Source organism: Phyllobates terribilis, unplaced genomic scaffold, assembly GCF_046119375.1.
Source record: "Phyllobates terribilis strain yellow unplaced genomic scaffold, ASM4611937v1 Scaffold_191__1_contigs__length_3620865, whole genome shotgun sequence".
NCBI lineage: Eukaryota > Metazoa > Chordata > Amphibia > Anura > Dendrobatidae > Phyllobates > Phyllobates terribilis.
The window spans coordinates 231509-375687 of NW_027362951.1; the positions used below are offsets into that span (position 1 = coordinate 231509).

General features: G+C 51.0%; 1 pseudogene; it reads right to left on the minus strand.

The window, feature by feature from the left end:
* Nucleotides 1–2692: 2692 nt before the first annotated feature.
* On the minus strand, nucleotides 2693–105461 carry LOC141213277 (UDP-glucuronic acid decarboxylase 1-like; annotated as a pseudogene).
* Between the last annotated feature and the right edge of the window lie 38718 nt (nucleotides 105462–144179).

Genomic DNA, 144179 nt, shown 5'->3' on the forward strand with positions numbered 1-144179 from the left:
ACTCGTAAAGAGATGGCAGAAGAATAGATTTATTTGCAACACTACGAGAAAGCACACAGTGGTCCTGAAAAATTATTTCTATGGCCTATAAATGGCAACGAGCTGGCTAATGCCAATTATGTATTTCCCAGACAACTAGAAAACACACACACACAGACTTCAAAAAATTATTTATTTGGCCTTTGAATGATGAGATGGCTGATGCCAATTATTTATTTCCAAGACTACTAGAAAACACACAGCGGTCCTGAGAAATTATTTCTTGGGCCTAGAAATGGCAACAAGACAGCTGATGCCAAATGTTTATTTCCAAGACTGCTAGAAAACACAGTGACTTAAAAAGGCACAGTACTCTCACAGACGGGGGTGTGGGGGAGGGGAGAGTATACATGGCGGCTTAAAGGCACAGTACACACAGTGGCTAGTTTGCAGAGTGCACAGTCAGAATCTGTCCATCACTCCAGCATCATCCTATCCCTACACTAATGAGGGCATAATTGCGACACTCGTGATGAGGCCATTATACAGGCCGGGTCACGTGCTGCGCTGGCCAATCACAGCCATGCCAATACTTTCAACAAGCTTTATTAGACTGGCGAACCCGAACAGGAAACTGGACGTATAGTAAAATGTCAGTGTTTGGGGCTCGGTACGGACCCCGAACTTTACCTTTCGGGTTCACTCATTCCAAATTGCCAGGTCACTTTTACTGTAAAATTAATATGGTAATAAACTCCAAAACAATTGTGGAATTGCACTTTTTTTGCAATTTCAATGCACTTGGAATTTTTTTCCCACTGCAATACCTCATAACGTGACACTGATCACATTTAAAAAATGAGGCCAGGTCATTAACCTACAAAGTGGCTCGGTCCTTAAGGGGTTAATCTAGTGGACTCAATAGTTTTTCCCCTTTATTTATCCGGCACCGTTATAAACCTTCATCACAAACTTACTGTTTTAGAAAACTACATAACATTTTCGCCACTTTAACCATTTCAAATCTGTTGTCCCATCAGCCAAAATTGCACAAAAAATATGGCATCTTGTAGAGTATTAGTTACAGAAGAAATAAGTCTACATACCCCTGTTAAAATGCCAGGACTTTGTCATGAAAAAAAAAATTATACCAAGAAGAAATAATTAATTTCAGAACTTTTTCCAACTTTAATGATGCCCATAATCTGCACAAATTCATTCAGAAACAAACTGAAATAATATTGAGGGCGAAATAAAACTAAATTAATGTGGTTGTATAAGTGTGAACACCCTCTTACAACTGGGGATGTGATTGTGTTAAAAATTAGCAAATCACATTTAAACTCATGTTAAATAGTAGTCCGTACACGGCTGACTATGTTTAGTCATTCTGATTAACCGCATATAATCTAGTAGGATTTTCCTGACATTTTCTTACTTGCATTTAACAGAAAAGGCCATGGTCTGTAAACCGCTTGCAAGACAGCAAAGGGATCTCATTGTTGAAAGTTACCAGTCAGAAGGTGGGTATAAAAATAAATAAATTCCAAGATATTAGAACCTTGATGAAGACAGTAATCAAGATGTGGCTTAAATTTGGCACAACAGTTACATTACCTAGAACTGAACGTGCCTCAAATATTAATAAAAATACTAGAAGGAAATTGGTCTGGAACGCTGTCAAGAGGAGAACTGCAACATTAAAGGAGCTGCAAGAAATTTTGGAAAATACTGGTTGTCTACTGAATTATGACAACAATCTCCAGTATTCTTCATATGTCTGGCCTGTGTGAAAGGGTGGCAAGATGGAATCCTTTTCTTAGAAAGAAAAAACATTAAAGCCCCAACTTGTTTTTCCAAAACCGATGCGCGCTTATGCTGTGATCAGTCAGTCAGATTGACTGACCGATCACAGCACCCTGAGTCCGGGGGCTGATGGCATAGGTCCCCGCACCTCTTCCCGTGCCACCCAGCCATCAGTGACAGCTGTCGGCACTGAACTGTCACTGCGTTTTTACATGCAGTGACTGTTTAAAGTCATGATGGACAAAGCATGTCATGGTGCCAGAAGTGACACCCGCTCATGACGTGCTATGTCCATCATTAGTTGTAAAGGTCTTAAAGGGGTTGTCCAGTACTTTATTATTGGTGATCTATCCTTAGGATAGGTCATCAATATCAGATTGACCTGACACCTATCGATCAGTTTTGTGTGTCGGTGGCTGGAAGGGAATAGTTGCGAAGCAGAACAGAAGAGCTCCGCCAACCAAATAGTGATTGACTGCGACCGGATACTTCACATCCGCTGCTATTCAAATAAATAGAAGTAGGTTGGCAGCATCCCACTGTGTATGAAATGCAATGTTTCACTCCACACAATTATCACCCGTGGGGACAAGATGTAAACAGTTAATTGGTGGGGTGTCAAGCCCCTACATATTTTATATTGATGACTTACCTATTGGATATTGGAGCTATTGGATATGTCATCAATATAAAGTTACCAGACAGTTCCTTTAAGAAAATAGTTTTCAGTTATTCAAAGAGCAATGTCAATTTATATAGACAAGAAAAGCACCAGTTGACTATAGTTCTTATTTTATTAAAATAGCATATTCAACCACCATAAACTGATAATACTTTATTTTCTTTATCCAAGAATACACTTAACAACACAATAGTGACTCAAAATATTCTTATTTATCAGAGCTGCTTTCAAATTGAAATGTACAGCTTTGTGAACATTGAGGAGAACAAAGATAAGGTTTAAGTAACAAAAAAAGACAAAGCTTTCCCACATGTTTTCCCACTCTTCAGGAGTATATCTAAATTGGCAGTATGAAAGAGTGGACCCTTACAAGACTGCCCCAATGTAATGCATAGAGTACATACCATATTAATGGACCTACCATATTCTTTAAACATATATAAATAAATTGGCATTTTTATTTCCATGTCTGCTTCAGCTTCAAAAAGAAACTAGTAATTTAAACCCGTTGTATTCGGCAGAGTCTGAAAGGACTAAATGGTGATTCTTAGCTGGCCCCACCACCAGCAATAGGGCTGACCTGTCCTCAGACAGTTGTCAAAAACAGTCACGGCAAGATATATAAAATGTGGAGATTTCCATGTATTTCCTACTCTACTGTACATAGAAAGACATCTTTAAAAAGTGCAAGGCAATGTTTGCAGTTCTCAAATGTTATTAGGCACATCCATTCCTTTAAAGCAAGCTTCATAGGGAAATTCCAGTTTTATTCTTCATGATAGCCCCTCAGAAGTCTCTATTTTCTTGTAAAAGAAACAAGGGGAAAGGGAGAACAAAAATTACATCCTGTAAACCATCAAGATAGCCCCTCTTCTTCACGGAGTGTTCAGTTATGTCGCATTCTACCTTTTTTTATTCTCTCCGGTTTTGGCTTGGGTATATATTGGTTATTTGCTTGGTATTCAAGTTCTTTACTAAAGTAGTGAATTGTTTTATTCAAGCCTTCCTCTAGTGGAACCTGAGAAGAGAGAATAGCAAGAAAAACCATGTTACCGTAGCTTTCTGAACTTACACCAAAGTCAACAAGAACAATCTAAAAAAAAAATAGATTAATAGTATATATATATGAAATGATATAATATATAACTAGTGTTGAGCATTCCGATACTGAAATATCGGGTATCGGCTGATATTCGCGGTATCGGAATTCCGATACTTAATTCCGATACTTTTACAATATCGAATACCGGAATCGGAAGTTCCCATAATGCCTGCGCTCTGCAGTGTCTCTGAAGTATGACAAGCTGGATGGCAGCGCTCAGCTGAGATCCAGCCTGTCATCAGAATGCCATCCCAGCGTGGGAGAATTCTCCTGATCGTTTAAAAGCCGGCGGGCGGTAAAAAGCCGCTGGCTTTTAAACAATCACACAGCCCCATACTGCTTCCCCGCAGCCTCCCACCCCGATCCTCCGCTCCCCTCGCCACCTCCCATCCCGATCGTAAGTTAGGACCGGGCGGGGAGCGCAGCACCAAGGAGCGGGGAGCGAAGGACCCGGGCGGGGAAGCCGGCAGTGAAAAGACTTCACCGCCGGCTTTCCCGTTCTGTGCTGCGCTTTCCCGCCGGTTATTTCAAATGAACAGCTGAGGTATCAGGTGATGCTGATCAGCTGTTCATTTGAAGTAGCCGCGGTGCCCTCAGAGGGTTCACGTGAGTTCATGCTTGACTGCATTGCATGAACTCACATGAACTTTCCCACGGCCGCACAGGTCAGCCTCACCTCCCAGACGATCAGCCCGTCATGATTGGTCTGTGCGATGTCTGCGGGTGTGTGCGATGTCTGTGAGATGTCTGCGAGTGTGTGTGGTGTCTGTGCGATGTCTGCGAGTGTGTGCGATGTCTGCGAGTGTGTGCGGTGTCTGTGCGATGTCTGCGAGTGTGTGCGGTGTCTGCGAGTGTGTGCGGTGTCTGCGAGTGTGTGTGGTGTCTGCGAGTGTGTGCGGTGTCTGCGAGTGTGTGCGGTGTCTGTGCGATGTCTGCGGGTGTGCGCGGTGTCTGTGCGATGTCTGCGGGTGTGTGCATGCAGGCAGACATAGGCCAATGTGACACTACTACTCCCATCGGCCTATGTCTGTCCCCTGTCCACTCGTGCCAGCAGGATCAGCTCGATGGCAGCAGTAGTTCCCATCAGCCTGATCCTGCTATATAAAATTTCCCTACTGTGTCCCCAATAAATTTTAAATACATGTCATTGGTGGCCAGTAGTTACCTACAATAAATTAGTTCATACATTACCTGTCCCCGCCGATCGCCACCTAAAATAAAGTAAAAAATAAAAAACTACACCTATACTCACCTAGACACCTAATTCCCCGAAGCCATCGATCTCCTGTAATAAAATAATAAACCACAACCTTATCCTTACCCCTCTGTAGTAGTCCACGAGTGTCCCACGAAGATCTCCAGTTTAGAGCAGCCACATAGAATGTGACCGCTCTGAACCGCCGCCCCCGCTAGAATGATGGGGCCGTAAAGCAGCCCCGTCATTGCATAAGCGGGTTCGCCGGAGTTCAGGCAGCGCTGCTCCGGTTAGCTCCTTTACGGCCCTGCTGTATCGTGAGAAATTCCCACGGTACAGCAGTGCCATAAAGGAGGTCTCCGGAGCTGCGCTGACTGAATGCACTCCGGTGACCTCAGTCAGTGGCTCCCGCTGCCGGGAGCGGACGTGTTCCCGGCAGTGTGAGCTTACAGCAGCCATGCACAGCTGTCACCATCTCCAGATGTGACAGCTGTGCATGGGAGATCAGCGCAGGAACGTGGACAGGTAACTATTTTTTTTTTAGTAAACTAAGAATTAAATAAAATTGTGTGTTTTATTTCAAATAAATTATTTTTTTCTGGGTGTAGTGTGTTTTTTCTTTTTAACACTTTGTAGGTTAGTAATGGGGGTGTCTTATAGACGCCCATCATTACTAACCTGGGCTTCATGGCAGCTGGCGCTGACATGAACCCCAACCCTATTACCCCACTGCCACCGCACCAGGGCAGCGTGGAAGAGCGAGGCTAAGTGCCAGAGTTGGCGCATCCTATGGATGCGCTATTTCTGGGGCGGCTGACGGCTGGTGTTTCTAGCCTGGGAGGGGGCCAATATTCATGGCACCCTTCCTGGGCTATTAATATCAGCCCCCAGCTGTCTGCCTAGCCTTTGCTAGCTATTAAATAGGGGGTACCCCACGTCATTTTTTTTGGGGGGGGGTCCCCCATTTTAATAGCTAGTAAAGGCTAGGTATTCAGCTGGGGGCTGATATTAGTAGTCTGGGAAGCTCCGTGGGTATTACCCCCTTCCCAGGCTTCAAACATCTGCCCCAGCCGTCTGCTTAACCTCCGCTAGAGCCTAAAATTATGGGGAGCCCCACGCCAATTTTTTTTAAATAAATCCTTTATTTTAAAACTAAATGACATTTGAGGAGTTAATAAAGATGCAGTCCCTAAATTATTATTTATTTTTTAATTGATTTTTCCCAAAAATTTTGACGTGGGCTTTGCCATATTTTTGTATGCCAGCCAGGTACAGCATCCAGCTTCTATGAACGCGCCATTTTCCGAGGTGGCTGCGGACTGCAATTTGCACCGGGGGGGGGGGGGGGGGGGGGCAGAAAGCTTGGGCCTCCCTGCGCTGCAGATTCCAGCCCCCAGCTGCCTAGTTGTACCTGGCTGGACACAAAAATAGGGAGTAGCCCCACGTATTTTTTTTTTTTAATTATTTCATGAAATTCATGAAATAATAAAGAAAGAAAGGGCTTCCCTATATTGTTGTGTCCGGCCGGGTACAAATAGGCAGCTGGTGGTTGGGCGCAGCCCGTTCCTGCCTGCTGTACCTGGCTGGACACAAATATAGTGCGAAGCCCCACGTCAATTTTTTTTTAATTATTTCAAGCTTTCTGGGCCCCACCTGCTGCAAATTGCAGTCCGCAGCCACCCCGGAAAATGGCGCGTTCATAGAAGCGCCATCTTCTGGCGTGTACCCAACTCATCCAGGGCCCTGGTGCGGTGGCTCACTGGGTAATAAAGGGGTTAAGGCCAGCTTGGCATTATCAGCTGGCCCTAAGCCCGAAATTCATGGGGTCATGCCAATATTATACATGACTGCCATGAATTTCTAGTAAAGTATTTAAAAAAAACACAAACACCCAGAAAAAAGTCCTTTAATTGAAATAAACACACAATTCTTTATTGTTCTAAATTAAACCATACTTACCATCACGCCCATTCCAGCTGAAGCCAACGATCTCCTGCAATAAAAGAAAAATAATAAACCAACCTCATCCTTACCTTTCCATGGTTCCCACGACAGCTTCAGCTCTGCTACATCGAGATGACAGTTTGGACCGCAGCAGAACGCTGCCATCCAGCCTGTCATCCCGCAGACACTGAGAAGTGCAGGCATGCTTGCGCTCCTCAGTGTCTCTCTGTGACGGCATAAAGATGAGCCGAGGTCATGTCCAATGAACTCGGCTCACCTCATGCACGTCACTGACAGCGTGGGAGAATTCTCCTGCACTCAGCGCTTCAGCCGGCAAAGAGACGGTGCATGAAAACACTATTATATTTTTAAATAAATCCTTTACACTAAATGACAAGTACAGTAAGCAACACTGTCACTGTACTTCATATATATGTGACTGACATGTTTCTATCTATCTAATCTATGTGTGAAGCTCTATTCTTTCTGTTGTAAATTGTCGGGTACCGGTGTATGCCGCTGATGAATTGCCGGCTTTTCGCGTAATACATTCTACATTATTCTTAGTTGTTTTACTTCATGTAGAATTAACCTACAAGGAAAGAAAGGGTTTATTTTCATTCCGATATTAGTGTCCCATTGACTTGCATTGGTTTCCGGTATCGGAATCGGCGATATCCGATATTTTTTGGGTATCGGTCCGATCCAATCCGATACGATATTTCCTGATATCGGAAGGTATCGCTCAACACTATATATAACACACTTACAGATATATATTTTTTTACCTCTACTGAGGCAATGATGCTATGATTAAACTCCAGTATACATACCACAGGTTCCCATCCAAGTAGAAGCTTGGCTTTCCTGATACCTGGTTTTCGTCTTTGTGGATCATCTTGAGCTTCTGAAAGAAACTGTATTTCTCCACCACTATAATGGAAGAACATATACTTAATAGTGGTTTGTGTTTTTTTTCCTTCTTTGAACCATTAAAAAAAAAAAAAAAGCAAAAAAGATTGACTTTGGCGCTCCATGGCATCTTAACCAGCGCAGCACGATCTTCCTCGGTTGACACTCGAATGCTGGCATCTTGCGATTAGTGGACCCCAGCGATGTCATGAAGAGCATTTTACCATTATATGGCAGGGTCTATGTAATCGCAAGAAGTGCCCATTATGTTGGCATTCAAGTGATGGCCCAGGAAGTTTCCTCTTCCTTGGGATGGCAGCCGCAAAGTACAAAAAGTACCTTGGAACAAGGTAGTGAAAATCTTTTTGCTCATCTTTATAAGTCATACAATGTTAAGTGCAGTATCGTAGTGTCCAATGTTTGCCATGGGTAAAAAATAAAAATATGCCTGGCCTATGATGTTCTCCTACCAAAGCCTCATTAAGACGCCAATTTAAACACGAAAAACACTGATAGAACTTGTACATATTTTATAGTCTACGGCGCAGTTCACATGTTTGTATTTTGGGGCAGACCACTGCAAAATTACCCAAAGTCTTGTCCGATTTTGATCAAGTTCACAGGTCAAACTCGCCAAGTCTATGGGTCCATTAAAGAAAAAAGAAAACATATCACATGTGCTGTCCGTTTGCTTATAGAAGCCCGAAACACCAAGTTTTTATTTTGTTTTGCATATAAGAAAACAAAAAACTGATGAAGCTGATGGTAAAACGGACACGGACCAGAACACAGATGGAAAATTGTTCAGTTTTTTTGGGTATGAGAAAAATCATCGTCTGAATGAGCAATAACACATGTAAGTATAATGCATGAGAAGGACAAGTCACAAATGAGGTCCAGCAGCAGCGTGGTCACAGTGAGGGCACCTGCTCTATTTTCCAGACGCCAAATGGATATGGAAGAGCAGTTTCCATTTAAACATCAAGAATGGAGACTACTTTTTTTTACTTATTTATTTTTTACTGGAGAGACTATTTTTGCTGTAAAAGTTCGGAGTTGCAGCATAATCACAATATTTTTGTAAAAAAAAATACTCTGTTCATTATCAAAATTGTGTGATAAAAAGAGAAAAGAAAATACAGTGGTCCAGTGGGTGGAGTAACTCATTCATTGCCAGTATGTCTTATATAATTTGACCATGAAGGCCGTCAATCACGGATCAGACCAGCCCCCGTCCCTCTAATCCAAGAACAAGCAAGAATTTAAAGGGGTTTTCTCAAGAGCAAGTGTTCATTTTAATCATCTTGGAATAATAACAATTCAATGTATTAAAATAAAATGTTCCTGCGCGGAGATAATCTTATAAATTGTCCCTTGCTGTGTCTGACCTTGCAGGAGCATGGTCTGATCATACCGCAGCACCTGGCTGGGGAAAAAAAAAGTATGTGGACATTACAACACGAGATTGCAAATGATTCTCTGAAGTAAAACATTGTTTAAAAACAGGCAGTGAAATGTTTTACCTCAGAGAAAGAATCATCTGTGATCCTGTGCTGTAATGTCTGTATAATCTTGTGCTTCCTCCCCTGCCCAGGAGCCATTACACAGTACACAGCAGGGGCACATTTATAAGATCATCTCCACACAGGAACATTTTATTTAAATACATCCAATTGTGGAAATTATTATTATTCCAAAAACTCTTGATTAAAATGAACTTTTGTTCGAGGGAAAACCCCAATGGATTTACTTTATACTGTATCAAATGTCCAGTATACAGCAATCTGCTCAGATGTTCCTTGACCATAACACAATGCCAATAGATTTCAGAGCATTTTCATGGGGACAGGTTCCCTTTCAATAGGAAGATACGAGCTGCAAGGACAAATAGTGACAATTGGAAGAATACATTTTCATTTAGACAGTGATGTAGCAGAACATGCCTAAAAAAATACCATTTACATGTTATGTCAGTAGACATTTATAGACTGGGATAAGGCAATTTTACAAGCCAACAAGAGTGCATTGCCATTGGGTGAAGATATAAAATCAATAAAACACTTGTAAGAAAAAAAATTTGGTATCAATACTAATCACAGACCTTTATCAGCAATTCACGCACAGTACACAATTATCCACCTTGTGATTACACATCTAATAAACTATTGGCAGGATTTCTCAGGGGGGCGAGAACTCACCAACAAGTTGCTTAATTAATCTGGCAAATTCCAGGATGGTGTGCTCTTCTGGGTTTCCCTGTGGAGAAGACAACAGCAGATTACAGCTTTAATTGCAAATTGTAATTAATAACCTCAATGCGGAGATGAATTTAGGATTGGCTTACGGTTCTTTAAACTCCAATTACTTTTCCAGGTGAAATGGACAATCATGTACAAAATAATGATATTGTAGAATAGTTTTACCCTTCAGCAAGTCACGTGCCATTCAATTCAATGTGTTGCCTCCCTATCATACTAATGTGGTTCCATGCTGCCCTGGCTTTAGGCTATGTTCACACTGTGCGTTTTTGCAGTGTTTTTCCCACACAGAAATGGGCCAAAACACTAGTGAATTCTTCTGCCGCTAATGCAATGACAATCCTGAAGTGCTGTGCACATGATCAGGAATTTTCCTGTCAGGATTTGCATTGCACTTAAATCTGCAGCATGTCAATTCTTTGTGGGTTTTTGTCGCTTTTTTCACCCATTGAGTTGAATTGAGTCAGTCAAATCTGCAGCAAAAACGCAGGTATAAAAATATTTGCGGATTTGCTGTGTATTTGATTGACTCCATTTAAGTCAATGGGTCAAAAAGACGGCTAAAGCACACAAAGAATTGACCGCGAGTCACATGCGTCAGCTGATGAGAGACTACTCCTCCCATCAGCCTACAAGAGAGCAGGCGCCGCTGATGGGAGAAGTGGTCTCATCAGCAGACGCCTGTGCTCAAAGTAAAAAAAAGTTAAAATAAAATTGATATTAAAATAACATTATACTCACCTATTCGCCGTAATCTCGAGTGTCCCACGGCGATCGGATCACCCGGCAGCACTCTATACACTGACAGGAGCGTAATCGCTCCCGGCAGTGTTTAGCGCTGATCTGCCAGGACAGAGGTCACATGAGTTCATCAGCTGATGAGCTCCAGTGACCTTACTTACGACACAGAATTTTCTCACACAGCAGTGGTGCAGTAAGTAAGATCACCGGAGCTCATCAGCTGATGAACTCGTGACCTCTGTCCCGGCAGCTCAGCGCTACACACGAACACAGGAGTGATTCCACTCCTGTATCAGTGTATAGCCTGCTATCCTTTAGAACATGTGCATCAGTGATTGCTGATGTGACTGCTCTAGAACTGACCCAGATCTTCATGGGACACTCTGGATTATGTCATCACATCGGACAGGTGAGAGATATGATTGTAAAAAAAAAAAAAAAAAAAAACAGATGACAATGGCTTCAGCAGATTAGGCGTTAGGCGAGTATACTGTGTTTTTTATTCTTAAATAAATGATTAAAACAGTGTGGACTTTTATTTCAAATAAAGGATTTTTTTCAGGCCGTGTGTTTATTTAAAAATCTTTACTATGGGGTTAGTAATGGGGGTGTCTTTTAGACACCTCTCCATTACTAACCTTGGCTTCATGTCAGGTGCCGATACAAAGCGGACATGAACCCCAACTCTATTACCCCACTTGCCACCGCACCAGGGCAAGTGGGAAGAGCGAGGCTAAGAGACAGATTTGGTGCATCTTATGGATGCACAATTTCTGGGACAGCTAAGGGCCAATATTATTAGCTTTGGAGGGGCCAGTATCCATGGCCCCTTCCCTGGCTATTAATATCATCTCAAAGCTGTCTGTTTAGCCTTTGCTGGTTAGATTTTATAGTGGGACCATATGTGTCAATTCTTTTCAGGGGGACTCCTGTAATCTAGCCAGTAAATGCTAATCAAACAGCTGTGGGCTGTTGTTAATACCCAGGGAATATTTTCAGCTAATGGATCCTTCCCTGGCTAGTAATATCAGCCCTCAGTAGTTGGCTTTCCCTCTGCTGGTTACAAAAAGGACGCGGGAGCTCACAGCATTTTTTTAATTTAATTCATTTTATTTCATAAACTCACCCGCAGCATGTCAATTTCTGTAGCTGTAGATTTTGACCGATTGAAATGTCATTACATGTGGTGGATCCGCATGTACTGACAAAACTGTGGCATTAGGGGTAATGGGATTAAGGGGTAATAGGATTAGGTGTTGCTGACACCAAGCCCTCGCTTTAGTAAGGAAGAGGTGTCAGCCAGACACCCTCATTACTAAACCTGTATGTAAAGACTTAAAGTGTTTTATTCTCAGTGTGTGTTTATTTGAAATAAAACAGACACATTCTTTAATCATTTAAATTAACCCAATATACTCACCCCACGGTAATCCAAGGGTTAAAGCCATGTCCCACGTTTCTTTTTTCAAATATCTCCATTTAGCTCCAAAAAGCATTCATTGCTGTACAAAAACTCTTAAAAAAACAACAAACACAAAAAAGCAATGTTTTTGCTGCCACGAGATGCAGAAACCTTGCAGAAATTTCTGCAATCAAATACTCAATGTGCGCACATGACCTTAGAGTCATTCAGGGCATGTCAATCTACATCAGTCACAGCATAAATTGACAAGCTGCATATTGCAAGTCCAATTTATACTACAGATATTCTTAATAGATCAAATGTGGCTGTGATGCATTGGAAAGGGGTGAAGTTTAGACACAACCCTAAACCACTTGCAATGCACTGTGTAAGGAAAGAATGCTGCAAAACAAGAATGCTTTAACGAAAAAAAAACAGAAGTGTGAATAGTTTATTTTTATCAATTAATACAATTAAAAGTGAATGAACAAATGAGCAGTATAAATCAAATCAATATATTTGATCAAATTAAAGTGGGGAGAGAAAGATAGGTGTCAGCAGCAGTTACAGACTGCATGCTTGCTAGGCAGAAGCAACTAAGTTATTGCATTTCTTGTGCAATCATTTATGTAAAGGAGGGGGGGGATTTTAACTGTGACTGTATCTCACAAAGTGCACATGTCACATTTTAAATTAATGGGGGGCAGTTTTGAAATATATGGCGCATGACTCGGCACAATCCAGACAGAATGCTGTTGCTTCTAACAGCGACACTGTCAGTTTAAGGCCACGGCTCCACTATCAGTATTCGGTCAGTATTTTTTCTCAGGAGTGGCAGCCAAAACCAGGAGTGGGTGATAAATGCAGAGTCGGTGACTTGTTTCTATTATACCTTTTCTCTGATTGTTCCTCTCCTGGTTTTGGCTCCCACTCCGGATAAAAAATACTGACAGAATACTGACCAAATACTGATGGGGCTGTGGCCTAAGTCAGTGATCTGCAAAGAAATATGTCTGATCACAAATAACCAAGAGGGATGAGTTTTGGACCTTTAATTTAAATAAAAAACATGAAGTCTGTCAGTGCAACAGCCCAATAACAGCCTATTTAATAAGTTACCATCAGTTTATATGTTGAGGTCATGGACATTACTAAGGCTGAGACTGTGAAATAGTTAAAAAGATTGCATACAGTCCTATGAGACTTCAGATTACTACACACGTCTTTTCAGCGCAATACTGCAAACGAATGTATTTTGTACTTTGTTGGTAGCTGGCTATTTATGTTTTTTTTTCCTGGAGATAGCATTTTTCAAAAAATATTTCTCAGAATTACATTTAATAAGAGAGTAGATATGTTCCAGTCACATCCTGCCCTTTTATACTTTTAAGGTTGGAATTACAAATGCAATTTTTTTTAAAGCAACATCCAGGAGTAAAAGGAAGGAAAGACTGACGTGAACCTGGGATTAAAATCAGAATGATTTTGCCAGAAACCTGTCATAAAAACAAAACAAGCAGCCACAAAAATAGTATTTTATAGTGTTCAGAAAATGTGGTCACTGTTATTTTGTGTGACTTCCGCATATATACTTTAAGTGATGAAGTATTACAGCAGAATGTAAATATAAACCCAGAAAAGGAAACTTACCAGATTCACCGGACTGCTGACATTGCTGTTCATTAAACCCACAAGCCCATTAACCAGGTCACTAGTAGAGAGAAGAACCAGTACATTGTTAAGGTTTCTTAAAATCTGCCATTAGCTACTACGCTTTGGAACTAAGGTCTGTTGGTTTTGTCTTTCGTTAAGTGGTTGTCCGGTCTTCTCATGAAAGTCGGCAGTCCTCTATGTGACCTCAGACCAGACCTCTGAATCTTATCGGTGAGTGTACCACACGCTGTCAAGATTCTACTGGTGTGGTCAGTGACAGCAGGCAGTAATGTGACCGTAAGTAAGCGATTTGCATACTTCCGGCCACATTCTGACAAGACGTGCTCGGCCTCGCTCAATTAACATGTATTGGGGCCGAGCAGCTTTTACTAGCATATGACTGCATGTATGCAAAACTTATACTTTTAGTTATGTGACTGCCCGCTCTCGCCAGCGACACCAGAGAATCGAGATTGCAGACTTCTGAAATCTTACAGCGTGCGCTATCACATAGAATGACTGCAGCCTTTCATCAGAGGAGCAGACAAGTCCTATAACTAATACAAGTATATTGTATTGTCATAATGTGGCCTAGGCTGGTTATATTCAGCACTGCAGGCTGTGCACAAGGCATGACGGAGTCCACCTCTGTCATCAATTTTATTACAAGTCTGCAGTAAGGGTGAGATCAGACAAAAGTGTGGACAAAACTCTTCCCAACAGCAGTGACCAATGGCTACAGGATTTGTTAAACTAAATTTTGTGGCCTTTGGCCACTGAAGGTTGGAAGTGTTTGGGTCGCACCGTATGCCAATTAATCGGTCCAAGAGTGAGATCAGAGATAAGCTGCCTAACTAACCCTTAGAAGGCAGTGAGACGACCGTATAAATCAGACTGCAATGCATGGAGTGGCCAGCTGGTCTCCCATATATTTCTATGAAGCGGTCACGCCTGGGTCAGGAGATCCTCCGGCCAGTCCATGCATTTCTGTCTGATCTTGGTCTGATTTATACAGTAGTCTGAATGCAGCCTTCAGGAAAGAAAGACCAAACACAGCAAGGTCTCACAAGTAAAGCAGACGGCAGGAAAGAAGAGTTTTGGTCATTCATTATTTAGGCTACATTCAGACAAAAAAAGATCAATAAATGGGTCCAACAGGTGTCACCTCAAAAAACATGAACGGGACCCTCTACATATCCCACAAAAGGAGAGCAGAAGGAACCAAGTGACAACTGAATGAATCATACAAGAAATAAACGTGACATTCAGACAAAGTGGATTTGTTACAGATTCAGTGGGTACAATAACTCACATGTAACAAACTAAAATTTAGCAGCATAAAATTACCTGGAGATTTCTGGCAAGATTGGTTTTAACTAATCCCTGGGGCGTGTTTATATAATCTTCCTGGCGATTTTGGATCAGAAAACGTCGGAAAAATAGTTTCTCAAAAATAGGAAAAGAAAAAAAAAAACACAAAACTATGTCACTCACCCCGTGACTAAAAAGTTATTACTTTATTACATCCGGGCGGAGGAGACAGAAAATAGAGCGACGTCCGTATCACAATGCCAAGCACTTCATGCAGGCTGAATTTAGCGCATGGAGCGTGAAACAGCCGCCGCTCTTTCCTGTCTCCTCCGCCCGGATGGAATCTAGGAATCATTTTGAAGCCATGGGGTGAGGGCCACAGTTCTTCTCTCTTCCTATTTTTGATGTTGCCGGTCTCCTGTTCAGCACCACATGTGGCTATGTTATGACTGACTCAGGAATTAAAAAACGGTTACACTTTATACCAAGAATCAATAGTACACGTAAGAATAAGCATCTTTGTAATATTTCTTATCAGAGAGATTTGCTTCTTGCTCCGCCAAAATTGTTAAGTCTACCAAAATTCTGAATGTAGAAAGGAGGAGCTAGAGATAGAAGGAGAGGAGGAAGGAGGAGCTGTATTTCCATAGAAGCTTAGCAGCAGCACCTGCCATCTTCTCTCAGGAATGGAACACTCGCCCTCACTCAAGACACATTTTACCTCAGAATTGAGAATTTTGATAAGGACTGATCAATTTTGGCAGAGAAAGAAGCAGATTTCTCTGATAATACTTATTACAAAGTTGTTTATTTTCATGTGCACTATTGATTTATGAAACAAAATTAAAATGTCAGTTACGCTTTAACCCCTTCATGGCACTGGCTGTACATATACGGCGCTGCAGGAGGTGCGTTCCGACAAAGCGCGGTGTACGGCAGGACGATTGCATGGGCTCATACCGATGGCCGGCGCGGTCAAACGCGGGCGTCAGCTCTGTATGAGAGCCTACACCCTGCGGCAATGCCCACGATTGGTGCTAGCACCGATCAAGGGCGTTTAACCCTTCTAATGCTGCTTTCAATAGTGACAGCGACATCGATCGGCAAAGCAGAGAGCTCCCTCTGCTCAGATCTGCACAATGCCGCTGAACAAAACGCAATCAAAAAGTCGAAGGTAAATAAAAATTCATCTTGTCCCGCAAAACACAAGCCGCCATACAGCTCCAGCAACGGCAAAATAAAAAAGCTATAGCTTTCAGAATACAGAGATGCAAAAAACAATTCTTTCTATAAAATAGTTTGTGTAAACACTGGAAAAAAAAAAAAAAAAAGAAAATGTTGTATCGCTGTAATCGTACGGACCCGAAGAATAAAGTTATCTGATCACTCACCACACCGTGAATGGCAAAAAAAAAATCCCCAGAAACAAATTTCTGTATCACTGGTTTTTGTTTATTCTGCCTCCCAAAAATTGGAATAGAAAAACGATCAAAAAATGTTGCACCAAAAATGGTTTTAATGAAAACGTCAACTCGTCCCGCAAAAAACAAGCCCTCACATGCTGTCGGCCGAAATATGGAAAAATTATAGCTTTCAAAATATGGTGATGCAAAAACTTTTTTTTTTGCTAAAACTAAAGTCTTTTAGAGTGAGACGGCACCCAAACAAAACAAAAATATATAAATCTGGTATCGCAGTAATTGCACCGACCAGAAGAATAAAGTCGTCTAATCAATTATATCACACGAGGAATGGCATAAAAAATAGATACAACCAATTCTTCACCTGCTGTTGATTTGTTCATTTTGCCTCCCAAAGATCGCAGTAAGGCTCAGCTCACATTTATCCTTCACACTGCACTGAGCACTTACACCGGGATTTCTGTGTGAATATCTGAAATATGTGATTTAGGTGAAAACCCCCACGGAAGATTCCCTATAGTGAGGCAGATGGAGGCACTCTGGCCTATGATCCAGCAGTGCCAGTCTTTTTAAGCGCATACACATAAGCGTGGCCAACCACACAGTTTTGTGCACTTCTGAAAAGGACACCGCTGAACAGAGGCCAGACGGAGTACAGAGTAACTCTGCTGCCTCTTTATAGTGAACGGATCAGTCGGGGATTTCATCAGAATCACGTCATTCGGAGATTTAAATGGAGACCCCGATGCAAGTGCACAGAATAAATGTGATCCCAAATATTGTGTAAAATGTTCCCAACAAAAGCTTCAACTCAATCCACAAAAAAGCAAGTCTCCACTCAGGTAGTCATCTGTTAATGGAAACATAGGGAGCTTTCACGTTACTAGTAGCACAAACGCTCTGGAAAAGTGTTATGGCTCTCTCCACCCTACAAAAGAAATCCAGCAAAATCTGTACTCCCAAATCCACATGCTGCCCCCTCCTTTCTCAGCCCCATAGTGTGCCTAAACTGTAGTTAGCATTCACATTTGGCATTTCTGTAGCGATGGGAGCCCGCCTAATTTACAGGGTACATGTCTCCAGAAGCCTGAGCTGGGCACAATGTGTGGGTACTGCAACGTACTGGGCACTACAACGGCAAATTTCACTCAGCAACATACACTGCTGCTCGTTTCTGGCAAACATTCATGGAGTCAAATTCGTGACTTCACCTGTAGATAAATTCCCAGAGGGGTGTAATTTCCACAATGGGGTCATTTGAGGGGGATTCTGCTCTTCTGGCACATAGGGACTTCTGTATATGGAGTCTGCAAACTATTATACAATATTTTGTTCTCCAAGAGTCAAATAGCGCTCCTTCCCTCCTGCGTCTCGTCATATGGCTAAGCCACATATGGGGCATTGCCCAAATTCAGCAGAAATTGTGTGACAAATTTTGGTGCCATTTTTACCAATTTCCCCATGTGAAAATGTAAAATCTGGAGCTAAAACAAAATTTTTGTGGTAAAAAAGTAATTATATTTTCTTTACTGCCCAATGGTATAAGGTTCTGTGACACACCTGTGGTGTCAATATGATTGATGCATGCCTAGATGAATTAATTGAGAGGTATAGCTTGTAAAATGAGGTCTATTATGGGGGGAGGGGGGTTTGTGGTTCTGGCACCTTGGGGGCTCTGCCAATGTGACATGGCACCCTCAAACCATTCCAGCTAAATGTTCACTACAATATGGTGCTCCTTCCCTTCTGAGCCTTGCACTGTGCCTCAAAAGTAGTTTTCGACCACATATGAGGTATTACCATACTCAGGAGAAATTACGCAACATTTAGTCGACCATTTTCTCCTATTATCCCTTTTGAAAATTGACTCATGCGATTCACAGAATCGTATAACATTGAACTGAGGGTTAGAAATGCTTACTACACCACTAGATGAATTCCTCAAGAGGGGTAGTTTCCAAAATGGAGTCACTTGTGGGGGGTTTCTGCTGTTTTGGCATGTCAAGGGGTCGTCAAATGTGACATGGCATTTGCAATCTGTTCCAGCCAAAAAAACAGAATTCAATTAGGGCTCCTTCCCTTCCCAAACAGTAGTTTTCCACTACATTTGGGGTTTTGGTGTACTCAGGACAAGATTTCACAACAGACTGAACTGTCCATTTTCTCCTGTTACCCTTGTGAAAATTAAAAAATTGGGGCTGAAGGAACATTTTTGTGGGAAAAATGTATATTTTCATTTTCATGGCTCAACGTTATAAAATTTGGTGAAGTACCAACGGGATTAAGGTTCTCACTACACATCTAGATAAAATCCTTGAGGGGTGTAGTTACCAACTTGGGGTCACTTATGGGGGGTTTCCACTGTTTAGACACATCAGCAGCTATGCAAATGCGACATGGCGTCCGCCATCTATTCCAGCCAATTTTGCGTTCCAAAAGTCAAATTGGCGCTCCTTCCTAACCAAGCCCTGCTCCCAAAACAGTTTTCACCACAAAATTTGGGGCTAAATTAACATTTTTGTGGGAAAATGTAAATTTTTTTCCTTCCACATTTCTTTAATTCTTGTGAAGCACCTAAAGGTTAATAAACTTCTTGAATGAGGCATTGAACACCTTGAGGGGTGCAGTTTTTAAAATGGAGTCACTTGTGTATTTTCTATCATATATGCCTCCCAAAGTCACTTCAAATATGATGTGGTCCCTGAAAAAACAAAACAACCCCCCCCCCCCAAATGTTTCAATAATCATGCTGATTTAAAGTAAAGTAGACATGTGAAAAATGTTCCATATTAACAATTGTGTGTTTAAGGGCATAAAAATTAAAAGTTTGGAAATTGGGCAAAAAATGTGAAAATTTTGCAATTTCCGATATTTTCACAAATAGCGAACAAATTTTACCACCATCATGAAATACAAGGTCACGAAAAAGCAAAACAAAAAACAATCTCACAATAACTGAGACCCGTTGAAGCGTTTTAGAGTTATTACCACATAAAGTGCCACTGGTCAGAATTGTAAAAACTGGCCTGGTCATGAAGGTGAAAACAGGCTGGGGAGGGGAGGGGTGTGAAGGGGTTAAAGGCTTAGTGCCCACGATGCAGAAATGAAGCAGAAATTTTCCTGACTATTTCTGCATCTCCTTGGCAGAAAAACGCATGCATTTTTTACATGCATTTTTGACGCGCATTTGATGCGTATTTGACATGCGTTTTTCCAATGCATTGTATAGGCAAATCTGCATGCAGAAACGCACAAGAATTGGTCATGTCCGTATTTTTTCTGCGAGTAAAATCTGCGCAGAAAAAATACGGACCATGTGCACAGAACTTGCAGAATGTCATAGGAAGTCATGGGATAAGGTATGCAATGCATTTCTGGAGCGTTTACGCGCTGCAAATACGCACCAAAATACGCACCAAAAACGCATCGTGGGCACACAGCCAAACAATTATATTTATCTCCATGTGTTACTCCATTAATTTGATTACAATTACTAGAAAAGAGGATAGTTTGGCATTACATTAGTTTCTCAAAAATGCTCAAAAGAATAGAATTTTTATTTCATTTCTATATGTTAACCACTTCGCACCAGAGCCTGTTTTTGCCTTCGTGACCGGGCCAATTTTTTCAATTCTGACCACTGTCACTTTATGAGGTAATTACTCTGAAACGTTTCAACGGATCCCCCTGATTGTGAGATTGTTTTTTCGTGACATATTGTACTTCATGATAGTGGTAAAATTTCTTCGATATCACTTGCGTTTATTTGTGAAAAAATCGGAAATTTGGCGATAATTTTGAAAATTTTGCAATTTTCAAACTTTGAATTTTCATGTCCATAAATCAGAGAGCTATATCACACAAAATAGTTAATAAATAACATTTCCCACATGTCTACTTTACATCAGCACAATTTTGGAACCAACATTTTTTTTTGTTAGGGAGCTATAAGGGTTAAAAGTTGACCAGCGATTTCTCATTTTTCCAGCAAAATTTACAAAAACATTTTTTTAGGGACCACATCATATTTGAAGTCACTTTGAGGGGTCTTTATGACAGAAAATACCAAAAAGTGACACCATTCTAAAAACTGCACCCCTCAAGGTGCTCAAAACCACATTCAAGAACTTTATTAACCCTTCAGGTGCTTCACAAGAATTTTTGGAATGTGGAAGAAAAAAATTAACATTTAACTTTTTTCACAAAAATGTTATTTTAGACCCATTTTTTTTTATTTTCACAGGGGTAACAGGAAAAAATGGACCCCAATTTTTTTGTGCAATTTCTCTTGAGCGCGCTGATACCCCATATGTGAGGGAAAACCACTGTTTGGGCGCACTGCAGGGATCGGAAGGGAAGGAGCGCCATTTAGACTTTTTGAATGTAAAATTTGTCTGAATAATTAGCGGACGCCATGTTGCGTTTGGAGAGCCCCTGATGTTCCTAAACAGTGGAAACCCCGCACAAGTGACACCATTTTGGAAACTAGACCCCTTAGGGAACTTATCTAGATGTGTGGTGAGCACTTTGCACCCCCAGGTGCTTCACAGAAGTTTATAATAATGAGCTGAAAAAATAAAATTTTCACATTTTTCCCACAAAAACGTTTTTCATCCCTTAATTTTGCATTATCATAAGGGTAATAGGATAAATTGCACCATGAAATTTGTTGTGCAGTTTCTCCTGAACACGCCGATACCCCATATGTGGAGGCAAACCACTGTTTGGGCGCACGGCAGGGTTTGAAAGGGAAGGAGCGCCATTTGACTTTTTGAATGTAAAATTTGTTTGAATAATTAGCGGACGCCATGTCGCATTTGGGGAGCCCCTGATGTGCCTAAACAGTGGAAACCCCCCACAAGTGACACCATTTTGGAAACTAGACCCCTTAGGGAACTTATCTAGATGTGTGGTGAGCACCTCGAACCCCAAGATGCTTCACAGAAGTTTATAATAATGAGCTGTAAAAATAAAATTTTCACATTTTTCCCACAAAAAATGTTTTTCATTCCCTAATTTTGCATTATCATAAGGGTAACAGGATAAATTGCACCATGAAATTTGTTGTGCAATTTCTCCTGAGTACGCCGATACCCCATATGTGGGGGGAAACCACTGCTTTGGTGTACGGCAGGGTTCGGAAGAGAAAGGAGCGCTATGTTGGCTGGGATAGGTTGCAGACACCATGTCACATTTGAAGAGTCGCTGACATGCCGAAACAGCAGAAACCCCCACAAGTGACCCCATTTTGTAAACTACACCTCTCAAGGAATTCATCTAGGGAAGTAGTGAGTATTTTTTAATTTTTTAATTTATACCATTGGGCAGTGAAAAAAGCATAATTATATTTTTACCACAAAAAAATGTTTTACCCTCAGATTTTACATTTTCACACAGCGCAATGGGTAAAAATGGTACCGAAATGTGTCACACAATTTCTTCTAAAAGTGGCAATACCCCATATGTGGCTGTATCGTACCGCTCAGCCATACGGCGAAATCTGGGGGGGATGGAGCGCTATTTGACAATTGGAGAACAAATTATTGTAGAATAGGCATTTGGATTTGGGAGCACAAAATTTTCTGAATTTCTTTTGGGGGGCAAGGGCCATTTCGCTTTTCCAGAGCCTTTCTGCTACCAGTAACTTGGAAGTCCCTTATATTTTTAACAGATGACGGACCTGAGTGGGGACTAGCTTTTTTTGAGGACTGAGTTGAAGCTTTTATTGGGAACATTTTATGTAACATTTATCCGGCGCTCTAGGCTGAGCACTTACATCGGGGTTTCCATCTAAATTTCCAAGTGATGTAATTCAGATGAAACCCCTGCGGGATCCATTCACTGTAATGAGGCAGCAGAGTTACTCTGGACTCCGTCTGGCCTCTGTTTAGCGGTGTCCTTTTTTTCAGAAGTGCACAAAACTGTGGCCAACCGCACTTTTATGCACGCCTAAAACAAATGACACCGTGGGATCACAGGCCAGACGGCATCCACAGTGGCCTATATCTGCCTCACTACAGGGAATCTTACGTCATGGGTTCCGGCTGAATCACATATTTCAGAGATTTACACGGAAACTCTGGTGTAAGCGCTCAGCGCAGAGCGCAGGATAAATGTGAGCAGAGCCTTACTGCGATCTTTGGGAGACATAATAAACAAATCAGTAGCAGGTGAAGAATTATTTTTTACGCCGTTCCTCATGTGATATAACTGATTAGATTACTTTATTCTTCGGGTCGGTGCGATTACAGAGATACCAGATTTATATTGGGTTTTTATGACTGACAGCTGTCACACACTAAGAGACGCTTTTTTTTGCAAAATCTAGTTTTGCATCGCCATATTTTCAGAGCTATAATTTTTCCATATTTTGGCCGACAGAGTCATGTGACAGCTTGTTTTTTGCGGGACGAGTTGACATTTTTATTGGTACCATTTTTGGGTACGTGACATTTTTTGATCGCTTTCTATTCCGTTTTTTGGGAGGTAAAATTAACAAAAACCAACAATTCAGGAATTGTTTTTTGTGTTTTTTTTTTATGTCGTTCTGCGTGTGGTAAAAGTGATCAGGCAGCATTATTCTTCGGGTCAGTACGTTTACAGCGATACTACACTTACTGTATTTTTTTTATGTTTTGGCGCTTTTACACAATAAAACAATTTTATAGAAAAAATATTTTTTTTGCATTCTTTTATTCTGAGCGCTATAACTTTTTTATTTTTCGGCTGATGGAGCTGTATGGTGGCTTTTTTTTTGCGGAACAAGATGACGTTTTCAGCGGTACCATTTTTATTTCCATTTTGCTTTTTGATCCCATTTTTTTCCACTTTTTGTTTGGCGATATGATGAAAAAGCATATTTTTTTGCTCTGTTTTTTATTTATTTTTGTTACGGTGGGCACAGAAGGAGTTAATTAGTGTGACAGTTTTATAGATCGGGTTGTTTCGGATGCGGCGATACCAAATATGTGTACTTTTTTTGGTTTTGCATAAATATACGGATTTATTGGTTTAATATTTTATTTATTTATTTTTATTTATTTTGTGATTTTTTTTAACAGTTTAAAAACACTTTTTTTACTTTTTTTTTACATTTTTACTTAGTCCCTGTATGGGACATTAATTTTTATTTTTCTGATCACTGATCTCATGTAATGTAATAGACATGTATTACATTACATGAGATCTTCGCTGACTGTTTCACAATCAGAGTCTCCTGCCAGGCTTCAGCTGCAGGCTGAGCCAGGCAGGACACCATATATGGCAGATCTGGAGGCGGTCATGTGACCTCCAGCTGCCATAGCAACACCAGGTCCTGGAAGGTATCAGGGGTCGTCGGAGAGGTAAGTAAGACGACCCCCTCTCCTCTGTCTATCTTCTATATGCCGCGATCACTATAGATCGCGGCATATAGAACATAGCAAAGAGTTAACATCACTGGGACCTGATCCAATCAGGTCCCGATGATGTCCCCTGTCAGAGCTAACGCTCTGCACCGGAATCGCAGTGCTTGCAGGACCCTGGGGGTCCTGAGCGCTGCGAGGCCACCCACCGTTTTTAAACGTCGGCGCTGCACAGAGCCCAGCAAGCGCCGACGTTTATCTACAGTGGGCAGTCGCGAACCGGTTAAGGCTTTTGAGGTTCTTAAAAATGCTCAATCTTTCAAAAACCGCTAGCAATTAGAAGTAGTAATATGTACATTCTTCTGGCATTTTCCACCAGAAAGACGCTGCATACTGTGGCGCACTGCTACGCATTGGTGCCACAGAACCCAGAAGGGTGCATGGATGGACTTCTCCACAAGAGGACCCCACACATTCACACACCTCCACCCTACCACCTCAGACCAGCAGAGGGAGCCCCTTAGGGATATATAAAGGGAGGGTGGAGCCAGGCAGCTCAGTTAGTGTGCAGTGAGTATTCAGAGACAGAGAGGAACACAGCTCAGAGTTGAGCAGAGAGCGTGCTGACGCTCAGACAGGAGCACGCTGGCTGCTATGCTTAGGCGAGCCAAGGCTTACAGCACGTGTGAAAGCCTAGTGAGGGCGTTGAGTCAGCCTAAGGCGAGAGGAGAAGGAAGAAGTAGTGAGGGGGCACAGGAGCATACCAGGCTCACCCCAATATATATACCGGACACCGCGTCCGCGCCTACAGCGACATTTATACTCACTAGGAACCACCAGAACCCCTGGAGGACTACAGGTCCCAGGATCACCAAATGCTGACTACAGTACGAGGGCTAGGAGTCACGGAGGCCCCAGCGTCCAGGGAGAGTGATCTCCAAAGCGAAGGCCCTACCACCAGGTCAGCAGGTGCAGAGAGAGACAGTAACCAAGCTAGGCCTAGCTCCAGGCAGGTCGGAAGCTTAGAGAGTAAAGCAACGGATCAGGAGGCCCTATACCCGCTCACTGGGGAGAGTCCAAAAGTGTGCGCTTCACCTGGAGTACCCTGGACCGTGCCTGCAGCATCACCAGTAAAGGTACTTAAGCTTACCCCCGTGTGAGTGTCTGTCTTTCTTCCGGGACCGTCCTGCCGTCTCTCCCTTGCACCAACTTCCATTACACCCCACGCTGCCCTGAGGCCCGCTCCACTTGTGGGGCGCCATTCCATCACAAGCTGCCCTACCATCTGCCTCAGAGGACTGCTCCGCAGGGGCGGCTCCCTCTAGCCGCAATCCACAGGTGGCGCCACGAACTTTCCAAATCCCCTATATATTCCACCTTTTACTGACCGCCCTGGGTCACGGACCAGGCCAGCCACCGTGATATCCCCCAGCTACCGGAGGCCCGGCTGCCGAGTATCCCACGGCCCCAGGGGTGCATCAATACCTTGCAATGCAAGTCGATCAGAAGGCTAAAAAGATGTCCGGGCAGAAGATCTGACAATTACCTGGTGCGGTGCTGGGAAAGGTTGACTGGTGGAGGTGTTTGACCAGTCACACACAGTCATCTAATCGCAATTGTAAAGCCAGGCTCAGATTCATGAGGTATACAAAAACAAAAAACAAACCCGACGAACTTTATTTTTTTTAATCATTTCAGGGAACGTGAACCTACGATCGTTTGATTGCTTATATTATATACTACAATACTGTGGTAGCTCAGTCTCCATAGCAGACCATGAAATTCATTAATTACCAAAATACTGTGATATTGCAGAAATTAGTGAATATCATGGTCTCTCAAGGAGACAGAGCTTCATAGGAGTCCATATAACTCGGACGAGTATGTGTCTGTGAAAAGCATCAGACAGCACTCAGATGCCATCAGAGTGCGGTCAGATTTTCACAGACCAACTGAATGGAAGAGGTGGAGAAACTTTTTTTCTTCACCTCTGAGAAAATTGGATCACACTCTGATCAGAGTTTGATCAGCGGGCGATCAGAGTGTGAATAGCATAATTGAACAGATTTTCTCGGATGAGATAAAAACTGTCATGTGACCCTTGCCTTAGAATGCAGCACTAGTGGGCATGCTCAACTGCCACTTTATGCATTCCCCACCAGTCAGCCAGAGAAAGCAGAGTACAGTCCTCTAGGGAATGAATGGAGTGGCAGTGACTCGCCCCCTGGGCCGTGGGGTACCCGGAACCGGGCCTTCTAGTGTACGGTGCTGATGGGGGTAGTAGTGGCAACCCGGTCCTGTGGTGGTCAGACCAATGCTGTGGCAGTCTATTTATAGATGTTTTGAATGTCTGACTATGCCACCCGTGGATTGCGGTCAGGGATAACCGCCGCTGCAAGCAGGTCGGCTCCAGGTTTTTGTGGGCCCGGGCGAAAGAGTCTCAGTGGGCCCCTTTAGCACATACCACGATTCATGATGCACAGATACAGCGGAGAAATATAGGTATTCATCACAGGGCCCAGCCTGCCACCTCATCCTTCACATATGCAGACGTGCACACACACACAGTACGCAGACATGCACGTACACACAGTACGCAGACATGCACACACAGTACGAAGACATGCAAGCACACAGTACGCAGACATGCACGCACACACACAATACGCAGACACGCACACACACAATACGCAGACACGCACACACACAGTACGCACACACACACACAATACGCAGACACGCACACACACTACGCAGACACGCACACACAATACGCAGACACGCACACACACAGTACGCACGCACACACACAATACGCAGACACGCACACACACTACGCAGACACGCACACACACACACACAATAAGCAGACACGCACACACACTACGCAGACACGCACACACAATACGCAGACACGCACACACACTACGCAGACACGCACACACACACACAATAAGCAGACACGCACACACACTACGCAGACACGCACACACAATACGCAGACACGCACGCACACACACAATACGCAGACATGCAGACACACAATATGCAGACATGCAGACACACAATACGCAGACACACACACACAATACGCAGACACAATATACGCAGACACACACAATACGCAGACACGCGCACACACACCCACACAATACGCAGACACCCACACAATACTCAGACACCCACACAATACTCAGACACCCACACAATACGCAGACACGCACACACAGTGCACAGACATGCGCATGCACATGGTACGCAGGCATGCACACACATACACACGTGAACATGGTACACAGATGTACACACAATACGCAGACACGCACAGATACATACACATACATATTTGAACACATTCTTAAAAACACATATAAAACAGACATAAATATATATACACAGTCATACACACTATCATACACAGACATTCACATCATACATGCACGCACACATAAGAAATATTTTTTATATGGGGATTGGGGAAGCTCGCTCACCTACCCCCTGGCCTGTGTCCCGTCCAGCTCCTCAGTCATGTGGCAGTGCAGGGCCTCAGGCATGTCATCTGGCCCTGGACCATCAGGGGGGCCCACTTTCCGTCAGGGCCCGGGCCGCTTACCTGGCATCTGTGCAGGACCGCCGGTGCTGTTCAAGTCCTGCTCTGTTACATGCGCTTTGCGGCTGTGTCTGTTAGTAATGACTCGGCAGTTGCGACACACAAGCACAATTAAAGGCGCAGTGTCGCCCCTGCGTGTCATTACTACCAGACACAGCCACACTGTGCACAGCGCGCGGCCATGTCTTGAAAGTGACAGCACTGGGCCTGATTGGTGGAGCAGCAGCACACTGACCGCACACTGCTGCTGCTGCATGAAGCAGAGCAGGGCTTGAACAGCACCGGCGGCCCTGCACAGATGCCGGGGAAGCGGCCCGGGCCCCGATAACGAGTGGGCCCCCCTGATGGTCCAGGGTACTTGCCCGGGTACGCCGGGTGCTGACGCCGGCCCTGGCTGCAAGGCAGACCGCTGAGGCTGGTGTTGGTGTGCAGCACAGGGATAGGATAACTCCCCACGGGAAAAGTGTAGCCTCAGGGCAATGTAGGTGGATGCTGGGGGTGATGGTGCAGGCGCAGCATAAATCACACAGAGTCCAATGGTGCAGTCCAGGGTCTTTTACTCACAGTTGATATCCAAGTCACTTCTGTCAGCAATGACTGCCCAAGCCGTGCTGCGTCCACCAGGTGAGGGGCTCGGTCAACCCATAGGCAATTCAGGAGTATGGCACAGGACCCCCTTCTGTCCTTTCTCTGGCCTCTCGTGCCCCACCAGTGACCAAACTTCTGTCCAGCTACTGCGGACCGTGTTGGGTAAGCGTTGGCCTACACTTCCCGCTATCCTATATGGTGCCTTCCTAGCAGGTTTGGCGGGGGGTCACACCAATAAATGATCACGACCTCCGGTTCTTGGCTGAGGAATGATTTACCTCCACCAACTTGGGAATCCGGTACCCTTCCACAGCCTGACCCTTAGTGCTCCGGTTGCTGTCCGTTCTGCTCTCCTAGGGTCCTTTCTGCCTTCTTGTTTCTGGAGCCCTTCCACTCCTCTGTCTCTTCTCCTTCCTTCCTTCTCCTTCTCCTCTTCTCCTCTTCTCCTCTCTGGCCCCGGCCTTCTCTCTAGGCCTGCCTCGTAGAGCTGAGCTCAAGCTGACCCACAGCTCCCTGCCAGCTCTCTCTGGCTGAACTACCTCTCTCTTTCTCCACTCCACTACTCAACTTCTACTCCTCACTTAAGATGGCTCCCACCTTTTATCTACTTCTCTGTGTCTGAGCTCAGGTGACTTGCACCCAATGAGCTCCTTCCTATGCTCCAGAAACCGTCCCCTTCTGCTCCTACACCACTGGGTTCTCTCCCCACTCCAGCCAGGGACATGGTCAGTTGTGCCTGCAATAAAATGGGAGCACCGTCGAGCTGTCCCCCGGAAATGGGGAGTGTGTATGTGTGTATGCAGCTAACTGAGCCCTGGTCCACACTCCATCCTTACCTGGAAGTGGAATATCACACCTCTGGTTGAGGTGCAATACCCCTGTAGCAACCGAACCCTCGGGGCGCTACAGCAGTCACATGTGTACTCCATTCTAGGGAGGGTAAAAGTGCCCCGTTCTGATGATCAATGCCGGGATCAAACAGTTAGACCCCCAGTAAACTGTGGGTAGGTGACAAAAACCTCTTTAAAAAGGTCATGTTCAGTATTTAATTCATATTTTACCTCAGTGTTTGTAAGCCAAAACCAGGAGTGTGTGATAAATGCAGAAGTGGTGACGTGTTTCTATTATACTTTTCCTCTGATTGTTCCACTCCTGATTTTGGCTTACAAATACGGATATAAAATACTGACCAAATACTGAACGTGTCAGCATTTTTTGTTTTTATTCACCGCTGTAGTGGAGCTTTAAACGCAAGTCCTCCGGTCATGTATTCACCCTCCGGCTTCTTCACTGTTTTTTTTTTGGAAACTAAATACACACATACTTTTTTCCCACAAAAGTCTTGTAGCCCCATATTTTCTCATTTTCACAAGGATATCAGGAGAAAATGGCACCAAAATTTGTTGTGCAATTTCTCCTGAGTACACAGATTCCCCATATGTGGTTGAAAATGACTTTTGAGGCACAGTGCAATGCTCAGGAGGGAAGAAGCGCCATACTGGAGTTAAAATTTTGCTGGAATGGTTTGAGGGTGCCATGTCACATTGGCAGAGCCCCTGAGGTGCCAGAACAGCAGAAACCTCCCATAAGTAACGTCATTTTATAAAACTAGATCCCTCAATGAATTCATCTAGGGGTGCAGTGAGGATGTTGACACCACATGTGCCACAAAGAATTTTATACCAATGGGCGGTGAAGATTAATCGCTTTTTCTGCCACTAAAATGCTGTTTTAGTTCCAAATTTTTAATTTGTCTAAGGGCTAAAGGGAAAAAATGGATCTTTGTTTTTTGGGCAGATTTCACTGTTATGATTTGAAGGTGCCATGACCCACTGGGAGAGCCACTGAGGTGCCAGAACAGCAGAACCCCCACAAGTGACCCCATATTACAAAATTACACCTCTCAATGAATTAATCTAGGGGTGCGGTGATCATATTGACACCACAAGTGTGTCAGAATTTTACACCATTGGGCAGTGATGAAAAAAAATTAATTACATTTGTTTACCACAAATATTTTGCTTTTGCCCCAGATTTTACATTTTTATACAGGGAAAAGGGTAAAAATGGCACCAAAATTTGTCACAATTTCTGCTGAATGTAAAAATATCCCATAAGTGGCTGTACAGTACTGCTTAGTGTACGGTGAGATTCGGGAGGTAAGGAACGCTATTTGCCTCCTGGAGCACAGATTTTCCTAGAATAGTTTGCAGACTCCAGATACAGAGCCCCTACGTGCTAGACGAGCAGAATACCCCCTCAAGTGACCCCATTTTGGAAATTATACCCCTCTGGGAATTTATCTGCAGGTGTAGTGACGATTTTGACTCCATGGGTGTTTTACATTAACAAGCAGCAGTGGATGTTGGAGTGAAACTTGCAAATCTACTAATGAAGTGCCCGGCACGTTCTACTGGAGACACGTACCCGTAAATTAAATGGGCTCTCATCGCTACAGAAATGCCAAGCATGTGGACGTTAAATGTGGCTTAAGCACACTGTGGGGCTCAGAAGGGGGATCATCTGTATTTGGGAGTTCAGATTCGCTGAGTTTCTGTTTTTGCGGGGGGGGGGGGGGTGGCGAGGAGCCATAGTACTTTTCCAGAGCCTTTGTACTGCCAGTAACATGGAAGCCCCCCATATTTCGAATGAAGTAATGCACATGACACAGCCGACTGGTCCACTCACTATAATGGGGCAGCAGAGTTACTCTGAACTCAGTCTAGCCTCTGTTCAGCAGTGTCCTTTTCAGAAGTGTACAAACCTGTGGTCGACTGTGCTTTCATGCAAGCCTAAAAAGACGGACACCACCGGATCATAGGCCAGACGGCGTCCACAGTGTCTCCATCTGTCTCACTATAGGGAATCTTCCCTCTAGGTTTCCGTCTGAGTCACGTATTTCAGAGATTTACATGGAAACCCCGGTGTAAGCGCTCAGCGTAGAGCACAGGATAAATGTGCGCTGAGCCTTACTGCGATCTTTGGGTGACAGAATGAACAAATCAACAGCTGGTGAAGATTTAGATTTATTTTTTACGCCGTTCCTTGAGCGGTATAAGTGATTAGACGACTATTCTTCAGGTTGGTGCGATTACAGCGATCACTGTATTCTGAGAGTTATAAATTATTTTGGCATTGATGGAGCTGTATGGTGGCTTGTTTTTGGGGGGGGGGTGCAAGATGATGTTTTCAGTGATACAATTTTTTATTTACATTCATATTTCTGATCGCGTTTTAGTCCACTTTTTGTTTGGTGGTACGATGAAAAAGTATTGTTTTTTGCCTCCTTTTGTATTAATTTTTTAAAGCTGTTCACTGAACAGGTTAATTAGTTTGACAGTTTTATAGGTCAGGTCATTCCGGACGCGACAATACCAAATGGGTGTACTTTTATTGTTGATTTTTTAAACAAATACTTCTTTATGGTTAATATATATTGTAATTACACTTTTATTTACTTAGTCCCTATATGGGACGTTCACCTTCAGTAGTCTGATCGCTGGTATAAAGCAATCAAATTTACCAGCACTACAATGCTTTACAACTGTTAGTGCTGCACTGACACAAGCCCCTTACACCATGCTCTGTGCACCCCTTAAACTCTAACCTGGTGATCCAGATGTAGTCATGACAACCTCAGGTCACCATGGCAAAGATCGAGCTCTTATAATGACATCGCGGGGGCACCGATCGTAGGGGAGAGGGAGCTCCCTCCCTACCTTTTAAATGCTGCGATCAATTGAAGCATTTAGGGGGTTAAACTGCCGGGAGTGGTGAGGGCACCATTTCTGGCAGTGAGTCGGGCGTCAACTATGATGTTTGCTGAACACCCGGCGGCGATCGCGCACACACACACACACACACACACACACACACACACCACACACACCACACACACCACACACACACACACACACACACACACACACCACACACACACACACACACACACACACACACACCACACACACACCACACACACACACACACACACCACACACACACACACACACACACCACACACACAGACACACACACACACACACACACCACACACACACACACACACACACACACACACACACACCACACACACAGACACACACACACACACACACACACACCACACACACACACACACACACACACACACACACACACACACACACACACACACACAGACACACACACACACACAGCTCCTGTGTGCGCGCGATCGCCTTGACGAATCTATACTCCATTGGTCGGGAAGTCTTTCCCTTCCATGAAGAGTATATACTGCAAATGTCGTGAAGGGGTTAAGCACCACTCCAGAGATTAAATTAAAAAAAATGCTGGAGTAGTGCTTTATCAGGTAAGAATGTGAAACTTGAATGAAATAATTAGAAAACCATGCATCATTCCCTTTATATGTCACAAATACTTGAAACTTTGTATTTTACGTGATATACTAAACACATTTAAGCTTGTGTGTAATATGAAGAAATGTGGAAAGTTCACGGGGCATACTTATACTTATTCAAAGGGCACTATATGGAAATATTATCTACACACACACACGATCAGTGAGTGAGCATGGAAGTCACACCATTGTGATGTCACCAGAATCCAAAGACAAGATGACAGGGAGAGTCAGAGGTGACATCACAAGTCAGAGGATTCTCAGCCAGGCAGCATGTGAGCAGTAGAGCAGCTCAGGCTACAGAAGGATTTGAGAATCCAGGTATTTAGTAAAGTTTCATCTATGGCAGTTCACTCACATGAGAGGAACATGTACAGTAGTGCCCAACCCCTTTAGGTTTTACTCTGGGTGCACAGACAGCTCTGGGGTCCATTTTAGGTCATCAGAGCGGAATGTACTAGTCTCCTGAAATCTGGTGACATCATGGAAAAAAGGGACCCTCCCTACAGTAATACAATGCAGTAAAGTTTTTTAAAAGGTCATAAATTATTATTATTTTTTTTTCATCCAAAAAGTAAGGGCAGAGACAGTCGGCCATATAACTCGTGCGAGGATTGCATCATAAACCTTGTACTGGTTGTCTGCTCTCCTGACCTGAGCTTGACAACTGCACAGAAATCCATCAGGCTGTCATGCTCAGGTCAGGAGAGGCGCCAGGCCAGCCGGGCACTGTGATGTGATCATCGCACCAGTTATATGGCAGTTTGTCTCTGCCCTTACAAGAACTCTCAGACAGGAATGGGGCTTTTTACAGAATGTATAACACCCCACTCACTAGCACAGTACTATGATATATTGTCAAGTTTCTTTGCTCAAATCTGCAACAAGTAATACGCAAAAATGTGGTAAAATGGAACAAATTTTTTTTTTCTTAAAAGCCTGGTCAAGCTATTTAGAGGATCAATTTTTTCCCCACCGATCCAGAGAGCTACAGAATGCCCTATACCAGAGATCCCCAACCTGTGACTCGCAGGCCCATGATGTGTGGATCGTGGTTGTCTGCCAGCTTGATGCATTAGCACCAGGTCCAGTAAAAAGCTATAAAGAGCAGGTCTCCAGACCTGTGACTAGCCCTGCACCGTAGCACAAATCTGTAGGCACATATACCAGCCTTGTGGTTTTAGAGATTAATATATTTAATTTATCTGGAGGTAGGAACATCCTGCCAGTCACAGGAGATTCTTTCAGCTGGATGTGATAGTGTGGTGGGAGTGCTTGATGCGAGCATACTGAATCGGGGTAAGGTGACAACCACTGGATGCAAGCATACGGCCTCCGTTTAATTTCTATGGGAAAGTTTGGCTGCCATTATAATAGTAATTGGGGATTTGGGTGACGCTATTTTGGGGGAGAGCAGGAGCAGATGTCACTACCCCAAGGTGCATCTGGATGTGGCTCTCCAGATAAGAAAGGTTGAGGACCACTGCCCTATACAGTGTCTATAGCACTGCCATCTCCAGGAGTCCCAAAACAATAAATGGAGAAGTAGTATTCCCAGCGGTCGAACCCCAAAAGAGGAGAGCCGGATCACTTAGCAAGTTATCTATTCACAGGATAAGATGGAACCAAGTACCTAATTCTTACTGCTGCAGTACAAAAGGGGACAGTATGTACTTATTAAATGCAAGACTATTAATTCTGGGGGAAAAAAAAGAGACTTCAGGCTTTGTTACGCGATTACAATATGGACAAATTGTAGTTACTAAGATATTGTATATAAATACATAGATTGGTCACTAGAGGGCAATAAAACCTATATTTATACCCACACTTCACGCCATCCAGTATGAATGGACCCATAGATACATCATTTATAAGGCAGCAGTGATTGAACATTACACTCTGCCACAACTCCCAAGGAATGCCACGCGGAGTGAAACTGAACAGCATGTATTATCTATAGATGACTTTAATTTCCCACTTTACTAAATATCTTTCCAGCAATTTTCTCATTCATTCGTTGAAAACCTCCTTTACATGGAATCTGTCACCAGGTTTTTGCATCTGAATGCAGCTTGACGTCATTTTGATAGAATCCCTGTTTTATCTGCAGCAGATCTACAGATTCTCAGAATGCAGAGCTCTACATAATCCCGCCCACACCAGTGTGCATAGGCAGAAAGCTGCCAATCAGTGATGGTGGTGAGAGCATATACAGAGCGCATGAATATGGACGACTACATGACAGCAGTTTTACTACTTCCCCAAGGGTAATTTCATGCGCATAAAACATTCTGTCCTTAAATGGCAGGTCACCTGCCTCCTAATTTAAATATCGCACCTGCGCAGTCAGTATAGTGGTCTTTAAAAAAATAAACAAAACAAAACAAAATGGCAATGGCGCTTTGCAGCCTGCAGAGGGGCGCAGACTGGCTTCCTAATGCGGCGGTTCGAGGAGTCTCCTTCGGCGGTTGCATTTTTGCCACTCCCCCCCGAATTGGGAGTCTGTTCTTCTCTGAGCCAGCTGTCAAGCTGACAGCCAGCTCACTGAAGGTGCAGCGCCGGCTCCCTGTGTTCAATTGTACGGGGGCAGTGAAACAGGATTTAAAGACAGTTTGCAGCCCAAATATTACATCTGCCCCCACCCCTAAACTGGGTCCTTAAATCCTTTTACATCTGCTCCGACCCCCAAAAGTTTGGATGGGGGAAGATGTAATAGGATTAAAGGACACAGTTTGGGGAACGAGGGATGGGTGCGGACACTATATGGGGAGGGGGAAACAGGAGAAATTTGAGGGGGCATGGATGCAGACTCAGTATGGGGATGTGTGCGGAGGCAGTATAAAGATATATTTTGTGCAGGGAATATAGTAAGGGGCAATTATTTATTCAGGGGCTCAGCTTAGAGCCGATATTTTTTATTCAGGAGCATTATAATGACACTGCTATTTTTAAGGGCATCGTGTGGAGTCTGGACAAGATGAAGAAAATAAAGAGAACGACTCCCAGAGACAACATCATCTTTCCGGTACCTGGATATAAATGTTTTTTTGTAATACTGACTAATTCTCATATTTTTATTTATGTTAGGAACATTAAAGGGGTTGTCCAAGTTTGTAATGAGTCTGCAGTCATTCTATGTGACGGCAGACTTCAGAATTCTCACAACGCGCACTGCACACTGTCAGGATTCTCTCATGCCAGCGATTTGCATACATGCAGTCACATGCCGACTAGACGTGTGGCCTTACTCGATGAAAATGAATTGAGCGAGGCCAGACACGTCTAGTCGGAATATGGCCAGAAGTATACAAATCACATACTTGCACTTACATGACCGTCCACTCTTGCCACCGGCAAGGGAGAATTTTAAAAAAGTGTGCAGTGCATGCGCTGTGATATTTCAGAAGCCTGAAGTCACAGAGTGACTGCAGACTTTCATCACAAACCGGACGAGTCCTTTAATTATAAACTGAAGCCCTGTGGCATGCCAGTCCAATCCAAATAGCATTTAATATACCGTCAGGATTCAGCTCTGCTCGCTGGCAGGTTTCATCAGACATCTCATGGCCACTTCACTCATGTGATTTTCATACTTACGGTCATGCAACAACTAGTCTGTTTTTCACTGAGCTTTGAGAGAAATGGGGAGAGCAGCTAGTCAGCATGCGACTAAGTGCAAATCGCATATGTGCTAAAGAGTGGGGGGATCTAGAACGAACCAGACTGTAAATAACATGGTAAAGGCAGTTAGTGAAGATGTCGATAGGCGATACATTCATTGGTAGATACAGTGGGTATGTAAAGTATTCAGACCCCTTTAAAATTTTTGACTCTGTTTCATTGCAGACATTTGGTAAATTCTAAAAAGTTCATTTTTTTCTCATTAAAGTACACTCTGCACCCCATCTTGGCTGAAAAAACAAAATGTAGAAATTTTTGCAAATTAAAAAAGAAAAACTGAAATATCACATGATCATAAGTATTCAGACCCTTTGCTCAGTATTGAGTAGCAGCACCCAAGTTTTTCACACCTGGATTTGGGGATCCTCTGCCATTCTTCCTTGCAGATCCTTCCCAGTTCCATCAGGTTGGATGGTGAACGTTGGTGGACAGCCATTTTCCGGTCTCTCCAGAGATGCGCAATTGGGTTTAGGTCAGGGCTCTGGCTGGGCCAGTCAAGAATGGTCACAGAGTTGCTCTGAAGCCACTCCTTTGTTATTTTAGCTGTGTGCTTAGGGTCATTGTCTTGTTGGAAGGTGAACCTTTCCCCAAGTCTGAGGTCCAGAGCCCTCTGGAAGAGGTTTTCATCCAGGATAACTCTGTACTTGGCCGCATTCATGTTTCCTTCAATTGCAACCAGTCGTCCTGTCCCTGCAGCTGAAAAACACCCCCATAGCATGATGCTGCCACCACCATGTTTCACTATTGGGCAGAGGATGAGCAGTGTCTGGTTTTCTCCACACATACCGCTTAGAATTATCACCAAAAAGTTCTATCTTAGTCTCATCAGACCAGAGAATCTTATTTCTCATAGTCTGGGAGTGTGTTTTTGAGCAAATTCTATGCAGGTTTTCATATGTCTTGCATTAAGGCGATATAGTGGATTGAATAAAAAGCGGTCTATGGAGCGTTAAAAAGATTAACACTGGAGATGACAGATTGGGGCTAAAAAATAAAATTTAATGAGCCCTTTCCACAACGCGTTTCGATAGCAAACTATCTTCCTCTGGTGCATTGAGGAGAGGCTTCGGTCGGTACACTCGGCCATAAAGGCCCAACTGGTGGAGGGCTGCAGTGATAGTTGACTTTTTGGAACTTTCTCCCATCTCCCTACTGCATCTCTGGAGGTCTGCCACAGTGATCTTGGGGTTCTTCTTTACCTCTCTCACCAAGGCTCTTCTCCCACGATTGCTCAGTTTGGCTGGACGGCCAGGTCTAGGAAGACTTTTGGTGGTCCCAAACTTCTTCCATTTAAGGATTATGGAGGCCACTGTGCTCTTAGGAACCTTGTGTAATGTAGAAATTCTTTTGTAACCTTGGCCAGATCTGTGTCTTGCCACAATTCTGTCTCTGAGCTCCTTGGGCAGTTCCTTTGAGCTCATGATTCTCATTTGGTCTGACAGACAGGTGTGTGCCTTTCCAAATCAAGTCCTATTAATTAAGCACAGCTGGACTCCAATGAAGGAGTAGAACCATCCCAAGGATGATCACAAGGAAATAGGAAATGGACAGCATGTGACTTAAATATGAGTGTCTGAGCAAAGGGTCTGAATACTTATGACCAGTTGATATTTCAGTTTTTCTTTAAAAAATCTCTATATTTCTGGATTTTTTCAGTCAAGATGGGGTGCAGCATGTACCTTAATGAGAAAAAAAAAGAACTTTAGAATTTACCAAATGGCTGCAATGAAAAAGTGAAAAATTTAAAGGGGTCTGAATACTTTCCGTACCCACTGTATATTGATCAATACATTTTCTAGCCATACATTTATTGGATGGATAGATCAACCTAGTGAATATCTAACGATATATCAACCAATGTATCGCCTATCAAGCTTTTCATCATCATCAACCTCTAGAAAGATTTGCTATTTAATAAATAGATGCCTAGCTATATATCCTCACCAACTGCCTTTACCATGCTGTTTACAGTCTGATAAGTTCTGTATCACTATGTATATATATGCTCTATCCCACTAGGTAGGCAGCCAGAAAATTAATATTTATATTTTATTTTGATACATTGGTGGCACCGTGGGGTTGAATTTATTTTAATACTAGTAATACCAAATATGTTGGGAGCAATCCTGTGTGCGCTGCGCTCCTATGTGCAGTGGTGATGACTGCCTCTTGTGCACGCTCCCGCATTGGTCCTCGGTACACAGTGGACGGCATTTTGTTGGTTTCATTTTTGAAGACCACTATATTGAATGCACCGGCGCGATATTTAAAATCAAGAACCACAAAATTTAATTCTTCACTGCAAGTATCATTTTAATCTGTAACAGCGCCAACATGACAATGCCTGCAAAACCTGTCAGCAGAATTTTGCTAATTCTTTACTAAGTGAAATGACCCAACTATGGTGGCAGAAATGAAATTTTGTATAATACAGATGTATGTATTCTCTCTCTCTCTCAGATTATATATATATACACACACACACACACTATTACACACTAACCTGACATATTGAAACGCCCTAGTCTGTGATCCTGATCCATATACCTACAGAAGGAAAAACAAAAACCTTATTTACGGTAAAATGTAAGAAAAATGGCTTAATAGATGATAAAACTTTGTGATGCAGTTTGAACAACTCTTGCCTGTAAAAATGAACAACTCCAAAAACATTCAGAAGTTCATTAAATTACACATACTTTCAGAAAGAATTTCGCTAACACCTTGAAGGTGCAGAAATTTTTCCCTCCTTGCCTTTAAAGATCCACAATTTTATTAATTATTTTTCCAGTAACATAGCTATATGATGGTTTTATTGCAGTTTTGAATGACAATTTCCATTATCAAATAAAGTACACTGCATAACGAAAAAAATTCAGAGTTTGATAAAACAAAAACACACACAGTGGGGAAAATAAGTATTTGAAACACTGCCGATTTTTCAAGTTTTACCACCTACAATGAATGGAGGGGTCTGTAATTGTTATCGTAGATACACCTCAGACACAGAATCTCAGAAAAAAAAAAAAGCAAACAATCATATCGTATGATTTTTATATATTTCATGTAATAAAAATGCAAATTAAGTATTTGATACAACTTAAAACTTAAATATTTGGTACAGAAACCTTTGTTTACAATTACAGAGGTCAAACGTTTCCTGAAGTTCTTGACCAGGTTTGAAGACACTGCAGCAGGGATTTTAGCCCAATAATCCATACAGATCTCCAGATCTTTCAGGTTTCGGGGCAGTTGTTGGGCAACATTGAGTTTCAGCTCTCTCCAAAGATTTTCTATTGGGTTAAGATCTGGAGACTGGCTAGGCCACTCCAGGACTTTGAAATGCTTCTTAACCTTAGTTGCCCTGACTGTGTGTTTCAGATCATTGTCAAGCTGGAAGACCCAGCTACGACCCATCTTCAATGCTCTTACTGACAGAAGGAGGTTATTGGCCAAAATCTCGCGATACATTACTCCACATCCATTCTCCCTTTAATACGGTGCAGTCATCCTGTCCCCTTTGCAGAAAAGCACTCCCAAAGTATGCTTCCCCCACCATGCTTCACGGGTGGGACTGTGTTCTTGGGGGTTGTACTCAACATTCTTCTTCCTCCAAATATGGCTGTGGATACCAAAAAGATCTATTTCGGACTCCTCTAACCACATGACCTTCTCTGGATCATCCAGTTGGACATTCGTGAACTTCAAACGGACTTGGACATGTCCTGGCATGCGCAGGTGGACCTTGCGTGCTCTGCAGGATTTTAATCCATGACAGTGTAGTGTTACAAATGGTAATGTTTGAGACTGTAGTCCCAGCTCTCTTAAGGTAATTGACCAGGTCCTCCCGTATAGTTCTGGGCCAATTCCTGACCTTTCTCAGAATTATCCTTACCCCACGAGGCGAGATCTTGCATGGAGCCCCAGACCAAGGAAGATTGCCAGCCATTTTGCTTCTTCCATTCTCTGATAACTGTGCCAACAGTTGTTGCCTTCTCACGAAGCTGCTTGCCTATTGCCCTGTAGCCAATCCCAGCCTTATGCAGGTCTACAATTTTGTCCCAGTTTTGGACCATGGTGCAGAAGCTGGAGTGTTAATAATGGAGTATGTGGACAGGTGTCTTTTATACAAGTAACGAGTATAAACAGAAACAATTAATACAGAAACTAAGGGCTGAGTAGGAGGGCTTCTAAAGAAAAATCTAACAGGGCTGTGAGCCAGAATTCTTGATGGTTGATAGATGATCAATTACTTTAACATCATACAACGTGATTTCCATTTATTTCCTTAACTATTCTGTCGCTCACAGTTGAAGTGTTGTAACAATAAAAAATTACAGACCTCTATTCTTTGTAGGTAGGAAAACATGCAAAATCGGCAGTGTATCAAATACTTATTTTACCCATTGTACAAACAGAGAAGACGCGGGCCAAAAGGGAAGGAGGACGTGGGCCAAAAGGACGAGGTATGAAGGACGCGGGACAGAAAAGGACGCGGGCCAAAAAGGACCAGGTATGGAGGACGCGGGCCAGAGGACGAGGATGCGGGCCAAAGGACGAGGTATGGAGGACGCAGGCAAAAAGGACGAGTTATGGAGGACGCGGGACAGGGGACCAGGTATGGAGGACGCGGGCCAAATAACGAGGTAAGGAAGACGCGGGCCAGAGGACGAGGTTGCGGGCCAGAGAACGAGGTATGGAGGACGCGGGCCAAAAGGACGCGGGCTAGGGGACCAGGTATGGAGGACGCGGGCCAGGGGACCAGGTATGGAGGACGTGGGCCAAAAGAACGAGGTAAGGAGGACGCAGGCCAGAGGACGAGGACGCGGGCCAGAGGACCAGATATGGAGGACGCGGGCCAAAAGGACCAGGTATGGGGGACGTGGGCTAAAAGGACCAGGTATGGAGGACACGGGCCAAAGGACCAGGTATGGAGAACGTGGGCCAAAGTACCAGGACGCGGGCCAGAGGATGAGGTCGAGGGCCACAAAGGACGAGGTATGAAGGACTCGGGCCAGAAAAGGACTCGGGCCAGAAAAGGACGCGGGCCAAAAAGGATCTGGTATGGAGGACGCGGGCCAAAAAGGACGAGGTATGGAAGACGCGGGCCAGAGGACGAGGAATGGAGGACGCGGGCCAAAAGGACGAGGTATGAAGGACGCGGGACAGGGGACTAGGTATGGAGGACACGGGCCAAAAAGGACCAGGTATGGAGGACGCGGGCCAAAACAACGAGGTAAGGAGGACGCGGGCCAGAGGACGCGGGCCAGAGGACTAGGTATGGAGGACGCGGGACAAAAGCGACGAGGTATGGAGGATGCGGGCCAAGGTACGAGGACGTGGGCAAGAGGACGAGTATGAGGGCCACAAAGGACGAGGTATGAAGGACGTGGGCTAGAAAGGACGCGGGCCAGAAAAGGACGAGGGCCAAAAAGTAACAGGTATGGAGGACGCGGGCCAAAATGACCAGGTATGGAGGACGCGGGCCAGAGGACGAGGAATGGAGGACGCGGGCCAAAAGGACGAGGGATGAAGGACGCGGGACAGGGGACTTGGTATGGAGGATACGGTCCAAAAAAGGACCAGGTATGGAGGACGCGGGCCGAAAAGGACCAGGTAAGGAGGACGCGGGCCAAAAAGGACCAGGTATGGAGGACGCGGGCCAAAAAGGACGAGGTATGGAGGACGCGGGCCAAAAAGGACGAGGTATGGAGGACATGGGCCAAAAAGGACGAGGTATGGAGGACTCGGGCCGAGGACGCGGGCCAAAAAGGACCAGGTATAGAGGACGCGGGCCAAAAAAAAACAGCTATGGAGGACGCGGGCCAAAAATGACCAGGTATGGAGGACGCGGGTCGAAAAGGACCAGGTAAGGAGGACGCGGGCCAAAAAGGACCAGGTATGGAGGACGCGGGCCAAAAAGGACAAGGTATGGAGGACGCGGGCCAAAAAGGACGAGGTATGGAGGACGTGGGCCAAAAAGGACGAGGTATGGAGGACTCGGGCCAAAAAGGACCAGGTATGGAGGACGCGGGCCAAAAAGGACCAGGTATGGAGGACGCGGGCCAAAAAAAAACAGCTATGGAGGACGCGGGCCAAAAATGACCAGATATGGAGGACTCGGGCCAAAAAGGACCAAGTATGGAGGACGCGGGCCAAAAAGGACCAGGTATGGAGGACGTGGGCCAAAAATGACCAGGTATGGAGGACTCGCGCCACAAAGGACCAGGTATGGAGGACGCGGGCCAAAAAGGACCAGGTATGGAGGACGCGGGCATGAGGACAAGGACGCGGGTCAGAGTACGAGGACGCGGGCCAGAGGACGAGGTACGGAGGACTCGGGCCAAAAGGAAGAGGTATGGAGGACGTGGGCCAGGTCTGGAAGACACGGGCTAAAAGAACGAGGTAAGGAGGACGTGAGCCAGAGGACAAGGACACGGGCCAGAGGACGAGGTATGGAGGACACGGGCCAGAGGACGAGGACGCGGGCCAAAAGGGACGAGGTGTGGAGGACACGGGCCAAAAGGACGAGGTGTAGAGGACGCAGGCCAAAATGACCAGGTATGGAGGACACAGGCCAAAATGACCAGGTATGGAGGACACAGGCCAGAGGACCAGGTATGGAGGACGCGGGCCAAAAGGACCAGGTATGGAGGACGCGGGCCAAAAGGACCAGGTATGGAGGACGCGGGTCAAAAGGACCAGGTATGGAGGACGCGGGCCAAAAGGACCAGGTATGGGGGACGTGGGCTAAAAGGACCAGGCATGGAGGACGCGGGCCAAAGTATGAGGACGCGGGCCAGAGGACGAGGTCGCGGGCCACAAAGGACAAGGTATGAAGGACGAGGGCCAGAAAAGGACGAGGGCCAGAAAAGGACGCGCGCCAAAAAGGAACAGGTATGGAGGATGCGGGCCAAAAAGGACGAGGTATGGAAGACGCGGGCCAGAGGACGAGCAATGGAGGACGCGGGCTAAAAGGACGAGGTATGAAGGACGCGGGATAGGGGACTAGGTATGGAGGATGCGGGCCAAAAATGACCAGGTATGGAGGACGAGAGCCAAAAGAACGAGGTAAGGAGGACGCGGGCCAGAGGACGAGGACGCGGGCCAGAGGACGAGGTATGAAGGACGCGGGCCAAAAGCGACGAGGTATGGAGGACGCGGGCCAAAAGGACGAGGACGCAGGCCAGAGGACGAGGTATGGAGGACGCGGGCCAAAAGGACGAGGACGCAGTCCAGAGGACGAGGTATGGAGGACGCGGCCTAAGGACGAGGACCAAAAGGGACAAGGTGTGGAGGATGCGGGCCAAAAGGACAAGGTGTGGAGGACGCGGGCCAAAAGGTCAAGGTATGGAGGACGTGGGCCAAACGACCAGGTATGGAGGACGCGGGCCAAAAGAACCAGGTATGGAGGACGCGGGCCAAAAGTACCAGGTATGGAGGACGCGGGCCAAAAGGACCAGGTATGGGGGACGTGGGCTAAAAGGATCAGGTATGGGGGACACGGGCCAAAGGACCAGGTATGGAGGACGCGGGCCAAAGTATGAGGACGCGGGCCAGAGGACGAGGTCGCGGGCCACAAAGGACGAGGTATGAAGGACTCGGGCCAGAAAAGGACCAGGTATGGGGGACGTGGGCTAAAAGGACCAGGTATGGGGGACACGGGCCAAAGGACCAGGTATGGAGGACGCGGGCCAAAGTATGAGGACGCGGGCCACAGGACGAGGTCGCGGGCCACAAAGGACGAGGTATGAAGGACTTGGGCCAGAAAAGGACTCGGGCCAGAAAAGGACGCGGGCCAGAAAGGATCAGGTATGGAGGATGCGGGCCAAAAAGGACGAGGTATGGAAGACGCGGGCCAGAGGACGAGCAATGGAGGACGCGGGCCAAAAGGACGAGGTATGAAGGACGCGGGATAGGGGACTAAGTATGGAGGACGCGGGCCAAAAAGGACCAGGTATGGAGGATGCGGGCCAAAAGAACGAAGTATGGAGGACGCGGGCCAAAAGGACGAGGACGCAGGCCAGAGGATGAGGTATGGAGGATGCGGGCCAAAAGGACGAGGACGCAGTCAAGAGGACGAGGTATGGAGGATGCGGGCCAGAGGACGAGGACCAAAAGGGACGAGGTGTGGAGGACGCGGGCCAAAAGGACAAGGTGTGGAGGACGCGGGCCAAAAGGTCCAGGTATGGAGGACGTGGGCCAAACGACCAGGTATGGAGGACGCGGGCCATAAGGACCAGGTATAGAGGACGCGGGCCAAAAGGACCAGGTATGGGAGACGCGGGCCAAAAGGACCAGGTATGGAGGACGCGGGCCAAAGGACCAGGTATGAAGGACGCGGGCCAGAAAAGGACATGGGCCAAAAAGGACCAGGTATGGAGGACGCGGGCCAAAAAGGACCAGGTATGGAGGACGCAGGCCAGAGGACGAGGAATGGAGGACGCGGGCCAAAAGGACCAGGTATGGAGGACGCGGGCCGAAAAGGACCAGGTAAGGAGGACGTGGGCCAAAAAGCACCAGGCATCGAGGACGCGGGGCAAAAATGGCCAGGTATGGAGGACGAGGGGCAAAACGGATGAGGTATGGAGGACGCGGGCCAAAAAGGACGAGGTATGGAGGACTCGGGCCAAAAAGGACCAGGTATGGAGGACGCGGGTCAAAAGGGACAAGGTATGGAGGACGCGGGCCAAAAAAAAAATAGGTATGGAGGACGCGGGCCAAAAAGAACCAGGTATGGAGGACGCAGACCAAAAAAGGACCAGGTATGGAGGACGCGGGCCAAAAAGGACCAGGTATGGAGGACGCGGGCCAAAAATGACCAGGTATGGAGGACTCGGGCCAAAAATGACCAAGTATGGAGGACGCGGGCCAAAAAGGACCAGGTATGGAGGACGCGGACCAAAAAGGACCAGGTATGGAGGACGCGGGTCAGAGTACAAGGACGCGGGCCAGAGGACAAGGACGCGGCCCAGAGGACGAGGTATGGAGGATGCGGGCCAGAGGACGAGGACGCGGGCCAAAAGGGACGAGGTGTGGGGGACGCAGCCCAAAAGGACCAGGTATGGAGGACGCAGGCCAGAGGACCAGGTATGGAGGACGCGGGCCAAAAGGACCAGGTATGGAGGACGCGGGCCAAAAAGGACCAGGTATGGAGGACGCGGGCCAAAAGGACCAGGTATGGGGGACGCGGGCCAAAAGGACCAGGTATGGAGGACGCGGGCCAAAGGACCAGGTATGAAGGACGCGGGCCAGAAAAGGACATGGGCCAAAAAGGACCAGGTATGGAGGACGCGGGCCAAAAAGGACCAGGTATGGAGGACGCAGGCCAGAGGACGAGGAATGGAGGACGCGGGCCAAAAGGACCAGGTATGGAGGACGCGGGCCGAAAAGGACCAGGTAAGGAGGACGCGGGCCAAAAAGCACCAGGCATCGAGGACGCGGGGCAAAAATGGCCAGGTATGGAGGACGCGGGGCAAAACGGACGAGGTATAGAGGACGCGGGCCAAAAAGGACGAGGTATGGAGGACTCGGGCCAAAAAGGACCAGGTATGGAGGACGCGGGTCAAAAGGGACAAGGTATGGAGGACGCGGGCCAAAAAAAAAATAGGTATGGAGGACGCGGGCCAAAAAGAACCAGGTATGGAGGACGCAGACCAAAAAAGGACCAGGTATGGAGGATGCGGGCCAAAAAGGACCAGGTATGGAGGACGCGGGCCAAAAATGACCAGGTATGGAGGACTCGGGCCAAAAATGACCAAGTATGGAGGACGCGGGCCAAAAAGGACCAGGTATGGAGGACGCGGGCCAAAAAGGACCAGGTATGGAGGACGCGGGTCAGAGTACAAGGACGCGGGCCAGAGGACGAGGACGCGGGCCAGAGGACGAGGTATGGAGGATGCGGGCCAGAGGACGAGGACGCGGGCCAAAAGGGACGAGGTGTGGGGGACGCAGCCCAAAAGGACCAGGTATGGAGGACGCGGGCCAGAGGACCAGGTATGGAGGACGCGGGCCAAAAGGACCAGGTATGGAGGACGCGGGCCAAAAAGGACCAGGTATGGAGGACGCGGGCCAAAAATAACCAGGTATGGAGGACGAGGGCCAGAGGTCGAGGATGCGGGCCAGAGGACGAGGTATGGAGGACGCGGGCCAAAAGGACGAGGTATGAAGGACGCGGGACAGGGGACTAGGTATGGAGGACACGGGCCAAAAAGGACCAGGTATGGAGGACGCAGGCCAAAAGAACGAGGTAAGAAGGACGCGGGCCAGAGGACGCGGGCCAGAGAACGAGGTATGGAGGACGCGGGACAAAAGCGACGAGGTATGGATGACGCGGGCCAAGGTACGAGGACGCGGGCAAGAGGACGAGTACGAGGGCCACAAAGGACGAGGTATGAAGGACGCGGGCCAGAAAGGACGCGGGCCAGAAAAGGACGAGGGCCAAAAAGTAACAGGTATGGAGGACGCGGGCCAAAATGACCAGGTATGGAGGACGCGGGCCAGAGGACGAGGAATGGAGGACGCGGGCCAAAAGGACGAGGGATGAAGGACGCGGGACAGGGGACTTGGTATGGAGGATACGGTCCAAAAAAGGACCAGGTATAGAGGACGCGGGCTGAAAAGGACCAGGTAAGGAGGACGCGGGCCAAAAAGGACCAGGTATGGAGGACGCGGGCCAAAAAGGACGAGAAATGGAGGACGCGGGCCAAAAAGGACGAGGTATGGAGGACGTGGGCCAAAAAGGACGAGGTATGGAGGACTCGGGCCAAAAAGGACCAAGTATGGAGGACGCGGGCCAAAAAGGACCAGGTATGGAGGACGCGGCCCCAAAAAAAACAGCTATGGAGGACGCGGGCCAAAAATGACCAGGTATGGAACACGCGGGCCGAAAAGGACCAGGTAAGGAGGACGCGGGCCAAAAAGGACCAGGTATGGAGGACGCGGGCCAAAAAGGACGAGGTATGGAGGACGCGGGCCAAAAAGGACGAGGTATGGAGGACGTAGGGCCAAAAAGGACGAGGTATGGAGGACTCGGGCCAAAAAGGACCAGGTATGGAGGACGCGGGCCAAAAAGGACCAGGTATGGAGGACGCGGGCCAAAAAAAACGAGCTATGGAGGACTCGGGCCAAAAAGGACCAGGTATGGAGGACGCGGGCCAAAAAGGACCAGGTATGGAGGACGCGGGCCAAAAATGACCAGGTATGGAGGACGCGGGCCAGAGGACAAGGACGCGGGTCAGAGTACGAGGACGCGGGCCAGAGGACGAGGTACGGAGGACTCGGGCCAAAAGGAAGAGGTATGGAGGACGTGGGCCAGGGGACCAGGTCTGGAAGACACGGGCTAAAAGAACGAGGTAAGGAGGACGCGAGCCAGAGGACAAGGACACGGGCCAGAGGACGAGGTATGGAGGACGCGGGACAGAGGACGAGGACGCGGGCCAAAAGGGACGAGGTGTGGAGGACACGGGCCAAAAGGACGAGGTGTGGAGGACGCAGGCCAAAATGACCAGGTATGGAGGACACAGGCCAAAATGACCAAGTATGGAGGACACAGGCCAGAGGACCAGGTATGGCGGACGCGGGCCAAAAGGACCAGGTATGGAGGACGCGGGCCAAAAGGACCAGGTATGGAGGACGCGGGCCAAAAGGACCAGGTATGGGGGACGTGGGCTAAAAGGACCAGGTATGGAGGACACGGGCCAAAGGACCAGGCATGGAGGACGCGGGCCAAAGTATGAGGACGCGGGCCAGAGGACGAGGGCCACAAAGGACAAGGTATGAAGGACGAGGGCCAGAAAAGGACGAGGGCCAGAAAAGGACGCGCGCCAAAAAGGAACAGGTATGGAGGATGCGGGCCAAAAAGGACGAGGTATGGAAGACGCGGGCCAGAGGACGAGCAATGGAGGACGCGGGCTAAAAGGACGAGGTATGAAGGACGCGGGATAGGGGACTAGGTATGGAGGACGCGGGCCAAAAAGGACCAGGTATGGAGGACGCGGGCCAAAAGAACGAGGTAAGGAGGACGCGGGCCAGAGGACGAGGACGCGGGCCAGAGGACGAGGTATGAAGGACGCGGGCCAAAAGCGACGAGGTATGGAGGACGCGAGCCAAAAGGACGAGGACGCAGGCCAGAGGACGAGGTATGGAGGACGCGGGCCAAAAGGACGAGGACGCAGTCCAGAGGACGAGGTATGGAGGACGCGGGCCAGAGGACGAGGACCAAAAGGGACGAGGTGTGGAGGATGCGGGCCAAAAGGACAAGGTGTGGAGGACGCGGGCCAAAAGGTCAAGGTATGGAGGACGTGGGCCAAACGACCAGGTATGGAGGACGCGGGCCAAAAGGACCAGGTATGGAGGACGCGGGCCAAAAGGTCAAGGTATGGAGGACGTGGGCCAAACGACCAGGTATGGAGGACGCGGGCCAAAAGGACCAGATATGGAGGACGCGGGCCAAAAGTACCAGGTATGGAGGACGCGGGCCAAAAGGACCAGGTATGGGGGACGTGGGCTAAAAGGACCAGGTATGGAGGACACGGGCCAAAGGACCAGGTATGGAGGACGCGGGCCAAAGTATGAGGACGCGGGCCAGAGGACGAGGTCGCGGGCCACAAAGGACGAGGTATGAAGGACTCGGGCCAGAAAAGGACGCGGGCCAGAAAGGATCAGGTATGGAGGATGCGGGCCAAAAAGGACGAGGTATGGAAGACGCGGGCCAGAGGACGAACAATGGAGGACGCGGGCTAAAAGGACGAGGTATGAAGGACGCGGGATAGGGGACAAAGTATGGAGGACGCGGGCCAAAAAGGACCAGGTATGGAGGATGCGGGCCAAAAGAACGAAGTATGGAGGACGCGGGCCAAAAGGACGAGGACGCAGGCCAGAGGATGAGGTATGGAGGACGCGGGCCAAAAGGACGAGGACGCAGTCCAGAGGACGAGGTATGGAGGATGCGGGCCAGAGGACAAGGACCAAAAGGGACGAGGTGTGGAGGACGCGGGCCAAAAGGACAAGGTGTGGAGGACGCGGGCCAAAAGGTCCAGGTATGGAGGACGTGGGCCAAACGACCAGGTATGGAGGACGCGGGCCAAAAGGACCAGGTATAGAGGACGCGGGCCAAAAGGACCAGGTATGGGGGACGCGGGCCAAAAGGACCAGGTATGGAGGACGCGGGCCAAAGGACCAGGTATGAAGGACGCGGGCCAGAAAAGGACATGGGCCAAAAAGGACCAGGTATGGAGGACGCGGGCCAAAAAGGACCAGGTATGGAGGACGCAGGCCACAGGATGAGGAATGGAGAACGCGGGCCAAAAGGACCAGGTATGGAGGACGCGGGCCGAAAAGGACCAGGTAAGGAGGACGCGGGCCAAAAAGGACCAGGCATCGAGGACGCGGGGCAAAAATGGCCAGGTATGGAGGACGCGGGGCAAAACGGACGAGGTATGGAGGACGCGGGCCAAAAAGGACGAGGTATGGAGGACTCGGGCCAAAAAGGACCAGGTATGGAGGACGCGGGTCAAAAGGGACAAGGTATGGAGGACGCGGGCCAAAAAAAAAATAGGTATGGAGGACGCGGGCCAAAAAGAACCAGGTATGGAGGACGCAGGCCAAAAAAGGACCAGGTATGGAGGACGCGGGCCAAAAAGGACCAGGTATGGAGGACGCGGGACAAAAATGACCAGGTATGGAGAACTCGGGCCAAAAATGACCAAGTATGGAGGACGCGGGCCAAAAAGGACCAGGTATGGAGGACGCGGGCCAAAAAGGACCAGGTATGGAGGACGCAGGTCAGAGTACAAGGACGCGGGCCAGAGGACGAGGACGCGGGCCAGAGGACGAGGTATGGAGGATGCGGGCCAGAGGACGAGGACGCGGGCCAAAAGGGACGAGGTGTGGGGGACGCAGCCCAAAAGGACCAGGTATGGAGGATGCGGGCCAGAGGACCAGGTATGGAGGACGCGGGCCAAAAGGACCAGGTATGGAGGACGCGGGCCAAAAAGGACCAGGTATGGAGGACGCGGGCCAAAAATAACCAGGTATGGAGGACGAGGGCCAGAGGTCGAGGATGCGGGCCAGAGGACGAGGTATGGAGGACGCAGGCCAAAAAGACGAGGTATGGAGGACGCAGGCCAAAGGACCAGGTATGGAGGACGCGGGCCAAAAGGACGAGGTATGGAGGACGCGGGCCAGAGGACCAGGTATGGAAGACGCGGGCCAGAAGACAAAGTATGGAGGATGCTGGCCAGAGGACCAGGTATGGAGGACGTGGGCCAAAAAGGACCAGGTATGGAGGACGTGGGCCAAAAAGGACTAGGTATGGAGGACGAGGGCCAAAAAGGACTAGGTATGGAGGACGCGGACCAAAAAAAGACCAGGTATGGAGGACGCGGGACAGAGGACGAGGACGCGGGCCAGAGGATGAGGTATGGAGGATGCGGGCCAAAAGGACGAGGTATGGAGGACGCGGGCCAAGGGACCAGGTATGGAGGACGCGGGCCTAAAAGGACCAGGTATGAAGGACGCGGGCCAAAAATGACCAGGTATGGAGGACTCGGGCCAAAAAGGACCACGTATGGAGGACGCGGGCCAAAAAGGACCAGGTATGGAGGACGCGGGCCAAAAAGGACCAGGTATGGAGGACGCGGGCCAAAAAGGACCAGGTATGGAGGACGCGGGCCAGAGGACGAGGATGCGGGTCAGAGGACGAGGACGCGGGCCAGAGGACCAGGTATGGAGGACGCGGGCCAGAGGACGAGGACGTGGGCCAAAAGGGACGAGGTGTGGAGGACGCAGGCCAAAAGGACCAGGTATGGAGGACGCGGGCCAGAGGACCAGGTATGGAGGACACGGGCCAAAAGGACCAGGTATGGAGGAAGCGGGCCAAAAGGACCAGGTATGGAGGACGCGGGCCAAAAAGGACCAGGTATGGAGGACGCGGGCCAAAAAGGACCAGGTATGGAGGACGCGGGCCAGAGGACGAGGTATGGAGGACGCGGGCCAAAGGACGCGGGTTAGGGGACCAGATATGGAGGACGCGGGCCAGAGGACCAGGTATGGAGGACACGGGCCAGTGGACGAGGACGCGGGCCAGAGGACGAGGACGTGGGCCAGAGGACGAGGACGCAGGCCAGAAGACCAGGTATGGAGGATGCTGGCCAGAGGAACAGGTATGGAGGACACGGGCCAGAGGACGCGGGCTAGGGGACCAGGTATGGAGGACGCGGGCCAGGGGACCAGGTATGGAGAACGCGGGCCAAAAAGGACCAGGTATGGAGGAAGTGGGCCAAAAAGGACCAGGTATGGAGGACGCGGCCCAAAAGAACGAGGACGCGGGCCAGAGGATGAGGACGCGGGCCAAAAGGACGAGGTATGGAGGACGCGGGCCAGAGGACAAGGTATGGAGGACGCGGGCCAGAAGACCAGGTATGGAGGATGCTGGCCAGAGGAACAGCTATGGAGGACACGGGCCAGAGGACGAGGACGCAGGCCAGAGGACGAGGACGCGGGCCAGAAGACGAGGATGCGGGCCAGAGGACCAGGTATGGAGGACGCCGGCCAAAAGGACCAGGTATGGAGGACATGGGCCAAAAGGACCAGGTATGGAGAATGCGGACCAAAAGGACCAGGTATTGAGGACGCGGGCCAAAAAGGACCAGGTATGGAGGAGGTGGGCCAAAAAGGACTAGGTATGGAGGACGCGGACCAAAAAGGACCATGTACGGAGGACGCGGGCCAGAGAACGAGGACGCGGGCCAGAGGATGAGGTATGGAGGATGCGGGCCAAAAGGACGAGGTATGGAGGACGCGGGCCAGGGGACCAGGTATGGAGGACGCGGACCAAAAGAGGAGGAAGCGGGCTAGAGGACGAGGACACGGGCCAGAGGACGATGACGCGGACCCAAAAGGACGAGGTATGGAGGACGTGGGCCAGAGGACAAGGACAAGGACCCAAAAGGACGATGTATGGAGGACGCGGGCCCAAAAGGACGAGGTATGGAGAACGCGGGCCCAAAAGGACGAGGTATGGAGGACGCGGGCCAAAAAGGACGAAGTATGCAGGACGCGGGCCAAAAAGGACGAGGTATGGAGGACGCGGGCCAAAAAGGACGAGGTATGGAGGACGCGGGCCAAAAAGGACGAGGTATGGAGGACGCGGGCCAAAAAGAACTAGGTATGGAGGACGCGGGCCAAAAAGTACCAGATATGGAGGACGCGGGCCAAAAAGGACCAGGTATGGAGGACGTGGGCCAAAAAGGACGAGGTATGGAGTACGCGGGCCAAAAAGGACCAGGTATGGAGGACGCGGACCGAAAAGGACCAGGTATGGAGGACGCGGACCGAAAAGGACCAGGTATGTAGGACGCGGGCCAAAAAGCACCAGGTATGGAGGACGCGGGCCAAAAAGGACCATGTAAGGAAGACTCGGGCCAAAAAGGACCAGGTATGGAGGACGCGACCGAAAAGGACCAGGTATGGAGGACGCGGGCCAAAAAGGACCAGGTATGGACGACGCGGGCCAAAAAGCACCAGGTATGGAGGACGCGGGCCAAAAAGGACCATGTAAGGAGGACTCGGGCCAAAAAGGACCAGGTATGGAGGACGAGGCCCAAAAAGGACCAGGTATGGAGGACGCGGGCCAAAAAGGATGAAGTATGGAGGACGCGGGCCAAAAAGGACGAGTTATGGAGGACTCGGGCCAAAAAGGACGAGGTATCGAGGACGCGGGCCAAAAAGGACCAGATACGGAGAACGCGGACCAGATGACGAGGCCGCGGGCCAAAGGACGAGGTATGGAGGAAGTGCGCAAAAAGGACGAGGTATGGAGGACGCGGGACAGGGGACCAGGTATGGAGGACGCGGGCCAAAAGAACGAGGTAAAGAGGACGCGGGCCAGAGGACGAGGACGCATGCCAGAGGAAGAGGTATGGAGGATGCGCGCCAAAAGGGACGAGGTATGGATGACGCGGGTCAAAAGGACGAGGACGCAGGCCAGAGGACGAGGTATGGAGGACGCGGGCCAGAGGACGAGGACCAAAAGGGACGAGGTGTGGAGGACGCGGGCCAAAAGGACAAGGTGTGGAGGACGCAGGCCAAAAGGACCAGGTATGGAGGACGCGGGCCAAAGGACCAGGTATGGAGGACGCGGGCCAAAAGACCAGGTATGGAGGACGCGGGCCAAAAGGACCAGGTATGGGGGACGCGGGCCAAAAGGACCAGGTATGGAGGACACGGACCAAAGGACCAGGTATGGAGGACGCGGGCCAAAGTACGAGGACGCGGGCCAGAGGACGAGGTATGGAGGAAGCGGGCCGAAAGCACGAGGTATGGAGGAAGCGGGCCGAAAGCACGAGGTATGTAGAACGCGGGCCAGGGGACCAGGTATGGAGGACGCGGGCCAAAAGAACGAGGTAAGGAGGACGCGGGCCAGAGGACGAGGACACGGGTCAGAGAACGAGGTATTGAGGACGCGGGACAAAAGCACGCGGGCCAGGGGACCAGGTATGGAGGACGCGGGCCAGGAGACCAGGTATGGAGAACGCGGGCCAAAAAGTACGAGGTATGGAGGATGCGGGCCAAAAACGACCAGGTATGGAGGACGCGGGCCAATAAGGACCAGGTATGGAGGACGCGGGCCAATAAGGACCAGGTATGGAGGACGCAGGCCAAAAAGTACCAGGTAAGGAGGACGCGGGCCAAAAAGGACCAGGTATGGAGGACGCGGGCCAAAAAGGACTAGGTATGGAGGACGCGGGCCAAAAGGATCAGGTATGGAGGACGCGAGCCAGAAAACCAGGTATGGAGGATGCGGACCAAAGAACGAGGACGCGGGTCAGAGGACGAGGACGCGGGCCCAAAAGGACGAGGTATGAAGGGCGCGGGCCAGAAAAGGACGCGGGCCAAAAAGGACCAGGTATGGAGGACGCGGGCCAAAAAGGACCAGGTATGGAGGACGCGGTCCAGAGGACGAGGAATGGAGGACGCGGGCCAAAAGGACGAGGTATGAAGGACGCGGGATAGGGGACTAGGTCTGGAGGACGCGGGCCAAAAAGGACAAGGTATGGAGGACGAGGGCCAAAAAGGACAAGGTATGGAGCACGCGGGCCAAAAAGGACGAGGTATGGAGGACTCGGGCATAAAAGGACCAGGTATGGAGGACGTGGGCCAAAAAAGGACCAGGTATGGAGGACGTGGGCCAGAAAACCAGGTATGGGGGACGCGGGCCAAAGCACGAGGACTTGGGCCAGAGGACGAGGACGCGGGCCCAAAAGGACGAGGTATGAAGGACGTGGGCCAGAAAAGGACGCGAGCCAGAAAAGGACGCGGGCCAAAAAGGACCAGGTATGGAGGACGCAGGCCAAAAAGGACCAGTTATGGAGGATGCAGGCCAGAGGACGAGGACGCGGGCCAAAGGACGAGGTATGGAGGACATGGGACAGGGGACCAGGTATGGAGGACGCGGGGCAAAAGAATGAGGTAAGGAGGACGCGGGCCAGAGGACGAGGTTGCGAGCCAGAGAAAGAGGTATGGAGGACGTGTGCCAAAACGACGTGGGCTATGGGACCAGGTATGGAGGACGCGGGCCAGGGGACCAGGTATGGAGGACGCGGGCCAAAAGAACGAGGTAAGGAGGACGCGGGCCAGAGGACGAGGACGCGGGCCAGAGGACGAGGTTGCGGGCCAGAGAACGAGCTATGGAGGACGCGAGCCAAAAGGACGCGGGCTAGGGGACCAGGTATGGAGGACGCGGGCCAGGGGACCAGGTATGGAGGACGCGGGCCAAAAGAACGAGGTAAGGAGGACGAAGGCCAGAGGACAAGGACGCGGGCCAGAGGACGAGGACGCGAGCCAGAGGACGAGGTATGGAGGACGCGGGCCAAAAGGTACGAGATATGGAGGACGCAGGCCAAAAGAACGAGGACGCGGGCCAGAGGACGAGGACCAAAAGGGACCAGGTATGGAGGACGCTGGCCAAAAAGGACCAGGTATGAAGGAAACGGGCCAAAAAGGTCCAGGTGTGGAGGACGCGGGCCAAAAAGGACCAGGTATGGAGGACGCTGGCCAAAAAGGACCAGGTATGGAGGACGCTGGCCAAAAAGGACCAGGTATGGAGGACGCTGGCCAAAAAGGACCAGGTATGGAGGACGCTGGCCAAAAAGGACCAGGTATGGAGGACGCGGGCCAAAAAGGACCAGGTATGGAGGACGAGGGCCAAAAAGGACCAGGTATGGAGGACGCGGGCCAAAAAGGATGAAGTATGGAGGACGCGGGCCAAAAAGGACGAGTTATGGAGGACTCGGGCCAAAAAGGACGAGGTATGGAGGACGCGGGCCAAAAAGAACCAGATACGGAGAACGCGGACCAGATGACGAGGCCGCGGGCCAAAGGACGAGGTATGGAGGACGAGCGCAAAAAGGACGAGGTATGGAGGACGCGGGACAGGGGACCAGGTATGGAGGACGCGGGCCAAAAGAACGAGGTAAAGAGGACGCGGGCCAGAGGACGAGGACGCATGCCAGAGGAAGAGGTATGGAGGATGCGCGCCAAAAGGGACGAGGTATGGATGACGCGGGTCAAAAGGACGAGGACGCAGGCCAGAGGACGAGGTATGGAGGACGCCGGCCAGAGGACGAGGACCAAAAGGGACGAGGTGTGGAGGACGCGGGCCGAAAGGACAAGGTGTGGAGGACGCGGGCCAAAAGGACCAGGTATGGAGTACGCGGGCCAAAGGACCAGGTATGGAGGACGCGGGCCAAAAGACCAGGTATGGAGGACGCGGGCCAAAAGGACCAGGTATGGGGGACACGGGCCAAAAGGACCAGGTATGGAGGACACGGACCAAAGGACCAGGTATGAGGACGCGGGCCAAAGTACGAGGATGCGGGCCAGAGGACGAGGTATGGAGGAAGCGGGCCGAAAGCACGAGGTATGGAGGAAGCGTGCCGAAAGCACGAGGTATGTAGGACGCGGGCCAGGGGACCAGGTATGGAGGACGCGGGCCAAAAGAACGAGGTAAGGAGGACGCGGGCCAGAGGACGAGGACGCGGGTCAGAGAACGAGGTATTGAGGACGCGGGACAAAAGCACGCGGGCCAGGGGACCAGGTATGGAGGACGCGGGCCAGGAGACCAGGTATGGAGAACGCGGGCCAAAAAGGACCAGGTATGGAGGACTCGGGTCAAAGAGGACGAGGTATGGAGGACGCGGGCCAAAAAGGACCAGGTCTGGAGGACGCGGGCCAATAAGGACCAGGTATGGAGGACGCAGGCCAAAAAGTACCAGGTAAGGAGGACGCGGGCCAAAAAGGACCAGGTATGGAGGACGCGGGCCAAAAAGGACTAGGTATGGAGGACGCGGGCCAAAAAGGACTAGGTATGGAGGACGCGGGCCAAAAGGATCAGGTATGGAGGACGCGAGCCAGAAAACCAGGTATGGAGGATGCGGACCAAAGAACGAGGACGCGGGTCAGAGGACGAGGACGCGGGCCCAAAAGGACGAGGTATGAAGGGCGCAGGCCAGAAAAGGACGCGGGCCAAAAAGGACCAGGTATGGAGGACGCAGGCCAAAAAGGACCAGGTATGGAGGGCGCGGTCCAGAGGACGAGGAATGGAGGACGCGGGCCAAAAGAACGAGGTATGAAGGACGCGGGATAGGGGACTAGGTATGGAGGACGAGGGCCAAAAAGGACAAGGTATGGAGGACGTGGGCCAAAAAGGACGAGGTATGGAGCACGCGGGCCAAAAAGGACGAGGTATGGAGGACTCGGGCATAAAAGGACCAGGTATGGAGGAAGTGGGCCAAAAAAGGACCAGGTATGGAGGACACGGGCCAGAAAACCAGGTATGGGGGACGCGGGCCAAAGCACGAGGACTCGGGCCAGAGGACGAGGACGCGGGCCCAAAAGGACGAGGTATGAAGGACGTGGGCCAGAAAAGGACGCGAGCCAGAAAAGGACGCGGGCCAAAAAGGACCAGGTATGGAGGATGCGGGCCAAAAAGGACCAGGTATGGAGGATGCGGGCCAAAAAGGACCAGGTATGGAGGATGCGGGCCAGAGGACGAGGACGCTGGCCAGAGGACGAGGACGCGGGCCAAAGGACGAGGTATGGAGGACATGGGACAGGGGACCAGGATGGAGGACGCGGGGCAAAAGAATGAGGTAAGGAGGACGCGGGCCAGAGGACGAGGTTGCGATCCAGAGAAAGAGGTATGGAGGACGTGGGCCAAAAGGACGCGGGCTATGGGACCAGGTATGGAGGACGCGGGCCAGGGGACCAGGTATGGAGGACGCGAGCCAAAAGAACGAGGTAAGGAGGACGCGGGCCAGAGGACGAGGACGCGGGCCAGAGGACGAGGTTGCGGGCCAGAGAACGAGGTATGGAGGACGCAGGCCAAAAGGACGCGGGCTAGGGGACCAGGTATGGAGGACGCGGGCCAGGGGACCAGGTATGGAGGACGCGGGCCAAAAGAACGAGGTAAGGAGGACGAAGGCCAGAGGACGAGGACGCGAGCCAGAGGACGAGGTATGGAGGACGCGGGCCAAAAGGTACGAGGTATGGAGGACGCAGGCCAAAAGGACGAGGACGCGGGCCAGAGGACGAGGACCAAAAGGGAACAGGTATGGAGGACGCTGGCCAAAAAGGACCAGGTATGAAGGAAACGGGCCAAAAAGCTCCAGGTATGGAGGACGCGGGCCAAAAAGGACCAGGTATGGAGGACGCTGGCCAAAAAGGACCAGGTATGGAGGACGCTGGCCAAAAAGGCCCAGGTATGGAGGAAGCGGGCCAGAGTACGAGGACGCGGGCCAGAGGATGAGGTATGGAGGACGTGGGCCAATAGGAAGAGGTATGCAGGACGTGGGCCAGGGGACCTGGTCTGTAGGACACGGGCTAAAAGAACAAGGTAAGGAGGACGCGGGCCAGAGGACGAGGTATGGAGGACGAGGGCCAGAGGACGAGGACGCGGGCCAAAAGGGACGAGGTGTGGAGGACGCGGGCCAAAAGGACGAGGTGTGGAGGACGCAGGCCAAAAGGACCAGGTATGGAGGACGCGGGCCAAAAGGAACAGGTATGGAGGACGCGGGCCAAAAGTACCAGGTATGGAGGACGCGGGCCAGAAAACCAGGTATGGGGGACGCGGGCCAAAGCACGAGGATGCGGGCCAGAGGACGAGGACGCAGGCCCAAAAGGACGAGGTATGAAGGACGCGGGCCAGAAAAGGATGCGGGCCAGAATAGGACGCTGGCCAAAAAGGACCAGTTATGGAGGACGCGGGCCAAAAAGGACCAGGTATGGAGGATGCGGGCCAGAGGACGAGGACGCGGGCCAAAGGATGAGGTATGGAGGACGCGGGCAAAAAGGATGAGGTATGGAGGACGCGGGACAGGGGACCAGGTATGGAGGACACGGGCCAAAAGAATAAGGTAAGGAGGACGCGGGCCAGAGTACGAGGTTGCAGGCCAGAGAACGAGGTATGGAGGACACGGGCCAAAAGGACGCGGGCTAGGGGACCAGGTATGGAGAACGCGGGCCAGAAAAGGACGCGGGCCAAAAAGGACCAGGTATGGAGTACGCGGGCCAGAGGATGAGGATGCGGGCCAGAGGACGAGGACGCGGGCCAGAGGACGAGGTATGGAGGATGCGGGCTAAAAAGACGAGGTATGGAGGACGCGGGGCAGGGGACCAGGTATGGAGAACGTGGGCCAAAAGAATGAGGTAAGGAGGACGCGGGCCAGAGTACGAGGTTGCGGGCCAGAGAACGAGGTATGGAGGACGCGGGCCAGAGTACGAGGTTGGGGGCCAGAGAACGAGGTATGGAGGACATGGGCCAAAAGGACGCGGGCTAGGGGACCAGGTATGGAGGACGCGGGCCAGGGGACCAGGTATGGAGGACGCGGGCCAAAAGAACGAGGTAAGGAGGACGCGGGCCAGAGGACAAGGACGCGGGCCAGAGGTCGAGGTATGGAGGACGTGGGCCAAAAGGGACGAGGTATGGAGGACGCGGGCCAAAAGGATGAGGACGTAGGTCAGAGGACGAGGTATGGAGGACGCGGGCCAAAAATGACCAGGTATGGAGGACGTGGGCCAAAAAGGACCAGGTATGGAGGACGCGGGCCAAAAAAAAAACAGGTATGGAGGACGCGGGCCAAAAAGGACCAGGTATGGAGGACGCGGGCCAAAAAAGGACCAGGTATGGAGGACGTGGGCCAAAAAGGACAAGGTATGGAAGACGCGGGCCAGAGGGTGAGTATGCGGGCCAGAGGACGAGGACGTGGGCCAAAGGACGAGGTATGGAGGACGCGGGCAAAACGGACGAGGTATGGAGGACGCGGGACAGGGGACCAGGTATTGAGGACGTGGGCCAAAAAGGACCAGGTATGAAGGACGTGGGCCAAAAAGGACCAGGTATGGAGGACGCGGGCCAAAAGGACCAGGTATGGAGGACGCGGACCTAAAGGACCAGGTATGGAGGACGAGGGCTAGAAAACCAGGTATGGAGGACGCGGGCCAAAGAACGAGGACGCGGACCAGAAAGACGAGGTATGATGGACGCGGGCCAGAAAAGGACCAGGTATGGAGGACGCGGTCCAAAAAGGACAAGGTATGGAGGACGCAGGCCAGAGGATGAGTACGCGGGCCAGAGGACGAGGACGCGGGTCAAAGGACGAGGTATGGAGGACGCGGGCAAAACGGACGAGGTATGGAGGACGCGGGACAGGGGACCAAGTATGGAGGACGCGGGCCAAAAGAACGAGGTAAGGAGGACGCTGGCCAGAGGACGAGGTTGCGGGAAAAAGAGCGAGGTATGGAGGACGCGGGCCAGAGTACGAGGTTGCGGGCCAGAGAACGAGGTATGGAGGACACGGGCCAAAAGGATTCGGGCTAGGGGACCAGGTATGGAGGACGCGGGCCAGGGGACCAGGTATGGAGGACGCGGGCCAAAAGAACAAGGTAAGGAGGACGCAGGCCAGAGGACGAGGACGCGGGCCAGAGGTCGAGGTATGGAGGACGCGGGCCAAAAGGGACGAGGTATGGAGGACGCGGGCCAAAAGGGACGAGGTATGGAGGACGCGGGCCAAAAAGGACCAGGTATGGAGGACGCGGGCCAAAAAAAAAACAGGTATGGAGGACACGGGCCAAGAAGGACCAGGTATGGAGGACGCGGGCCAAAAAAGGACCAGGTATGGAGGACGCGGGCCAAAAAGGAGCAGGTATGGAGGACGCGGACTAAAAAGGACCAGGTATGGAGGACGTGGGCCAAAAAGGACCAGGTATGAAGGACGCGGGCCAAAAAGGACCAGGTATGGAGGACACGGGCCAAAAGGACCAGGTATGGAGGACACGGACCTAAAGGACCAGGTATGGAGGACGAGGGCTAGAAAACTAGGTATGGAGGACGCGGGCCAAAGAACGAGGACGCGGACCAGAGGACGAGGACACGGGCCCAAAAGGACGAGGTATGATGGACGCGGGCCAGAAAAGGACGCGGGCCATAAAGAACCAGGTATGGAGGACGCGGGCCAAAAAGGACCAGGTATGGAGGACGTGGGCCACAAAGGACGAGGTATGGAGTACGCGGGCCAAAGAGGACCAGGTATGGAGGACGTGGACCGAAAAGGACCTGGTATGGAGAACGCGGGCCAAAAAGGACCAGGTATGGAGGACGCAGGCCAAAAAGGACCAGGTATGTAGGACGCGGGCCAAAAAGGACCATGTAAGGAGGACTCGGGCTAAAAAGGACCAGGTATGGAGGACGTGGGCCAAAAAGGATCAGGTATGGAGGACGCGGGCCAAAAAGGACCAGGTATGGAGGAAGAGGGCCAAAAAGGACCAGGTATGGAGGACGCGGGCCAAAAAGGACCAGGTATGGAGGACGCGGTCCAAAAAGGACGAGGTATGGAGGACTCAGGCTAAAAAGGACGAGGTATGGAGGACGCGGGCCAAAAAGGACGAGGTATGGAGAACGCGGGCCAAAAAGGAAGAGGTATGGAGGACGCGGGCCAAAAAGGACCAGGTATGGAGGACGCGGGCCAAAAAGGAACAGATATGGAGAATGCGGACCAGAGGACGAGGCCGCGGGTCAAAGGACGAGGTATGGAGGACGCGCGCAAAAATGACGAGGTATGGAGGACGCGCGACAGGGGACCAGGTATGAAGGACGCGGGCCAAAAGAACGAGGTAAAGAGGACGCGGGCCAGAGGACGAGGACGCGGGCCAGAGGACGAGGTATGGAGGACGCGCGCCAAAAGGGACGAGGTATGGATGACGCAGGTCAAAAGGACGAGGACGCAGGCCAGAGGACGAGGTATGGAGGACGCGGGCCAGAGGACGAGGACCAAAAGGGACGAGGTGTGGAGGACGCGGGCCTAAAGGGACGAGGTGTGGAGGACGCGGGCCAAAAGGACAAGGTGTGGAGGACGCGGGCCAAAAGGACCAGGTATGGAGGACGCGGGCCAAAGGACCAGGTATGGAGGACGCGGGCCAAAAGGACCAGGTATGGAGGACGCGGGCCAAAAAGGCCCAGATATGTAGGACGTGGGCCAAAAAGTACCAGGTATGGAGGACGCGGGCCAAAAAGGACAAGGTATGGAGGACGCGGGCCAAAAAGGAGCAGGTATGGAGGACGTAGGCCAAAAAGGACCAGGTATGGAGAATGCGGGCCAAAATGGACCAGGTATGGAGGACGCGGGCAAAAATGGACCAGGTATGGAGGACGCGGGCCAAAGAGGAACATGTAAGGAGGACTCGGGCCAAAAAGGCCCAGATATGTAGGACGTGGGCCAAAAAGTACCAGGTATGGAGGACGCGGGCCAAAAAGGACAAGGTATGGAGGACGCGGGCCAAAAAAGACCAGGTATGGAGGACGTGGGCCAAAAAGGACGAGGTATGGAGTACACGGGCCAAAAAGGACCAGGTATGGAGGACGTGGGCCAAAAAGGACCATGTAAGGAGGACTCGGGCCAAAAAGGACCAGGTATGGAGGACGCGGACCGAAAAGGACCAGGTATGGAGGACGCGGGCCGAAAAGGACCAGGTATGTAGGACGCGGGCCAAAAAGCACCAGGTATGGAGGACGCGGGCCAAAAAGGACCATGTAAGGAGGACTCGGGCCAAAAAGCACCAGGTATGGAGGACGCGGGCCAAAAAGGACCATGTAAGGAGGACTCGGGCCAAAAAGGACCAGGTATTGAGGACGAGGGCCAAAAAGGACCAGGTATGGAGGACGCGGGCCAAAGGACCAGGTATGGAGGACGAGGGCCAAAAAGGACCAGGTATGGAGGACGCGGGCCAAAAAGGATGAGGTATGGAGGACGCGGGCCAAAAAGGACGAGGTATGGAGGACACGGGCCAAAAAGGACGAGGTATGGAGGACGCGGGCCAAAAAGGACCAGGTATGGAGGACACGGGCCAAAAAGGACCAGATATGGAGAACGCCGACCAGAGGACGAGGCCACGGGCCAAAGGACGAGGTATGGAAGACGCGCGCAAAAAGGACGAGGTATGGAGGACGCGGGACAGGGGACCAGGTAAGGAGGACGCGGGCCAAAAGAACGAGGTTAAGAGGACACGGGCCAGAGGACGAGGACGTAGGCCAGAAGACGAGGACGCAGGCCAGAGGACGAGGTATGGAGGACGTGGGTCAAAAAGGACCAGGTATTGAGGACGCGGGCCAAAAAGGAACAGGTATGGAGGTCGCGGGCCAAAAAAAAAACAGGTATGGAGGACGCGGGCCAAAAAGGACCAGGTATGGAGGACGCGGGCCAAAAAAGGACCAGGTATGGAGGACGTGGGCCAAAAAGGACAAGGTATGGAAGACGCGGGCCAGAGGGTGAGTATGCGGGCCAGAGGACGAGGACGTGGGCCAAAGGACGAGGTATGGAGGACGCGGGCAAAACGGACGAGGTATGGAGGACGCGGGACAGGGGACCAGGTATTGAGGACGTGGGCCAAAAAGGACCAGGTATGAAGGACGCGGGCCAAAAAGGACCAGGTATAGAGGACGCGGGCCAAAAGGACCAGGTATGGAGGACGCGGACCTAAAGGACCAGGTATGGAGGACGAGGGCTAGAAAACCAGGTATGGAGGACGCGGGCCAAAGAACGAGGACGCGGACCAGAAAGACGAGGTATGATGGACGCGGGCCAGAAAAGGACCAGGTATGGAGGACGCGGTCCAAAAAGGACAAGGTATGGAGGACGCAGGCCAGAGGATGAGTACGCGGGCCAGAGGACGAGGACGCGGGTCAAAGGACGAGGTATGGAGGACGCGGGCAAAACGGACGAGGTATGGAGGACGCGGGACAGGGGACCAAGTATGGAGGACGCGGGCCAAAAGAACGAGGTAAGGAGGACGCTGGCCAGAGGACGAGGTTGCGGGAAAAAGAGCGAGGTATGGAGGACGCGGGCCAGAGTACGAGGTTGCGGGCCAGAGAACGAGGTATGGAGGACACGGGCCAAAAGGATTCGGGCTAGGGGACCAGGTATGGAGGACGCGGGCCAGGGGACCAGGTATGGAGGACGCGGGCCAAAAGAACAAGGTAAGGAGGACGCAGGCCAGAGGACGAGGACGCGGGCCAGAGGTCGAGGTATGGAGGACGCGGGCCAAAAGGGACGAGGTATGGAGGACGCGGGCCAAAAGGGACGAGGTATGGAGGACGCGGGCCAAAAAGGACCAGGTATGGAGGACGCGGGCCAAAAAAAAAACAGGTATGGAGGACACGGGCCAAGAAGGACCAGGTATGGAGGACGCGGGCCAAAAAAGGACCAGGTATGGAGGACGCGGGCCAAAAAGGAGCAGGTATGGAGGACGCGGACCAAAAAGGACCAGGTATGGAGGACGTGGGCCAAAAAGGACCAGGTATGAAGGACGCGGGCCAAAAAGGACCAGGTATGGAGGACACGGGCCAAAAGGACCAGGTATGGAGGACACGGACCTAAAGGACCAGGTATGGAGGACGAGGGCTAGAAAACTAGGTATGGAGGACGCGGGCCAAAGAACGAGGACGCGGACCAGAGGACGAGGACACGGGCCCAAAAGGACGAGGTATGATGGACGCGGGCCAGAAAAGGACGCGGGCCATAAAGAACCAGGTATGGAGGACGCGGGCCAAAAAGGACCAGGTATGGAGGACGTGGGCCACAAAGGACGAGGTATGGAGTACGCGGGCCAAAGAGGACCAGGTATGGAGGACGTGGACCGAAAAGGACCTGGTATGGAGAACGCGGGCCAAAAAGGACCAGGTATGGAGGACGCAGGCCAAAAAGGACCAGGTATGTAGGACGCGGGCCAAAAAGGACCATGTAAGGAGGACTCGGGCTAAAAAGGACCAGGTATGGAGGACGTGGGCCAAAAAGGATCAGGTATGGAGGACGCGGGCCAAAAAGGACCAGGTATGGAGGAAGAGGGCCAAAAAGGACCAGGTATGGAGGACGCGGGCCAAAAAGGACCAGGTATGGAGGACGCGGTCCAAAAAGGACGAGGTATGGAGGACTCAGGCTAAAAAGGACGAGGTATGGAGGACGCGGGCCAAAAAGGACGAGGTATGGAGAACGCGGGCCAAAAATGAAGAGGTATGGAGGACGCGGGCCAAAAAGGACCAGGTATGGAGGACGCGGGCCAAAAAGGAACAGATATGGAGAATGCGGACCAGAGGACGAGGCCGCGGGTCAAAGGACGAGGTATGGAGGACGCGCGCAAAAATGACGAGGTATGGAGGACGCGCGACAGGGGACCAGGTATGAAGGACGCGGGCCAAAAGAACGAGGTAAAGAGGACGCGGGCCAGAGGACGAGGACGCGGGCCAGAGGACGAGGTATGGAGGACGTGCGCCAAAAGGGACGAGGTATGGATGACGCAGGTCAAAAGGACGAGGACGCAGGCCAGAGGACGAGGTATGGAGGACGCGGGCCAGAGGACGAGGACCAAAAGGGACGAGGTGTGGAGGACGCGGGCCTAAAGGGACGAGGTGTGGAGGACGCGGGCCAAAAGGACAAGGTGTGGAGGACGCGGGCCAAAAGGACCAGGTATGGAGGACGCGGGCCAAAGGACCAGGTATGGAGGACGCGGGCCAAAAGGACCAGGTATGGAGGACGCGGGCCAAAGGAGCAGGTATGGGGGACACGGGCCAAAAAGGAGCAGGTATGGAGGACGTAGGCCAAAAAGGACCAGGTATGGAGGATGCGGGCCAAAATGGACCAGGTATGGAGGACGCGGGCCAAAATGGACCAGGTATGGAGGACGCGGGCCAAAGAGGAACATGTAAGGAGGACTCGGGCCAAAAAGGCCCAGATATGTAGGACGTGGGCCAAAAAGTACCAGGTATGGAGGACGCGGGCCAAAAAGGACCAGGTATGGAGGACGCGGGCCAAAAAAGACCAGGTATGGAGGACGTGGGCCAAAAAGGACGAGGTATGGAGTACACGGGCCAAAAAGGACCAGGTATGGAGGACGCGGGCCAAAAAGGACCATGTAAGGAGGACTCGGGCCAAAAAGGACCAGGTATGGAGGACGCGGACCGAAAAGGACCAGGTATGGAGGACGCGGGCCGAAAAGGACCAGGTATGTAGGACGCGGGCCAAAAAGCACCAGGTATGGAGGACGCGGGCCAAAAAGGACCATGTAAGGAGGACTCGGGCCAAAAAGCACCAGGTATGGAGGACGCGGGCCAAAAAGGACCATGTAAGGAGGACTCGGGCCAAAAAGGACCAGGTATTGAGGACGAGGGCCAAAAAGGACCAGGTATGGAGGACGCGGGCCAAAGGACCAGGTATGGAGGACGAGGGCCAAAAAGGACCAGGTATGAAGGACGCGGGCCAAAAAGGATGAGGTATGGAGGACGCGGGCCAAAAAGGACGAGGTATGGAGGACACGGGCCAAAAAGGACGAGGTATGGAGGACGCGGGCCAAAAAGGACCAGGTATGGAGGACACGGGCCAAAAAGGACCAGATATGGAGAACGCGGACCAGAGGACGAGGCCACGGGCCAAAGGACGAGGTATGGAAGACGCGCGCAAAAAGGACGAGGTATGGAGGACGCGGGACAGGGGACCAGGTAAGGAGGACGCGGGCCAAAAGAACGAGGTTAAGAGGACACGGGCCAGAGGACGAGGACGTAGGCCAGAAGACGAGGACGCAGGCCAGAGGACGAGGTATGGAGGACGTGGGTCAAAAAGGACCAGGTATTGAGGACGCGGGCCAAAAAGGAACAGGTATGGAGGTCGCGGGCCAAAAAAAAAACAGGTATGGAGGACGCGGGCCAAAAAGGACCAGGTATGGAGGACGCGGGCCAAAAAAGGACCAGGTATGGAGGACGCGGGCCAAAAAGGACCAGGTATGTAGGACGCGGGCCAAAAAGGACCAGGTATGGAGGGCGCGGGCCAAAAGGACCAGGTATGGACGACGCGGACCTAAAGGACCAGGTATGGAGGACGCGGGCTAGAAAACCAGGTATGGAGGACGCCGGCCAAAGTACGAGGACGCGGACCAGAGGACGAGGACGCGGGCCCAAAAGGATGAGGTATGATGGACGCGGGCCAGAAAAGGACGCGGGCCATAAAGGACCAGGTATGGAGGACGCGGGCCAAAAAGGACCAGGTATGGACGACGCGGGCCAGAGGATGAGGAAGCGGGCCAGAGGACGAGGACGCGGGCCAGAGGTCGAGGTATGGAGGACGCGGGCCAAAAGGGACGAGGTATGGACGACGCGGGCCAAAAGGACGAGGACGCAGGCCAGAGGACGAGGTATGGAGGACGCGGGCCATAAAGGACCAGGTATGGAGGATGCGGGCCAAAAAGGACCAGGTATGGAGGACGCGGGCCAGAGCATGAGGACGCGGGTCAGAGGACGAGGGCCAAAGGACGAGGTATGGAGGACGCGGGCAAAAAGGACGAGGTATGGAGTATGCGAGACAGGGGACCTGGTATGGAGGACGCGGGCCAAAAGAACGAGGTAAGAAGGACGCGGGCCAGAGGACGAGGTTGCGGGCCAGAGAACGAGGTATGGAGGACGCGGGCCAGAGTACGAGGTTGCGGGCCAGAGAACGAGGTATGGAGGACACGGGCCAAAAGGACGCGGGCTAGGGGACCAGATATGGAGGACGCGGACCAGGGGACCAGGTATGGAGGACGGAGGCCAAAAGAACGAGGTAAGGAGGACGCGGGCCAGAGGACGAGGACGCGGGCCAGAGCTCGAGGTATGGAGGACGAGGGCCAAAAGGGACGAGGTATGGAGGAAGCGGGCCAAAAGGACGAGGACGCAGGCCAGAGGATGAGGTATGGAGGACGCGGGCCAAAAAGGACCAAGTATGGAGGACGAGGGCCAAAAAGGACCAGGTATGCAGGATGCGGGCCAAAAAAGGACCAGTTATGGAGGACGCGGGCCAAAGAACGAGGACGCGGACCAGAGGACGAGGAGGCGGGCCTAAAAGGACGAGGTATGATGGACGCGGGCCAGAAAAGGACGTGGGCCATAAAGGACCAGGTATGGAGGACTTGGGCCAAAAAGGACCAGGTATGGAGGACGCGGGCCAGAGGATGAGGACGCGGGCCAAAGGACGAGGACGCGGGCCAAAGGACGAGGACGCGGGCCAAAGGACGAGGTATGGAGGACGCCGGCAAAAAGGACGAGGTATGGAGGACGCAAGACAGGGGACCAGGTATGGAGGACGCGGGCCAAAAGAACGAGGTAAGGAGCACGCGGGCCAGAGGATGAGGTTGCGGGACAGAGAACGAGGTATGGAGGACGCGGGCCAGAGAACGAGGTATGGAGGACACGGGCCAAAAGGACGCGGGCTAGGGGACCAGGTATGGAGGACGTGGGCCAGGGGTCCAGGTATGGAGGACGCGGGCCAAAAGGACGAGGACGCAGGCCAGAGGACGAGGTATGGTGGACACGGGCTAAAAAGGACGAGGTATGGAGGACTCGTTTCAAAAAGGACCAGGTATGGAGGACGCGGGCCAAAAAGGACCAGGTATGGAGGACGCGGGCCAAAAAAAAACAGGTATGGAGGACGCGGGCCAAAAAGGACCAGGTATGGAGGACGCAGGCCAAAAAAGGACCAGGTATGGAGGACGCGGGCCAAAGAACGAGGACGCGGACCAGAGGACGAGGAGGCGGGCCTAAAAGGACGAGGTATGATGGACGTGGGCCAGAAAAGGACGTGGGCCATAAAGGACCAGGTATGGAGGACGTGGGCCAAAAAGGACCAGGTATGGAGGACGTGGGCCAAAAAGGACCAGGTATGGAGGACGCGGTCCAGAGGATGAGGACGCGGGCCAAAGGACAAGGTATGGAGGACACGGGCCAAAAGAACGAGGTAAGGAGGACGCGGGCTAGAGGACGAGGTTGCGGGCCAGAGAACGAGGTATGGAGGACGCAGGCCAGAGTAAGAGGTTGCGGGCCAGAGAACGAGGTATGGAGGACAAGGGCCAAAAGGGACGAGGTATGGAGGACGCGGGCCAAAAGGACGAGGACGCAGGCCAGAGGACGAGGTATGGAGGACGCGGGCTAAAAAGGACGAGGTATGGAGGACTCGTTTCAAAAAGGACCAGGTATGGAGGACGCGGGCCAAAAAGGACCAGGTATGGAGGACGCGGGCCAAAAAAAAACAGGTATGGAGGAAGCGGGCCAAAAAGGACCAGGTATGGAGGAAGCGGGCCAAAAAAGGACCAGGTATGGAGGACGCGGGCCAAAGAACGAGGACGCGGACCAGAGGACGAGGAGGCGGGCCTAAAAGGACGAGGTATGATGGACGCGGGCCAGAAAAGGACGTGGGCCATAAAGGACCAGGTATGGAGAACGTGGGCCAAAAAGGACCAGGTATGGAGGACGCGGGCCAGAGGATGAGGACGCGGGCCAGAGGACGAGGACGCGGGCCAAAGGACGAGGTATGAAGGACGCGGGCAAAAAGGACGAGGTATGGAGGACGCGAGACAGGGGACCAGGTATGGAGGACGCGGGCCAAAAGAACGAGGTAAAGAGGATGCGGGCGAGAGGACGAGGTTGCGGGCCAGAGAACGAGGTATGGAGGACGCGGGCCAGAGTACGAGGTTGCGTGCCAGAGAACGAGGTATGGAGGACACGGGCCAAAAGGACGCGGGCTAGGGGACCAGGTATGGAGGACGTGGGCCAGGGGACCAGGTATGGAGGACGCGGGCCAAAAGAAAGAGGTAAGGAGGACGCGGGCCAGAAGACGAGGTATGGAGGACATGGGCCAAAGGGACGAGGTATGGAGGACGCGGGCCAAAAGGACGAGGACGCAGGCCAGAGGACGAGGTATGGAGGACGCGGGCCAAAAAGGAGGAGGTATGGAGGACTCGTTTCAAAAAGGACCAGGTATGGAGGACGCGGGCCAAAAAGGACCAGGTATGGAGGACGCGGCCAAAAAAAAAACAGGTATGGAGGACGCGGGCCAAAAAGGACCAGGTATGGAGGACGCGGGCCAAAAAAAAAACAGGTATGGAGGACGCGGGCCAAAGAAAAAAACAGGTATGGAGGACGCGGGCCAAAAAGGACCAGGTATGGAGGAGGCGGGCCAAAAAGGACCAGGTATGAAGGACACGGGCCAAAAAGGACCAGGTATGGGGGACGCGGGCCAAAAGGACCAGGTATGAAGGACGCGGACCTAAAGGACCAGGTATGGAGGATGCGGGCTAGAAAACCAGGTATGGAGGACGCGGGCCAAAGAACGAGGACGCGGACCAGAGGACGAGGATGCGGGCCCAAAAGGACGAGGTATGATGGACGCGGGCCAGAAAAGGACGCGGGCCATATAGGACCAGGTATGGAGGACGCGGGCCAAAAAGGATCAGGTATGGAGGACGCGGGCCAGAGGATGAGGACGCGGGCCAGAGGACGAGGACGCGGGCCAAAGGACGAGGTATGGAGGACACGGGCCGAAAAGGACCAGGTAAGGAGGATGCAGTCCAAAAAGGACCAGGTATGGAGAACGCGGGCCAAAAAGAACCAGGTATGGAGGACGTGGGCCTAAAAGGACGAGGTATGGAGGACACGGGCCAAAAAGGACGAGGTATGGAGGACTCGGGCCAAAAAGGAACAGGTATGGAAGACGCTGGCCAAAAAAAAACAGGTATGGAGGACGCAGTCCAAAAAGTACCAGGTATAGAGGACGTGGGCCAAAAAAGGACCAGGTATGGGGGACGCGAGCCAAAGAACGAGGACGCGGTCCATAGGATGAGGACGCGGGCCAAAGGACGAAGTAAGGAGGACGCGGGCCAGAGGACGAGGTTGCGGGCCAGAGAACGAGGTATGGAGGACGCGGGCTAAAAGGACGCGGGCTAGGGGAACAGGTATGGAGGACGCGGGCTAGGAGACCAGGTATGGAGGACGCGGGCCAAAAGAATGAGGTATGGAGGACGCGGGCCAGAGGACGAGGACGCGGGCCAGAGGACGAGGTATGGAGTACGCGGGCCAAAAGAACGAGGTAAGGAGGACGCGGGCCAGAGGACGAGGTTGCCGGCCAGAGAACGAGGTATGGAGGACGCGGGCCAAAAGGACACGGGCTAGGGGACCAGGTATGGAGGACGCGCGCTACGGGACCAGGTATGGAGGATGTGGGCCAAAGTACGAGGACGTGGACCAGAGGACGAGTATGCGGGCCACAAAAGACGAGGTATGAAGGACGCGGGGCAGAAAAGGACGCGGGGCAGAAAAGGACGCGGGCCAAAAAGGACCAGGTATGGAGGACGCGGGCCAAAAAGGAACAGGTATGGAGGACGCGGGCCAAAAAGGATGAGGTATGGAGGACGCGGGCCAAAAAGGACGAGGTATGGAGGACTCGGGCCAAAAAGGACCAGGTATGGAGGACGCGGGCCAAAAAGGACCAGGTATGGAGGACGCGGGCCAAAAAGGACCAGGTATGGAGGACTCGGGCCAAAAAGGACCAGGTATGGAGGATGCGGTCGAAAAAGGAAGAGGTATGGAGGACGTGGGCCAGGGGACCAGATCTGGAGGACCCGGGCTAAAAGAACGAGGTTATGAGGACGCTGGCCAGAGGACGAGGTATGGAGGACGTGGGCCAAAAGGACCAGGTATGGAGGACGCGGGCCAAAAGGACCAGGTATGGAGGACGCAGGCCAGAAAACCAGGTATGGAGGACGCGGGCCAAAGAACGAGGACGCGGGCCCAAAAGGACAAGGTATGAAGGACGCGGGCCAGAAAAGGACGCGGGCCAAAAAGGACCAGGTATGGAGGACGCGGGCCAAAAAGGACCAGGTATGGAGGACGCGGGCCAGAGGACGAGGACGCGGGCCAAAAAGGACCAGGTATGGAAGACTCGGGCAAAAAGGACGAGGTATGGAGGACGCGGGACAGGGGACCAGGTATGAAGGACGCGGGCTAAAAGAACGAGGTAAGGAGGACGCGGGCCAGAGGACGAGGTTGCGGGACAGAGAACGAGGTATGGAGGATGCGGGCCAAAAGGACGCGGGCTAGGGGACCAGGTATGGAGGACGCGGGCCAGGGGACCAGGTATGGAGGACGCGGGCAAAAGAACGAGGTAAGGAGGACTCGGTCCAGAGGACGAGGACCCGGGCCAGAGGACGAGGTATGAAAAGACGCGGTTCAAAAGAGACGAGGTATGGAAGACGCGGGCCAAAAAGGACCAGGTATGGAGGACGCGGGCCAAAAAGGACCAGGTATGGAGGACACGGGCCAAAAAGGACCAGGTATGGAGGACGCGGGCCAAAAAGGACCAGGTATGGGGGATGCGGGCCAAAAAGGACCAGGTATGAAGGACGCAGGCCAAAAAGGACCAGGAATGGAGGACGCGGGCCAGAGGACGAGGACGCGGGCCAGAGGACGAGGAAGCGGGTCAGAGTACGAGGACTCGGGCCAGAGGACAAGGTATGGAGGACGCGGGCCAAAAGGAAGAGGTATGGAGGACGTGGGCCAGGGGACCAGGTCTGGAGGACCCGGGCTAAAAGAACGAGGTAAGGAGGACGCGGGCCAGAGGACGAGGTATGGAGGACGCGGGCCAGATGACGAGGACGCGGGCCAAAAGGGACGAGGTGTTTAGGACACAGGCCAAAAGGACCAGGTATGGAGGACGCGGGCCAAAAAGAACCAGGTATGGAGGACGCGGGCCTAAAAGGACCAGGTAAGGAGGACGCAGTCCAAAAAGGACCAGATATGGAGGACGCGGGCCAAAAAGAACCAGGTATGGAGGACGCGGGCCTAAAAGGACGAGGTATGGAGGACACGGGCCAAAAAGGACGAGGTATGGAGGACTTGGGCCAAAAAGGACCAGGTATGGAAGACGTGGGCCAAAAAAAAACAGGTTTGGAGGACGCGGTCCAAAAAGGACCAGGTATGGAGGACGTGGGCCAAAAAAGGACCAGGTATGGGGGACGCGAGCCAAAGAACGAGGACGCGGTCCACAGGATGAGGACGCGGGCCAAAGGACGAGGTAAGGAGGACACGGGCCAGAGGACGAGATTGCGGGCCAGAGAACGAGGTATGGAGGACGCGGGCTAAAAGGACGCGGGCTAGGGGAACAGGTATGAAGGACGCGGGCTAGGAGACCAGGTATGGAGGACGCGGGCCAAAAGAATGAGGTAAGGAGGACGCGGGCCAGAGGACGAGGATGCGGGCCAGAGGACGAGGTATGGAGTACGCGGGCCAAAAGAACGAGGTAAGGAGGACGAGGGCCAGAGGACGAGGTTGCCGGCCAGAGAACGAGGTATGGAGGACACGGGCCAAAAGGACACGGGCTAGGGGACCAGGTATGGATGACACGAGCTAGGGGACCAGGTATGGAGGATGCGGGCCAAAGTACGAAGACGCGGACCAGAGGACGAATATGCGGGCCACAAAAGACGAGGTATGAAGGACGCGGGGCAGAAAAGGACGTGAGCCAAAAAGGACCAGGTATGGAGGACGCGGGCCAAAAAGGACCAGGTATGGAGGACGCGGGCCAAAAAGGATGAGGTATGGAGGACGCAGGCCAAAAAGGACGAGGTACGGAGGACTCGGGCCAAAAAGGACCAGGTATGGAGGACGCGGGCCAAAAAGGACCAGGTATGGAGGACGCGGGCCAAAAAGGACCAGGTATGGAGGATGCGGGCCAAAAAGGACCAGGTATGGAGGACTCGGGCCAAAAAGGACCAGGTATGGAGGATGCGGTCGAAAAAGGACCAGGTATGGAGGACGCGGGCCAAAAAAAAACAGGTATGGAGGACGCGGTCCAAAAAGGACCAGGTATGGAGGACGTGGGCCAAAAAAGGACCAAGTATGGAGGACGCGGGCCAAAAAAGGACCAGGTATGGAGGACGCGGGCCAAAAGGACCAGGTATGAGGACGCGGGCCAGAAAACCAGGTATGGGGGACGCGGGCCAAAGAACGATGACGCGGGTCAGAGGATGAGGACGCGGGCCAAAAAGGATGAGGTATGAAGTACGCGGGCCAGAAAATGCCGCGGGCCAAAACGGACAAGGTATGGAGGACGCGAGCCAAAAAGGACCAGGTATGGAGGACGCGGGCCAGAGGACGAGGACACGGGCCAAAGGACGAGGTATGGAGGACGCGGGCAAAAAGGACGAGGTATGGAGGACGCGGGACAGGGGACCAGGTATGGAGGACGCAGGCCAAAAGAACGAGGTAAGGAGGATGCGGGCTAGAGGACGACATTGCGGGCCAGAGAACGAGGTATGGAGGACGCGGGCCAAAAGGACGCGGGCTAGGGGACCAGGCATGGAGGACTCGGGCTAGGGGACCAGATATGGACGACGCGGGCCCAAAGAATGAGGTAAGGAGGACGCGGGCCAGAGGACGAGGTATGGAGGACGCGGGCCAAAAGGGACGAGGAAAGGAGGACGCGGGCCAGAGGACGAGGACGCGGGCCAGAGGACGAGGTATTGAGGACGCGGGCCAAAAGGGAAAAGATATGGAGGACGCGGGCCAAAAGAACAAGGTAAGGAGGACGCGGGCCAGAGGACGAGGACACGGGCCAGAGGACGAGGTATGGAGGACGCGGGCCGAAAGGGACGAGGTATGGAGGACGCGGGCCAAAAGGAAGAGGACGCAGGCCAGAGGACGAGGTATGGAGGACGCGGGCCAAAAGGAACGAGGTGTGGAGGACGCGGGCCAAAAGGACAAGGTGTGGAGGACGCGGGCCAAAAGGACAAGGTATGGAGGACGCGGGCCAAAGGACCAGGTATGGAGGACGCGGGCCAAAAGGACCAGGTATGGAGGACGCGGGCCAAAAGGACCAGATATGGGGGACGCGGGCCAAAAGGACCAGGTATGGAGGACGCAGGCCAAAGGACCAGGTATGGAGGACGTGGGCCAAAGTACGAGGACGCGGGCCAGAGGACGAGTACGCGGGCCACAAAGGACGAGGTATGAAGGACGCGGGGCAGAAAAGGACGCGGGCCAGAAAAGGATGCGGGCCAAAAAGGACCAGGTATGGAGGACGCGGGCCAAAAAGAACCATGTATGGAGGACGCGGGCCAAAAAGGACCAGGTATGGAGGACGCGGGTCAGAGGACAAGGAAGCGGGTCAGAGTACGAGGACGAGGGCCAGAGGACAAGGTATGGAGGACGCGGGCCAAAAGGAAGACGTATGGAGGACGTGGGCCAGGGGACCAGGTCTGGAGGACCCGGGATAAAAGAACGAGGTTATGAGGACGCGGGCCAGAGGACGAAGTATGGAGGACGTTGGCCAGACGACGAGGACGCGGGCCAAAAGGGACGAGGTGTGGAGGACGCGGGCCAAAAGGACCAGGTATGGAGGACGCGGGCCAGAGGACCAGGTATAGAGGACGCGGGCAAAAAGGACCAGGTATGGAGGACGTGGGCCAAAAGGACCAGGTATGGAGGATGCGGGCCAAAAGGACCAGGTATGGAGGACGCGGGCCAAAAGGACCAGGTATGGGGGACGCGGGCCAAAGAACGATGACGCGGGTCAGAGGATGAGGACGCGGGCCAAAAAGGATGAGGTATGAAGTACGCGGGCCAGAAAATGCCGCGGGCCAAAACGGACAAGGTATGGAGGACGCGAGCCAAAAAGGACCAGGTATGGAGGACGCGGGCCAGAGGACGAGGACACGGGCCAAAGGACGAGGTATGGAGGACGCGGGCAAAAAGGACGAGGTATGGAGGACGCGGGACAGGGGACCAGGTATGGAGGACGCAGGCCAAAAGAACGAGGTAAGGAGGACGCGGGCTAGAGGACGACATTGCGGGCCAGAGAACGAGGTATGGAGGACGCGGGCCAAAAGGACACGGGCTAGGGGACCAGGCATGGAGGACTCGGGCTAGGGGACCAGATATGGACGACGCGGGCCCAAAGAATGAGGTAAGGAGGACGCGGGCCAGAGGACGAGGACGCGGGCCAGAGGACGAGGTATGGAGGAGGCGGGCCAAAAGGGACGAGGAAAGGAGGACGCGGGCCAGAGGACGAGGACGGGGGCCAGAGGACGAGGTATAGAGGACGCGGGCCAAAAGGGAAAAGATATGGAGGACGCGGGCCAAAAGAACAAGGTAAGGAGGACGCGGGCCAGAGGACGAGGACACGGGCCAGAGGACGAGGTATGGAGGACGCGGGCCGAAAGGGACGAGGTATGGAGGACGCGGGTCAAAAGGAAGAGGACGCAGGCCAGAGGACGAGGTAAGGAGGACGCGGGCCAAAAGGGACGAGGTGTGGAGGACGTGGGCCAAAAGGACAAGGTGTGGAGGACGCGGGCCAAAAGGACAAGGTATGGAGGACGCGGGCCAAAGGACCAGGTATGGAGGACGCGGGCCAAAAGGACCAGGTATGGAGGACGCGGGCCAAAAGGACCAGATATGGGGGACGCGGGCCAAAAGGACCAGGTATGGAGGACGCAGGCCAAAGGACCAGGTATGGAGGACGTGGGCCAAATTACGAGGACGCGGGCCAGAGGACGAGTACGCGGGCCACAAAGGACGAGGTATGAAGGACGCGGGGCAGAAAAGGACGCGGGCCAGAAAAGGATGCGGGCCAGAAAGGACCAGGTATGGAGGACGCGGGCCTAAAAGTACCAGGTATGGAGGACGCGGGCCGAAAAGGACCAGGTTAGGAGGCCGTGGGCCATAAAGGACCAGGTTAGGAGGACGCGGGCTAAAAAGGACCAGGTATGGAGGACGCGGGCCAAAAAGGATGAGGTATGGAGGACGCAGGCCAAAAAGGACGAGGTATGGAGGACTCGGGCCAAAAAGGAGCAGGTATGGAGGACGCGGGCCTAAAAGGACCAGGTATGGAGAACGCGGGCCAAAAAAAAACAGGTATGGAGGACGCGGGCCAAAAAAGACCAGGTATTGAGGACGCGGGCCAAAAACAACCAGGTATGGAGGACGCGGGCCAAAAAAGACCAGGTATGGAGGGCGCGGGCCAAAAAGGACCAGGTATGGAGGACGCGGGCCAAAAAGGACCAGGTATGGAGGACGTGGGCCAAAAAGGACCAGGTATGGAGGACAAGGGCCAAAAAGGACCAGGTATGGAGGATGCGGGCCAAAAAGGACCAGGTATGGAGGACGCGGGCCAAAAAGGACCAGGAATGGAGGACGCGGGCCAGAGGACGAGGACGCGGGCCAGAGGACGAGGACGCGGGTCAGAGGACAAGGTATGGAGGACGCGGGCCAAAAGGAAGAGGTATGGAGGACGTGGGCCAGGGGACCAGGTCTGGAGGACCCGGGCTAAAAGAACGAGGTAAGGAGGACGCCGGCCAGAGGACAAGGTATGGAGGATGCGCGCCAAAAAGGACCAGGTATGGAGGACGCGGGCCAAAAAAGACCAGGTATTGAGGACGCGGGCCAAAAACGACCAGGTATGGAGGACGCGGGCCAAAAAGGACCAGGTATGTAGAACGCGGGCCAAAAAGGACCAGGTATGGAGGACGCGGGCCAAAAAGAACCATGTATGGAGGACGCGGGCCAAAAAGAACCAGGTATGGAGGACGCGGGTCAGAGGACGAGGAAGCGGGTCAGAGTACGAGGACGAGGGCCAGAGGACAAGGTATGGAGGACGCGGGCCAAAAGGAAGACGTATGGAGGACGTGGGCCAGGGGACCAGGTCTGGAGGACCCGGGCTAAAAGAACGAGGTTATGAGGACGCGGGCCAGAGGACGAGGTATGGAGGACGTTGGCCAGACGACGAGGACGCGGGCCAAAAGGGACGAGGTGTGGAGGACACGGGCCAAAAGGATGAGGTGTGGAGGACGCGGGCCAAAAGGACCAGGTATGGAGGACGCGGGCCAGAGGACCAGGTATGGAGGACGCGGGCAAAAAGGACCAGGTATGGAGGACGTGGGCCAAAAGGACCAGGTATGGAGGACGCGGGCCAAAAAGGACCAGGTATGGAGGACGCGGGCCAAAAAGGACCAGGTATGGAGGACGCGGGCCAAAAAGAACCATGTATGGAGGACGCGGGCCAAAAAGGACCAGGTATGGAGGACGCGGGTCAGAGGACGAGGAAGCGGGTCAGAGTACGAGGACGAGGGCCAGAGGACAAGGTATGGAGGACGCGGGCCAAAAGGAAGACGTATGGAGGACGTGGGCCAGGGGACCAGGTCTGGAGGACCCGGGCTAAAAGAACGAGGTTATGAGGACGCGGGCCAGAGGACGAGGTATGGAGGACGTTGGCCAGACGACGAGGACGCGGGCCAAAAGGGACGAGGTGTGGAGGACACGGGCCAAAAGGATGAGGTGTGGAGGACGCGGGCCAAAAGGACCAGGTATGGAGGACGCGGGCCAGAGGACCAGGTATGGAGGACGCGGGCAAAAAGGACCAGGTATGGAGGACGTGGGCCAAAAGGACCAGGTATGGAGGACGCGGGCCAAAAGGACCAGGTATGGAGGACGCGGGCCAAAAGGACCAGGTATGGAGGACGCGGGCCAGAAAACCAGGTATGGAGGACGCGGGCCGAATAACGAGGACGCGGGCCCAAAAGGATAAGGTATGAAGGACGCGGGCCAGAAAAGGACGCGGGCCAAAAAGGACCAGGTATGGAGGACGCGGGCCAAAAAGGACCAGGTATGGAGGACGCGGGCCAGAGGACGAGGACGCGGGCCAAAAAGGACCAGGTATGGAGGACTCGGGCAAAAAGGACGAGGTATGGAGGATGCGGGACAGGGGACCAGGTATGAAGGACGCGGGCTAAAAGAACGAGGTAAGGAGGACGCGGGCCAGAGGACGAGGTTGCGGGACAGAGAACGAGGTATGGAGGATGCGGGCCAAAAGGACGCAGGCTAGGGGACCAGGTATGGAGGACGCGGGCCAGGGGAACAGGTATGGAGGACGCGGGCAAAAGAACGAGGTAAGGAGGACACGGTCCAGAGGACGAGGACGCGGGCCAGAGGACGAGGTATGAAGGACGCGGTTCAAAAGAGACGAGGTATGGAGGACGCGGGCCAAAAAGGACCAGGTATGGAGGACGCGGGCCAAAAAGGACCAGGTATGGAGGACGTGGGCCAAAAAGGACCAGGTATGGAGGATGCGGGCCAAAAAGGACCAGGTATGAAGGACGCGGGCCAAAAAGGACCAGGAATGGAGGACGCGGGCCAGAGGACGAGGACGCGAGTCAGAGTACGAGGACTCGGGCCAGAGGACAAGGTATGGAGGACGCGGGCCAAAAGGAAGACGTATGGAGGACGTGGGCCAGGGGACCAGGTCTGGAGGACCCGGGCTAAAAGAACGAGGTAAGGAGGACGCGGGCCAGAGGACGAGGTATGGAGGACGCGGGCCAGACGACGAGGACGCAGGCCAAAAGGGACGAGGTGTGGAGGACACAGGCCAAAAGGACCAGGTATGGAGGACGCGGGCCAAAAAGAACCAGGTATGGAGGATGCGGGCCAAAAAAGACCAGGTATTGAGGACGCGGGCCAAAAAGGACGAGGTGTGGAGGACACAGGCCAAAAGGACCAGGTATGGAGGACGCGGGCCAAAAAGAACCAGGTATGGAGGATGCGGGCCAAAAAGGACCAGGTATGGAGGACGCGGGCCAAAAAAGACCAGGTATTGAGGACGCGGGCCAAAAACGACCAGGTATGGAGGACGCGGGCCAAAAAGGACCAGGTATGGAGGACGCGGGCCAAAAAGGACCAGGTATGGAGGACGCGGGCCAAAAAGGACCAAGTATGGAGGACGCGGGCCAAAAAGGACCAGGTATGGAGGACGCGGGCCAAAAAGAACCATGTATGGAGGACGCGGGCCAAAAAGGACCAGTTATGGAGGACGCGGGTCAGAGGACGAGGAAGCGGGTCAGAGTACGAGGACTCGGGCCAGAGGACAAGGTATGGAGGACGCGGGCCAAAAGGAAGAGGTATGGAGGACGTGGGCCAGGGGACCAGGTCTGGAGGACCCGGGCTAAAAGAACGAGGTTATGAGGACGCGGGCCAGAGGACGAGGTATGGAGGACGTTGGCCAGACGACGAGGACGCGGGCCAAAAGGGACGAGGTGTGGAGGACGAGGGACAGGGGACCAGGTATGGAGGACGCAGGCCAAAAGAACGAGGTAAGGAGGACGCGGGCTAGAGGACGACATTGCAGGCCAGAGAACGAGGTATGGAGGACGCGGGCCAAAAGGACGCGGGCTAGGGGACCAGGCATGGAGGACTCGGGCTAGGGGACCAGATATGGACGACGCGGGCCCAAAGAATGAGGTAAGGAGGACGCGGGCCAGAGGACGAGGACGCGGGCCAGAGGACGAGGTATGGAGGACGCGGGCCAAAAGGGACGAGGAAAGGAGGACGCGGGCCAGAGGACGAGGACGCGGGCCAGAGGACGAGGTATTGAGGACGCGGGCCAAAAGGGAAAAGATATGGAGGACGCGGGCCAAAAGAACAAGGTAAGGAGGACGTGGGCCAGAGGACGAGGACACGGGCCAGAGGACGAGGTATGGAGGACGCGGGCCGAAAGGGACGAGGTATGGAGGACGCGGGCCAAAAGGAAGAGGACGCAGGCCAGAGGACGAGGTATGGAGGACGCGGGCCAAAAGGGACGAGGTGTGGAGGACGTGGGCCAAAAGGACAAGGTGTGGAGGACGCGGGCCAAAAGGACAAGGTATGGAGGACGCGGGCCAAAGGACCAGGTATGGAGGACGCGGGCCAAAAGGACCAGGTATGGAGGACGCGGGCCAAAAGGACCAGATATGGGGGACGCGGGCCAAAAGGACCAGGTATGGAGGACGCAGGCCAAAGGACCAGGTATGGAGGACGTGGGCCAAAGTACGAGGACGCGGGCCAGAGGACGAGTACGCGGGCCACAAAGGACGAGGTATGAAGGACGCGGGGCAGAAAAGGACGCGGGCCAGAAAAGGATGCGGGCCAGAAAGGACCAGGTATGGAGGACGCGGGCCTAAAAGGACCAGGTATGGAGGACGCGGGCCGAAAAGGACCAGGTTAGGAGGACGTGGGCCATAAAGGACCAGGTTAGGAGGACGCGGGCTAAAAAGGACCAGGTATGGAGGACGCGGGCCAAAAAGGATGAGGTATGGAGGACGCAGGCCAAAAAGGACGAGGTATGGAGGACTCGGGCCAAAAAGGAGCAGGTATGGAGGACGCGGGCCTAAAAGGACCAGGTATGGAGAACGCGGGCCAAAAAAAAACAGGTATGGAGGACGCGGGCCAAAAAAGACCAGGTATTGAGGACGCGGGCCAAAAAGAACCAGGTATGGAGGACGCGGGCCAAAAAGGACCAGGTATGGAGGGCGCGGGCCAAAAAGGACCAGGTATGGAGGACGCGGGCCAAAAAGGACCAGGTATGGAGGACGTGGGCCAAAAAGGACCAGGTATGGAGGACAAGGGCCAAAAAGGACCAGGTATGGAGGATGCGGGCCAAAAGGACCAGGTATGGAGGACGCGGGCCAAAAAGGACCAGGAATGGAGGACGCGGGCCAGAGGACGAGGACGCGAGTCAGAGTACGAGGACTCGGGCCAGAGGACAAGGTATGGAGGACGCGGGCCAAAAGGAAGAGGTATGGAGGACGTGGGCCAGGGAACCAGGTCTGGAGGACCCGGGCTAAAAGAACGAGGTTATGAGGATGCGGGCCAGAGGACGAGGTATGGAGGACGTTGGCCAGACGACGAGGACGCGGGCCAAAAGGGACGAGGTGTGGAGGACGCGGGACAGGGGACCAGGTATGGAGGACGCAGGCCAAAAGAACGAGGTAAGGAGGACGCGGGCTAGAGGACGACATTGCGGGCCAGAGAACGAGGTATGGAGGACGCGGGCCAAAAGGACGCGGGCTAGGGGACCAGGCATGGAGGACTCGGGCTAGGGGACCAGATATGGACGACGCGGGCCCAAAGAATGAGGTAAGGAGGACGCGGGCCAGAGGACGAGGACGCGGGCCAGAGGACGAGGTATGGAGGACGCGGGCCAAAAGGGACGAGGAAAGGAGGACGCGGGCCAGAGGACGAGGACGCGGGCCAGAGGACGAGGTATTGAGGACGCGGGCCAAAAGGGAAAAGATATGGAGGACGCGGGCCAAAAGAACAAGGTAAGGAGGACGTGGGCCAGAGGACGAGGACACGGGCCAGAGGACGAGGTATGGAGGACGCGGGCCGAAAGGGACGAGGTATGGAGGACGCGGGCCAAAAGGAAGAGGACGCAGGCCAGAGGACGAGGTATGGAGGACGCGGGCCAAAAGGGACGAGGTGTGGAGGACGTGGGCCAAAAGGACAAGGTGTGGAGGACGCGGGCCAAAAGGACAAGGTATGGAGGACGCGGGCCAAAGGACCAGGTATGGAGGACGCGGGCCAAAAGGACCAGGTATGGAGGACGCGGGCCAAAAGGACCAGATATGGGGGACGCGGGCCAAAAGGACCAGGTATGGAGGACGCAGGCCAAAGGACCAGGTATGGAGGACGTGGGCCAAAGTACGAGGACGCGGGCCAGAGGACGAGTACGCGGGCCACAAAGGACGAGGTATGAAGGACGCGGGGCAGAAAAGGACGCGGGCCAGAAAAGGATGCGGGCCAGAAAGGACCAGGTATGGAGGACGCGGGCCTAAAAGGACCAGGTATGGAGGACGCGGGCCGAAAAGGACCAGGTTAGGAGGACGTGGGCCATAAAGGACCAGGTTAGGAGGACGCGGGCTAAAAAGGACCAGGTATGGAGGACGCGGGCCAAAAAGGATGAGGTATGGAGGACGCAGGCCAAAAAGGACGAGGTATGGAGGACTCGGGCCAAAAAGGAGCAGGTATGGAGGACGCGGGCCTAAAAGGACCAGGTATGGAGAACGCGGGCCAAAAAAAAACAGGTATGGAGGACGCGGGCCAAAAAAGACCAGGTATTGAGGACGCGGGCCAAAAAGAACCAGGTATGGAGGACGCGGGCCAAAAAGGACCAGGTATGGAGGGCGCGGGCCAAAAAGGACCAGGTATGGAGGACGCGGGCCAAAAAGGACCAGGTATGGAGGACGTGGGCCAAAAAGGACCAGGTATGGAGGACAAGGGCCAAAAAGGACCAGGTATGGAGGATGCGGGCCAAAAGGACCAGGTATGGAGGACGCGGGCCAAAAAGGACCAGGAATGGAGGACGCGGGCCAGAGGACGAGGACGCGAGTCAGAGTACGAGGACTCGGGCCAGAGGACAAGGTATGGAGGACGCGGGCCAAAAGGAAGAGGTATGGAGGACGTGGGCCAGGGAACCAGGTCTGGAGGACCCGGGCTAAAAGAACGAGGTTATGAGGATGCGGGCCAGAGGACGAGGTATGGAGGACGTTGGCCAGACGACGAGGACGCGGGCCAAAAGGGACGAGGTGTGGAGGACGCGGGACAGGGGACCAGGTATGGAGGACGCAGGCCAAAAGAACGAGGTAAGGAGGACGCGGGCTAGAGGACGACATTGCGGGCCAGAGAACGAGGTATGGAGGACGCGGGCCAAAAGGACGCGGGCTAGGGGACCAGGCATGGAGGACTCGGGCTAGGGGACCAGATATGGACGACGCGGGCCCAAAGAATGAGGTAAGGAGGACGCGGGCCAGAGGACGAGGACGCGGGCCAGAGGACGAGGTATGGAGGACGCGGGCCAAAAGGGACGAGGAAAGGAGGACGCGGGCCAGAGGACGAGGACGCGGGCCAGAGGACGAGGTATTGAGGACGCGGGCCAAAAGGGAAAAGATATGGAGGACGCGGGCCAAAAGAACAAGGTAAGGAGGACGTGGGCCAGAGGACGAGGACACGGGCCAGAGGACGAGGTATGGAGGACGCGGGCCGAAAGGGACGAGGTATGGAGGACGCGGGCCAAAAGGAAGAGGACGCAGGCCAGAGGACGAGGTATGGAGGACGCGGGCCAAAAGGGACGAGGTGTGGAGGACGTGGGCCAAAAGGACAAGGTGTGGAGGACGCGGGCCAAAAGGACAAGGTATGGAGGACGCGGGCCAAAGGACCAGGTATGGAGGACGCGGGCCAAAAGGACCAGGTATGGAGGACGCGGGCCAAAAGGACCAGATATGGGGGACGCGGGCCAAAAGGACCAGGTATGGAGGACGCAGGCCAAAGGACCAGGTATGGAGGACGTGGGCCAAAGTACGAGGACGCGGGCCAGAGGACGAGTACGCGGGCCACAAAGGACGAGGTATGAAGGACGCGGGGCAGAAAAGGACGCGGGCCAGAAAAGGATGCGGGCCAGAAAGGACCAGGTATGGAGGACGCGGGCCTAAAAGGACCAGGTATGGAGGACGCGGGCCGAAAAGGACCAGGTTAGGAGGACGTGGGCCATAAAGGACCAGGTTAGGAGGACGCGGGCTAAAAAGGACCAGGTATGGAGGACGCGGGCCAAAAAGGATGAGGTATGGAGGACGCAGGCCAAAAAGGACGAGGTATGGAGGACTCGGGCCAAAAAGGAGCAGGTATGGAGGACGCGGGCCTAAAAGGACCAGGTATGGAGAACGCGGGCCAAAAAAAAACAGGTATGGAGGACGCGGGCCAAAAAAGACCAGGTATTGAGGACGCGGGCCAAAAAGAACCAGGTATGGAGGACGCGGGCCAAAAAGGACCAGGTATGGAGGGCGTGGGCCAAAAAGGACCAGGCATGGAGGACGCGGGCCAAAAAGGACCAGTTATGGAGGACGCGGGCCAAAAAGGACCAGGTATGGAGGACAAGGGCCAAAAAGGACCAGGTATGGAGGATGCTGGCCAAAAAGGACCAGGTATGGAGGACGCGGGCCAAAAAGGACCAGGAATGGAGGACGCGGGTCAGAGTACGAGGACTCGGGCCAGAGGACAAGGTATGGAGGACGCGGGCCAAAAGGAAGAGGTATGGAGGACGTGGGCCAGGGGACCAGGTCTGGAGGACCCGGGCTAAAAGAACGAGGTAAGGAGGACGCCGGCCAGAGGACAAGGTATGGAGGACGCGGGCCAGACGACGAGGACGCGGGCCAAAAAGGACGTGGTGTGGAGGACACAGGCCAAAAGGACCAGGTATGGAGGACGCGGGCCAAAAAGAACCAGGTATGGAGGATGCGGGCCAAAAAGGACCAAGTATGGAGGACGCGGGCCAAAAAAGACCAGGTATTGAGGACGCGGGCCAAAAACGACCAGGTATGGAGGACGCGGGCCAAAAAGGACCAGGTATGTAGGACGCGGGCCAAAAATGACCAGGTATGGAGGACGCGGGCCAAAAAGGATCAGGTATGGAGGACGCGGGCCAAAAAAGACCAGGTATGGAGGACGCGGGCCAAAAAGGACCAGGTATGTAGGACGCGGGCCAAAAATGACCAGGTATGGAGGACGCGGGCCAAAAAGGACCAGGTATGGAGGACGCGGGCCAAAAAGGACCAGGTATGGAGGACGCGGGCCAAAAAGAACCATGTATGGAGGACGCGGGCCAAAAAGGACCAGGTATGGAGGACGCGGGTCAGAGGACGAGGAAGCGGGTCAGAGTACGAGGACGAGGGCCAGAGGACAAGGTATGGAGGACGCGGGCCAAAAGGAAGACGTATGGAGGACGTGGGCCAGGGGACCAGGTCTGGAGGACCCGGGCTAAAAGAACGAGGTTATGAGGACGCGGGCCAGAGGACGAGGTATGGAGGACGTTGGCCAGACGACGAGGACGCGGGCCAAAAGGGACGAGGTGTGGAGGACACGGGCCAAAAGGATGAGGTGTGGAGGACGCGGGCCAAAAGGACCAGGTATGGAGGACGCGGGCCAGAGGACCAGGTATGGAGGACGCGGGCAAAAAGGACCAGGTATGGAGGACGTGGGCCAAAAGGACCAGGTATGGAGGACGCGGGCCAAAAGGACCAGGTATGGAGGACGCGGGCCAAAAGGACCAGGTATGGAGGACGCGGGCCAGAAAACCAGGTATGGAGGAAGCGGGTCGAATAACGAGGACACGGGCCCAAAAGGACAAGGCATGAAGGACGCGGGCCAGAAAAGGACGCGGGCCAAAAAGGACCAGGTATGGAGGACGTGGGCCAAAAAGGACCAGGTATGGAGGACGCGGGCCAGAGGACGAGGACGCGGGCCAAAAAGGACCAGGTATGGAGGACTCGGGCAAAAAGGACGAGGTATGGAGGATGCGGGACAGGGGACCAGGTATGAAGGACGCGGGCTAAAAGAACGAGGTAAGGAGGACGCGGGCCAGAGGACGAGGTTGCGGGACAGAGAACGAGGTATGGAGGATGCGGGCCAAAAGGACACAGGCTAGGGGACCAGGTATGGAGGACGCGGGCCAGGGGACCAGGTATGGAGGACGCGGGCAAAAGAACGAGGTAAGGAGGACACGGTCCAGAGGACGAGGACGCGGGCCAGAGGACGAGGTATGAAGGGCGCGGTTCAAAAGAGACGAGGTATGGAGGACGCGGGCCAAAAAGGACCAGGTATGGAGGACGCGGGCCAAAAAGGACCAGGTATGGAGGACGCGGGCCAAAAAGGACCAGGTATGGAGGATGCGGGCCAAAAAGGACCAGGTATGAAGGACGCGGGCCAAAAAGGACCAGGAATGGAGGACGCGGGCCAGAGGACGAGGACGCGAGTCAGAGTACGAGGACTCGGGCCAGAGGACAAGGTATGGAGGACGCGGGCCAAAAGGAAGAGGTATGGAGGACGTGGGCCAGGGGACCAGGTCTGGAGGACCCGGGCTAAAAGAACGAGGTAAGGAGGACGCGGGCCAGAGGACGAGGTATGGAGGACGCGGGCCAGACGACGAGGACGCGGGCCAGAAGGGACGAGGTGTGGAGGACACAGGCCAAAAGGACCAGGTATGGAGGACGCGGGCCAAAAAGAACCAGGTATGGAGGATGCGGGCCAAAAAAGACCAGGTATTGAGGACGCGGGCCAAAAAGGACGAGGTGTGGAGGACACAGGCCAAAAGGACCAGGTATGGAGGACGCGGGCCAAAAAGAACCAGGTATGGAGGATGCGGGCCAAAAAGGACCAGGTATAGAGGACGCGGGCCAAAAAAGACCAGGTATGGAGGACGCGGGCCAAAAACGACCAGGTACGGAGGACGCGGGCCAAAAAGGACCAGGTATGGAGGACGCGGGCCAAAAAGCACCAGGTATGGAGGATGCGGGCCAAAAAGGACCAGGTATGGAGGACGCGGGCCAAAAAGGACCAGGTATGGAGGACGCGGGCCAAAAAGAACCATGTATGGAGGACGCGGGCCAAAAAGGACCAGTTATGGAGGACGCGGGTCAGAGGACGAGGAAGCGGGTCAGAGTACGAGGACGAGGGCCAGAGGACAAGGTATGGAGGACGCGGGCCAAAAGGAAGAGGTATGGAGGACGTGGGCCAGGGGACCAGGTCTGGAGGACCCGGGCTAAAAGAACGAGGTTATGAGGACGCGGGCCAGAGAACGAGGTATGGAGGACGTTGGCCAGACGACGAGGACGCGGGCCAAAAGGGACGAGGTGTGGAGGACGCGGGCCAAAAGGACCAGGTATGGAGGACGCGGGCCAGAGGACCAGGTATGGTGGACGTGGGCAAAAAGGACCAGGTATGGAGGACGTGGGCCAAAAGGACCAGGTATGGAGGACGCGGGCCAAAAGGACCAGGTATGGAGGACGCGGGCCAAAAGGACCAGGTATGGAGGACGCGGGCCAGAAAACCAGGTATGGAGGACGCGGGCCGAATAACGAGGACGCGGGCCCAAAAGGACAAGGTATGAAGGACGCGGGCCAGAAAAGGACGCGGGCCAAAAAGGACCAGGTATGGAGGACGCGGGCCAAAAAGGACCAGGTATGGAGGACGCGGGCCAGAGGACGAGGACGCGGGCCAAAAAGGACCAGGTATGGAGGACTCGGGCAAAAAGGACGAGGTATGGAGGATGCGGGACAGGGGACCAGGTATGAAGGACGCGGGCTAAAAGAACGAGGTAAGGAGGACGCGGGCCAGAGGACGAGGTTGCGGGACAGAGAACGAGGTATGGAGGATGCGGGCCAAAAGGACGCAGGCTAGGGGACCAGGTATGGAGGACGCGGGCCAGGGGACCAGGTATGGAGGACGCGGGCAAAAGAACGAGGTAAGGAGGACACGGTGCAGAGGACGAGGACGCGGGCCAGAGGACGAGGTATGAAGGACGCGGTTCAAAAGAGACGAGGTATGGAGGACGCGGGCCAAAAAGGACCAGGTATGGAGGACGCGGGCCAAAAAGGACCAGGTATGGAGGACGCGGGCCAAAAAGGACCAGGTATGGAGGATGCGGGCCAAAAAGGACCAGGTATGAAGGACGCGGGCCAAAAAGGATCAGGAATGGAGGACGCGGGCCAGAAGACGAGGACGCGATTCAGAGTACGAGGACTCGGGCCAGAGGACAAGGTATGGAGGACGCGGGCCAAAAGGAAGAGGTATGGAGGACGTGGGCCAGGGGACCAGGTCTGGAGGACCCGGGCTAAAAGAACGAGGTAAGGAGGACGCGGGCCAGAGGACGAGGTATGGAGGACGCGGGCCAGACGACGAGGACGCGGGCCAAAAGGGACGACGTGTGGAGGACACAGGCCAAAAGGACCAGGTATGGAGGACGCGGGCCAAAAAGAACCAGGTATGGAGGATGCGGGCCAAAAAAGACCAGGTATTGAGGACGCGGGCCAAAAAGGACCAGGTATGGAGGACGCAGGCCAAAAAGGACCAGGTATGTAGGACGCGGGCCAAAAAGGACCAGGTATGGAGGACGCGGGCCAAAAAGGACCAGGTATGGAGGACGCGGGCCAAAAAGGACCAGGTATGGAGGACGCGGGCCAAAAAGGACCAGGTATGGAGGACGCGGGCCAAAAAGGACTAGGTATGGAGGACGTGGGCCAAAAAGGACCATGTATGGAGGAAGCGGGCCAAAAAGGACCAGGTATGGAGGACGCGGGTCAGAGGACGAGGAAGCGGGTCAGAGTACGAGGACGAGGGCCAGAGGACAAGGTATGGAGGAAGCTAGCCAAAAGGAAGAGGTATGGAGGACGTGGGCCAGGGGACCAGGTCTGGAGGACCCGGGCTAAAAGAACGAGGTTATGAGGACGCGGGCCAGAGGACGAGGTATGGAGGACGCGGGACGAGGTGTGGAGGACACGGGCCAAAAGGATGAGGTGTGGAGGACGCGGGCCAAAAGGACCAGGTATGGAGGACGCGGGCCAGAGGACCAGGTATGGAGGACGCGGGCCAAAATGACCAGGTATGGAGGACGTGGGCCAAAAGGACCAGGTATGGAGGACGCGGGCCAAAAGGACCAGGTATGGAGGACGCGGGCCAAAAGGACCAGGTATGGAGGACGTGGGCCAGAAAACCAGGTATGGAGGACGCGGGCCAAAGAACGAGGACGCGGGCCCAAAAGGACAAGGTATGAAGGACGCGGGCCAGAAAAGGACGTGGGCCAAAAAGGACCAGGTATGGAGGACGCGGGCCAAAAAGGACCAGGTATGGAGGACGCGGGTAAGAGGACGAGGACGCGGGTCAGAGTACGAGGACGAGGGCCAGAGGACAAGGTATGGAGGACGCGGGCCAAAAGGAAGAGGTATGGAGGACGTGGGCCAAGGGACCAGGTCTGGAGGACCCGGGCTAAAAGAACGAGGTTATGAGGACGCGGGCCAGAGGACGAGGTATGGAGGACGCAGGCCAAAAAGGACCAGGTATGGAGGACGCGGGCCAAAAAGGACCAGGTATGGAGGACGCGGGCCAAAAAGGACCAGGTATGGAGGATGCGGGCCAAAAATGACCAGGTATGAAGGACGCGGGCCAAAAAGGACCAGGAATGGAGGACGCGGGCCAGAGGACGAGGACGCGAGTCAGAGTACGAGGACTCGGGCCAGAGGACAAGGTATGGAGGACGCGGGCCAAAAGGAAGAGGTATGGAGGACGTGGGCCAGGGGACCAGGTCTGGAGGACCCGGGCTAAAAGAACGATGTAAGGAGGACGCGGGCCAGAGGACGAGGTATGGAGGACGCGGGTCAGACGACGAGGACGCGGGCCAAAAGGGACGAGGTGTGGAGGACACAGGCCAAAAGGACCAGGTATGGAGGACGCGGGCCAAAAAGAACCAGGTATGGAGGATGCGGGCCAAAAAGGACCAGGTATGGAGGACGCGGGCCAAAAAAGACCAGGTATTGAGGACGCGGGCCAAAAAGGACCAGGTATGGAGGACGCAGGCCAAAAAGGACCAGGTATGTAGGACGCGGGCCAAAAAGGACCAGGTATGGAGGACGCGGGCCAAAAAGGACCAGGTATGGAGGACGCGGGCCAAAAAGGACCATGTATGGAGGACGCGGGCCAAAAAGGACCAGGTATGGAGGACGCGGGTCAGAGGACGAGGAAGCGGGTCAGAGTAGGAGGACGAGGGCCAGAGGACAAGGTATGGAGGACGCGGGCCAAAAGGAAGAGGTATGGAGGACGTGGGCCAGGGGACCAGGTCTGGAGGACCCGGGCTAAAAGAACGAGGTTATGAGGACGCGGGCCAGAGGACGAGGTATGGAGGACGCGGGCCAGACGACGAGGACGCGGGCCAAAAGGGACGAGGTGTGGAGGACACGGGCCAAAAGGATGAGGTGTGGAGGACGCGGGCCAAAAGGACCAGGTATGGAGGACGCGGGCCAGAGGACCAGGTATGGAGGACGCAGGCCAAAATGACCAGGTATGGAGGACGTGGGCCAAAAGGACCAGGTATGGAGGACGCGGGCCAAAAGGACCAGGTATGGAGGACGCGGGCCAAAAGGACCAGGTATGGAGGACGTGGGCCAGAAAACCAGGTATGGAGGACGCGGGCCAAAGAACGAGGACGCGGGCCCAAAAGGAAAAGGTATGAAGGACGCGGGCCAGAAAAGGACGTGGGCCAAAAAGGACCAGGTATGGAGGACGCGGGCCAAAAAGGACCAGGTATGGAGGACGCTGGTAAGAGGATGAGGACGCGGGTCAGAGTACGAGGACGAGGGCCAGAGGACAAGGTATGGAGGACGTGGGCCAAAAGGAAGAGGTATGGAGGACGTGGGCCAGGGGACCAGGTCTGGAGGACCCAGGCTAAAAGAACGAGGTTATGAGGACGCGGGCCAGAGGACGAGGTATGGAGGACGCGGGCCAGACGACGAGGACGCGGGCCAAAAGGGACGAGGTGTGGAGGACACGGGCCAAAAGGATGAGGTGTGGAGGACACGGGCCAAAAGGACCAGGTATGGAGGATGCGGGCCAGAGGACCAGGTATGGAGGACGCGGGCCAAAAGGACCAGGTATGGAGGAGGCGGGCCAAAAGGACCAGGTATGGAGGACGCGGGCAAAAAGGACCAGATATGGAGGACGCGGGCCTAAAAGGACCAGGTATGGAGGACGCGGGCCAGAAAACCAGGTATGGAGGACGCGGGCCAAAGAACGAGGACGCGGGCCCAAAAGGACAAGGTATGAAGGACGCGGGCCAGAAAAAGACGCGGGCCAAAAAGGACCAGGTATGGAGGACGCGGGCCAAAAAGGACGAGGTATGGAGGACGCGGGCCAGAGGACGAGGACGCGGGCCAAAAAGGACCAGGTATGGAGGACGCGGGCAAAAAGGACGAGGTATGGAGGACGCGGGACAGGGGACCAGGTATGAAGGACGCGGGCTAAAAGAACGAGGTAAGGAGGACGCGGGGCAGAGAACGAGGTATGGAGGATGCGGGCCAAAAGGACGCGGGCTAGGGGACCAGGTATGGAGGACGCGGGCCAGGGGACCAGGTATGGAGGACGCGGGCCAAAAGAACGAGGTAAGGAGGACACGGTCCAGAGGACGAGGACGCGGGCCAGAGGACGAGGTATGAAGGACGCGGTTCAAAAGAGACGAGGTATGGAGGACGCGGGCCAAAAGGACAAGGTGTGGAGGACACGGGCCAAAATGACCAGATATGGAGGACGCGGGCCAAAGGACCAGGTAGGGAGGACGCGGGGACCAAAAGGACCAGGTATGGAGGACGCAGGCCAAAGGGATCAGGTATGGGGGACACAGGCCAAAAGGACCCGGTATGGAGGACACGGGCCAAAGGACCAGGTATGGAGGACGCGGGCTAAAGTACAAGGATGCGGGCCAGAGGACGAGGACGCGGTCCAAAAAGGACGAGGTATGAAGGACGCGAGCCAGAAAAGAACGCGGGCCCAAAAGGACCAGGTATGGAGGACGTGGTCCAAAGAGGACCAGGTATGGAGGACGCGGGCCAGAGGACGAGGAATGGAGGACGCGGGCCAAAAGGACGAGGTATGAAGGACGCGGGACATGGGACCTGGTTTGGAGGACGTGGGCCAAAAGAACGAGATAAGGAGGATGCTGGCCAGAGGATGAGGATGCGGGCCAGAGAACGAGGTATGGAGGACGCGGGCCAAAAGGACGCTGTCCTGGGGACCAGGTATGGAGGACGCGTGCCAGGAGACCAGGTATGGAGGACGCGGGCCAAAAGAATGAGGTAAGGAGGACGCTGGCCAGAGGACGAGGACGTGGGCCAGAGGATGAGGTATGGAGGACGCGGGCCAAAAGGACGAGGACGCGGGCCATAGTACGAGGTATGGAGGACGCAGGCCAGAGGACGAGGACCAAAAGCGACGAGGTGTGGAGGACACGGGCCAAAAGGACGAGGTGTGGAGGACGCGTGCCAAAAGGACCAGGTATGGAGGACACGGGCCAGAGGACCAGGTATGGCGGACGCGGGCCAAAAGGACCAGGTATGGAGGACGCGAGCCAAAAGGACCAGGTATGGAGGACGCGGGCCAAAAGGACCAGGTATGGAGGACGCGGGCCAGAGGACCAGGTATGGAGGACGCGGGCCAGAGGACGAGGACGCGGGCCCAAAAGGACAAGGTATGAAGGACGCGGGCCTGTAAAGGGCGCTGGCCAGAAAAGGACGCGGGCCCGGAGGACGAGGACCAAAAGGGACGAGGTATGGAGGACGCGGGCCAGAGGACGAGTTATGGAGGACGCGGGCCAGAGGACGAGGTATGGAGGACGCGGGCAAAAAAGGACGAGGACGCGGGCCAGAAAAGGACGCGGGCCAAAAAGGACCAGGTATGGAGGACGCGGGCCAGAGGACGAGGAATGGAGGACGCGGGCCAAAAGGACGAGGTATGAAGGACGCGGGACATGGGACCTGGTTTGGAGGACGTGGGCCAAAAGAACGAGGTAAGGAGGATGCTGGCCAGAGGATGAGGATGCGGGCCAGAGAACGAGGTATGGAGGACGCGGGCCAAAAGGACGCTGTCCTGGGGACCAGGTATGGAGGACGCGTGCCAGGAGACCAGGTATGGAGGACGCGGGCCAAAAGAATGAGGTAAGGAGGACGCTGGCCAGAGGACGAGGACGTGGGCCAGAGGATGAGGTATGGAGGCCGCAGGCCAGAGGACGAGGACCAAAAGCGACGAGGTGTGGAGGACGCGGGCCAAAAGGACGAGGTGTGGAGGACGCGTGCCAAAAGGACCAGGTATGGAGGACGCGGGCCAGAGGACCAGGTATGGCGGACGCGGGCCAAAAGGACCAGGTATGGAGGACGCGAGCCAAAAGGACCAGGTATTGAGGACGCGGGCCAGAGGACGAGGACGCGGGAAAAAAAGGACAAGGTATGAAGGACGCGAGCCTGTAAAGGGCGCTGGCCAGAAAAGGACGCGGGCCCGGAGGACGAGGACCAAAAGGGACGAGGTATGGAGGACGCGGGCCAGAGGACGAGGTATGGAGGACGCGGGCCAGAGGACGAGGTATGGAGGACGCGGGCAAAAAAGGACGAGGACGCGGGCCAGAAAAGGACGCGGGCCAGAAAAGGACGCGGGCCAAAAAGGACCAGGTATGGAGGACGTGGGCCAGAGGACAAGGACGCGGGCCAGAGGACGAGGACGCGGGCCAAAGGACGAGGTATGGAGGACGCGGGTAAAAGGATGAGGTATGGAGGACGCGGGACAGGGGACCAGGTATGGAGGACGCTTGCCAAAAGAACGAGGTAAGGAGGACGCGGGGCAGAGGACGAGGTTGCGGGCCAGAGAACGAGGTATGGAGGATGCGGGCCAAAAGGACGCCGGCTAGGGGACCAGGTATGGAGGACGCGGGCCAGGGGACCAGGTATGGAGGACGCGGGCCAAAAGAACGAGGTAAGGAGGACACGGGCCAGAGGACGAGGACGCGGGCCAGAGGACGAGGTATGAAGGACGCGGTCCAAAAGGGAAGAGGTATGGAGGACGCGGGCCAAAAGGACAAGGTGTGGAGGACGCGGGCCAAAAGGACCAGGTATGGAGGACGCGGGCCACAGGACCAGGTATGGAGGACGCGGGCCAAAAGGACCAGGTACGGGGGACATGGGCCAAAAGGACCAGGTATGGAGGACACAGGCCAAAGGACCAGGTATGGAGGACGCGGGCCAAAGTACGAGGATGCGGGCCAGAGTACGAGGACGCGGACCAAAAAGGACGAGGTATGAAGTACGCGGGCCAGAAAAGAACGCGGGCCAAAAAGGACCAGGTATGGAGGACGCGGGCCAAAGAGGACCAGGTATGGAGGACGCGGGCCAAAAGGACCAGGTATGGAGGACGCGGGCCAAAAGGACCAGGTATGGAGGACGCGAGCCAAAAGGACCAGGTATGGAGGACGCGGGCCAAAAGGACCAGGTATGGAGGACGCGGGCCAGAGGACCAGGTATGGAGGACGCGGGCCAGAGGACGAGGACGCGGGCCCAAAAGGACAAGGTATGAAGGACGCGGGCCTGTTAATTGCGCTGGCCAGAAAAGGACGCGGGCCCGGAGGACGAGGACCAAAAGGGACGAGGTATGGAGGACGCGGGCCAGAGGACGAGTTATGGAGGACGCGGGCCAGAGGACGAGGTATGGAGGACGCGGGCAAAAAAGGACGAGGACGCGCGCCAGAAAAGGACGCGGGCCAAAAAGGACCAGGTATGGAGGACGTGGGCCAGAGGACAAGGACGCGGGCCAGAGGACGAGGACGCGGGCCAAAGGACGAGGTATGGAGGACGTAGGTAAAAGGACGAGGTATGGAGGACGCGGGACAGGGGACCAGGTATGGAGGACGCTTGCCAAAAGAACGAGGTAAGGAGGACGCGGGGCAGAGGACGAGGTTGCGGGCCAGAGAAAGAGGTATGGAGGATGCGGGCCAAAAGGACGCCGGCTAGGGGACCAGGTATGGAGGACGCGGGCCAGGGGACCAGGTATGGAGGACGCGGGCCAAAAGAACGAGGTAAGGAGGACACGGGCCAGAGGACGAGGACGCGGGCCAGAGGACGAGGTATGAAGGACGCGGTCCAAAAGGGACGAGGTATGGAGGACGCGGGCCAAAAGGACAAGGTGTGGAGGACGCGGGCCAAAAGCACCAGGTATGGAGGACGCGGGCCAAAGGACCAGGTATGGAGGACGCGGGCCAAAAGGACCAGGTACGGGGGACATGGGCCAAAAGGACCAGGTATGGAGGACACGGGCCAAAGGACCAGGTATGGAGGACGAGGGACAAGGTACGAGGATGCGGGCCAGAGTACGAGGACGCGGACAAAAAAGGACGAGGTATGAAGTACGCGGGCCAGAAAAGAACGCGGGCCAAAAAGGACCAGGTATGGAGGACGCGGGCCAAAAGGACCAGGTATGGAGGACGCGGGCCAAAAGGACCAGGTATGGAGGACGCGAGCCAAAAGGACCAGGTATGGAGGACGCGGGCCAAAAGGACCAGGTATGGAGGACGCGGGCCAGAGGACCAGGTATGGAGGACGCGGGCCAGAGGACGAGGACGCGGGCCCAAAAGGACAAGGTATGAAGGACGCGGGCCTGTAAAGGGCGCTGGCCAGAAAAGGACGCGGGCCCGGAGGACGAGGACCAAAAGGGACGAGGTATGGAGGACGCGGGCCAGAGGACGAGTTATGGAGGACGCGGGCCAGAGGACGAGGTATGGAGGACGCGGGCAAAAAAGGACGAGGACGCGGGCCAGAAAAGGACGCGGGCCAAAAAGGACCAGGTATGGAGGATGCGGGCCAGAGGACGAGGAATGGAGGACGCGGGCCAAAAGGACGAGGTATGAAGAACGCGGGACATGGGACCTGGTTTGGAGGACGTGGGCCAAAAGAACGAGGTAAGGAGGATGCTGGCCAGAGGATGAGGATGCGGGCCAGAGAACGAGGTATGAAGGACGCGGTCCAAAAGGGACGAGGTATGGAGGACGCGGGCCAAAAGGACAAGGTGTGGAGGACGCGGGCCAAAAGGACCAGGTATGGAGGACTCGGGCCAGAGGACCAGGTATGGAGGACGCGGGCCAGAGGACGAGGACGCGGGCCCAAAAGGACAAGGTATGAAGGACGCGGGCCTGTAAAGGGCGCTGGCCAGAAAAGGACGCGGGCCCGGAGGACGAGGACCAAAAGGGACGAGGTATGGAGGACGCGGGCCAGAGGACGAGTTATGGAGGACGCGGGCCAGAGGACGAGGTATGGAGGACGCGGGCAAAAAAGGACGAGGACGCGGGCCAGAAAAGGACGCGGGCCAGAAAAGTACGCGGGCCAAAAAGGACCAGGTATGGAGGACGTGGGCCAGAGGACAAGGACGCGGGCCTGAGGACGAGGACGTGGGCCAAAGGACGAGGTATGGAGGACGCGGGTAAAAGGACGAGGTATGGATTACGCGGGACAGGGGACCAGGTATGGAGGACGCTTGCCAAAAGAACGAGGTAAGGAGGACGCGGGGCAGAGGACGAGGTAGCGGGTCAGAGAACGAGGTATGGAGGATGCGGGCTAAAAGGACGCCGGCTAGGGGACCAGGTATGGAGGACGCGGGCCAGGGGACCAGGTATGGAGGACGCGGGCCAAAAGAACGAGGTAAGGAGGACACGGGCCAGAGGACGAGGACGCGGGCCAGAGGACGAGGTATGAAGGACGCGGTCCAAAAGGGACGAGGTATGGAGGACGCGGGCCAAAAGGACCAGGTACGGGGGACATGGGCCATAAGGACCAGGTATGGAGGACACGGGCCAAAGGACCAGGTATGGAGGACGCGGGACAAGGTACGAGGATGCGGGCCAGAGTACGAGGACGCGGACCAAAAAGGACGAGGTATGAAGTACGCGGGCCAGAAAAGAACGCGGGCCAAAAAGGACCAGGTATGGAGGACGCGGGCCAAAGAGGACCAGGTATGGAGGACGCGGGCCAAAAGGACCAGGTATGGAGGACGCGGGCCAAAAGGACCAGGTATGGAGGACGCGAGCCAAAAGGACCAGGTATGGAGGACGCGGGCCAAAAGGACCAGGTATGGAGGACGCGGGCCAGAGGACCAGGTATGGAGGACGCGGGCCAGAGGACGAGGACGCGGGCCCAAAAGGACAAGGTATGAAGGACGCGGGCCTGTAAAGGGCGCTGGCCAGAAAAGGACGCGGGCCCGGAGGACGAAGACCAAAAGGGACGAGGTATGGAGGACGCGGGCCAGAGGACGAGTTATGGAGGACGCGGGCCAGAGGACGAGGTATGGAGGACGCGGGCAAAAAAGGACGAGGACGCGGGCCAGAAAAGGACGCGGGCCAAAAAGGACCAGGTATGGAGGACGCGGGCCAGAGGATGAGGAATGGAGGACGCGGGCCAAAAGGACGAGGTATGAAGAACGCGGGACATGGGACCTGGTTTGGAGGACGTGGGCCAAAAGAACGAGGTAAGGAGGATGCTGGCCAGAGGATGAGGATGCGGGCCAGAGAACGAGGTATGGAGGACGCGGGCCAAAAGGACGCTGTCCTGGGGACCAGGTATGGAGGACGCGTGCCAGGAGACCAGGTATGGAGGACGCGGGCCAAAAGAATGACGTAAGGAGGACGCTGGCCAGAGGACGAGGACGTGGGCCAGAGGATGAGGTATGGAGGACGCGGGCCAAAAGGACGAGGACGCGGGCCAGAGTACGAGGTATGGAGGACGCAGGCCAGAGGACGAGGACCAAAAGCGACGAGGTGTGGAGGACGCGGGCCAAAAGGACGAGGTGTGGAGGACGCGTGCCAAAAGGACCAGGTATGGAGGACGCGGGCCAGAGGACCAGGTATGGCGGACGCGGGCCAAAAGGACCAGGTATGGAGGACGCGAGCCAAAAGGACCAGGTATGGAGGACGCGGGCCAGAGGACGAGGATGCGGGCCAAAAAGGACAAGGTATGAAGGACGCGGGCCTGTAAAGGGCGCTGGCCAGAAAAGGACGCGGGCCCGGAGGACGAGGACCAAAAGGGACGAGGTATGGAGGACGCGGGCCAGAGGACGAGGTATGGAGGACGCGGGCCAGAGGACGAGGTATGGAGGACGCGGGCAAAAAAGGACGAGGACGCGGGCCAGAAAAGGACGCGGGCCAAAAAGGACCAGATATGGAGGACGTGGGCCAGAGGACAAGGACGCGGGCCAGAGGACGAGGACGCGGGCAAAAGGACGAGGTATGGAGGACGCGGGTAAAAGGACGAGGTATGGAGGACGCGGGACAGGGGACCAGGTATGGAGGACGCTTGCCAAAAGAACGAGGTAAGGAGGACGAGGGGCAGAGGACGAGGTTGCGGGCCAGAGAACGAGGTATGGAGGATGCGGGCCAAAAGGACGCCGGCTAGGGGACCAGGTATGGAGGACGCGGGCCAGGGGACCAGGTATGGAGGACGCGGGCCAAAAGAACGAGGTAAGGAGGACACGGGCCAGAGGACGAGGACGCGGGCCAGAGGACGAGGTATGAAGGACGCGGTCCAAAAGGGACGAGGTATGGAGGACGCGGCCCAAAAGGACAAGGTGTGGAGGACGCGGGCCAAAAGGACCAGGTATGGAGGACGCGGGCCAAAGGACCAGGTATGGAGGACGCGGGCCAAAAGGACCAGGTACGGGGGACATGGGTCAAAAGGACCAGGTATGGAGGACACGGGCCAAAGGACCAGGTATGGAGGACGCGGGCCAAAGTACGAGGATGCGGGCCAGAGTACGAGGATGCGGACTAAAAAGGACGAGGTATGAAGTACGCGGGCCAGAAAAGAACGCGGGCCAAAAAGGACCAGGTATGGAGGACGCGGGCCAAAGAGGACCAGGTATGGAGGACGCGGGCCAGAGGACGAGGAATGGAGGACGCGGGCCAAAAGGACGAGGTATGAAGGACCCGGGACAGGGGACCTGGTATAGAGGACGCGGGCCAAAAGAACGAGGTAAGGAGGACGCTGGCCAGAGGACTAGGATGCGGGCCAGAGAACGAGGTATGGAGGACGCGGGCCAAAAGGACGCCGTCCAGGGGACCAGGTATGGAGGACGCGGGCCACGAGACCAGGTATGGAGTGGAAGACGCGGGCCAAAAGAACGAGGTAAGGAGGACGCCAGCCAGAGGACGAGGACGTGGGCCAGAGGACCAGGTATGGAGGACGCGGGCCAAAAGGGACGAGGTATGGAGGACGCGGTCCAAAAGGACGAGGTATGGAGGACGCGGGCCAGAGGACGAGGACGCGGGCCAAAAGGACAAGGTATGGAGGACGCAGGTGAAAAAGGACGATGACGCAGGCCAAAAAGGACGAGAAAGCGGGCCATAAAGGACGAGGACGTGGGCCAATAAGGACGAGGACGCGGGCCAAAAAGGACGAGGGCGCGGGTCAAAGAGGACGAGGGCGCGGGTTCAAAAAGGACGAGGACGCGGGCCAAAAAGGACGAGGACGCGGGCCAAAAAGGACGAGGACGCGGGCCAAAAAGGACGAGGACGCAAGCCAAAAAGGACGAGGACGCGGGCCAGAGAGGACGCGGGCCAGAGAGGACGAGGACGCAGGCCAGAGAGGACGCGGGCCAGAGAGGACGAGGACGGAGGCCAGAGAGGACGCGGGCCAGAGAGGACGTGGGCCAAAGAGGACGCGGGCCAGAGAGGACGAGGACGCGGTCCAAAAAGGACGACGACGCGGGCCAAAAAGGAAGAGGATGCGGGCCAAAAAGGACGAGGACGCGGGCGAGGACGCAGGCCAGAGAGGACGCAGGCCAGAGAGGACGCGGGCCAGAGAGGACGCGGGCCAGAGAGGACGCGCGCCAGAGAGGACGCGGGCCAAATAGGACGCGGGCCAGAGAGGACGAGGACGCGGGCCAAAAAGGACGAGGATGCGGCCCAAAAAGGACGAGGACGCGGGCCAGAGTGGACGAAGACGCAGGCCAGAGAGGACGAGGACCAGAGAGGATGCGGGCCAGAGAGGACGCGGGCCAGAGAGGACGCAGGCAAGAGAGGACGAGGACGCGGGCCAAAAAGGACGAGGACGCGGGCCAAAAGGACAAGGTATGGAGGACGCAGGCGAAAGAGGACGAGGACGCGGGCCAAAAAGGACAAGGAAGCGGGCCAAAAAGGACGAGGACACGGGCCAAAAAGGACGAGGACGCGGGCCAAAAAGGACGAGGACGCGGGCCAAAAAGGACGAGGGCGCGGGCCAAAAAGGACGAGGACACGGGCCAAAAAGGACGAGGACGCGGGCCAAAAAGGACGAGGACGCGGGCCAAAAAGGATGAGGACGCAAGCCAAAAAGGACGAGGACGCGGGCCAGAGAGGACGCGGGCCAGAGAGGACGAGGAAGCAGGCCAGAGAGGAGGCGGGCCAGAGAGGACGAGGACGGAGGCCAGAGAGGACGCACGCCAGAGAGGACGTGGGCCAAAGAGGACGCGGGCCAAAAAGGACGAGGACGCGGGCCAAAAAGGACGAGGACGCAGGCCAGAGAGGACGAGGACGCAGGCCAGAGAGGATGCGGGCCAAAGAGGATGCGGGCCAGAGAGGACGCGGGCCAGAGAGGACGCAGGCAAGAGAGGACGAGGACGCGGGTCAGAAAGGACGAGGACGCGGGCCAGAGAGGACGCGGGCCAGAGAGGACGAGGACGCGGGCCAGAGAGGATGAGGGCCAGAGAGGACGAGAACGTGGGCCAGAGAGGACGAGGACGCGGGCCAGAGAGGATGAGGGCCAGAGAGGACGAGAACGTGGGCCAGAGAGGACAAGGCCGCGGGCCAGAAAAGGACGAGGCCGCGGGCCAGAAAAGGAGGAGGCCCGGAGGCCGCGGGCCAGAAAAGGATGAGGCCTGTAGGACACAAGGACTCCCTCAAGGGCGGACTAGGAGGGCAACAACGATGTCGAGGAGGACTAGGATGGATGAGGAGGAGGTTAAGGATTGACGAGGACGACTCATAATAGGTGTACAATCATGATGCAAATATCATTAGAAAACCGCTATGTCATACTTCTGGACCCAAAACAATGAGTAGAGAAATCGTAATGCCTAAAAGTTTCAGATTCCTTCCATAAAACATGGCATGAAAACCTTGGCCAATTTTATTTGCTAGTGATGCAACTTCACTTAACTTTATGAAAGAACTTTTTAATAAGCTGATTCATTTTTCATTCATTCTATCATGTACGGTATAGAGACCAATTTCCTTTTAATCCAACTAAAAGATTTGGTGCAGAAAACAGCATGCGCGGAGGTGAGGAACAGGCAGGATGTTTATACCATCCTTCAATTAGAAGAAACCTATTAGAGGGTATTTAGACCAGAACGGTTTGCCATTTCGTACTTACAGTTAAAGGCTCTCCTTGTAGTGCTTGTAGTACAAAGTTACTGACAACTCTTCCATCATTCATGTGCATACGTGGCCCAAATGTATTAAATGTCCGAGCCACTCTGACCTCCACACCTTCCTGCCAACAAGAAAAGCAGTTTAGAGACCACATTTTCTTCCAGTAAAAATTAGACTTTTGTTTGTAAAGACATTCTACACAAATAAGCATGTATTTTTCTACCATAGCTTGTATCGCTTTACAAGGTTGTTTTCATTACGAGTTTTGGAAGGTACCACTAACCAGCCTACTGGCTTCTTACTTGCCTGGGGGCGTTCCTGAATGAATGATGAAACTGACCAGCAACATGGCCGCACAGTTGGCCCAAACTGTCCACTGTTGACAGCAGAGCCAGCTTTGCCTCTGCAGCATTGTGTAAGTGCAGGGACAATGAGCCTGGCTGGATCCAGCCATCTGGCTAGCTTCAGAGCAGCGCTTGCAAGCTCTATAGCATAAAGCATACAAGAGCTGCACTACTTGCCCAGGAACCTAGCCACCTCTGATAGAATACTGCCCTTTGTTAGTTTGCAGAGGTAGCTGGTAACCTATGGAATTAAGAAGCCCTCTGTTCTTATGAATGTTGACGAGCTGCTTGCTTCTATCTGCAGTTTGAAATTGTACCCATTTATAAAAAGAAAACCCATGTAAATGTTTCCAATAAGTTGTGATTAGCTTTCCTTGAGAGGGCACAGCATGTATTATATGACATAATGTTATCAATGCAGCATTTCCTATAGCAAGGACACACATTCACAAAACCATTTGTTGAAGACCTCAGGTCTATAATGAATTGCTCTGGCATGGTTAATTGATTCTGTAATTTGTGACTCGTATAAACACATTCTATTTTACATAATGAAACACCCTTTGAATTTTTTTTGGTTGGAAATAAAACATAATTAGCAATAATATAACAACTTCAAGCCCACTGCTGTGACGATCAAGCCATTATTATATCAAGATGAGACTGGCAGCAGAAGAGTGGACTGGCCACCCCAGAACTCATTGTCATTTAAAGTTATGGCAGAAACCCAACTTCAAAGACTGAACTTTGTGGTTTTCACAAAAAGATAGCAGAATTTCCAAGAAATCTGAAATACTTTTATCAAAGCGCTCCAAAAGAATTTGAAGTGAAAAGTAATATGTCAAATACCTTTTTGGTTTTTAAAGTGTTAAGTCACAGCCTCGTAGGAAAAAAAGCAGATGAGTAGTAGATGCTAAGAAGTCACAGCACCACTAGAAGGCTATCTGAGTGGTTCCCTACGTTGACCCAGTCTATATAGAACACCTATAACATAGTAACTGAAACATTTCCCACTTTTTTAGGCAATTACCGAGTGAAGCAACCTTGAGCAATCAGCTTTAAAACTTAGGGGAGGGAGGGGGTAATTGCAGTGTGTATGTTCATTTCAACTGTAGCACCCAAATGAAGGATTGCAGCTTTTATTGCCCTCTGTCTTGCCAGGTCTTGCATAGGGCCCTAGCGGCTTAGCTGATCGTTATCAAGATGGGACCCTCATTTAATTCTCCAACGGTGTATTTTGGGGTTTTGTTTTGTTTTTACCATTTCTACCATTCTTAATGTACAGAACATTTATATTGCTTGTGTGCCACAGACATTTTAATATTGTAAGACTAAATTGACCCATTTCAGATGGAGCATGCTGTAAAGATAGTAGATTTAATACAAAAGAGCACTCTATTACATGGGTAGTGGAAAAATCAATTACTCCATCACATACAAGATTAGCTACTTATCAAGGGACTTAAAACTGCGCAAATTACACAATGTGCAATAGTTTTGAAACTTGGGCAAATCACACCATCAGCAAAAAAAAACAATCCCTCAGCAAATAAAGTCTCCCTAATGTAATTAGAGCACAGGAAATACATAGGGCTTAAAGATATAGAGGTCAGAATAAGGGCGTCTTAAAGGCCTTATTAAGAGTTTTTGTCAGACCCCATTATTCGGACCATGATGTCCTCCAGTTTTATATATTTGCTTGGGAGACAAACGATTTTTTTTTTAGACATTACTGTATAACCGACTAATGCTATCCATAATTTCCACGGACCCACAGACTTGTATGAGCGATTTTGATTCATGACATGGGTCAAAAATTTGGGGTGGGGGGGAGGGGTGTTATTGTAGGTTGTAAGACGTCTTCCAGATTACACTGAATATTAGTAACACGACCAACCTGTTTCATATAAGAATAGCACATGGTCTCTGCTACTCGCTTTCCCTCATCATAACAAGCTCGGGGCCAATAGGATTCACATGTCCCCAGTAGTCTTCATTTTGAGGGTGTACTTCTGGATCTGATGATTAACATAGGAGGAGATTGAGGAAAAAGCATAAAGTGAATGTAATAAAAAAATAAGTAGAATACAGACTATGGGCTTTACAAGGAACCATTATATCAAAACAACAAACAATAAAAAGGCCAAAGATTACAAGAGCCGACATGACATCATTTATCACAGTCTGGACTTTTTATCTTTTGCTCTGCAGCTTGACACCTGAGATAATGGTGGTAAAGATAATGAGACGCAGGAACAATGTTGAAAGCGATTTCAAGTGTAAAGGCCCCGTCACACATAACGAGATCGCTAGCGAGATCGTTGATAAGTCACGGTTTTTGTGATGCAATAGCGATCTTGGTAGCGATCTCGTTATGTCTGACAGGTAGCAACGATCAGGCCCCTGCTGTGAGATCGCTGATCGTTACAAAGCTTCCTGGACCATCCCTGGGTCGTCGCGCTCCCGCTGGGCAGTGTGCATCGCTGTATTTGACACCTTATCAACGACCTCGTTAGCGATTCAGAACTGAGACACGTAGGCGTGCATAAATTGGACTTTTCCGCGCCCCTGAAGTGGAGGAACCCCAAAACCGTAAGCATTAAAATAAAAAAAATAAAGTGCTTTAATGCGTAATTCCAGTGGGGATAATGGGTTCCTATGGGAGAAAGTGCGGCCGCAGGTGTGTAAAGAATTGACATGTTGATTCTTTTTACGCCCGCGCTTTCTCCCATAAAAGTGCAGCGAATATTTACGCAGTGTTTGTACGGCAAAGTGAATTTCACATTCACTTTGCCGGCAGACCCAGGGGCACATGGAGCATTTTAAAAAGCGTGCGCAAAAAAGTGGTCAAAAATGTACGTAATTTTACGAAAAGTAATTTTATGCACGCGTTTGTGACACAGTACAGTCCCTATCAAGGTGTGGATCGTTGAAATAGCTGCTGTGTGAAAGCTTCCCAACGACCGCCGACATCGTTAGTTAGATCGCTGGGGCAGCCGAAATCGTTGGGAAGTTCTGCATGTTTGACATCTCCCCAGCGATCACGAAACGACTCTCCAGCGATCCCAAAACCGTGACGTAATAACGATCTCGCTAGAGATCTCGTTATGTGTGACGGGGCCTTTACCCTCTTTAGCAATATTCTAAAATACACAAATGTAATGTCACAATTACCTCCATAGACCTCTGAAGTAGATGCCAGTAGTAGCCGAGCTCCAACACGCTTCGCTAATCCTGAAAAGACATGAATAAACTCCATGAAATTACCGGTATATATAGATAGATTGGCCTCATCCTCTGATTCACTGGAAACAATCTGCGCTAAAGCCGTATTTAGACGGAGAGAATTCTGCTCAAATCGAGCACGAATAGATAAAACAAGTTCAATGGCCTGTGGAAATCAGCCTTTTACAGAACAAGAACATCAATCTAAACTGCGTGAGGAAGAACGATTGTTCATGTGCACACTATATGGGGACAGAACGATCACATTGTTAGCGCACAACCCCCATTTAGATCACAGATATGAACCCTCTAGGATTACTATTTTGTGAATATTTTTTGCGCCATTACTCAATGAACAAGAGTTTTGCAATATATAAAATACATTTATTTAATTTATTTTAATTCTACATTATGTTATATAATATATATTTTACATACACATACTTTTTATCTGTATGTTTTTGCTCTAATCATTGGACTTTGGGTCAGGCTACTCCCTCACATGAGAGACACCTGTTTTTCATGTATCTTTGTCCTATTTTTATTCTTATCAATAAAATATCTATTTTATAAAGGTATTCCTACTGTGACATGGTCCTTTCCACCCTCCTGCATTAGGATATTTGGAAGGTTATTCTTTTATCTCTATTTGTTTCAGTGACGTGGCATTCTTGGTAACCAAACTATTGATGGATTCAAAGTAAACTTGCCAGATTACAGACAACATTCAGTGTTATTCACTGTTTTAGGTAACTCTAATCCCTAAATATTCCCGCAGCAGCCTATAACACTCCCATGTGTCTTACTGTCTAAATATATATTTGCCTGAAATTCACTTACTATAATTTATAATAGTAATTTGCAAGCGTTGATGAACGATATTAAGGTGATTAAAACTATGGATGAGTGAATCCCTGTGTAACAGATAGCTGTCCAGCCAACACCTGAAGTGAATGGAGCGGAGGGCAAGCATGCGAATCGGCAGGTGTTGGCCAGGTTTTATTTCCTGCTCTGTACACAATCGCAACCAACATGTACCAGTGCTACTGTCACAGCCAACAAAGTACTTTGGTTCTGGGTAAAAGCAAAAATCTCAACAAGGCAAAAATATCACGTGATCAGTAAGGTGAAGGGTCTTTTTGGCCAATAGAAGAGTCAAGAAGGATGCTAAACAGAGAACCAAAACACAAGAACCCAAGGAGAAGGAATTTGTTAAGAAACTTGATGCCGCTCACGCTGATGCCATGAAACTTAAGGAAGAATGTGACTTCTTGCTTCCTCAAAGAGAAAAAGGTAGTTGTGGAAGCATGGGAACATTAGACAAAAAGCTGGCCAAGGTCGAGGAAAGAAGATTTAGGAGAGAATTATAGGCAGAGAAGTGAAGAAAACGGAAACTGAGCAAGTTCGGCAGTCAACAGCATCGGCTGAACTTTGCTGTCGTAGTAGCAACTGCAGAGACAATGGCGACAACATAAATATGCATGAATCTATTACAGTAAAAGGTAATTGAAAAATACCGCCATCTCGGGACAAAGGTAATCGGTATCACTATTAGTTGAAGTATGATAATCATAATAGAATTCTAAAACACACAAGGTGTTAGTCTCCAGAACCATTACACTCTACAAATCAGCTAAGGTAATCTAGAGGTGTTAAGGATCCAAACTGAGCTATTATAAAGTTGGCAACACATGCAAATATAATCTGGACCTGAAATATGGGAAAAAAAACTCTGGCAATATAGATAATGTATAATCATTTTTATGCCATATACCCTTAAAAGGATATCATGGATATATTGAAGGATTTACATCAGTGATGTCAAACTCAAACACCGGGCCAAAATAAAAAAAACTTGGAGAATGTTGCGGGCCAACCAGTACAGTATAATGGGCCCACAGTCCTCCATACGGTATAATGACATAGGGGTGGTGGTTCTGGTGTAGCGGGACAAATATAAAATCACCCTGCAAGCCAGATTTGGCCCACAGGCCAGAGTTTGACACGTATGATTTACGTAAACACAGAAGAATACAATTTGAGATCAAATAAATAAGAGGACCAAGTCCAAATAAGCCCAGTTGGGGTAGTGACGTGTTGTGTGACAAAAACATGACGGAGGACAAGATCCCGGAAACTTCCTCCAGATAATCTCGAAAGATGATTCAGAGTGAAGAAAAAGAAAGGACTTCAACCACCTTTACTGCAATCTCTTTAAGTCCTCACACGTCACTACCCAAACTGGGCTTATTTGGACTTCGTCCTCTTATTTATTTGATCTCAAATTGTATTCTTCTGTGTGTTTATGTAAATCATACGTGTCAAACTCTGGCCTGTGGGCCAAATCTGGCTTGCAGGGTGACTATACATGGCCCGTGACACCAGAACCACCACCCCTGTGGGGCCATTATACTGTATGGATGATTGTGTGGGGCCCATTATACTGTATACTGGCTGGCCTGCAACTTTCGCCAAGTATTTTTTATTTTGGCCCTCTGTTTGAGTTTGACATCGCTGATGTAAATCATTCAATATACTTATAAACATTAGACTGATATCCTTTTAAGGGTATATGGTATAAAAATGATTATACATTATCTATATTGGCATAAGTATTTTCCTTGACCGTATACTGCCAACCCGGGTTCCACCTTTCATAAGCCTCCACCCCATCTTACCGCACTTACATACTTTAACAAATAAAAACACTGCACCTGTAATTTTCTTTGGATAAATTTGGCCACAGCGGCCATTTTATTAACAAACAACATTAACATATATACATTATAATGAAATAAATAAGAAGGGAGGGTTCTTGGAGTTAAAAATTGATCTGGCAAAACTAGACCGAAGTCGAACCACCGTGTTACCCTCAGCCGTCCATCACCAGCTCGAGGGCACCAAAAGCTCCCAGGGTAAAACCCCTTCCAGAGCCCCAAAAAAACAGATGCCAGATCACCCCGCTTAATCAAACCACTGCCTGTAAAATTCAAATAATTTTCCAGCGACACTTCTGTTCCAACTCCAAGAACCCCACCCCCCGCCACAAACGAACAGCCCTGACCACCTCAGACTTGTGAGAGCCCCAACACCGCCATGGCCCTCTCAATCCGCTCCTGTATAGCCAATGTCCACAAATCAATTCCAACATTGTTCAGATGTACGCCATCCTTTGCCCAAAATTCTCCAACACCTGCCTCAAGATCAAGATGCCGAACACTTACTCCCCCGTTCCTACCGACAAACGCTGCTATGGCTCTATTTAACTTAACTCGTGCCCTGTTAATGCCCTTCACTGATCTAGCCTCCCTCCATTTTTTCCTCGGTACAATGTCAGACCAAACCGTTAACACCCCTGGAAAAGATGTCCACAACCTTAAAAAATCAATCCGAATATCCCTCATCAATTCCCTAACCGGCCGAGACCCCAAATCATTCCCCCCCAAATGCACTACCAAAATATACGGCGCCCGGTCCAAATGAGCCGCCCTATAGAATTCAGGCAGCATCCTTCTCCATACCATCCCTCGAAAACCCAGCCACCGAACCACCGCTTGCTCTCTGCTAAAACCCAATTGCCTACCGTTCGGCCTCACATCCGCCCGCAGCGCCCCCCAATGAACGAAAGAGTGTCCGAGAATCCAGACTAATAACGAGATGCCACCTGCAAAAAGACAACCAAAGAATTGTATTCACTTCTGACCAGATAAAACATAAGCCTGCACACCTAATGCCGTACATAGGACAGATAACGATCTGAACTCCACCTCCCAATGCACTTTATCACCTCCTGGCTTAAACCCAAACCATCCGCTTCTGACGCCGCACCGATTCTGAAAGAATGCGACCCGTAAACCTCAGGGCTAAGGCCCAATTCTATGATCCCTTTCTTAAACACAGCAATAAATTGAAAACGAGACAAAAACTCACCATTTTTATGACACAATAATGGGCCCTTACGTCCCGACCAGACTTGCCAATAAGCTATTAAACATCTCCTAGGACACATAAACGATCCATCAACTTCACCCAATACCATTCGCTTGCCTCTGCCCAATTGATCCGTCTTCCCCCTCTTGATCCAGAATTCAATGCACCTGTCCCGACCGCTCACGTCCTCGGCAAACAAACCCCCAGCCTTATTCCTACTTGGTGCCACCAACTCACCTAATCTTAGTGCGCCAAAAAACGCCCATGAAAAAGCCAACCTAAACAGTGTGGCTTCAAAAACCGAACAACAGATCTTATCCAAAGCAACACCCAACTGCTCTAAAATACTAAAAGTCACCGGTCTTCGTTTATCTAACACTTTACTTCCCCTCCTAAAGCCCTTAATTGCTTGCTTCACTAAAAACGATTTTGTAACATCTTTTAACCCCTGTAATCTAAAACCGAATGCCAATCCTGCAACAAATGTACTAACTTTTGAAACAGACCATCCGCTCTCCGCTGCCTTTCCCACAAGAAAAACACCGCCATCTCTCTATCTCCATCAATCTCCACCCTACCCCACTGCAGAATCCAGCTTTGCCATACTCGCCATGATGCCTCGAATGATGCCAAAGTCTGCCTTGTAATGGACTCCTGTATTAAACATCCTGCTCTTCCATAACCAGCTGCCACAAATGCGAAGGGCATTCCAGTCCCACGTCCTCGGCCTCTGGTGCTAGCGCCCGAAAACGGTCTCACTGAAAACGAGACAAGGCATCTGCTATGGAATTTTGCACACCTGGAATATGTACCGCTGTAATCCAAGCGTTCAAGTTAAGGCAACAAAGAACTAGTTCCCTCAGCAGCCTAATCACAGGCAGGGACGAGGCAGACAAGCTGTTGATGACAGATACCACTCCCATTTTGTCGCAATGAAACCGAATTCTCCTGTTGGCAAAACACTCACCCCAAATAGTAACTGCAACAACGATGGGGAACAATTCTAAAAAAGCCAAATTCTTCGTAAGACCCTTCTCCATCCACTCGCTCGGCCATACTCCAACACTCCACCTCCCTTTCCAATAGGCCCCATAACCGGCACCTCCCGCCGCATCCGTAAATATCTCACAATCAAAGCTGCTTAAGAACTCCTGCTGGATTAATGACCTGCCGTTATAACTTTCCAAAAACAGCTTCCAAACCTTTAGATCCTCCTTGTGTTCCCTATTTAGCCGAATAAAATGATGGGGGGCCCGCACTCCTGCTGTCGCGCCTGACAACAAAATATTCTGCCCATTGGCATAATCCTGCATGCAAAATTCAGTCGCCCTAACAGCGATTGCAACTCCCTCAGGGTCACCTTGCGCAGCCTCCCGACTCTATCAACCTCCTGCTTGAGCAAAATCAATTTGTCCTCCGGTAACCGACACTCCATCCTTTCTGTATCAATTACAATGCCCAAAAAACTTATGGTTGTGCAAGGGCCTTCTGTCTTTTCTTCAGCCAATGGTACGCCAAAATGCTCTGCCACCCACACCATAGTACCTAATAAATTCCTACACAACAACGATTGCGGAGGGCCTATAAACAAGAAATCATCCAAATAATGAATGACTGACTTAACTGATGCCAGGTCCTTCACAACCCATTCCAAAAATGTACTAAACGTTTCAAACAAAGAACACGAAATTGCACAACCCATTGGCAAACACCTATCCACGTAATATGCCCCATTTCAAAAACAACCTAACAACGGGATACTATCCGGGTGAACTGGCAGCAACCGAAAAGCCGATTCGATATCCGTTTTTGCTAGCAACGATCCTGACCTATATCGCCGTACCCATTGCACCGCAGCATCAAATGAAGTATATTCTACTGAACACAATTCTTGTGCAATGCCATCGTTCACCGAGAGCCCCTTCGGGTACGGCAAATGCTGAATCAAACGAAACTTATTCCGCTCTTTTTTGGGTATAACCCCCAGTGGCGAGATAATCACTTTGCTACTAGGTAAGTCCTGAAACGGTCCTGCCATCCTGCCCAATTCCACTTCCTTAGCCAATTTCACACTGACCACATCAGGATGAAGGGAGGCCGACGTCAAATTTTTTACTGAAACGGGGACCTCGTGCTCAGGAGAAGGTATTCTAAAACCTTCCACAAAACCGTCCGAAATAACCTTAGCCTTCAACTGATCCGGATACCTACTTAGAAAGGGGGCCATCGCATGCACCCTCACTGGAGTCACCCCTTTGACCGGTACCCACTGTCGGCTTTCCCTTACCCTTTTTAAAACATTTTGATGCTCCGTGTGAGCCTCCACTACAATGGGAGCACACATGTTTAAATTTACAGGAGCTCCCATATTTGCATTGGCCATCGTTGAATTGCCAGCAATTTCCCGCTTCTTTCTTAGAGCTTTGTGCCCCCTGACTGTTTCCCCCATGTCCTGCTTATTGGTTCCCGCTACTGTTGCTCCCGTGAAAGGACTGCCCATACCTCACTGGGGCCATAACCTTCAGCCACAATCCAATGTCCTTTTGATCCCATCTAATCTCCGGGCGAACTGCCTTCCTCTGACGAAATTGCTCGTCATACCGTAACCATGCCTGACCCCCATAAGTCCTATGAGCCTCCCCAATGGCGTCCAAGTAGCAAAACAGGCCCGAGCAATTATCGGGAGCCTTTTCCCCAATAACGCTAGCCATTATTGCAAAAGCTTGTAACCAGTTACATCAACCTCCACCTGCTCTTTTCTTCCTCCTCTTTCTTACTGTCGTCCTTTTTTCCCTTATCCAGGTTAAACTTTTCCAACGGAAGAAGGGAAAAAATTTCCACATACTCATCCTGCCAAATTTTTTCCTTAACCTCTTTTTTTAAATGCGCCCCCAACGGCCCCTCAAAACACACATGTACCGCCCCTTTCGCCCTATCATCCAGTTTTACAGTATCCCCTTTCTCCTTTTCCATCTGCACACACACCGACACCCCAGACGGTGTCCCGGCTGCCAACCCCGCTGACCTGGCCGATTCGCTCCCCTCCTGTGACAACGCCGCTTGACTATGTACCCAAGCCTCCGCTGGTGACGACCCCACTTGATTAGCTCCACTGCCTTCTAATCTGGCCAGAATGTGCGACATGTTAACCAACATATCCCTAATCCCGCATACATCCGACCCACTACCTCCTCTAACATTTCCCCCGCTGGGGCCCGCCAACTGCCTATCCCCCACCCCGTCTCCGAATGACCCCGCGGGCGACAAACCATACATAGATGCATACTCACCAAGCTGCACGGGTGCAGTGTCCCCGCCAGCCGTATGCCCCGAGTCCTGGCGATTCCTTGCTTCGCCTTGATCTCGACCGAAGTCCAATCCGCCCGCCTCCATGCGCTCAAGGCCCGCGCCCCTGGCCTCCACGTCACCAGGGGGACCCGAGCCCGTGTTGATATCCCAGCCGCTCGTCCTCCACTCATCTCTGCTCCGGTCCTCACCGCCATCCATGTACGGCCTTGATTATCAGATGCAGACTCCCTGGCCCGATCCGTGTCAGTCCGAGAAAAACTGCCAGGCAACCCTATGCTGCTGCCTGCCGCCTCATCCCTCTGCCTGGTGTGACTTGGGCCAGGCAGGAGGTCCTGGAATTGCTGCTGCCTGCCCGTGTGCCTCTGCTGCATCCTTCCCCTGCTGGTCTGTCTGGCAGGCACCCCGACAGGTACCTCGCCAGGTGTGCCTGCCGCGCGAGTGTTCCCTCCGCTAGCCGCCTCTGCAGTAGCATTGGTGCTCCATCTTTTGAATTTCCCGCTCCGTACATTGCCGCGGGATCTTGGAGCGGGGGGCGTGTCCACGTGCCCGCAGCTCATTGGCCGATCGTTACTGCTGCCCGTACCCACCATCTTCGGGGAGAGCCTCTCGGGTGGCCGCATCCTCCTGGCGGTTCTTCCTGATCCAGACGTGGATTCTTCTTCGCCTGCATTCCCCAGCAGACCGGACAGCTGGGCTTCGGGCCATCCTCCTCGCCTGGATCTTGCTGCCTCCCTCAACCTAGGGACAAGGGACTCCACAGACTCCATGACAGCCAGAGAAACGTCCCAAACGATTTGGAATTAAGGTAAGGGTTTTTTTTTGTTTTTTTTTAATGTGTTCCTCTATTACTTTTTCCTATGCTCTTCTCCTCTGGACTACCCGTTTCCCGCACTTTTCCTTCTTATACCTCTCTTCCCCCAGCTCCACCCCCGTCCCAATGTCCGCCCTTCCTGACCTCTACCCAGTCCCGATCATTGGGATTCGAATTACACCCTCCTGGCCCATCCCGGTCATGTGGGGCTTCCTTCTAGGTTGCCCTGCCTCCAGCCCCTTTCTATATTTAGGTCCAGATTATATTTGCATGTGTTGCCAACTTTATAATACATCAGTTTGGATCCTTAATACCTATATTATCTTATCTAATTTGGGGAGTGTAATTGGAATTGGTTCTGGAGATGGTAACACTCAGCTCGTGTGTTTTAGAATTCTATTGTGATTGTCATGCTTCATCTAATAGGGACACTGATTACCATTGTCCTGAGATAGTGATAATTTTCAATTATCTATAATTGCCTTCTTCAATTACCTTTACTGTAATATTTATGCATTTAGGGACTGAAATATTTTGCCTTGTGTTCTTGCAAGCACACTTTTATTCTAACCATTGCTTACAATCTTTTTTTCTGGTTACTTGCATAGAAATATAACACATCTCGTAACATATTGAGATCTGATGGTCTTTTGGGTAAATCTGGTATTGCGCCATCTTTTCATACAAAAATGTACAAAAAAATGCAATGTGTATACTTGATTAAAGTTGCGCATCCGTACGCTCCCCTTCTGGGTGCGATGCACAGGATCAGACTGTTCGCTCTACTTTGCGTGCGCGGTACGCGCCTCTAACAAGATGCACCATATAAATTGCTGCTATTTACCTCACGCGCATGCGTGAATGTCAATAAGTGACTGGAACGCAAATTTGTCAATGTGCACATGTGCGGTAGCACATTTCCTTTTGATATGTGAATATGTTGCGGTCCGGAGCATGCGCAATTGTATCCCCAATATGGTTGCTCTCGGTAAAGTCAAACAGCCATTTATCTTTCTTTGATGGTCTGTTCATTTAAACAAATTCATTCAGCTGATACAGACCCGTGAGGAAGCCACAGTTTGTTTGGCGACACGCGTTGGGCATCTCTGCCCTGCAGCTCTCTTCCAACCATTTTCTAATCGAGGATCTTGCTATATCATGTGTAAGGCAGCGCTAGTCATCATAATGGGGGATACTCGCTGCACCGGGTAGATTAAGCACACGTGCAATGTCCTTCCGGTATTTTCTCAATACAGCAGTTTATTATGTTATCATAAACCGCTGTTCACACACATAATGTCCATCTTAGTTTGTCACCGGCATGTTTACACACTTAACATCCGGGAGTCTCTCAAATAGCAGAGAGGCCCAATTGGCCCAGGTCACAGCCTTCAGCAAGGTAATACTATAGCAATGTCCATAACACAGTCCATGTAACAAAGTGTATTACCTTTGCCGGGTTTAGTTGCTGCAGTCCCTTTAATCCGCCACCACTGTGGCTTTGTGGCTTCCCAGGTAGGGGTCTCTAGCCGTCGTCCCATCTAAGGCTACTGGAATGTTTCACTCACACACATCCAGTCTGCGCCTTTCCGGACTCTTCACCAAGCCTCTGCCTTCCAAGGCCACTAGCATCCACTCACAGGATCCAGTCTCAGACTTTCAGGCTGGCAGGCTTCACTCAGCCTCATTAGGCAGAACGGTGTCCCACACACATGGGAAACAGGCCTCATGTCTCTCACACAGAACACACCTGTCTCCAATTACCGGGGTTTATATATCCTGTGCACACACATCCATACTGACAGGACCTTGCTGATGTCACAGTCATGTGACCAGTCAGCTGTGTGTATTGGTCCTGTGTGCTGTCCCAGTCATGTGTACAGACCTTTACTGTGCATACAGGACCTGTGTGATGTCACAGTCATGTGACCAGTCAGTTAAAGGGGAAGGTACATGGTCAGGTAAAACACATCCTGGACCATTTACAGTAATGCTAGCAAGCTGCTGCATTACACATGGCATTCAAAGGTTTGCGATATTTTCCCTTTGACACAATTATGTGTCTTGCAATTATCTCCAACAGTTCTGTTAGTTCTTTTATGGCACTTATTTGATGCTTATTGTGCATGTAATTTTTATCATCGCTTTACTAATTGGCAGAGTAGGTATTATTTTAGTTCATCTATTACTTTGACAAGTTTACGCGGCCAATTTATTTCTGTTGGTACTTTTGTCAACATATACTATCCACAATTTGTATGGATAGTCTATATTTAATCATACTATGTTCTAAATGTTTACACCTTGACCATCGAGTCTTTTATATATTTCTAGGCATAGATTGTTGACAACACCTGAAAATTTCCTCAGTGCTGTACTGTTCTACTATTATCAATCTTTTAGACTCTTTATGGTTGGCGGTTTGAGATGCATGGGCTATTTAGGCTTATTTAAGGTTAACACAGTTTTCATGTAATTTTTGACTAAGTGTTTTTAATTGTTTGCTGAATGGTTCAATAACATATTTTCTAATTTTGGTGATCCCTGTATCCATAGCATGTTTCTTTCTGGTTTCTGGTAAATTGGCAATTCATCACATGCTGCAGGCTCATCCCGAGTACTAGGTGGTGCCCTCTTTAAAATGTGTTTCACATGTTTGTTAAATTGTGTCTGGTGCCAACAGGTCCAAATATAAAGTTATAAAGTTGCCTGGAATCAACTGGATAAAACAAAGGTTTTCGGCTTGAATGGAGTTTCAACTGAGCTAGGACCACTTAAAAAGGAGTGTCTAGTTGAATTTTACACCAACCAGCTGGCACAATGCCATCCAAGAGATGATTACAAGGAATTGTTAACACTGGCACTCCTGTTCCTTGGTTCACTGGCAAACCCAGACATACACATCAACACTCCAGGTGCCTACCATCATGCTTGATGGATGGCCAAAGCGATATTCAGAGCGTATATCTTCATGATTCGTCACCAATTTAGTTTAACTTTGACAGAGTTAAAAAATCTCCGTTAAAAAGTCTCCGTCAATTTTGCACTTTTACTGCCTGCTTATACTTGAAGGCTGGTACCGCTGTCAGATCCCAGCCACATCTCCGTGAAATGACTTGGCATTACTCCAAGAACTTGTAGCATACAAAGGAATCAACCAACCTGTTGCTGAGGCAGCAATAAAAACTTTCCACAGATACCTGTGGCACCTCAGTGAGATTATGGTGGGTCTGGCTTTTTCTAACAGTTAGGTTCTAACTGCAGAAAAGGTTGAGATGGTTCTGGCGGTATAGCTATTGGGCTTAATTATGAAATGATACAATATATAATAACTGAAATAGCTGTGTATCAATTAAAATTTTACTTTTAATCAAAGACTTATAAAATAAGGTGCAAGTGCTCACAGACTAACATATACACAATAAAAGAGTGATCCACTCATACACTCCTTTTCTCCAGTTATCACACCCAACAACATCAGGTGTTCACATGACCTTTCACATGTATAAATGGTTACCCCACCTATACTCAAAGCAGGAAAATTTACCCAGAAAGGTCCTGCTCAGATACAATAATGGTCATGCAACAAAAAGCATCTAATGGTACACTTCAGTGACCATCTTATTTTAATACTAACTAGATAAGGGTCAATGTAAAAGATATGTTGAAAGATGCTTGTTAGATAGGAGAAAATATAAAGGTAACATATTTATTTACCCATAAAGCAGCACTTTGTAGTGTTAGAGTCTTCCCAAAATAAATAACCCTCTTTCATGGTTATGATACTAAAATTGTACACATACACCAAGGGCCAGGGACAGGACTCGCTTAATTTCTAACCCTATACCACATATCCCCAGTTTAAATAGACCTGGGAAAGAGAAAGGGAATATAAATGGAATGATCTCACCCATAAATCTTAAAGACTTCTATTATTCATTCTCATTGAGGTGAGCATTATCATAATACAAACCACCTTGACGCGTTTCTTCAAATTGAGTCTTCAGTGGGAACAGAGGTTCAAAAGTTTCCATTCAGGGGCAAAAGTTTCCTTAGTTTGCGCTGCTACAGTACATGGGAAGGTCCCTCTTTTAAATATCACGCGCTGCACCTGGATTGGTTGCAGCCTGTCACATGCTGCCATTCCAAACCTATGCTAAAACCACTTCCTCCTCCGTGGAACGCTGCCTCTTCCTAACACGCACGCGTCATTTCCGGGGTGTGTGGCTAAGACGCCCCTCCGGGTTTTCTATGACGTACTTCCGGGTTTGCGTGGAACGCATATTCAATGCGCTCCAAAGAGTGCTTGTCACACCCAGGTGTGCGGCAATGGGCCCAAACAAAAGCGCTCAGGTCCATAACCCTAGAACAACCCCTATTGCCAGGGAGATAGGCAGTCCCTGCGGACATATGCATTCCCCCGTAGCCTATGCGGGGCATCTTGTGGAACCCTTATGTAAACTCTATAAAGGAGCTCCACATGCCCTTTCTCAGCATGTACAGAGTCAAAAATCACATTAATCTTGTTTTTATGCTTAACCGAAAAGGACAAATACTAGCAGAGGCAATGCGAGACATAAAGGACCTGAGCACATACAAACAGGAGGAAAGAAGGAAAAAGGACCAATATCCCTCTTTTTGTCCCTAACTAACTTAATCCCTACCTACGTGGAGGTTGGCACCCTACCTTCCTACGCCAGTGGCGCCTCCAACTCAACGTCGGCTGTCCCACCTAAGCTGTTCCTCTCTTGAACCTTATGTGTTTATAAAGGGAGAAAAGGATAGTTGTTCATTCAAGCCAAGCGAAGTGCTGGTCCTTAGTTCAAAAATCCACCGGGTTTCTTTTTGCAATATAAGGGCATCCCAATCACCTCCTCTAATTGGTGGGGTAATTTTGTCAATTCCCATAAATGTGATTTTCTTGTGATCCCCCTTATGCATGGTATTGATGTGGCAGGCCCAGGGAGTATCCCGTTTGTTGATAATGTCTCTGATGTACTCTCCTATCCTTTTCTGAAACTCTCGCTTAGTTTTCCCTATATATTCAAATTGACATTGACATGTTGCTTTATATACAATCCCTTTTGTGCGACAGTTGATAAGGTGTCTAATCTCATAGACCACACCTGTTACATTTCCTGTAAAGTTTTACCCGAAGGTATGTGTAATTACCAAGGATGGAGGAGAAACCACTAGCTCCGTCTCCAGAGACCACCTAAAACGGTGCCCCGAGCAACTACAGAGTGCAGGAGAAGATCAAGATGACCTTGAACCCGCAGAGGACAAGGAAGAAACAATCAGCACAGTTCTTGGAGAGTTTCCCCGGTCCTGGACTCGGATAAACGATGCAATAGTGGTACCCGTCCTACACTTCCTTCAACCAACCCAGCAGGAGCCTACAGGAGAGCAGGAAGAATCAAAAGAACAAGCAGCCCCGGAGGCAGAAGAACCCATGCCAGCAGCCCAGGAGAGTCAACCCTCTGCTGACAGTGAGCCTGCCATGCCTGTAAACCCAGCTAGTAGCTGTACCCTAAATGCTAGTGGGGAAAGCCAGGTTAGATCACCACCAGACAGTGGGTTACGCAGGTCAACACGGAGCACTAGGGGTTTAATACCAGCTAGCTGGAGAATCTGAATGCAAAGTATATAGTAAATGTTTTATGTTTGTTACCTGGTTATTAATAGTGGTTTTCTAGTTTTCCTAGTACAATGGACTGACAGGTCATGGACACTGAATGGCCGGAACTGTCTTGTAGATAGTTGCACTTTGTGCCCTCTTGCGAAGATGGCCACAGAAGAAAAACCTGTCCGGCGTGGCCCCCTTGTGGCCCAAAGTAGGTAGCTCAGCCTTGTCGCCACGCCCAAGGCCAGGAACTTGGGGTTTATGGAGACAGGTCCCAGCACCGTTCAAAACTTCACCTTATTGGGTGATATGGACACCCGGTCACGGAAGCGCCGTGACCTTAAGGACAAAATGTACTTGTATATATGTTATGTTATTGTTTATACCCTGTATTTGTGTTTCCTAAAAATGTGTTTAGCCCGGAGTACTAAATTTTACTAGGGGGGAATGTGTCACCCCAGGCCTGGATGCCACAAATATTAAAGGCTGTGTCTGAGAGCAGGAGGGAGGTTCCCTGGTTAGGGACAATTAGCATGCAGCACCTCCTGTCCCAGGCCAGTAGGGGGAGCTGCCTGCCCTATAAAAGCTGGAACTGGGGCAGGGTTAGAGAGACCAGAACCCACTTCTGAAGTGACCAGAAGGGTTCTCAGAGAAGAGGGACAGGTCAGCAGCAGCTGACGAGTCCGTGAGGCAGAGGAGAAACTACAAGCCAGGGACAGAGGCAACGAGAGCCGGTCCTTGCAGAGAACTAATCTAACCGGACATTGGGGTCCGAGGCTGCCCCGGGTTATGAAGCCCAGCAGCAGAGAACCAACCCGCGAGGGATTTCAGGTCCCTTGGCCTAAGAAGCCTGGAGGCTCCGCCACACAGAGGGACCAGTACAGCGAGGAGAAAGCAAACAGGTACCCAAGGCCCGAGTCGCAAGCCATACAGGCGAGAAGTACACGGCCAGCTCAGGGACGTGGGCTATTACACCACGAAGAGGGGGATAGTCAGAAAGAGCATGGAGAGAACGGTAGGCCTACACACTCACCCTGACCAGTGGGGCTCGCCCGAATGCTCTCAGACACCCAGGCCCATTCCTAACCGGTACTACTGTTGGGTCATTAATAATATCTACAATAAAGACCCAGGACTGTTTGAAACGGGCTCTGAACTTTTACTATCGCGACCGGCACTATCACCCCCAGCATGCATCTACACTGCCCTGAGGCTACACTCTTCCCGTGGGGAGTTGTCCTACCCCTGTGCTGCACACCAACACCAGCCTCAGTGGTCTGCCTCGCAGCGGCGGTTATCTCTGACCGCAATCCACGGGTGGCATAGTCGGACATTCACAAATCTATAAATAGACTGCCACAGTATTTGGTCTGACCACCCTGAGCCAAGGGATTGGGTTGCCACTACTACCCCCAGCATCGTACAGAAGCCTGGTTTCGGGTACCCCACGGCCCAGGGGGCGAGTCAGCTTTGGCGTAGTCGGCAGGATTGTGACCAACCCGCCACAAACGGGTATTGCATGCCTGAGAAAGACTTTATACATACCTGAGTGAAGTTTCCCGCCATTCGGGGCCATTTCCCGCCATCCGGAGCAGTTTCCCGCCATTGGGTGCCATTTTCGGGACGCCGCGCGGGAAGAAGAGGGGCGTGGACGTCAAAACCGCGCGAGACCTGAGGCCCCGCCCTACGCTGAGGCGCTGCGCAAGGTCCTGGAAGGAGATCCAGCGGACGGCGACGTCATCTCCCAGAAGAGGATCGCCGGAAGGTAGGCCACGGTTAACTAGGGGGGAGGAAGATGTCAGACACGGAGAGACCCTCTACCACCAGCGTAGCCGCTGCAGCTGTGATGCCATTTTCCATGCCCTATATCCCCAGAGCGGCCTGGCTGCCACAGTATGCTGGCGAGTCGCATACCTTGGGTGACTTTAAAGAAAGGCTGTATAGCCTGTTCAAAGTTTATCCCCTGACAGAAGAACAGAAAGTAAGCATACTGATAGGGCAGTTAACTGGTGCGGCCCAGCGGGAGGTAAAGTCTTGGACAGCTGAGGAGAAAAGGACTGTAAAGGGGGTTCTGACCCATCTACGGGACACCTTTGATACCCGTACCTCAGTAGAAATCAAAATGAGGTTCTATGGATGTAAGCAGCGAGCTCAAGATAGCATCAGAGATTATGCCCTAAATTTACAGGAAGCTTTGGGGGCAATCAAGCAAGCTGACCCTGGCAGCATGCAGGATACAGATAAATTGTTGACTGACCAGTTCATAGAAGGTCTGCTGTCCAGTGCCTACAGAACCCAGCTGCGCCTCATGGCCCTACAGAACCCCGATTTGACTTTTGCACAGTTCAAAGATAGGGCCATCCGGGTGCTCCGAGAACCCGCACAGGGTGGCGCTGTAGCTTCCCGGCGTCCTGTCATCACTTACCACCAGGGGGCAGCGCCCTACCCCGCAGACCTTGTGGGGGCTGATGCGCAGGCCCTAAACCCATCCCAGCCTGCAAACCTGCACCATCAGGTCCAAGAACTAACAAGGAGTGTTGCTGCACTGACCAGGACCGTACAGTCGTTACAGATGGACCCGTTAGGACCAATCAAGTTGGCTTCCAGCCCGGAGGATGTCCCGTGGCGTCGACAGAGGAGGATTCCGTCGTTCAGAGGGAGGCCCACCGACCGTTACACGGAGAATGGACAGCCGATTTGCCGCCGTTGCAGCCAGTCGGCACACGTAGCCAGGTACTGTACTTTAAACGGGTCCAACCTGGGGCAGAGGGCCAACCCCCTGGCATAAGGTCATCAGGCCCGTCTAATTGGTGTGATAAGTACGTGGGGGGACGCCCAGTTTTACCCGTAGTGCTGGACGGTATCCCCATGAGTGCACTGCTGGACACCGGGTCACAAGTAACTACCATCCCCTATGTACTTTTTAAGCAGTATTGGAGTGACACTGACATAACCCGCTATCCAGACAATGACTTGAGCATCATCGCCAGCAATGGCCAACCCGTGCCGTAGGTGGGGTTCAGAGAGATGACCATTAAGATTGGTAAAGTTGAACTGCCGGCACAGGGAGTGATCATTGTGGACATTGACCGTCGAGAAAGTCACCCTAAAATAACCATGGGTACTAACGTGATTGAAAATTGTCTTTCAGAAGTAATTGTGATTTTGCAGCCGGTGGCGATGAATGCGAGCTCCAGCCAACAGAGGGTCCTCCAGAAAGAGGTAAGAGCCCTGATGAGACGGCAACAGGTAGAACTGTCAGGTGGTGAGATTGGTAGCGTGAGGATGAGCGACCCGTTCCCCATTGCCATGCCTCCCAAAAGTGAAATGATGATCTGGTGTCGGACTGCAATCGGGTTAAGAGGGAGAGACTACCAAGCCATGGTAGAACCCGTGTACTCAGACAGCAGGCCCACCATTTTGACAGCCCGGGGAGTGGTTGATGTCCGCCATGGAAGGGTGCCCGTCCAGATCTTAAACATTGGGGAAAGGGAAGTACACTTGCCCCGGTACGCTACACTAGCCAAATTGTATACTGTTGAACACAATGCTGTCAGGGCCGTGGAACCCTTGCCTCCATCTCCCTAGGCGGAGGGTAATGGCTCCCAGAAACCCCAGGAGGACTGGTGCCAGAAACTCCACGTGGGTGCTGACTCCACTCCCTTGCACCAAAAACAAGGAGTCTACCGAGTGGTTCAGGAGTACGAGAGAATCTTTAGTAAGCACCCGCAAGACTTCGGCAGAGTGAAAGGGGTAGAACACCACATCCCCACGGGGAGCCACCCACCAATAAAGGAGAGATACAGGCCTGTACCCCCCGCACACTATCAGAATGCAAAGGGCATGCTGAGAGAAATGAAAGAAGCCGGGGTCATTAGAGACAGCTGTAGCCCCTGGGCAGCCCCCTTGGTTATGTTAAAAAAGAAAGACGGTACCATGAGAATGTGCGTGGACTATAGACAGGTCAATCGTATCACCCATAAAGACGCATACCCGTTACCTAGAATAGAGGAGTCCTTAGCAGCCCTAAAATCAGCTAATTTCTTCTCTACTTCGGAAATTACTAGCGGGTACTGGCAGGTTCCTGTGGCAGAGGCTGACAAGGAGAAGACCGCCTTCACCACCCCGATGGGATTAAGTGAATTCAACTGTATGCCATTCGGGCTCTGCAACGCACCCGGGACCTTCCAGAGGCTGATGGAATGCTGTCTAGGGCACCGAAACTTTGAGACGGTCCTACTTTACCTGGACAACGTGATTGTATATTCGAAAACCTACGAGGACCATCTAAAACACCTGGCAGAGGTGTTCTAAGCCCTGGCAGCCTATGGCCTGAAAGTGAAACCCTCAAAGTGTCACCTGTTGAAACCAAAGGTACAGTACCTAGGACACGAGGTGAGTGCAGAGGGAGTAGCCCCCGACACCGACAAGGTTACAGTAATCAAGAACTGGCCAAGCCCCTCTAACATCAAAGAAGTGAGGCAATTCCTTGGGTTGGTAGGCTACTACCGAAGGTTCATCACCGGGTTCACAAATATGGCAGCTCCTATGCAGGACCTCCTGATAGGACAATCTAAGACCAGAAGCCAAAAGCCACCCTTCAAGTGGGACAAGCCGGAAGAGGAGTCCTTCCGCCAGTTGAAGATGGCCCTCACGGGGGATGAGATCCTGGCCTACCCCGATTATGGCCAGCCTTTTATCCTCCACACGGACGCCAGTAATGTGGGGCTGGGAGCCGTACTGTCACAGAACCAACAAGGCAGAGAAAGGGTGATCGCGTACGCCAGCCGGAAGCTGAGGCCCACTGAAAGAAACCCGGAGAATTACAGATCCTTCAAGCTAGAATTCTTGGCAGTGGTGTGGGCCGTCACAGAACGGTTTAAACATTACCTGGCCTCCGCAAAGTTCACTGTGTACATTGACAACAACCCGTTGACACACCTGGACATTGAAAGACTAGGTGCCCTAGAACAGCGGTGGATGGCCCGGCTATCAAATTATGACTTCACAATCAAATACCGGGCAGGCAGAACCAATGCCAATGCAGACGCCCTATCAAGAATTCCCCACCTACCCGAAGGAGAAGAGGACTCGGAAGAGCTGGAGGAAGTAGAGCTCCCTGCGTTCCACCGGTATGGGGCCACTCAGTATTCTCACCGGGTAAGAGACAAAGACCTAACCACCATCATGTTCAACCCCTTACCCCACCACGGCTGGGCTGAAACGCAAGATAGTGACCCTGCAATTCGCCTGGTGAAAGACCTGTTAACCCAGGCAGACGCTAGTCCTGGTCCGGACGCTCCAGAGGAAGCCAAGCAGTTATGGAAGGAGAAAAGCAGGCAATTCCTCTACGAGGGTAAGCTGTGCAGAAGGCTTGTCAACCACCGGACGCACAAGCTGACCTGGCAGGTAGTGGTCTCAAGACGAGATGCAGCAATGGTCCTGGAGGCCTACCACGACAGAGCGGGACACTTCGGGTGGAAGAAACTGGAGTTCCTACTGAGAGAGCGGTTATTCTGGATCGGTATGAGAGGGGCCATAGAGAAGTGGTGCAGGGACTGCGGCCCATGTAACCTTAGAAGGAAGGACTGTACCAGCCAGAAGACACCCTTGAGGCCCATCGTCACCAGGCAGCCTCTTGAGCTGGTAGCTCTGGACCATGTGAAATTGGCTCCAAGCCGGTCAGGCTACGTCTATGCCCTGACAATAGTGGATCACTATTCCCGGTTCCTGGTGGTGGTTCCTGTTAAAGACTTGACAGCCCAAACAGCGGCCAGAGCCTTCCAACAACACTTCTGCCGTCCACACGGGTATCCGGAACAGGTCTTGACAGATTAAGGTCCAGCGTTTGAGGCTGAAGTCTTCCAGGAGTTCTGCAACCTCTACGGCTGTAAGAAGATTCGGACAACGCCTTACCACCCGCAAACCAACGGGCTGTGTGAGAAAATGAATAATATCATCATTGATCTCCTCAAGACGTTGCCCCTGGAAGAACGCAGCCTGTGGCCGGAGAAGCTGCCAGACCTGATAGACTTATACAACCATATCCCGGTGAATGCTACAAATTGCACCCCGGCTAACCTGATGCGAGCAAGACCAGGTAAGCTGCCTATGGACCTGGAGATGGGAGTCCTGACACCCGAGGACACCTCCCCAGATGCGGACTGGATGCGGAACGGTGGCTACAGTACAAGAAGGTACAGGAGAGTGTGGAGAGGAGTCTGGCTCAAGCGAGAGAAAAGCAAGAGAGGCTCTTCAACCAACACGCCCCTGCTGGTCCCCTGGAACCTGGAGAGCAGGTCCTGAAGCGGAAGAGAAGGCTTCACAAGCTAGATGACCAGTGGGAGAGCGACCCGTACACAGTACTGCAGTCCAACCACAACAACCCGAAGGTATGTGTAATTACCAAGGATGGAGGAGAAACCACTAGCACCGTCTCCAGAGACCACCTAAAACGGTGCCCCGAGCAACTACAGAGTGCAGGAGAAGATCAAGATGACCTTGAACCCGCAGAGGATAAGGAAGAAATGATCAGCACAGTTCTTGGAGAGTTTCCCCGGTCCTGGACTCGGATAAACGATGCAATAGTGGTACCCATCCTACACTTCTTTCAGCCAACCCAGCAGGAGCCTACAGGAGAGCAGGAAGAATCAAAAAAACAAGCAGCCCGGAGGCAGAAGAACCCATGCCAGTAGTCCAAGAGAGTCAACCCTCTGCTGACAGTGAGCCTGCCATGCCTGTAAACCCAGCTAGTAGCTGTACCCTAAATGCTAGTGGGGAAAGCCAGGTTAGATCACCACCAGACAGTGGGTTACACAGGTCAACCCGGAGAACTAGGGGTCAAATACCAGCTCGCTGGAGAATCTGAATGCAAAGTATATAGTAAATGTTTTATGTTTGTTACCTGGTTATTAATAGTGGTTTTCTAGTTTTCCTAGTACAATGGACTGACAGGTCATGGACACTGAATGGCCGGAACTGTCTTGTAGATAGTTGCACTTTGTGCCCTCTTGCGAAGATGGCCACAGAAGAAAAACCTGTCCGGCGTGGCCCCCTTGTGGCCCAAAGTAGGTAGCTCAGTCTTGTCGCCACGCCCAAGGCTAGGAACTTGGGGTTTATGGAGACAGGTCCCTGCACCGTTCAAAACTTCACCTTATTGGGTGATATGGACACCCGGTCACGGAAGCGCCGTGACCTTAAGGACAAAATGTACTTGTATATATGTTATGTTATTGTTTATACCCTGTATTTGTGTTCCCTAAAAATGTGTTTAGCCCGGAGTACTAAATTTTACTAGGGGGGAATGTGTCACCCCAGGCCTGGATGCCACAAATATTAAAGGCTGTGTCTGAGAGCAGGAGGGAGGTTCCCTGGTTAGGGACAATTAGCATGCAGCACCTCCTGTCCCAGGCCAGTAGGGGGAGCTGACTGCCCTATAAAAGCTGGAACTGGGGCAGGGTTAGAGAGACCAGAACCCATTTCTGAAATGACCAGAAGGGTTCTCAGAGAAGAGGGACAGGTCAGCAGCAGCTGAGGAGTCCGTGAGGCAGAGGAGAAACTGCAAGCCAAGGACAGAGGCGACGAGAGCCGGTCCTGGCAGAGAACTAATCTAACCGGACATTGGGGTCCGAGGCTGCCCCGGGTTATCAAGCCCAGCAGCAGAGAACCAACCCGCGAGGGATTTCAGGTCCCTTGGCCTAAGAAGCCTGGAGGCTCCGCCACACAGAGGGACCAGTACAGCGAGGAGAAAGCAAACAGGTACCCAAGGCCCGAGTCGCAAGCCATACAGGTGAGAAGTACACGGCCAGCTCAGGGACGTGGGCTATTACACCATGAAGAGGGGGATAGTCAGAAAGAGCATAGAGAGAACGGTAGGCCTACACACTCACCCTGACCAGAGGGGCTCGCCCGAATGCTCTCAGACACCCAGGCCCATTCCTAACCGGTACTACTGTTGGGTCATTAATAATATCTACAATAAAGACCCAGGACTGTTTGAAACGGGCTCTGAACTTTTACTATCGCGACCGGCACTATCACCCCCAGCATCCATCTACACTGCCCTGAGGCTACACTCTTCCCGTGGGGAGTTGTCCTATCCCTGTGCTGCACACCAACACCAGCCTCAGTGGTCTGCCTCGCAGCGGCGGTTATCTCTGACCGCAATCCACGGGTGGCGTAGTCGGACATTCACAAATCTATAAATAGACTGCCACAGTATTTGATCTGACCACCCTGAGCCACGGGATCGGGTTGCCACTACTACCCCCAGCATCGTACAGAAGCCCGGTTCCGGGTACCACACGGCCCAGGGGGCGAGTCATATACAGTATATGTATATATATATATATATATATATATATATATATATATACACTCCCTGACATGTCGGTTATCCAAGTTATGTAAATGAAAGCTTATAACCTGACGTTAAATTCATCCATTGGTTTTATAAATTATTCTTTTGAAAGCTGAAACCCTCCCAAATTTGGTTTAGGTTAAGAAAATAAATTGGCATCAATGCTGAAATATTGATCATTTAATGAACACAGAATGGTCAGATTTTGGCAAGACAAAAGTTTTGTTACCCACAGAAAGTAAAGTGATATTCAAACAAATAATTATCTTAAAATACAATTATATGTTGCATAACATTGGTGAATGAAGTTGTGGTGCTATTAGAATCATATTTAATATTTTGTGACTTCCATGAGCTTGAAGGACTGCATCCATGCGGTTCAACAATGATTCATACAATTTTTTAATGAAGTCATCAGGAATAGCAAAGAATGCAGTCTTACATGCCTCCCAGAGTTCATCTAAATTATTTGGTTTTATCTTCCAAGCTTCCTCTTTCATCCTACCCCAAACATGTTCAATGATGTTCATGTCTGGTGACTGTGCTGGCCAGTCCTTGAGCACCTTCATCTTTTTTGCCTGGAGGAACTTTGTTGTAGAGATGGATGGATGAGATGGAGCACCATCCTGCCAGCAGAATTTGACCCCTTTTATGATTTGGAACGTAAGAGGTAGCTAATACTTCTTGATATTTTAGGCTATTGATATTGCCTTCCACCTTGCAAATGTTTCGCACACCCCCATACTGAATGTAACCCAGACCATTATCTTTCCACCACCAAATGTAATTGTTTTCTGGGTGTATTTTGGATCCATACGGGCTCCAGTAGGTCTCCTGCAGTATTTGCGGCGGCTGTGATGTAATTCTACTGAAGATTCATCAGAGAAATCCACCTTCTGCCACTTTTCCAGCGTCCATCTGTTTAGCAGGCTGTGGGACTTTGCAAATACTACACGTTTTTTTATTTGCCTTTTGTTTAGTGCTGGCTTCTGGGCACTGATTCGACCATGGAGGCCATTTCGAGACAGAATCCTACAAACTGTTCTAGTTGACACAAGGACTTGAGGTGACCAGGCCTGTTGGAGCTCTACTGCAGTGGAAGAGGGGCTTGCTTTGGATTTTCTAACCAACAAACGTTCCTCCTGAGCAGTTGTCTTGCGGGGTCTGCCGGACCTGGGCTTGTCAAACACATCTCCAGTCTCTTCAAATCTATTTTTAATTCTTTGTACTCGACGCTGAGACACATTAAAGGTACCAGCCACCTCTGCAGTGGATCTGGTCTTCAGCCTCTTGATAATCAAGGCTTTGGTAGCAGGGTGGATATTTGGCATGTTGTCAGAGCTCAAGTTGCAGTTCAAGTGAACGTCTGGGGTGCTGGGTTTCTTTTTATACACACCCACTAATTAATCGATCGTTTACTGAGCACTGGTGAGGATGTAAACTAGGATTGTGTGCATTATATGACCAGGCGACAAAACTTTTGTCTTGCCAAAATCTGACCATTCTGTGTTCATTAAATGATCAATATTTCAGCATTGATGCCAATTTATTTTCTTAACCTAAACCAAATTTGGGAGGGTTTCAGCTTTCAAAAGAGTAATTTATAAAACCAATGGATGAATTTAACGTCAGGTTATAAGTTTTTATTTACATAACATGGATAAGCGACATAACTTCTTTCAGGGACTGTATATTAGAGCATAAGGGGGATCACAAGAAAATCACATTTATGGGAATTGACAAAATTACCCCACCAATTAGAGGAGGTGATTGGGATGCCCTTATATTGCAAAAAGAAACCCGGTGGATTTTTGAACTAAGGACCAGCACTTCGCTTGGCTTGAATGAACAACTATCCTTTTCTCCCTTTATAAACACATAAGGGTCAAGAGAGGGATAGCTTAGGTAGGGACAGCCGACGTTGAGTTGGAGGCGCCACTGGCAGAGGATGGTAGGGTGCCAACCTCCACGTAGGTAGGGATTAAGTTACTTAGGGACAAAAAGAGGGATATTGCCCATTGGTCCTTTTTCCTTCTTTCCTCCTGTTTGTATGTGCTCAGGTCCTTTATGTCTCGCACTACCAAAAGGAACTGGCTACTCAATTATTATTGGGTTATGTGTTTAATAAATTTTCCCCTTCTTACTCTTTCATCTCATGTTCTTGTGGTGATCTAAATTTCTCAAATGAAAAACTTTAAAATACCAGTGACTATCACCTCTCTTCATTTAATGGATTTATTGTTTAATCAGAGGTATTGCTTCTGCTAGTTCGGTCAAGCATAAAAACAAGATTAATGTAATTTTTGACTCTGTACATGCTGAGAAAGGGCATGTGGAGCTCCTTTATAGAGTTTACATAAGGGTTCCACAAGATGCCCCGCATAGGCTACGGGGGAATGCATATGTCCGCAGGGACTGCCTATCTCCCTGGCAATAGGGGTTGTTCTAGAGCAGGGGTGGGCAATTAATTTTCCCAAGGGGCCACATGAGAAACTGGCACTGCTTTTGAGGGCCGAACCAGTCGGCTGAACTTAAAGGGGTGGTCCGAAACCAAAGGTGAATTTCATACTAAACATTTATCTAAATAATGTAATTTTCTAATCGCCTTTTTTTATATACTTCAATTGAAAATTCCCTAATATACCCTCTCCAGTCTGACTTCCAGTCTTTTTTTTTTAACCTCCAATGGCATTTTGTTTGGAATACTCACACAGGACGTCATAAGGTGGTAGAAGCTGTGGTCACTTCCGCAGCTTCTGCCCCCTCCATGAAATGAAGTGGCATCAATTATGTCTGTTTCAGAGGTTGGGCTAGTCCCTGCTCTACTGATAATGCATCGGTTATAAATTATGACCTATGGACAGTATGAGCTCCCGGCACTATATTCCTTTGAATGAACAGTGACAGTGCACTCCCTTGCTGGCTCTAAAGAGAAGTGATGAGCCAGCAAGAGAGTGCGCTGTCAGTGGAAATTGTAAGGACACCACGCAGCAAGCAGGGACTAACCCAGACTCCGAAACAGAGGTCACTGATGGTGCTTCGTTTAAATGTGAGGAAAGCAGCGTCAGTGATCGCATCCTTTTCCCCTTGATGACGTCCCATGTGAGTATCCCAAAATGCACTGGAATTCTCAACAAAACATCATTGGATGAGAAAAAACAAACAAGAAGTTAGAGTAGAGAGGAAACGGTAGGGAATTTTTAATTGAACTGTACTAGATAAGTGATTGGATTGAATTAAATAGACATTTAGTATGAAATTTACCTTCTGTTTTAGGCCGCCCCTTTAATTCTGCTCAATATTAATTTTATCGCTTTATAAAAAGAAGGTGATTATATGATTACGTTTACACGAGCGATGTCATGATTGTCATCCAGAAAGGCAGACTATTTTTATCATCTGTATTGTGATCCATTTTTATATATCAGAAGTGAATAAAATGTACAAAAACAAATACAGTTTCGTATGATTGTAATCGAAATGTATCTGTAAAAATCAGATGCCATACAGATGATTAATATGTGATTCAATTTTTTTTTTTGCAAACTCTGACTTCAATAAGTGAGTGTTACCCGATACACAGAAGAAACTGGTGTGTGCTGTGATCTTTTTCACACGGATATTTGGTCTGTGTTAGGCCACGGCCCCACTATCAGTATTCAGTCAGTATTTTTTCTCAGGAGTGGGTGATAAATGCAGAACTGGTGACTTGTTTCTATTATATCTTCTATTATTCTCTGATTGTTCCTCACCTGGTTTTGGCTCCCACTCCTGAGAAAAAAATTCTGCCAAATACTGATAGTGGGGCCATGGACTTAAACTGTAATCTGAATAGCTCAATTGCAAAGCATTGCTACTAGTCCTGTCCGTGTGAAGTCAGGTTTATTTTATTTTTTTCACGAAAAGCACTAGGACCGAAAATACAGTTGTGTGAACACACCCTGATAATACTTGCTACAATAAAGTTTATCATAGCAAGCATTGGCAATTGATCAATCAATACATAAATTGGGAGCATGTGGAAAAAAAAAGTTGTTTGCCCACCCCTGTTCCACATGCATAGATCCACGTCACATGTGGGGCAGGAGGTAACAGGCAGGTGGGGGGGATCTTTATTAAAGTCTATGGCTGTGATAAGTCACAGATCACAGCAGGGAGCATTGTGAGGAGCTTAACACTTACCTCACCTGCACAGGACATAGAACACAGCGCAAAAACTCAAAAGCTCAGTGTAAAGGGTGAGGTAAGGGTTAACCCTCACGCAAAGGTGGAGAGGCAGCAGAGTATGTGGGGTGCAGTTTGGGGAGCACATAGAATATCCCAGGTGAGGAGGGGCACTTCACTGTTGGAGTCATTCACTAGGAATGCAAATGTTCTCTCCGATCAGTCTGAGCTGCCAGGGGAAGACTCAGTAAGCTGCAGATAATTAGCTGCTCTCACTGAGTGTAAACTGCGGTCCGAGAAAGGAGGCAGTGCTGTGCTGTGAACTGATCAGCACAGTAGACACAATGTCAGCTCCTAGCTGTTATTTTACACCATGGGGCTCAACTTAGATGTCACTTGCCCACTATGTGCAGCAGATGGGTGTAGTAGTCCAAGTTTCCCTCTTCTTGAACACTCCTGACCTGAAGACATTACAGTAGCTCTGCTCTGCAAGCAAGGAACTGAGCATCCCCACATCCACCAATGAGAAGATGGCATCCACAGGGGGGCGGAGCTACAATCAGAATGCTGAGTCTGAGTAAGATAATAGCTCAGGCTTTCTCCTGCGTCTGGCTGACTGTGTCAGCGGGCCACACAGAAGCGCTCAAAGGGCCGGATGTGGCCCGCGGGCCACAGTTTGCCCAGGTCTGTTCTAGAGCTATGGACCTGAGCGCTTTTGTTTGGGCCCATTGCCGCACACCTGGGTGTGACAAGCACTCTTTGGAGCACATTCCATTTAGATTCCCTTTCTCTTTCCCAGGTCTATTTAAACTGGGGATATGTGGTATAGGGTTAGAAATTAAGCGAGTCCTGTCCCTGGCCCTTGGTGTATGTGTACAATTTAAGTATCATAACCATGAAAGAGGGTTATTTATTTTGGGAAGACTCTAACACTACAAATTGCTGCTTTATGGGTTAATAAATATGTTACCTTTATATTTTCTCCTATCCAACAAGCATCTTTCAACATATCTTTTACATTGATCCTTATCTAGTTAGTATTAAAATAAGATGGTCACTGAAGTGTACCATTAGATGCTGTTCGTTGCATGACCATTATTGTATCTGAGCAGGACCTTTCTGGGTAAATTTTCCTGCTTTGAGTATAGGTGGGGTAACCAGTTATACATGTGAAAGGTCATGTGAACACCTGATGTTGTTGGGTGTGATAACTGGAGTAAAGGAGTGTATGAGTGGATCACTCTTTTATTGTGTATATGTTAGTCTGTGAGCACTTGCACCTTATTTTATAAGTCTTTGATTAAAAGTTAAATTTTAATTGATACACAGCTATTTCAGTGAGATGGTTCTGGCTCTGCAGAAGGAAGGCAACGATGTCTGCTCAACTCGCGTGCAGCCTGCCGAAGACCTTGTGTCACACAAGAAGCTTCATCACTTCATGTCGTCTAACACAAAAAAACCTGTTTGTTGCACTGGAAATAAACCAAGATTTTCTTCATCAAGATCCTTGTCTATGGCACACTAATGCAAGTTACATTGATGCATCCTCAAGTCGCTGGATGGAAAATCATGAATGATGCCGCTGAACGCTCCATTGCACTCATGAGTACATTCAACTCATCACTGAGCACTCACGAAGACCAGAAACAGTTTATTATCCAGTGTGTGGAAAAGCATCACCATGACATGACTATCCTGAAGCAAATAAAGGGTGTTTCATTAAAAAAAAAAAAAAGAGTGAAACTACTGTAAAGTTGTACATTTACTTTGCTGCAAGACATTACAAATAATTGCAACATTGTTTACTGGTAACTCAATCATCACAAAACTAACAATGTTACGAAATTTTGTGTATGTTACAATCACACCAAAATGGAATTATACCCAGGGGTGAGACCTAAAAATTGGCACAAAAATTTCCTGGTGCCTGTACTCAGCTACTTTCATTTCTCCACATTGCAAGGACATTTTTTATTGAATAGACAAAGCATTTCGAAAGCACAGTTCCCTTTTCAAAAGGGAACCCGTCAAGTAGAAAATGCCGTCCGATCTGGAGATTTTTATAGAAATGTAGCGGAGCCAATTGATATATACTATAAAAAAAATATTTTCCTTACTTTATATAACTTAATATATTGCTCTGAACCCCTGTTCTTTCTATGCATACAAGTCCAGTGAAAGGCTCAATTAGAGCCGGCCCTAGAGCGGTGCAGACAGATAGTGGTCATTCAGTAAGTAGGACCGTCCCCACTGGACTCCTAAACCTCTGCTCTTTCTATGCTTAGCGCAATATATTAAGAGTTATACTGAATAATTACCCACAAAATCACATAATCCGCTCTTCTCCTATTGATACAATACTGTCTGTTGATCATACAACTTTCTAAAAATGATGCATTTCACTTAGACATGGAAAAAAACGCCCCAACATTCTGGACAGCAGTTACATAAATGTGCATGCTATATAGCAACTCACCCAACATGTTCAGGGTTCCTATTGTGTTGGTTTTTAATGTCTTGATTGGATTATACATGTAATTAGGAGGAGAAGCAGGAGAGGCTAAATGGTAAATTTGGGCCACTGTGAAGAAAAAGAAAAACCACCACCACATGTAACAGTGAACTTTAATTGCAATTTATTTCTAAAATGACTTATTCCTGAAAAATTATTATTATTATTATTACCTATCCAATTAATATCAGTTTCAATTGTTCCTCATGTAACTTAAGGGAATGTGTCAGTAGATTTTTGCCATCCATTTAATCTGACAGCAGCATAATGTAGAGGCAGAGATCCCAATTCCAGTGATGTGTCACTTACTGGCTAATGCTGGTTGTTTCAATAGTAAAAAAAAAAATAAATTCAACGGTTTATCAGCTGGAGATCATTACTAGATGACTAGGCGTCTCACGCCACGTGGTTCATTTGCGCTGTGTAATCCAACCACTGGTTGGCAGCTTTCTGCCTATGCACAATGTACACAAAAGCTGCCAATCAATGGTGTGGGTGGAGTCATATAGACTCAGCATTCAGGCAACTGCTAGACCGGCAGCAAAGAAAACTACACCAAGCAGACCACTAAGTGACATCACTGGAATCAGGATCTCTGCTCCTACATCATGCTGCACTACAAAAACATAGCAAACACCTGCTGAAAGACTCCCTTTAATAATTCTCAAATTGATTTTCCACAGAATATTTGCCCTGGAACCTGAACGTGGTCTCTAATGAAGCAGTTTTGTGTGATGAAATGCAAGGATATCCCAAATCAAGGCGTGGGCTGAGGCAGAGCAACAGTACCGACCCCCGAGCTGCATCTTCTACCAACATCAAATGTTGTAATATTTAAAACTCAGATGACATATGGAGGTGGGCTTAGTGTAATAGAAGTTGAAAGGGTTATGCCATTTAGATCTGGTTAGGGACCCAATTCATCAACATTCACAATAGGTAGTACAAAATTATTATATTAAGAAACTCTTATAAAGAAATGCTTCTGCACATACCCTATGTGTAAGGAATCTGCAGCCAGTAAAAAACTCCAGGGGGCCGATTCATAACAGTTTGCACCAAAACGCTACAATAAAAATGTTGCAAGATTTTTCACAGCTCAAAAATCGCACCAAAAGGTCATGCCTCTTGGCATTTTTCAGCCATTTCCCCCCAACAGCTGGATGGGGCGAGGGCAAGCGCCACTGAAGTGACTTAAAGGGGTACTCCGGAGATAAATAAAATAAATAAGCTGTACTGTCCCTGCCCTCTATAAAGATGAGATGCCCTGCGCACTTCTGTTATCATTAGAGCACTTGTAATTCAGTGTGACAGCAGCTGCTCCCCTCTGGGACAATACATCACAGCAGTGTGAAGCTCTCCGCTGTAAGAAACAGCCAGTCCGAGAAGAAGGAGCATGTCAAGGGAGTGGCCTGCTCTTGGCTTTTAATAGCAACAGATGTTGTGGGCGATATGCCCTTTTCCAAGATGGCGCCAGTATACCTGGTCTTCTAGTGCACAGATGCGGAAGTCCTTACCTCCTGTTCTGACATGCGTGGTATTAGCTACAGGAACGCCGAGATTTTGGCGCTATATGCAAATGCAAATTGGGGTGAGCCATGTTTCCCTATTTGTATACACAGCTGCTGCATATGATCAATTATGTATTGACATGAGTGTTATGGCTATAAGCCTGTTTACATTGTTGTTTTGCACTAAGTCATTTACACTGATTATGCACCATCATGTCTTGTAATATTATTTATCTGAAAGATTATGTATATTATGCACTTTTCATGTAATTGCTGCTGATTACTATTGTAATTAGATCGCCTTAAACACTCTGCACTTGCACCTTACCTATGCTTGAGAAAGGGCCACAATTTTGGACTGAAACGTTGCCATATGGGCTATTAAACATGTATGTATGTATGTATGTATGTATGCATGTATATACACACACACATATACAGGGTGGTCCAAAAGTAGGTGGCCAGAAAATAATAACATTTATTTTGATTTATATATAAAATGATATTTACTAACACAAGCATAACATTGACAATTAAATTTTATTCTGAACAATAATACAAAAGCCCTTAAATTTTATCAACGCAGGTGCGGAAACTGTTTTCCATTACAATTTGCACAGCTTTGAAGTCGCCTCTTAAGTTTCAACAAACTTTTTTGCACAAGTCTCTTTGGGTATTAATTTCTTGAAATGCATCTCATGTAATTTTTCAAATCACTGACACTTTTTGGTTTTCGACTATAAACTTTGTCCATGAGTACTCCCCAAAAGAAAAAATCCACTGGGGTCAAGTCTGGTGAAAGTGCCGGCCAATCAAATGGGCCTCTTCAGCCAATCCATTTATTAGGAAATGTTTCATCAAGATACTCGCGGACCACTCTTGAATAATGTGGAGGGGCCCCATCTTGTTGGAAATAAAGGTCATTTGAATTAGGCTGTTGCTGTAACTGGGGAACAACTTGATTCATAAGAATTTCGAGACACTTATCTCCTGTGACTGTTCCATAACCTTCATAACCTTATGTCCACCTACTTTTGGACATGTATGTACATATATACACATACACACACACACATATACATACTCTGGTGTGAAAAAGTGTTTGCCCCTTTCCTTGCATATTTGTCACACTTAAATGTTTCAGATCACAAAACAAATTTAAATATTAGACAAAGATAACACAAGGAAACACAGAATGCAGTTTTTAAAAGGAAGGTTTTTATTATTAAGGGAAAAGGAAATCCAAACCTACAGGGCCCTGATTGAAAAAGTGATCCCCCTCCCTCCTTAAAACATAAATTAACTGTGGTTTGGTAAACTTTCCTAGGCGTGGCCGGCTGATCAAAATTACCCCAAGAGCGCAGCAAAGACTCATCCAAGAGGTCACAAAAGACCCCACAACAACATCCAGAGAACTGCAGGTCTCACTTGCCTCAGTTAAGGTCAGTGTTCATGACTCCACCATAAGAAAGAGACTGGGCAAAAATGACCCGCATAGCAGAGTTCCAAGACGAAAACCACTGCTGAGCAATGAGAACATAAAGGCTCATCTCAGTTTTGGCAGAAAAAAATCTTGATGATCGCCAAGACTTTGGGGAGAATACTCTGTGGATTGACAAGACAAAAGTTGAACTTTTTGGAAGGTGTATGTCCCATTACATCTGGCGTAGAAATATCACTGCATTTCAAAAAAGGAACATCATACCAACAGTAAAATATGGTGGCGGTATTGTGATGGTCTGGGACTGTTTTGCTGCTTCAGGACCTGGAAGACTTGCTGTGGTAAATGGAACCATAAATTCTGCTGGTTAAACAAAAAATCCTGAAAGAGAATGTCCGGCCATCTGTTCATGACCTCAAGCTGAAGTGCACTTGGGTTATGCAGCAGGACAATGATCCAAAACACAGCAGTAAGTCCACCTCTGAATGGCTTAAGGAAAACAAAATTAAGACTTTGCAGTGGCTTAGGCTTAGTACCCACGATGCAGAAATGAAGCAGAAATTTTCCTGAGTATTTGCATGCGTATTTGCCATGCGTTTTTCCAATGCATTGTATAGGCAAATACGCATGCAGAAACGCACAAGAATTGGTCATGTCTGTATTTTTTCTGCGAGTAAAATCTGCGCAGAAAAAATAGGGACCATGTGCACAGAACTTGCAGAATGTCATAGGAAGTCATGGGATAAGGTATGCAATGCGTTTCTGGAGCGTTTACGCGCTGCAAATATGAACCAAAATACGCACCAAAAACGCATCGTGGGCACACAGCCTTAGTCAAAGTCCTGACCTTAAGAAAGCGGTTCATGCTCGGAAACCCTCCAATGTGGCTAAATTACAACAATTTTGCAAAGATGAGTGGGCAAAGATTCCTCCAGAGTGTTGTAAAAGACTCATTGCCAATTATCCCAAACACTTGATTGTAGTTGTTGTTGCTGAGGGTGCTTCAACCAGTTATTAGGTTTAGAGGGCAATCACTTTTTCACACAGGGCCCTGTAGGTTTGGATTTCTTTTTCCCTTAATAATTAGGATCTTCATTTAAAAACTGCATTTTGTGTTTACTTGTGTTATCTTTGTCTAATATTAAAATTTGTTTTGAGATCTGAAATATTTAAGTGTGACAAACATGCAAAAGAATGAGAAATCAGGAAGGGGCAAACAACTTTTCACATATACACATATACATATATATATATTCATCCCACAATGTCACATTCACCGCAGGAGAGAGGGATTGGTAAGATGGGACAACCATTACAAACCAGCCACCTGATCAGACGTTATTGAACACCTTTCCAGAAGCTTTAATCAATCTTATCTACTGTTATTTTCTGAAGAGAGGAAACAAATGTCCTAAAAATATAAAAATGAAAGTTAAAAAAAATAAAATAATAATAATAGGCTCACCTCCACTATGAGCATTTTTTGCTCTTCTAATAATCCAAGCTTTCCTAATTGTTCTTCTATTTGCTCCTGCATCTTCATATTCCTCTCCAGCACAAATGATGCATGCTGGGGCTGTAAGAGCTGTAATAGAGGCCTAGAAGAACCATCAGAGGTCAGGCCGATCTGGTTACAGAAAGAACACAGATACACGCTGTATAAGACAATGGGATGGAAACAAGATTTTAAAAGGAGTTATCAAACACTTTTATACTCCACTGGATAGGTCATTAATATAAGATAGGTGGGGGTCCAACCATCGGCCCCCCGATGATCAGCTGTCATCACCTCTGGCAAGATGCAGGCAATGTTCAAAGTGGAACAAAACCGCTCCGTACACTGCGGCCGCTGCCGGGTGCAGACCAGCTATTGAGGAGTACCGGAGGTGATCTGCAGCACCAGGCAGTGGCCACTGGGGTGCGCTCTGTGCACAAGTTACATCCGGCCGTTGCCAGAGCTATAAACAACTTATTGGTGGGGAGCCAAGAGTCGGACCTACAACGATCTGATATAGACGACCTATTTTATGCATAAATCATCTGCATTAAAGTATTAGAGAACGTCTTTAAGAGCCCTGCATTTTCAGAGCCAGACTTCAGTCAACATCTAATAACCAATTACAATGTCTTTCTTAGGACTCGTTCACACGAATGTATTTTCAGTATGAAAGTTGTCTGTGGAACAAATGGACAGCACTCAGACCAATGCTATTCAATGGGAAAGTGCAGATGAGTCTTTTTTTTTTTTGTCACTGATCGAATCTGTGTGTGAGCAAAAAATAAATAGAGAAAATGGCAGCATGTCCTCGTTTCATCCGTCAGACAAGATTCACCCATTCAAGTCTATGGGTACAGAAAAAAATCTGCTTTTTACAGATACATTGCAATCCTGTAGCCCTGGAAACTGTAAATGGTTAAAAAGCCAGATTAGATCTGGACTGCACATGGATGACAAGTGAGAAAAGAATTCTCCCACTTTTCTGGATGAAACTCTGAATGATATTTTATCTGCTTGTGTGAACAGGCCCTTAGAGGTCTCGACAAGACGGAGGAGCTGATCCAGAGTGTCCAGGTAAAGCTAGCAGTCCAGGTAATGGCGGATACGGAGGCAACCATCCACATCGTGCTCCATGCCCTTCTCATCTGACGTCCGTGACAGTGATGCTCAGTGTAAAGCCTGAGCTCAGGAGATGTGGGCTCGGACCCTGTTCAGACACACTGGAACTGATCAATCTCCATTCAACATTATGAACGTAAAACTGGAGCACTGGCTCCACTCAAATATATTGTATTATGGTCAAATCATTCCCTTTAGGAACTGAGTGATGTGTAATAGAGGGGGATAAGGCCCCCCGTATACAGCAATCTATTCTCTGATAGGCGAGAGGGAAGAGACGTCATCTCCTCCTTTCTGATAATGTCCCCTGTATCCTGGTGACAGTGATTGTGCCATCCCAGCAGGTGACACTAGAGCCGCTCCCCGCTCTTAGGCTATGTGCCCATGAAAACGCTTGTAAAACCGTCTGCCATGCAAAGCAATGTGAATTCGGATGTGCTGTGCACATGATGCGCTAATTAGCGCACCGAATTCGGATTGCGTTGCAAAACGCAGCATGACCATTTCTACCGCGATTACGCCGCAAATTCGCGGCCATTGAAAAGCAGCAACCCCGCAGGTATATGTGGATTTGCAGCGTTTCAATTAAATTCAATGGCCGAGAATTTGCAGCGTAATCGGGGTGCGTGTGGTACCCAGGATGAAGAAGAGACTACAACTCCTCTTCATCCCGGCTACCAAGCGGTGAAAAAAAGAAATAAATAAAAATAAAAAACCCTGTATACTCACCTCTCCGGTCTGCTCCCGGCGGCGATCCTCTCTCCTCGCCGTCCAGCGGTGTACTTGCAGGACCTGCGGTGAGGTCATCTAGTCAGCTGATGGTCACGCGACCGCTGACGTCAGAGGTCAGGTGATGGTCGCGTGACCATCAGCTGACTAAATGACGTCACGCAGGTCCTGCCAGTATACCGCGGGACGCTGAAGAGAGAGAACGCCGCCGGGAGGAGACTGGAGAGGTGAGTATACAGGGTTTTTTTTACTTTTAACTCTTTACTTCCTTTTTTTTTTTTACTATAGATGCAGCATTTAAAGCATCTAAGTTGGTCACACAATATAAATCCATGCCGGTTGCATGGATTTATATTGTGTGACCAACTTGTCAAGCACTTTTCCAAGTTATGCTCAAAATCACTTGGAAAAGTGCTTGAAAAAACGCATGCGAAAACGCTGAAAAAATGCTGAAAAAACACTTCTCTCTGGCAGAAAAAATGCATGTAAATCAGCATGTAAATCTGCATGTAAATCTGCATGTAAATCTGCCAGAGAGAGGCAAAAACGCTCTGCATCAAATCTGCTACGTGGGCACATAGCCTTAGCGTGTATGTGCTGTACTTATCATTCAGGACTGTGCAAAGACCTGCCTGTGACCAAAAGAACAACAAGGCTGTGTGCACACGCTGCAGATTTGGTGCGTTTTTCAATGGAACAGGCTGCCACGAGAGGTGGTGAATTCTCCTTCAATGGAAGTCTTCAAACAGAGGCTGGACAGACATTTGTCTGAGATGGTTTAGTGAATCCTGCATTGAGCAGGGGTTGGACACTAGGACCCTGGAGGTTCCTCCAATTCTAATGTTCTAGGATTCTATGTATAAACACCAGCTGCAATCTTCCATGGAGAAGTAACTGTGGTTTCAGGAGAACTTGCAGCAGAAGGTCTGTGCCTTCCGGTAGCTCCTCCCCTTCTGCTAGCTCCTCCCCCTTCCTTCTTTAAAGAGTATTAATAGCACTAACTGTCATCTATCTCACTAATAGGAAAGTTTGTCTTCACTGAATACAGATTTTACAGATGTTACCGCAAATTGAGACTGAAAGATCAATCCAGCAGGAAAAAGAAGACTTCTCTGATAAGATTATAAAATTACTTATTATCATGTGTAATATTAATTTACAAAACAAAAATTAAAACAACGGTTATTCTTTAACTAATAAAGCACTTAGGACAGGGATTCATTAAGACTGGCCATATTCAAGCTGCTCTTGATGAGGGAGCGTGCTGGAGTCAGACGGTCCAGATTCATTAAGTGGCGCATGAATTATGCACTTCTGACAAGTGGTGCGTGCACCTTGCCACAAATCTTACTCCAGTCACGGACTGGAGTAAGATTTCTGGTGTAAGGGAAGCCACAGTTCACCATGAATTAGACAAGCTGTGGTGCCACACTTCCATCTTGCCCCAACTCTGAGGGCTTATTTTTTGCGTGTCGAGCTGATCGCCCGTTATTTCATTTTATTTCAATGTTGTGACGACCAAAAAACATAATTCTGGCGTTTAGAATTTTCTCGTTACGCCGTTTACCGATCGGATTAATTCTTTTTTTTATATTGATAGAATGGGCGATTCTGAACGCAGCAATACCAAATATGTGTTTTTTCTTTATTATTATTTTATTTTGAATGGGGCGAAAGGGGGCGATTTAAACTTTTATATATTGTTTTACCTTTTTCATATTTTTAAAAACATTTTTTTCCACTTTCTGCATGCTTCAATAGTCTCCACAGGAGACCAGAAGCCGCAGTTACCTGATCGGCTCGGCTTCAGAAAGGCGATGAGCAGATTGCCTCTATGTAGCAGAAATGCTCATGTGCTATGAGCGCCAACCACTAGGTGGCGCTCATAGCAAGCAAGACATGACAACCACAGGGGTCTGCTGCAGACCCCGGGTTGCCATGCCCATGCATCGGTAACCCGCGATCACGTGACAGGTCACCGATGGGCGGGGCTAATGCTGCTGGCCAGTAAGGGGTTAAAGTCCACTCCGAGTTGGCTAAAAAGACTACTTTACACAAGGCGTAAAGTGCCATATTTTAGAAACGAAGGGGCACAGGAAAGAAAAACAAAATGACGCAGATTCATGAGAACGGAAAAAATACACATTTATGTCAAGTGACAGCTTCTCTACAAAGGAAGTGGTTCAACAGAAAAAGTTGTCTTAATGTACTTAAAATAAAAACTGATGAAACTTCGTGTAACACGGCTGGGTGTGGACCCACTGCTCCTGGGGCCGGGCTTACCCTGGAGTGGCGTGACTAAGCAACTAACTGGTTTTCACTAGAGCCTCTGGTGGCGAGGATAGTCTTGGCCGCAGGTAGTCGCCAGGTACCACTCCTGATCTCTGCAGGACAAAGCAGGGTTAAATTCCTGCAGAGACCGGCCACGCCCCCTAAGGCCAAATGGAAAACACCATGCTGTTGCAGCTGTGCAGAGGAGAGCTGCAAGAGGCAAACCTCAGCGAGCCGACCTGATGGGAGGAGACGCCGAACGCTGACGATGGAGAGTAGGACGACGCTGAGGAGGCACGTGAGTTACTGCTGTGGCAGCACCCCCCTGACGCCCCACTGTTCTTTAGGCCAACCTGACGGAGAAACTGCTCAAAAATCGCAGGGGGGAAGAGGGGGGAGAACGATGTTGTCGGCAGGCTCCCAAGACCTTTCCTCAGGACCGAAACCCCTCCAATCCACTAGACAGGCAGGTGTGGAGAAATGCTGCACAGTGAAAATGGTTTAAAATGTAGAAGTGTCTATTTTTATCAATTAACAAAATACAAAGTGAATGAACACAATACATCATCAAAGCATCAATTCTTCTGGATGCAATTACACAGTTTTGAAGGAACTCGACAGGGAGATTGTTCCAAACATCTTGGAGATCTAACCACAGATCCTATGTAGGCTTTCGCAAAACCTTCTGTCTCTTCATGTAATCCCAGACAAACTTGATGTTGAGATCAGGGCTCTGTGGGGACATATCATCACTTCCAGGACTCCTTTTTCTTCTTTATGCCATTTACAGTTCTTAATGACATTGGCTGTATATTTGTGGTCGTTTTGCTGCTGCAGAATAATGTTGGAGGCAATCAGACGCCTCCCTGATGGAATTGTATGATGGAGTCCTTAATGCTGAAAAATACAGGCAGATAATTAGCCATCAATCCTGACTAAATCCCTAACTCCATTTGCTAAATTGCATGGACCATCCACTGTGCTTCACTTGGCAATCAACCTCTGCCTTAACGAGACACGCGTTCCCACAGTGCAGAGCAAATTCACACCACCTCCATACTGCGCAGCACAGCAATCAGGCAGTCTTCAAATTAATATGCCTTGAAGATCGCAGTCATACAGCTGAAGAGTTGTGGACAGCTCTCCAGGCTCAGTTTCAGCAATATCTGTCTCCACTGAACCTGGAGCCAGGGAAGGCCATGTACGATAACGGTGCGATCCTGTTTGCGGCTCTACGCCAAGGCGAACCCACACACGTGCTTTGCATGGCTCACGTCCTCAACCTGGTGGTACAGCGATTTCTCCGCCACTATCCCGGCCTGGATGAGCTGCTTCAGAAAGTCCGGAAGCTGTGTGCTCACTTCTGCCGTTCGCACCCCTCATGTCATCGACTTGCATTGATACAGAGGTCTTTCTCCATGACAGTTAACAGGTTGATAGTGATGTGCCAACGCGGTGGAATTCCACTCTGCACATGTTGCAGCGACTGTGGCAGCAGCAACGAGCCCTGACGCAGTATGTCATGTCGTATAGCCTGTGCCAACGCAGTACGGACGTGGGGCGTATCACGTTTACGGAGTGGGAACAGATTAAGGACCTCTGCACCCTTCTGCACAGTTTTGAAATGGCTATTATTAACCCCTTTACCCCCCAGGGTGGTTTACACGTTAATGACCAGGCCAGTGTTTACAATTCTGACCACTGTCACTTTAGGAGGTAATTACTCTGAAACGCTTCAACGGATCCCGCTGATTATGAGAGACTGTTTTTTCGTGACATATTGTACTTCATGATAGTGGTAAAATTTCTTCAATATCACTTGCGTTTATTTGTGAAAAAATTGGAAATTGGGCGAAAATTTTGGAAATTTCACAATTTTCAAAATTTGAATTTTTATTCCGTTAAATCAGAGAGATATGTCACACAAAATAGTTAATAAATAACATTTCCCACATGTCTACTTTACATCAGCATAATTTTGGAACCAAATTTTTTTTTTTATTAGTGCGCTATAAGGGTTAAAAGTTGATTAGCGATTTCTCAGTTTTCCAACAAAATTTACAAAACCATTTTTTTTTTAGGGACCACATCACATTTGAAGTGACTTTGAGGGGCCTTTATGACAGAAAATACCCAAAAATGACACCATTCTAAAAACTGCACCCCTCAAGGTGCTCAAAACCACATTCAAAAAGTTTATTAACCCTTCACGTGCTTCACAGGAATTTTTGGAATGGGGAAGAAAAAAATGAACATTTAACTTTTTTCACAAAAATGTTACTTTAGACCCCAATTTTTTAGGGGTAACAGGAAAAAATGGACCCCAAAATTTGTTGTGCAATTTCCCCTGAGTACGCCGATACCCCATACGTTGGGAAAAAACACTGGGCGCACAGCAGGGCTCAGAAGGGAAG